This window comes from Lepisma saccharinum, chromosome 18 (genome assembly GCF_977018435.1).
Source record: "Lepisma saccharinum chromosome 18, izLepSacc3.1, whole genome shotgun sequence".
Taxonomy (NCBI): Eukaryota; Metazoa; Arthropoda; class Insecta; order Zygentoma; family Lepismatidae; genus Lepisma; species Lepisma saccharinum.
The window spans coordinates 21,247,901-21,384,339 of NC_139246.1; the positions used below are offsets into that span (position 1 = coordinate 21,247,901).

Below are 136,439 nucleotides of genomic sequence, written 5' to 3' on the forward strand. Positions count from 1 at the left end.
GAGGAAATCATTATCTATGAATTTGGTTCAGTGACTTTAGGACGTAAATTAAATAGTTTCTTACATACTTGCTGTTATTTCTGTCTGAAACCAACCTTTATGCTAATTCTAAAAAGTAAAGAAAATATTCGAATTTTTCTAATTCAATTAAACAAAAAAACAACAACATAATTTAGCAAATTTTTTGCTCTTTCATTTTGTTTATCTTCACTTATTGTGTACAATGGGATCCATGAGTATTACCGTGCAAATTGTCCATGACTATTTTCATTAATTTTTCTCTTACATCCTATGTGTTTTTAAGCGATGGATTCTTATGTATGCTGGTGCAGAAGTTGTCAACAGCTTGTTTTGAGTTTTCTTCTAATTATTGAAGCTCTTATTGGATCAAATGAAGTGCACGAACTTGCTGATGGACAATTTGCAAGGTAATACTCATGGATCCCACTATACAATGCACTCTTTTCGAGATACTATAATTCTTAATTTTCAAGGTAAATTTTTAGCACCATTTTTCAAGATGGCGGCGAACCTGCAGGTGAAAGAGTGGCAGACTCTTCAAAATCGGATTCCTCACATTTTTACTACAAGAGCAGTTGGTTTTGTTTCTGTTGCAGCCGACAAGGACGTATTTGAGGGGGTCGAGGTGGTCCGGACCCCCCCAAAAGTTTACCAAGTACTAAAATCAAATAATGAAAGTGTACTTTTTAGCATACCAAAGAAGATTTATGCACACTACTACTACTTATGAAAACATACATGAAATATTAATCAGGAACATCCATTTTTAATTTTCCAATAAATATTCAATTTTTTATCTATTTGACGCAAAGTGGATAATACAATATATGCACTTATATTTATATTTTTAATACTATTCTTTTAAGTATTCATGTAATAATAAAAATGCAATATTAATACATTTTCATATTTTAATTTAATTTAATTATAATTTAATTGTTTTAATTTCAACATTATTATTATTATTATTATTATTATTATTATTTCTGGGACACTTGTTTCGGACCCCCCCCGAAATATATTTCTAGATACGCGCCTGGTCGTCGCCTTGTAATCAAGGGGTCCCGGGTTCGATACCCGGTGGAGGCACATAGTGGCTCGGATCCCACTTTAAACTGTAGGTTCAGTCGCGATTAACCTTACTGTGCATAAAGTGGACTTAAAACAACAAATGAACAACGTGTCTGGCAGCCGACCTTATCTTGCCTCGACGTTTGAATTGTCATCAGAGGCATAATACTGCCGTAGGTCACAGGTATCAATTTTAAAAATTCACTGACAACAATTCCCTCAGTTGTGTGCGTGACGTATCGACAGACAAGAGACGATAAGCAGCTGTCACAATGTCACAGTCCCAAAATATCCCACATTATTATGAATACTTAGTATACTTGACTCAAGAAACGGAATGGTCTGAATGTTCCGTGTGTGTGTGTGTGTGTGTGCGCGCGCGCGCGAGCACGCGTGTAATAATAGTGATACGATGATGCATGACTAATCTCAGCGATATTTATACCAACACAATATGGCGCGTACACCTTCCTACACAATCGCGCGTCGTGCTTCTGTTTTGTCGATTTTCATTCGTTATGCAGTGTTTCAACCTTCGGAACCCAAGAAATACCCGTGAACAAAGTTCATCTGATCCAATTTTTTTTTTTTTTAAAAAAAAAAAACTTTTTCGCATTGTTTTACGAAGAAAATTGTATTGTTTCGTGACGCTATCCGTGAATGGTTTTTGGGGCTATCCGTCCCGGAATCGGTGGGAAATTTAAACTAAAAAATTATTTTCGTTTGAAATTTTTGAGTCCAAATTTCCCACCGATACCGGGCTCCGCCCCTGGGGTAATTGACCTACCGACCCCTACCGCTACCGCGGCCCCGCCTCCGCTCCGCTCCGGCTACCCGGCTTTCTCTATAGAGTCCCTGTTAAAGGCGTGTTAGAAATTGGCCGGAGTCACCTGCCCCCAAACTTTTAAATTTGAAGAAATCCGTTTCCAGAATACGGAAAACTTACCTGAATTTCACCACGCATTCACGACACGTCATATTAGGAATATACCCACAGCCCATTCCTTCTAACGAGTAGCTTACATTCACTGCCACATTTTCGACATTCCATTCCTTTAATCACGATCCCGTGTTCAATTAAATTAAAAAATCCACTGGATCTTCCACACCCGGTACGAATTTCACCACGCATCCACGACACGTCATGTTTCTAACTTTCGTTGCAAAAACAGACAGTTCGAAACACTGGATACCCAATGAACATGAACAAAACACAATCACGACGCGTGATGATGTACGAAGGTGTACGCGCCGAAGGCTATTGTCCGTCGGAGAATTAATTTTCAACAAAGAACATGAATTTTCGCTATGAAACATTCCCACATCACACAAAACACCTTCCAGATGTTAGACAATGCTAGAGGAAGTTATTACCGTAAGAAGTTTCTTGTGTAAAAATGAAGAAATCTGTCCGATGAATAGTAAATTAGTACCCAGTATTCTACTTCGAGAATTGATTCTGGTACATTACACATTTCTGAATAATGTTGTAGCACAGAAAACTAATTATTGTATTATGTATTGAGAAAAAAAGCCAGACTTCATTATTTGGTTGCAAATTAAATTAATAGGGCCTTCCCGATGGCGCAGTGGTAGCGTCGTCGCCTTGTAATCAAGGGTCACGGGTTCGATACCCGGTGGAGGCACATAGTGGTTCGGATTCCACTTTAAACTGTAGGTCTAGTCTCCATTAGCCTTACTGTGCACAAAGTGGACTTAAAACACAAAATCAATCAAGCAAATTACATTTTTAAAGATATGAACTATTTATTTTTTGTGAATCATATATAACAAATGTTTCACAAATATTAGTTGTTGAATGCTTCAAAATGTTTTTTTTATTTTTCAAAATTAATTGTAACCATCTAGGGGGTTCATTTAAGAAAATGGCACATATAAGGGGCGATATGAAGCTTGAGACCCTTCGCCAGAAATGCCCTTTGCTGCCTAATTAAGTTTTATTTTTAAAGCATCATCTTGTATATATGTCCTGATAGTGCAACTACTATTTCTTCATACATAGTTAGATCACAAATTGATACTGCTGAAAAATAGCCACCTGGAATGATATCGTATATACACCATTTAAGTGATTATACGTGCCACATTGGAATAGCTAACCCCTTTGTAGTACATGATCACTTTTTTTTTTTAATGCGTGATGGCGAATGTTTCAGCATTTGATTCTGTTTCAGCATGATTTTGCACATTTCGTCTGCTGAGAAATCGCTAATTTACTGCCACCTGGTATCACCGACAGAAAATAGAGAGTAAATAGCAATGACGGCGGGAATAGCTGACAACATTGAAGGTAAGTATCCTACATTTTGTTTCACTGTGAGGTGATTAGATCATGTACATGCCAAAAATGTACGGATATGTTTTCAGTAAAAAATAAAGGTTGTTGTTTTTGTAACCAGAGCACCTCTTATAGCTACATTTCAGCAAAAAAATCTTTTTCCTTATTGAAAAAATCAGTTAAGATAGAGAAGAACTTTCCAAGTTCCATTGCTAATTCGGAAAGTAAGTACTGAGATTCAAACTTAAAATCTTGCGGACTCACTATTTCGATATAGAGAGTCAACGAGATGGGCAGATACAGTACTTCTAATTCGTATTAAAGCTAGATATCAACACACATGTCGAAGTGAAGAAGATTGATTCAACAATACAACACAATATTAAAACAATTAGATTTTCTTCATTATTATTTAATTCACAATATAAAAATAGATTATATATTTGTGATTTCTCTGCATTAACACATAATTTTGGGAGAGGAACCATACAGGTGGGGGGATGATATTGGTTGAACGTACTACATGGGAGAGTAAGTAATCAAGGGATCGCACAGACTGGGGCTAAAAATCTTGATAGACAATCAGAATGGCTTGAATTGCGGATATATTCGCTGGGCCTCGGGGATCCGTTCACCAACGAGAATCTGAAGACACCCTGGAGTAATTTCCACATGTAAATAGTAATTTCCATACATATTGACTTTTATCTGAATATATCCTTCAGTTGTAATCATAACGAACATTCTTTCTGCATTTTTTCTTTATATACGTGTTACTATTCATACCGTATCAAGGAAATCCTATTGATGAGATAGTCGAGGGGATCTATCGTTCTATTCTCCTTGTAGGTAGGGACAGTGATTCGAATTATATATAATATACTTATATATAGTATACTTACAAACTTTAGTTCTAGTCACGATTTACCTATAAGAGCATAAAGTGAATTTAAAGCAAACTTTCGCGTTGGGAGGGATTTTCTTTTGCGAATAATAAGAGACAAGATCATTTGCCTAACATATAACCAAAAGACCATGGACTTTGATAGGTTTTTACTATGGTTTTTGTGTCATTTAAGATGATACCTTCAACAAGGGTCATTTCCTTGAACCTTTCCTCATTTTTGTCGTATCGTTTCTTGTGGTACATTGGGATCCATGAGTATTACCGTGCAAATTGTCCATGACTATTTTCATTAATTTCTATCTTACATCCTGTGTGCTTTTAAGCAATGGATTTTTATGGGTGCTGGTGCAGAAGTTGTCAACAGCTTGTTTTGAGTTTTCCTTTAATTCTTGAAGTTCTTATTAGGTCAAGTAAAGTGCATAAACATGATGATGGACGATTTGCACGGTTATACTCATGGATCCCACTGTACATAAATCAACCGTTAGTAACACAATTTATCACACAATTTAAGTGCGGATATTCTACTGTATGTTGAACTGAAAGAAACTTATTGATCATGCCTTGTTTTAATCATCTATGGTAGACTTCTAATTCAATTGGATACTTTGGTTTATCAACAACTGCAAAAAAATGGTGATATCTTTTTAGCCGATTGTAGGTCAACATGGCCTCGAATCATGCCCTAGGTCCAACGGTGAATCCAGACGGTTTACAGACAAAGTTCACGGATTTAACGAAGAGAGAGGCAAGGTTTTATATTTTAGCATATTGATAAAGTCACGGGTTTAGAAAAGTACACTAAGAACAATGTTTTCTTTCCCAGAAAATGGGGAGCCAAGAACAATGAGGATTAGAAGTATTAAAAAGAAATCATCACTAACGGCAAAGAAAATAGTAGGCAAATTGTCCGTAGCTATTTTCATTCTATAATTATTCTATATCTTGTTTTGTTTTAAGGATTGCAATTCTGTTGATACCAAGTTTTGCTTATTGACGTTTATTTTATTTCAATTTATTCAATTTCATCGTAGAAACCAGACTGAATGGTAATGGACAATTCGCCTACTATTACTTTTGCCGTTGCGTGTACCAAACCTAGACGACACAATGCTGGTAAAAATAATTGTTACATAAAAATATTATTTTCTTCCACCTAATTAGTGACTTTAAAATAGTGTGAAGAAGACGAAATATAAATATAATCATTTAATAGATAGGATACAACATACTGTCTTCCTCAACGCAGCAGGGTTTTAATACGAGGCATGTCCAGAAAGTAGTACCCCTTTGGTAATGAGAAAAGAACGAAACAAGTTGTTAGTCTGAGATTACATACCTTGAGTTATTTTTGTATATAGGCACCCATGGCACTAAAGAACTTAGCGTTCCCGGAAGGCAAGTTTTTGTACACCTTTGTTATACACATCTGCCACCAGTATATTGAGAATTTCTACAATACATTCTCATTTTTCAGCTTATTTGGGAAAATAGTTCCAGAATAATTTTAGGAAATTACTAAATAATAAGTAGTAAATAATAAGGTCAAGATTTCAAGATTAATTAATTAATTCAATAATTCATTGTTCGTTCACATTAAGATATACTGAAATATGGAGAACTTTCCTTAAGGCCTCTTACCTTCTAAAGGATCTTTAATCAGTTGCTGTTTAAAAGTGAAACATAATCTTCTCTCTGTTTTTGCAAAGTCGTATCTTTTTACATTATGTCAGTGGCGGCGATTAAGGGGGGCGAGGGGGGCTGCTGCCCGCCACTTTTGCCCTCGCACTATGCTAAACCTTATCTACAAAGGGAAATATACTGTCTTTGCCCCGCCTCTTTTTCTACCTTGCCCCCCCCCCCCCGGTTTTGGAACCCAATCGCCGCCACTAATTATGATAAAAGGCCTCCTTTGCTTTTTCAATCTATCACCCTCGTACAGAATAAATAATTCTCCTGTCAACAATCATAGTTTTGTGTCTTAGTGTGCTTCCAAAACTTTTACTTATAATTTTAAAGAAATGCTTCCTTGATCTTCCATAACGCACTGCAAAAAGAAAAGAACTGTACGTTGATATTTAACCGTATACCGTTTGCAACACACTGAAAGATTCAGCAGCAGGCTTCGCTGATGGTTCTGCAATTTCATTTCAGCCCCTGTAAGGTTACCAAATGACAAACTTTAAAAAAGAGGACATTTTTAGATTTCATAATCTAAAAAAGATGAAATTTTTTAGATGCAGCACTTAGAACAGAAGTTTTGTGTTTACTATTGTTTTGGTGAGCTTGTAGATCACCCACACCTGTAAAATAATTTTACACCGTTTTAGTTTAACTAATAATACGCCTCATTACAGGCAAATGTCTGAATATTCTAATATTTATTTACTATGCAGGAAGTATTATAAGGTTATGAAAGTTGGTCTCTTAAGTTTAAAAGAACATAAATTGAGAGTTTTTGAAAATAAAGAACTTAGGAGAATATTTGGACCTAAAAGGGATGAAGAAACACGAGAATGGAGAATCTTACATAATAATGAACTGCATAAGCTACCTTCATTCATTGTTGGAAGAGAAGTTTCATGTCTTTGCGCTTGCAACTGTATTTCCTTACTTTGAAATTGAACACGGAAACAACATTAACAGTTACTTACAAATATAACGTTTTGTTACGAATCTTGAAGTTGAAGCAAGTTTCTATATCCCCAAAAAGAGGACATTTCCCCATTTTCCTAAAAAACCCGCACGGACCATTTTTAGGATCCGAAAAGGAGGTAATAGAAGACGTCTGGTCAGTAGCGTACGCAGGATTTCATCAAGGGGGGTGTTATTTCGAAAACTTTCTACAAATTCACATTACCATTGTTTTATTATACTTTAATTAATTAATAATAATAATTAATTCATATTTCTTATAATTAATTAATTAGTTTAATTACTACTAATGCAGCTACTATTTATGAAAGAAATAGAACAAAATTACATTTCTTTTGTTTCTTTGTTACAAAATAATTGTCTAGTCAACGGTTATTTGTATATGATAGGTGAGACATTTCAAGTGTGAAGAAAATCCATAAAAACAAGCAAATATATTAAATTTATTGAAATAATCGAAATATGAAACTCATTCAAGGAGCCGCGCTGGTCTAGTCAGACAACTTCGTGGGATATCCGGGTTCGATTCCCGGAATTGGTTGGAATTTATCCAGGCTTGTCTCCGCACCCAGCCTCATATCAATGGGTACCTGAGAGCAACCCTGGGGGATGAAGGCTGCCGGAGCATGGTGCTGATCACATCACCTGCAAAATAGTACGAGATCGAGAATCTTTGGGGCCCACCACACCACTACGTGTGCCTTCATGGCACGGTGCTATATGCACGGGGGAATTTACATTACCTTTACCTATGGAACTCGCCCAGGATGATGATGAAGCGCGAGAATAAATGTTGCTAAATTCCACTGAGTCTATGTTTTCGTTGAAAAGTACGTTTATAGACATTCCAAGACATTTATCACTTCTAGGTGATTCACAAAGCACTTCTTCAACGTTATTTAATGATGTGGATGTAGACTCAGCATCACTTGAGAGTTCACAAGGGGATGTGAAATCAGTAACGGGAAGAACGTTTGCAATAAGGTCGGTACACTACGACGAAGCAAGGAATTTTCACAATTCTCGCGAGAGTCACTGGGCGACTTTTTGCAAAAAAATAATTGCAAAATTGAACTTTGCGGCCGCTTAGATTGTGTTTGGAATGTTGTGTTTTTCTTCATGCTGCATGGGAATAATAATTCTATTATTATTATTATTATTATTATTATTATTATTATTATTACTGTCGCAGATCTTTGACTGTGATAAATTAGCCATTTTTATTTTTTTCTACAGCATTTTCCATAACATTTCAAAAGCTCAATGGGGGGGGTTAAACCCGGTAACCCCCCCCCTTGCGTACGCCACTGCGTCTGGTAATCCTAAGCCGCTGTCGATTGGGTGACAGGTATCCCTGTATAGAAACTGGCCTGTTATTGGAAGGTTCAAGGTCACCTTTCCCTATGTTCATGTCCTTCTCCTGGTTGAAACACGAATATGTTTTGTCAACTCGCCACAAGATGGTGACAAAGATTCCTATTTCGAAAACAAATGAACTATGAGGCCTATAGTTTGGCTCTAAGGAGGTAACTGAAGAGAAACACGGACATATGTGATGTTAAAGAACAAGAAAGATTTCGCTGCTGAAGTGAGGTGTACCAGCGCTGCAGACCTTGCTGTACTGTAATGCACGTGCATGATGTAACAAAGGAAAATAGCTTCCTCAGTTGCAGAAAATTAGTTCCATATGGTTAATATTGTTCTACGTGATTAACAAACATTTTCTTCTGATTCGATTTTTGTTACTTAGCGTCGCTTTTGGGTAATTTTTGGCTAATCGCGACGATATGGTGAAATTGACGAAGGGACACTCACAAAGAATGCCGAGATTCAAACCCGGGACCTCTGGTGGCGTCTTAGCGAGATGGGATTCATTATAAGATGTAGTACACCTATCGTAGTACGGGTAATGCAACTGTAAACTATAGTGTGTCTATAAAGTGGTGTATCAGCTTCATATAAAAATGTTTTACATACTCACATACACTGATACGAATTTCTGGAAAGAGTTAATGTAATTCGAATGATAAAATTGTAGAGATATTTTATAACAAAAAGTTACAGCAACTATTATTATTATTATTATTTGAAGTATGGTTACATTAAGCTCACAGTCTACTTTACAGTGATTATATCTAACTATAAAAAACAGCTTTTTGTCCTATATGAATTAATGTTAAGTATACAGTAATGCAAATTGTATATAGATATACAGAATATGGAAATTACAAATGCATCTATCTAATTTAAAGAAACAGTAGAAGTAGTAGTAGTAGTAATGTAATAATAATAATAACAATAACAAAAATAAAAACAATAATAATAGCAGTAATAATAGCAATACTATTACTACTACTAATAAAAGTATGTGACTGCCCCGCCTGAGAAAGAAAAATCGTGCGGGCGCCTTGGCTACGAAATACATAAGCTGCATTTCTCAACAGTGTCGGTGTTTATCTTTATTGGAGAAAATATTATTTTCGCCGTTCTTCGATGTATCGCGTTTTTGCTGTCGCCATTTTTAAGGATGCAATTTTAAGGACCTGTCCTGCTTCCTTCTTGAACTGAGGATGCAAAAACTCTAAGGAAGTAGATATCCCTTCTTTAATACTAAGGACTGAGCGGAGAGTTTCTAGACTTAAAATTTAGACACTAAGTCAGTATGCGAATTAAGTTTTTTTTGCTTTTGGGGAATGCCCACTTAGTGGCGTATTTGTGGTTTCATTTCGGAGGTAGTATTCTTTGGGTATGCAAATTTTTATATTACCAGTTAGTACACTAAACTATTGCCTTGCTGTTCTAACTTAGGACATTAAAATCTTATGATAACATTTACACGTAATTTAGAAACAGTATACAGTAAAACCTCGTTAATCCGGACTAATGGGGGATAAGTTGACCGGTTTAACGAAAGTCCGGATTAACTGAAATAACTTAAAAGAACAGTAGAAAGTGCATTAAAACTCCGTTTATAGCAACAAAACACGTTTATTATGGTGTATTTAAAGGGCATATACCTAAATACACTATACAGTACAGTACAAAGCCTGCGGGACACAGTATTTCATCAGTGATTGACTGCCTTTTCTTTGGGAATTTCTCTCGTTGTCTTCTAGCCACATATAAAACCTTGCATTCTGCTTTTTTTCCTTTCGTTTCCTTTTGCCTTTTTCCTGTCCGGATTAAGCGAAGACAAGCTTATCGGGGTCCGGATTAACGAGGTTTTACTGTATTTATATTCTAATAAAATCGAAACTCATTCACAAAAAGATCTATTGAACTGGTAACACCGAGAAAACTGGACCAAGTTTATAACTTAATGATAGTGTGCAGCGAGAAATGTGATGAATAGGGCTAGAAAATTTTTAGGGCTAGTCCTAAAAATCACCAAAATATGCAAAATAAAATATGCTCTTATGACCTAAAATTTTACAAAATATGCACTATAATTTGAAAAATATGCCCTTTAATTTGAAAAATATGCCCTATAATTTGAAAAATATGCCTTTATAACTGGACTGTTTCAAACATCAATATCTAAATGCTGAGATATTTTCACATATGTACTATTTTTAGTTCACTTTATGGGCCTTGAGTTGCAATGCACAATTAATACTTTCTCTAAATTTTCAAATAAAAATTAAAAAGATTTTGCTACAGTGCAAAACAAAAAACTCTAGAGTAAAAATGGGAGTAAGAAAGAATCCACTTCGAAAATGGCTGTATATTTCTTGAAAATGCAAAAATATGCTGAATATGACCGAAAATCCATCAAAATATGCTCTATCACGTAGAAATGGCCAAATATACCAAAATATGTCCTTAAAAAGCACCTTAATTTAATAAGTTTCTTCATAATATGAATTTCTACATGTTTAGGGAACACATCATCCTTACCTCCCCCAAAAAATGCTAAGTCATGAAAATCTCAGCCCGCATGAAGCTGACGAAATCAACTCTACTCGCAATTTCGGCAAATTTTCTTTGTTTATTTCGTCGTATGAGAACCAGAGGAATGTAAGTCCAAAATTGTGGATTTTAGTTTTGTTTGAATAAACTCCCTAAAGATTTTCTTAACTTTAAATTCCCTGAAGAGCTTCTATTTGGATACAGATCAACACATCTCTACTTCCAATCCTTTGCATTAAGATGGAGTCACGTAACTCCAATTTACTGACTCTTTTTAAGAGTCATACATATTCGTAAGAATACATTATTTCCTCTCTCGTGTAAATTTGATAAATTGATGTTAAGTCCGTCTGATTCTCACACGACGATTTAACAACTGCGATAGTCTGGGAGCATTTTATAAACCCTCTGACCCGAAGTGCAATTGTTTTAAAGGTTAAATAATGATTTGTTCAGTGAATGATATTCAACAGACGAGGGTCCATTGCACCGCTAGCATAGCATGTCAATCCAATGACTGGGCGAATTGCACCCGACTTCCTCTTGTACAAACAAGCGAGTTGCACCGGTTCGATAGCCAATGTCCGCCTCTCTTCTAGTCAAACAGGCGTTTGCATGTGCTGTGGTAACGTGTGTTGTCTGAAGGTGTGTTGTCTGAAGGTACGTACCTAACTTTGTTAGTATCGAATGTCTTATCGTTTGTTTGAAGTTTCTTAGTAATAACGGAATTCATGATGAGCGAAAGAGGACATAGGCTTATGGTTTACGGTAGTCATAAATTACAGGCAGCATGAAACGCAAGAAGGACTTAAATGGAGATGCGTAAAAAGAAATTACTTAGCAAAGATTTATACTGACGGAAATACCACAGTTATTGTAAAATGCGATGTGAACCATAATCACGACCCCGATAAGAACTTGAAAAGACAAACCATCTCGAATAGTGGTAAAAGGAAAGCTCTCGACGAATTGAACGAACGGCCACAAAAATTAATTAGAAGGGAAATAAGTGATGCATCTTCAGGTTTTACAGACGAATTCAGTGTAAAAGATATGGAATATATAAGAAAAAAATTGAGTCGAGCACGGCGTGCAGTGTTACCACCTCTTCCCCAAAACTCAAAAGAAGTGCATTCTGCTCTAACTTCATTGGATATTAAAACACACCATGGAGAAGCAATGCTGGAAATTAATAACGAAGAAAAAGGTATTGTTTGTTTTTCAAGTGCCTCTAATATACATTTTTTGTGTAAAAATGACACGATATTTATCGATGGAACTTTCAAACATTGTCCAAAGTTTTTTCCATCAAATGTTTCCTTTGCATGTCAAAAAAATGGTCACTACATACCACTTGCTCACTTTCTTTTGCCAAACAAAAGTGCCTGCATTTACGTAGATATGTTTCTGTTACTGTCAAAGCGTTGTGAAGAATTAAAATTGAAATTCGAGCCGAAGACTATTGTCGCTGATTTTGAAATTGGCGTTCATTCAGCAATTAAGAAGATCTGGCCTACAAGCAACATCATAGGATGTCGTGGTGGAGAAAAATCCAGGAACTAGGTTTGGCAAAAGATTATAAAGATAAGGATTCTGATATTGGTAAGTGGCTACGTTGGTCATTCGGTCTGCTATATTTCAATCATGAGGATGTTGCTGATTGTTTTGTAGAGGATTTCATGTCGGAAATTCCTCAGGATCAAACGTTGGAAAAATACACTGATTACTTGGTAGATACATACATTTCGGAAGATGCCACATTTCCACCAATACTATGGGCTTCAGATAAAGTAGACGGAGAGAGAACAACTAATGTTTGTGAATCGTTTCACGCGAAATTCATTCCAATTTTAGTGCACCTAATCCAAATATTTATGCTTTTATTGAAGTGATTAAGCAGACCCAGGTTGATGTAAATGCTTTAAAAATAGTGCAGATGTCACAAAGAAACATAGTAAATTTCTGAAACAGAGAATGGAAAATATGGGAAAAATGAAGCAGAAATATAGGAACAAAGAACTAACACGATTTGATTTCTTAAAGGCTATTTCCTACTACAGTTCAAACAAGGATAAGAAGAAATAAAATTGAAACATAGAGGTAAAATTAAACAAAGGAAACTCATCCGCAAATTTTTAAACACGCCATGAGCTTTTAGCCATGACAGTCCTAAGCCTGTGAAAAGTGTGAAGGGAAAATTAGCGGAGAAAGGGTAAGCGGTGCAATTGACCCCTTGTTTCGAAGAGTTTAGCGGTGCATCTCGCCCATTTAGGTATTCTCGGGGTGCAACTAACCGTCACCCTATTCAACAACAGTTTGGAACATAGATTTTAACAATAGAACCTGAACTCGGCAACTTTGGCTAGAAACTGCAAACGCGGTGTGAGCCATAAAATAAAGAAGAAGAAGAAGTTTGCTCCATAGATAAGAAACGTTATACTGTATGCTGTAATTCATTTTCTTTGGGGGAATTAAAACATCCCTGGCAGAGGCAGGGATTAATTTTTCATTCTTCTGCCGGGGATAAAAATTGTCGTGGTGGGGGAAATCCCCGACCCCCCCCCCCCGTTAATTCGCACACTGCACTAAGTTTCACAAGCTTTATTGTGCAACATATTGATTTACTAAATGATTCCTTTTCATATTTAGGGGAGCGTAAATAGCCCAGCAAGTAAGTGCCTATCAAATTTTAACAAGCCTCTCCAAACAAATCTTCAAATTTAATCACAGTGGTAATTTTCGAATGCGCAAAACAGGTTAAGTTGTTACATAAAGACTTCTCTTTCACAATTTGGTTAGTCCTTGAACGCGTTCATGCACACTAACAAATGGTGAGAATTTCCCGATTTCCTTGAGATGTTGCAAAACTGACTTCTTGATGGCAGAAAACTCATTTTCGAGGTTCAAGGAAGTGTTTCCACAAGGAAAAGAAGAGTAGTTGGCTCTCAATCAGGAAAACCACTTCCTGTTGGTAGGCGCGAACATGAAAATAGCAATGGTTTTGAATGACTTTCTAAAAGCTAAATTAAAGTTAATGTGGTATGCTAACCTGTAGATCGAGATTACTTATATTTTGGATCGACATAACAGGGCGAGTCAATTTCGTGTGTTCTGAAACTTGCCTTTTTAAACTACTTACAAGATTTCGAAGGACAACTGAATGTAAATTAACGTATAATGGTGAATTAATTACACAGGCCTCCTATTTACTTTTTGTAAACATATGATAGGAGTCACAGTTTCAGTCAGTGTGCGAATTAAGCATTTTGCTTTGGGGGATATGCCGACTCAGTGGCGTATTCGTGATTTCATTTCTGGGGCTTAGGTTTTTTGTGGGGTATGCAACTTTGTATATGTTACCGGTTAGTAAATTAAACTATTGCCTAGCAGTTCTAAGTTAGAACATTGCTTCTAACCTAGGACATTAAATCTTGATAAAATTTACACGTAATTTACGTAGAAACACGTAGTATAGTGCAGGAGGCCTTAGAAAGAGCGTTTCGCGGGCTAACAGCAGACGTCGCTCGCACATTATTGCCGATACTCTCGTGTCGTCTGCTCCTCAGCCGAACAAACAGGCCGAGGTAGCAAGAGGCAGAGGTCACTCACTCTTCCAGAAGGGTGCAGCGAGCTAGCTGTGGAAACCGGGCTCGCTCATTCGCGGACCTGATTGGTTCTCGCAGACACCCCCCCATATTGTCGTCTGCTGTAAGCCCGCGAAGCGATCTTTCTAAGGCCTCCTGCACTTATAGCCTACTGTATATTTACACTCTACGAACATCCAAACTCATACACAAAAAGAACTATTGAACTAATAGCACTAAGAAAACTTGATCCAATTTCTATTATCCGTTCAACTCAATGACGGCGAAGGCGAAAACTCCAACGAATAAAGTTGACGAAATAACCTCTGGCGCGAAGTAGGATGCAATTGTTTTATAGGTTAAGTAACTACTCGAAAATTTCTTATACTTCAATATGTAGATCTATCAGTTAAAATAGGAACACGCTTTTCCGTGTTACGTAAAATTGAAGGTCGGGTGAAGTATCCAGTGAACAACATATGATGGCCGCGCCATTCACGAACAGCTGACGCGGAGTGATACTTTACTCGAAGTGAGATGGTTTGTTTAAAGAGGGTCGTAAGGTTCGTGATTCCGACTTTATTTTACCTAATGATCTTCCATTTTAATTTTTTCCATAGTTATGAAATGGAATGTTTTAATTCTATTTTCTCTGGAATATTCCCGGCACGAATTTGAAAAATGTTCTTCTGGGGATAAAAAAAAAATATTGGGGAAATCCCCAGCACCCCCCCCCCACCCGTTAATTCGCACACTGATTGCAGTACAGTGGGATCCACTAGTATTCCTCGGCAAATTGTCCACGACTATTTTCATCAATTTTTCTCTTACATCCTGTGTGCTTTTAAGCGATGGATTTTATGTATGCTGGTGCAGAAGTTGTCAGCAGTTTGCTTTGAGTTTTCCTTTAATTCTTGAACCTCTTATTGGGTCAAATAAATTGCACGAACATGGTGATGGGCAATTTGCACGGTAATACTCAAGGATCTCACTGTACATTGCATGTTAGCTCAAATGCATACAATTTCTTTGTATATATATACTATATCCACATACTTGGTAATTTTTGTTTTCAATGAACCAAGTTCTTTTCATGATATTGATTTTATTTTTGAACTAGCACAAATAGTAAGTCTTCAACATGAAGTCACAACATTGTGCACAGAAAGGCTAACCGGGACTGATCCGAGCCACATAGGAATCGAACCCATGACCCCTCGATTACAAGGCGACATTGACACTTACTTACTTACTTATAGAAAAACTACAGTATGTAAAAACTGGAATATACAGTATTATTATGAATATAGTACTTAAATTGCTTACTGTATTGGCCCATCTGATCAGATGTGGAAGCCAGGTGCTAACAACGTAGGTCAAGCTATGATAAATGGTTAGTTTTATTAAGGGCAGGAGGAACAGTTTATGTCCAGAAAGAGGTTAGTGCACTGGATGGTTGTATGAGGAGGAGAAAACTTAGCATTACGCTTATAGGAGTATTATTTTACTTGTTCCTTGAGAATGCCAAACTCCCGACAGCGTAGAAAAACACATGGACGGAAAGAGGACACGTTGAAGATTTGATTTATCGTGGGGGAGGAGGGGGGGTCGCGAAGTGTTATTTGATTAGCCATACCTTAAAATTGAAATTGTTGCTTTTTGTTTCTCCATAAGTAATGCATGGGAATCTGAAAATTCTTGTTTATCATAGTTTTGAAACATCGTGCCCAGCTTAAAAATCCCTTCCACTTGCGCCATGGGGAGAAATTCATAATCTATTGTATAGTCGGGTTTCTTCTTCTTGAAATACCTGCACACCTGGTACGAGACTGTCAATCTTTACCTTAAAACATCTCGTTTCTTAAATTTATTTTGAGGACCTTTTCAAAGCAATTTTCCTCCAGTGGAGGCCCCTTTGCATATGGAGACCCGGTGCTGTAGACCTCTGTATAAATTCTGGCCTGCACAATCGACTATTTTACTGTTTCAAATTTTCTCTGTGTTACGGCCTTATAGTAGGGCGATATTTCAGAAATAAGATGCCTAAAAATGAACGTCGTAGGAATGAATGAATGAATGAATTGGTGTTTTAAGTCTACTTTATGCACAGTAAGGCTAATCGGGACTGGACCTACAGTTTAAAGTGGGATCCGAACCACTATGTGCCTCCACCGAGTATCGAACCCGGGACCCCTTGATTACAAGGCAACAACTCTACCACTGCGCCATCTGGGAGGCCCCTGAACGGCGTAGGAACGCCACCGCTAAAAGCGGCAACACTATTTTTCTGAAAGAGGTCATGATGGAGAGTTAAGAAAGTGATGTTGCCATCTTGGCAACCTGGGACGGTAACCGCCATATTGGATTCAAAATGGCAGCATGCTAAATACACTTAGCTTACTATTTCACTTTATAGGAACGTTACTATGGTACACAGATTTTCAAAACTGATGCCATTCGAAATAGAAAGCTCTAAGGATGTATAAAATGATCATCAGACTATGTTTTCTTGTTTTACCTTGAATATACAGAGCATTCCCTGACATTCGCTACGAGACTCGGCGGCAAGCGGCCCGGCGTCAGCGCTCGTCTTTCCCGGTGAACGGGTCCGCGACAGCCGCACGGTACAGTCTGTTATTTTTTCGCTCTCCCTGCCTTCGCCCTCTTTCCCTTTCTGTTGACGTTGCAGACTGACGCCATTATAATCCTCCCTCGGAAGTTTTGTTGTGTCGTGTCCGTGTGTTGAAGATTCTGGCTTAATATGGCACCACAAAAGTTTACATTACAACAAAGGATTTATCTTGTCGAGTGTTACTTCTGAAAGAGGAATTGTGGAGAAGTGCGACGACGTTTTGCAACGAAATTTCCTGGTATTCCCGTTCCACATAGGACCACTATATTAAACCTTGTAAAAAAGTTTAGAGTAACAGGGTCAGTTCTGAATAAAAGTGGAAAGAAAAATGGGGAAATCTAAAAAATAAAGTATACAAAGACAATTCGCACACCATCCGTGAGTTAAAGTAATGTACGAGAAATCGGTAGAATTACAGTAGACGAACTTGGACGTGTAAATGCCAATTTCCTTCGGAGATGCCAGGAATGTGTTGCAGCAGAGGGGCATCATTTTCAACACCTTCTGTAGTCAAGGTTAGTACACAATATGAAAATTGTAATGTTAATAGCAGACTCTAGCGACTGTCGCGGACCCGTTCACCGGGAAAGACAAGCGCTGATGCCTGGTCGCTTGCCGCCGAGTCTCGTAGCGAATGTCACGGAATGCTCTGTAGAAGAAAAAAAAATCACGTATATTTGTTTCTTGATCTCGAAATTCAATTTTGCCTCATAACGCGGAAAATATCAGATGGAAAACATGGTTATGATAACAATAAAGTTCAGTTTCTCGTGATTGAATCCAATATGGTGGTCACCGTCCCAGGTTGTCAAGTTGGCAACATCACTTCTTTAACTCTCCATCATGACCTCTTTCAGAAAAATAGTGTTGCCGCTTGTAGCGGTGACGTTCCCACGAGGTGACAAGTTTTGGCCAGTTCGTCGTCCGTATAAGCCTTCTCAAAAAGCCTATCTTGCGGCTTCTGTCTCCTTCGCATCCCCAATGTTCTGATGTACGTCACAATCTATCAATGTCGTCCTGGCTCGAGATGGACAGATAACACTGTTTCAATTACCCTTATTAAAAGTCTACATGCTTCCACTGACGTCCTTTCTCGTCAGACAATAGTCATTCACTAAGCACGATTGATTATGACCTCCATCCACGCTGTGTTAGGACAGGTCCTGTAAAAAAAAAAAAAGAAGAAGTTTCTGATCGCTGACGAGGTGGATATATGCAGGTTGTCCTTTTAAAGTATTCAATGGACATAGATGACATCATGTGCAGAATTTTTAAATAATAATTAATATTATATTTTAAGAGTTTTATGGAATGAATTCCTCAAATATACCTTATATCTGTATTCCATCTTAGATTGCCAAGGAGATTGTTTAACACAAACATCGTTCACTTCTTTATTACAATGCTTAATTTGTATTAGGATTTTTCGTGTGACGTAACTTGGAGACACACAGAAAGTTACACAAAATTACTGTGCCATAATTTTATTTACTCATGTTTTTTTTTTCCCAGTGATGCATCAATGAAAATTATTCGCTTAAATCCAAAACCCAAACACAATTCAATGAAAATTAAGACATGCATAAAAGTTTTAACATTACATTACGATTATTATTCTGAAAATCAAATACGTGCCTGCGTGGATTAACAATGGATTTCAATAATTCATTTCTGCATGATTTCATACATAATTTAACATGTGCCTTTGACGGAGTGATTGAGTTGGTGTTTTAAGTCCACTTTACGCACAGTAAGGCAAATTGGGACTGGACCTACAGTTTAAAGTGGGGTCCGAACCACCATGTGCCTCCACCGGGGATCGAACCCGGGACCCCTTGATTACAAGGCAACGACGCTAGCACTGCGCAATTGGGGAGGCTGGCCTTTGACAGAGTGGTCAGGAATCTCTGGTTCCAATCCAAGGTAAGACATGAGTGTTTGTGTTTGCCCTTAATGAGAACACTGAGAATTGAGTAAAAAGTGAAATGTTTGGAAAAGGAGAAAAAAGAGTGACAGGGGAAACTACCGTTTAGGATGGTGAGAACAGCGTGCTACGACGCCAGGGGTCACAGGTTCGAATCCCGGCATGGGTATTTTTTGTTAATGTCCTTCCATCAATTTCAGCAATTCGTCACTCATACTCATCTTCGCGATTAGTCAAAAGTTGTAGCAGTGGTAGCGTGGTTGTAGCAGTGGTAGCGTCGTCGCCTTGTAATCAAGGGGTCCCGGGTTCGATACCCGGTGGAGGCAGAATTGGTTCGGATTCCACATTAAACTGTAGGTCTAGTCCCGATTAGCCTTACTGTGCATAAAAAGGACTTAAAACAACAAATCTATCAATCAAGCACAAGTTGTAGAAAAGCGAAATATATCAAATCAAACAACCAATGACATACACACAGTACACAATGGAGTCATTGACTTGATATAAAATGTAGAGTTTCATGTTCGTTGCGAGTTCAAATATCTATTTGTAAACAATAGAGAGTCATTTGCATTATTTTCTTGTTACAAGGGCCTAAGGATGTACTAGTGAATTCTTTAACGCCAAACAAAGACTTGACTTTATGTAAAAAAATAGAATAAGTGTAGAGAAGCATTCAAAATTTTAAAAAAGGCATATATTGAGTTTTGACAGACGTCCTATTTTTACTGAACGTCCTGCATTTTCTAACGATGGAAGCGGCCCCGGCGTCCACCCAGCGTCGAATAACATGGGTACCTGGGGGAAACCCTGGGGGGTAAAGGCGGTCAGGGGCGTGATGCTGATCACATCACCCCCACTTACGACCAGATCAAGAAAGTGTGGGGCGTTACCCCCACACCCCCTATACGCCTTCATGGCGTGGTGCTAAGCACAGGGGAGCACTTTACCTTTCTTTTTTTTACCTGCATTGCACAGTCTATTTATTTGAAAAAGTTTATTTACATGTTATAATGTAATATACAATGTGTATTGGAATATATACGAGTAATATTACTGTGACTGTTGTGTTTAAATGTAAAGTTGGATTTTACACCTGCTCAGTGCGTGCCCGGGATTGACACGGGAGAAATATGGTATCCTTATTTATAAGGCAATACACTATGTTCAGTACCTTTAAAGGTAATTAAACAAAAATTCACACTGCATAAAAAGCGTACTTCATCATTATTATTATGAAGAATAAATATCACATTACAGTAATCAGAAACATTGAACTTATTCCTTAATAAATGTACAATGGTATCCTGTGATGAGTAAACACACGTTATTTGTACACAGATGATGTTAACAAACAACGAAGTAACAAGTCCTTCGCACATGTATATAACTTTCCCCACAGACACCCCACGTCACTCTCAACGTGGCATTATAGTTCATCTTTGGTTATCAGTTGCATTATGCTCACTGCGTGTCCCGGTCACTGAGAATTTTGTTGGTCCAGTAGGTCGACCGTTCTGCCATCTGGTGACGTCAGTAGAATCTTGATGTGCTGAACCTGCAATAAAACAGAATATATTCGTTCAATCTTAGGGATTATTGAAAAGGTATTGTCCACGGTCAGTGGCGGCGATTTGGTTACAAAACTGGGGGGGAGGGTGTCATAGGAAGCTTCGAGCTTCAAGAACCCCGAGCTATTTAAAAAAAATACAAGCATGCAAGGCGCTCTGACTTCAGGGATTGTCTTGATATGCTTAAAACTATCCAATTTTAAAAAAATAATATTCTAAACAACGTATTATACTACTTCAAAAACATTCTAAAAATCGTGTTCAAATATTACAACAAAAATTAGTTCATATGCACTATTCGTTTAATTATAGAGTGGTCATGAAGTGATAATGTTACTTTTAAAAACGTTTTTGAAATAATGTAAATTCACTACACGTCAAAATTCAATGAAAAAATAAACAAAAGAAAATGTTATATATATTATTATATATATGATTAAACATTTCGTAGGTACGTACAAAAATAATCTGTAATCAAACACACCGAGTTTTGTAATAAAATACAGGGTGGCGCAAAATTCAGCTTACCCATACACAAATTCAAGTTTATACACAAAATTCAAGTATACATACAAAATACAAGTAGATACACAAAATTCCAGTTTCAGTGGTTTTGTTCAAAGTGTCCTCCATTGTTTGCAATACATTGTGTGCAACGATCAACAACAGAATTGCAAATACGATGCAGTATAATTGTATAATTGTTGATGACATGAAACGCATTGGTAATTCAGTCTTTCAGTGCATTCAAATCTGCCGGTGATGATGAGTATACCATATCCTTAACAATTCCCCGCAAAGCAAAATCGCATGGCGTCAAATCACAAGAAGGCGCAGGCCAATCAATGGTACAATGGCGTCCACTCTTCAAATGTGTCATCTTAAGTGCGCGTCAAATCTCCTGCATATGGCCTTGAACGGCTGAACAGCACCAGCGAATCACAGACGTGCGGCGTTGCCTAGTTCCGTGCTCTCCGTGACAAGGCGTTTCGCTCAAACACGCTGCATCTTTTCCGTGTGAGACATGGCACCGCTTCAGTGCGCTGCTATTGGCTGTCGCCATATGCAGGAGATTTGACGCGCACTCTAACAACAAACAACCACACTACAACAAGCCAGAGACTCAACTGTCGACAAAAGAATAACGAGTGCACTGTTGCCAGTGTCGCACGACAATGTTACCAACAGTATTCCTAAAAAATATTACTTAGCACAAGAAGCACATAGACTACCGTAATACCATTATCAATGTGCTTTTTGGGTAAACTGACTTTTGCGCCACCTGGTATAATAAAGGTCGCACCAGTGGTACATCGAAAGTGAAAAGATACACCAATTTAGAAGCTTTTATTAACCTCACGTAATTCTTGGTTTTAACCTTCAACATGCTCTGCTTATTGCTTTTAGGTAAAAATACGTAATATATATATATATATTAATTCTTTATTAACTGTAATAATGTTTATATTGTCATAACATAGGAAGCCTGTACTTCAAACTAAGGGACCAAATTCTCTGATAGTTTCAGACGTCTGAAAAATTTTGGTTATAGAACCCGCGTATATTGTATTTCTCAGGCCCGCACCTATCTGCAGGGTGGGCTGTACAACACCGACAAACAATGTAAAGAATACCGAGACGAACAAATTTTCTTGCAACATTGTGTTCGTCGAGTGTCATTTCGATTTTACAAGTTTTCAAACAATGGCATTTTCTATCCTACATGTATGCAACCATGCGTCACAGATTCACTGCTGCCACTGACATTTTTATATGTATGATTGGTTTTATTTTACTTACATTTTCTTCCACTTTTTGGTGATCCCGAAGATGAGTAAGAAAGGTCATAAGATGAAATGGCTGAAAGGATACCTTACGCACACGTCTATAACCAAAATTTTTCAGACGTATGAAACTATTGGAGAATTTGGTCCCTTAGTCTGAAGTACAGTGACTCCTTGAGTGACACACAGACATGACGACCTCCCTTCCACGTAGTACACCCTGGACTGCATTTTTGCAGACTAACAAGGCTCTGACGTCTCAGCCAGTATGATCCAATGTGGAGGTTGCTTGCATGTGTGCTTCTTTGATTGTACTTTCAACCATTTCATCTTGTCACCGTTCACCCTCATCTTCGCGATTAACCAAAAATGGCATAAAAACGAATAAAAACCAATTGTATCAATCAATCATAAGCTAGTAACGTAAGGTAACAAAATACTCTGCAAATTTTAACTTTTTTTGGTTCCGATATATTTTCTGTCGTCGACGTTCATCTCAGTTTTAGAGCACTGATTCGTCTATCGTGTTATGGCAATTTCTAAGGTTGAAATCAAATTAAATTATAATAACAGCACGTCCATGGGCGTCGGGAGGGGGATAGAACAGGTCCGTCGACCCCCCCCATAGAAATTGGCATCGTTTCATGATACAAAAAATCAGAAAGCCTGTTATTTCTATTGTTAATAACAGAAAAAGTACAATTCATTCTTGTATTCGAACAGAATAACCAAAGTAAAATCTGCGTTAGATAAAAAAAATAGTGAAAAATACAGACAGGTTATGTTTTCATATTCTACCATTGCAACCAAAGATTAAAGTTTTCTAAATTCCAAAAAAATAGAATTTTATGTTAAAGGTCAAACAACATTAATTTTATGACTAAATTTTTTCCCGAGTTTTAAAGGTTGTTCTTGAACGAAGTGTATTAATGTTAATAACAAAATAGAATAAATGTGCATTTCATTACACTAACCGTATGAACTGTTAAAATATAATGAACAACAATTGTGCTGGATTTTCACTCATCTGATGAATCGAGCAGAAAAGTCTCCCCAATGATACAATAATAATAATAAAATAATAATTAATTTGCAATAAAATGTGTTAATTTGATTAGTTTATAATAGTTATTATTTTATAGTAATAATGACAACCATGCTAACTATTATTATTATTTGTACTAAAGTTTTTCCAGTGGACTGACCCCCCTCCCCTACAAGAATTTCTGGCTACGCCAAGGAGCACGTCCAGCCTCGAATTCCTGGAGCCGAAGAGAACTTCTCGCCTTCAGATGTCTGGAGCATTCCTAATTTCACTCCGCTCCGCCTGATTGGGCTTGCACTTGATTAAATGTACTTTTCTCACTGTAGTACTGTAATATACCAGCAGCGAAGAACATTTAATAATGGATCTGGCAACAGTGTGAACCTCTGGTTCTGAACAATAATGGTGTTGAAGAATTTTGAAACTTTATGTCGGGTGAAGCCTACTGGTATCTGGATTAGACGTATACAGCAATAAAGCTGAGCTCGTAATCCACACTCAATTAACTTATCAACATTAACAGAGCTCTGGTGCAGAGTTACTTATACTTGCATAAGATAAGAACTTCAAGGTCAATTGGAAAAGCAAGAAGCCTTATGGACAACGTCGTAAATTCCAATTGCTTTCGATCCAAATCTTTTCTTGATGCAGAATAATTTTTGTTGTGATTAAATTGTGAATTTTCTGAGGCATTCCTAAGATATATTTACAAATTTATTTAATGTGGTTGAGCAAGTTATATTTGAGTACCACAAGTAATTATTCTTATGCCAGGTGTTTCAGAAATAATTGAGGGGTTACAAAAATTTATTGCACCTAATCTTTTGAACTTAAGTTATTGTAACCAGCCAGAACGAACGAGGAACGCAAACAGTTTGTGCGTGTTTGGTGTAGGTTTTGTTAAGCTGAGAGTTCACATCCCTGCCGCCAGGCGACACTCACAGTGTTTTGTTCAGTATTTTGGTTCCCTGGATCACCGGGGGTTTCATCAAAGACAGGTTATTCGTCTCACTGATGCCGTGTGATATCGCAGCGATAGACACTATCGACATGCCTGTGTTTATGCGAGTGTGACAAGAACTAGACTATTGTGTTGCAGTGGCGGCTGGTCAAGTGCAACAAGTGCAGATGTTTTCACCTAATTTTCAAATTAATATTGACATTTTTCATTAGCTTGTTAAATTAAACTATTTCAAAGCAGAACGCACACGATAATACTCAAATAATACGCCCTTCGGCGCTACGCACGTGAAGAATTCGTCGTAGCATAAACAAACCAAGAGCAGACGCCGCCAGGTTGCGGAAGACTTTAGCCGGTTGTCATGGCAACGGTGACGTCACCTAGCGTTGGAATTGAACGGGTATCGCCATCCAGGTGCAGCAGTTCTCTCGTCGTCAGAAAACATTGCATCCAGTGGTTGTGACAAAATCGTTGCGTTCTCGCGAGATCTTGTTCCGCGTGTGTGTTTCGCGTTTCCTATCGTGTGTTGTGTTCATGTGTTGAGCTGTGATTTGTACAATGAACCTAGTAAATGACTTAGTGTGTAATTTGTTGCAGACACCATTTTCCAGATGGACGGATGAAGACAAAAAAGACGTTTTAAATTGTAGTGGGCCCACTGACACTTACTATTTGTTTTTCATTGCCTATAAATGTACTTCTTCACCTGTTATTTTAGGCACGAGCCGCTACATGTACCATGTCACTCGTGGTGCGCAAATTGAACATTTGTAGGGGTTAAAAAAAAAAACTGTGTTCTTCTTTCGTTTCATTCACGTAAGTACTTTAGTTGCAATAAATTTTTGTAACCCCTCAATTATTTCTGAAACACTCGGTATAATGAGGCGGGGAAATTTTCATATGTGTCCCTGTATGAGGTGGCTCTAGGATTCACCCAGCTCCTTAAAATCGAATACCCGATGGCACACTGAGGGGTAAAAGCGGCCGGTGCGTGGTGCTGATCACATCACCTCCACCGTGGCCGAGATCATGAAAGTGTAGAGCCCTACCTCCACACCCCTATGATATTCCATGACTTGTTGCGATGGAAACACCCGAACTGGAAAAGCGGCCGCCGTACAGCACCGAAAATCTTTCACAGAGCATGCAACATCCTCGCCGACCTCCGTGGCGCATAGCGGGAGAGAAGGGGGGGAATCGAGTGGGCAGAGCGAAGCAGTACACGCTTCTGGGAAGGCTGGTAATTGCACGAAATCCCGTTTCTCTCACGTGTTCATTGGTGGAGCCGTCTCGCGTCACTACTTGCGCAGACGCTTGTTTTCAACAGAATGTAAAAAAGGGGAAGTAAAATAAACCAACTGAATCAATGAAATCAAGCAAGGAATCATCGAAAAACACATCCTGTTTATACACATCCGTTCCAGCATATACTTCGACAAGCTTGAAACTTTCCAAGCCAACTCGAATTAAATGGAACATTGACTCACGTTTTATCAAAAGTAGTTCTGCCACAGACACGCAGCAGATAAGCACGACCAGAATCACACGACAAACATCACGTTCTTACACACGCAGCCTTGTTGCATGTGCAGATACAGCGGGGGCCAAAGGGGTGGCAGGGAAGAGCATTTCCTTATGTTACATAAGAAAGAGAACTTGCGAAGCCAAAGCTACTAACCTTACGATAACATAGGCCTTTACGTAAAGTGAACTTTTATCATAAGTCATGACAGTATGAACTGTTAAAAAATATAGGGCAAGTTAATGAAGACCATAGCATGAAGAAGGCTCACAAGAAATGTTGTTCCTACGAGTTCTAACTTTACCATTTTACACGAAAGCGTTTTCCGTGGCAGTTTTCTTAACATTTCTTCCACGATCGAATTCTATCGGTTCTAACTTCCTTAGCAGTTTGCGTAGCATACCCAATCAGAAGCGAGATCTAGGTCACGAGTGCAGATATTATGGCAGCTTAGTGGGATGTAAACCATTTATCACTTCACATTTTTAAAAGTCGATAACCCCTTCAACCAAGAGGTATGACGTTTCTATAAAAAAGGTGTTAGGCACAAATCAATGGCGCTGCTAAAATACACGTATGGAAGAATACATTAGTCGCTTCAAGTGTAAACGTTGGGTACTGGCTCATAGACAGAAATATCTCAATACATATAGTCAATATATGGGTGAGATTGATGGCTTATTTAACTACTGGCGTACGCAGAGGGGTACTGATGGGCAGGCACGCAGCCAGGGGGAGGGCTAAGGGGGTTGAAGCCCCACGATATCGTACAAATATCTAATTTAAATGCTATTTTAATTGTTAATAACATAAATAAAGTTATAACCACAGCAAAAACTACATTACATCGAAAAAAGTTTAGTGTATAATAGAGGAACCAGGCTATATTTTTATATTCTACCATTTGATCCAAAGAATAAATGGATGCACAGATTTCAAAACTTACCTATAGTTTCCTTTGTGAGAGGTCACAAAATATAAATTCTACGAGTAAAATTTACCACTAACTGTTAAAGCCTTTTTTCAACGATTGTTGAAAGGTCAGAATCATCAGTTTGATTACTACCACTTGGTAAAGAAAAAATATACGTGATGAACTGGAGCTTTTTGATCATTTAGTGAGAGTAGGAACTCAGTGAAAGAACAAGGATTTCTGCATGATTTGACAAAGGGAATCAGTAGAAAACTGGAGCTGACAACCAACTGGACGTGGGTACCAAATAAATCAAACCCTTTGCAATGAGATTTTGCACATCTTCGATTGTCATGCCTTGTAATTTTAATTTCTGGTAAGTCAAGTATTAAAATCCTATGTTACTATATTTTCTGAGGCTTTTTTTAACCCAACTATAAAAAAGAAAAAGAAAATACTCCATTTTTGTAGCTATACATGTAGCTTAACCTTACTTTGCAACGTTACAAATTAGGTCACATACGTTACCTCATATTGACCAAAACGAGTTGAATCTAAAAGTTGAAATATTTACTGTGAGTTAGGTTCATGAAGGGCTTCTTCTATGCCAAATTTTAGAATTTTTGAAGATCTGAGATATTTAACCCTGAAAACTGACAAAATTACATGAATGGTCATGTTTGAGCTCATGCTGTAAAAAAGGGGTGAATTTCTAAGCACTGATATTTTATTTACAGACGCCCTGCAGGCAGGTCTACACATGAAAAAAATTCAAGCCTTAAACTAAACCCCTTCATTAAAAAAATCGGGCTTAAAAATCCAAATTTTTAACTATTGTTACCCAAATTTCCACCATAATTTTCGTACTTAGGATGCAATTTTAAGCAAAGCATACTTGAATATCACAAAAAGTACGCTTTATTAGCTACAAAATGAATTTGTTTCAGGTCTCTAGCTCTATGGATTTTGAGATACGTATTAAGGTTTCCATGAACTGCTACATGAGCAAAAAAAGCCATGCGCCATGTTGGGTGCCCGAGGAGAACTAAAGACAATTAATTTTTTTTGAACATGTACAAACGTATGTACTAGAAATGATATTTTTCTAAAATAGTCATGCAACCACCATTGGATGGTTTGGTATGGAATGACCCAACATGAACTGTACCTACTATCCACCTTTTCAATTCCAACCCTCCAGAAAGAAAAAATAATCCTGCATACGCCAGTGTATTTAACGTTACAAAAAATGGCAACCGCAAATGCTAACCGAAATATTACGTGAAATTCTTCCGTGTAAATAGGGTTACCACATGAGAAACTTTAAAAAAGAGGACATTTTTAGATGCAGCACTTCGAACACAAGTTTTGTGCTTACTGGTATTTTGGTGAGCTTACCGATCACACACCCCTGCAAAATAATTTTACACCGTTTCAGTATAACTAAGGCCTCATTACAGGCAAATGTCTGAATATTCTAATATTTATTTACTTTGCCAGTAGTATTATACGGTTGTGAAACTTGGTGTCCAAGTTTAAAAGAAGAACATAAATTGAGAGTTTTTGAAGAAGTTGGGAGAATATTTGGACCTAAAAGTGATGAAGAAGCATGGAAATGGAGAATCATAATAGTGAACCGCATAAACTATCTTCATTCATTATTGGAAGAGAAGTTTCATGTCTTTGCGCTTGCAACTGTATTTCCTTACTTTGAAATTGAACACGGAAACAATATTAACAGTTACTTACAAATATAAACATTTGTTATGAATCTTGAAACTCAAGCAGTTCTCTATGCCCCCAGAAAGAGGACATTTCCCCATTTTCCTAAAAACCCGCCCGGACCATTTTTAGGACCCGGAAAAGAGGAAATGTCCCGGTAAAAGAGGACGTCTGGTAACACTACTTCTGCTATTAACATTTCTATGTGATTTTTGGAAGCATTTGTGCTAGCAAGAATGTTAAAGGAATTGCTTCCGTCTAAAGCAGGCCTTAGAAAGGGTTAAGCCGGCTAACATCCAAAGCAAAAGCCTTCAAGGTCATCAAATACGTCTCATGTTCAAGGCTTGTTAGCGCTCAGGACACGTCGATTATGCTGCAAAGTTAGTTTTGTCTTTGCGTGCGAGCGTCATCGTCCACAGCAACTATAATTTTCGTCCGAAGCTGTCACAGAAGTATGCGCTGTCTTCAAGGCCAGACTTTCACGTTTTCGAGTCTGAACTTGCTACATTGACCTTGATTCGGAGAAACATTACGTAAACAAGAAAGGCATGGCTACTCTTGTCAGTTAATTGATTGATTGATTTGGTTTCTTTTACTTCGCTTTTCTGCCAATTTTGACCAATCACGAAGATGAGGATGGGTCATGATATGATGAAATTGGTGAAGATACACTCACAAGCAGGGTTGAAAAGGTGCAGGGACCCACAAATTCTAATGGGTTCTACTGGGTTCCGTTGTAGGACCGGAATCTTTTTTCTCGCACAATTTAAATTCGGTCCCAGTTGAGTATTGTTTTATTGAAAAAAGGTTCCTGGAGCGTATTTAAATTCTTCCGGAAAAAAGGTTCCTGGACCGAATTTAAATTCATTCCATTCTTGAAAAAAGGTTCCTGGACCGAATTAAAAAATGCATTTTCCCTGAGTTTTCCATAATTATCATTCTTCCCCAGAATACTGAATACACAGTACAGTGGGATCCATGAGAATTACCGTGCAAATTGCCCATCACCATGTTCGTGCACTTTATATGACCCAATAAGAACTTCAAGAATTAAAATAAAACTCAAAACAAGCTGTTGACAACTTCTGCACCAACAGACATAAAAATCCCACGCTTAAACGCAAATAGGATGTGAAAAATTAATGAAAATAGTCATGGACAATTTGCACGGTAAAACTCATGGATCCCACTGTACATTACTATTTTAAATTTATTTTAAACTTTCCTCAATTTCCTCTCATATCCATACCATCCCCACCTTCTATATTATTATTATTAGAAATGGGAACAGATTAATAAGTACCTTAAGTGTTTTGGTCGATGTTTATCAGAACATCAGTAATGTTACTGATAAATTTACAAATTGAATATATTTATAAATAGCCTGTAATTTAGTGCAACATTCTGCCATGAATAAAAGTAGACTACGACTACATAGATTTCGGGTTCGAATCTCGGCCTGGTCATGAGTGTTCTTTGAGAGTGTTCCTTCATGAATTTCATCACTCATCGCACAACAATCAATCCAACAGCATTTCTGTTTTCCCCCCTAAAAAATCCTGAGTTCGAGACTGACCAATGCTGTAGTTCAATTCCGACGTTTCAGAGTCTGAAGAGGGCGCTAGTTTGCTCTTTGTATTTCTAGAAACAAGAATCAGAGGCCAAGCATTTATCCACGATGACGTCCAAAGTGGAAATAAAGTATATGTATATGCAGTATATTTCCTGTGAATTATTTGATTATCGTTATTTTTGTTCTTGTATCCACCTGTAAATAATCATAATTCTCTAGGAAATTGGTCTGGGCTTTGACAAGAATATCAGGACTCTATCCTTAAAATACAATCCATGTTGAGAAATTATATTATCCAACCACGCAAGAAATATTGTTATATAGACTGTAATTCCTATATTGTTTTGGCGTGTAAAGGGTCACCCAAAAGTCAATCTCACTTCCACGTAGTACAGCGGGATCCATGAGTATTACCGTGTAAATTGTCCATGACTATTTTCATTAATTTTTCTCTTACATCCTATGTGCCGGCCCCCGTGGCGGAGTGGTTAGCACATCGCGCTAGGATACCAGGGATCCCGGGTTCTAATCCCGGCCTGGGCATGGATGTTTGTGAGTGTTCATTTCATTTATCAATTTCGTCACATCATCACTCATCCCCATTTTCGCAAATTAGCCAAAAGTGGCACAAAAACAAAGTAAAATAAAGCAAATCAATCAATCATTCTTACATGCTATGTTTTTTTTAAGCGATGAAGTTTTATGTATGCTGGTGCAGAAGTTGTCAACAGCTTGTTTTGAGTTTTCTCTTAATTCATGAAGCTTCTATTGGGTCAAATAAAGTGCATGAACATGGTGATGGACAATTTGCAAGGTAATAGTCATGAATCCCACTGTACATCCCGGTAACTGCAGTCTTGCAGGTCAAACAGGCTCTGGAAACGGGCAGTATAATCCTTGTGAGGTCGTGTTGACCCTTGTTTGTCCAAACGTGTGATGAGTGGTGCTCCTTTACAGTCTAAGCTTGTAACATGAGTATGGAGATTTTATCTTTGGAGACACATATTTTTAGTTCTTGCTAAGGAATTTGTGACCATGTTGGCTTTAAAAATTGAGTGAGGGAGTTCTCTACAGAAATACCTTATTTTCTTGTTAGGACCTTATCCTAATTTTGATTTTATTTAAGAGGTATATCCCTGTATTGTGTGATTGATTTGGTGTTTTATGTATCTTTTATGCACAGAAAAGCTAATCGGGACTGAACCTACAGTTTAAAGTGGGATCCGAGCCACTGTGCAATGTGCCTCCACCGAGTATCGAATCCGGGACCCCTTGATTACGAGGAGACGACGACCCTGTATTGTGTGAAGGGCAAAATAGCCTATGTGCTGACGTGCCCATATAGTAGAAAACAATCAATCAACGCTTCAGTTCTTGATATGATGTGGGAAGTGGTGTGCTCCGGCGAAATTGATTGGCTCATAAAGGATATTATAGACCATAGCTAATACGTATACAATCTTTTGGGTACGTTTTTACAATTTTAGTGCATATATTGACTATTTTAATGCCCACTAATGATCACTCCTCGGTGGAGTGGTTAGCACAGCACTCCTAGGGTTCCGGGTTTGAGGGTTCTTTGTGAGTGTCCCTTCATCATTCATCAGTTTCATCACCACATCCTCATCTTCGCGATTATCCCAAAGTGGCAGAAAAGAGAAGTAAAATAAACCAAATCAATCAATCAACCTATTGACCACTTACTGTATACAGAAGTGTACAGAAAGGAAATGACCGTACGGTATGCCCAACATAGGCTTCAATAGAGAATCCGAAGTGTGTGTCAAAAATGCATGAAATTCTGGAAATGTACAGTCAACGGCAATAAAAATGGGACACCTAGATCCTGAAATAGCCTACCTGCTTTCTTGCAATATGTTATGTGTGTTGCCTAACTCTACGGCAATATCAGAACTTGCCATTGAAAAGTTGCTAATGAAGTCGATACATCCCCTTAGATTAGGCAACACACATAACGCATTGCAAGAAAACAGGTATTTCAGGATTAAGGTGCACTAATGTCCATCGAAACAAGTTGCGCTCTTTCACCTGCCACCAGAAATGCGTAGGAAGATAATAGGAGGCTAATTTTTTATTGCTATTTCCATTCTTCTCTCTTTCACATCTTGTGCGCTTCAAATGGGGAAAATTGTACTGAAGATGGATCTTTCGTTATCAATTTGCTTTCAATTCTTGAGCCTCGTGTTGCATAAAACATAGAGAACATAGTAATAGACAATTTATAACAAATACATTTACAACTGGCTCTATGAGTTCGCTTTCAACTTGCTTTAACAAAACACGATCTACATATTTCCAGATTCTCGATACTACACGGCGTATATGCATGTAGTAAGTACTTGTTACCAGAAACACATACAAATTTTCGCCACTTCAAAGAAGACCACAGTATACGCTAGAACATTTGATTGAAATACAGACGCAAATCAACTTCACAAAATGTGCTTACTTACCGCTCTCTGTTGTGGAATTACCAACCACATGTGACGCCGCAGTCCAGACAGCAAGTATATCACAAGGGCTGACACAGTCATCCAGAAACGATCGAACATTTTTATCACAGTTTGTTTCCTTCACACACACTCAGAAAGAGTATTTGTTGGTCACTAACACACAACATCCACCATATCCTTCGCTCTGCTCGTGGGAAACATTTCCCCCTTAGAGTGGCCTCCTGCAAGACAAAAAAAAAAAGAAGTAATCGTGAGGCATCTGCGATCCTCCAGAAAATTGACGATCAGTTTGCTCCAATGCAATTATCCTTGTTGAAGATCACTCGACCGATAAGTTCGCAAAGCATATTGCCAGCTGCAGTATTAACAAGCAAAAACAGTACATTAAGACTAGTCTTCCCCATTGACGTCATCACCGAACCTCCGGTCAGAAACCAATAGGCGACTTCCGTAGCGCTAACGTCCGTCCTGAGCATCCACGAACTTAGTCCAATAAGCTGGCTAAATGGCGAACACGGGATAACGCCAGTTCCGAAACGATGAATGCAAATGCTCGCTATTGTGCTTTCAAGGGCTGATAATAACTGTCCGATCGTGCTAAAGGTGTACACACTGCAAAGAATCCATCTTCCGATTGTCGACATTAAAACGCCACCAACAACAAACAGTAACAGAAAGTACAAGACGAATAATGCCGAAAATAACACACACTGAATAACGTAATTCATCCTACTTGTCAAACGAGCAATGTGTAATCTTGTGGAAGTACGAAACTGCGTAACACTTTCCGAACAATTCTTTTCGCTTTCTCTCACAAACTTCGAGTGGATTAACGCGTGGTCCTGTTCATGAACGTTCACAGTCAAGGTCAAATTCTCAAGACTGGTTCTAATCGTTTTTTTACCTGCGACTGAACAACTGGCGATTCGAGGTTTGCATAAAAGGTGTGCGAGGGTGTTGTCTAACAGGCGACCAGCTATAAAGTGGTTCTTCCTGATTGGTCAACTCGATTCCAAAGGACAACCACCTCAATTTGTCTTTTAAAAATATGAGGAACAGTGTAAACGCGACTTCTGAGAACAAATAAGGAAAATGTACCAGGTGTTCCTGAGGCAAAAGGTGATTGCGTTCACAGGCTAATGAGTGTTGGAACTCACTTACCTTCCTGTATAGATGACAAGCTCAGATAATCTTCAGGGATCATACTTGTTTCATCTGTTTTCCATATATTTCTAGGTTAGTTCTGAACGCCTGGGTTTCAAGCATTAAACACTTATTTTCTGTTCAAATTGTTGTAACGCTTGAATGCATATATTTTTCAAAATTAGAAATTTAACCTCTTAACTGGGTATGACGTAATACTCCGTTCTGGCTCTACTGATTTATAATGGGCATGACGGGATACTACGTTCTCATGTTCTTACTGCTGATATCTGTTGTGTATGACGAGATACTTCGTACAATTACTTTCTTCTTTGTTTCACCAGATGGCTCTGACTTCCAGACTGTTGTAACCGTTAGAGTTAGCGGGAAGCAACGAACACAGCCCGACGTTCAGTTCTATCGCGTATTCAATAATGGCTCAGGCAAATCGGAAGCGACGGCGTGTTTTTCCTGCTGAGGAAATCCGAGATATATTGTAGTTGTAAATCTCGCATATTGTAAAAAGTACAAGAAGGACCAATAAAAGAATAAACAATACTTAAATGGTATGCCATGGAGCACAGAAATATTAACTCAAATATTGGTTTACGAAATTCATCAATTTATCAACAAAAATTCCCAGGGCAGATTGGGCTTTCGACGAGGAAATTACCCAGTTAAGAGGTTAATATAGACAAACATTGTTTTTGAAACTGATGAAAGTCATATTCATCAACAAATTTTACTGGACTTACTGCTTTACATTGACTGTTTATGTCACGCATACAACTGATGAAAGTATTCATTCAATTTTCAAGTGTGACTTACGCAAAGGAGAAGACTGATTGGGGCTATGTTCCCCCATTTCGTTGGCCTGATGTTTCTTAATTTAAAAGTTACGTGAAAAAATAGGAAACATCTACATACGCGTATCACTGACTACTGAAAAGGAGATATATTCGTGTCGCAAAATTTCTAGCTGCGCAACTGCTTACATAGTGCGAATATAAGTGATATTTCTTTCGACCACATGGAAGTGATAGAAGAAAGTAAGCAGAAAAAAAATGATTATATGTAATATTTAAGATGAATCGTTAATGTATGTTTAAGCGTAATGTTATATATTTGTTTGTACGTGCGGGTGTGTGTGTGCGCGCGCGTGTGTGTGCTCGTGTATGTATAGGTTAGATTCCTATTCTTATATGTAATTCTTTCTTTGTATTTTTTATTCCTTTGAAATTTTTATAATGTAACTTCCACATTCAAAAAATTGTGTACAGCTACATCGTTAAGTGGAAGAAAAGGCTCCACAGCCTTAACTTCGCCATGTAAAACAAGACGAAATAAATAAATAAATAAATACATTTGTTGGCAATGGAATATAATTTCTTCATTTACAATTATGAACTACCTCAAACCACCACATGCAGTTGCTTTCCAAGAGAAAATTGCATGGTATTTCATAAAGCATTTATAATCTTACCTACTGCCATGCAGGGGTGCTCATCCCACCCAAGGCCTATGACGCACTTCCCCCAAAAAGGTAGGACATCCCCCAGATGCCATATGCCGAATTATTTATTCAAATTATTTTGATCAGACAAAATTTGCGGAACAATATAATACAGACATGTTTAAGCAATATATGTTTACTTTAGGTATTGCTTACAATATAAACATTTACTGTAAATGTGTATTGTATATTTCACTTTGATTGAAATAATATTTTACACAAGTTGCAGCAAACTAATTGATAATATCCTCATTTTGCATTAAGATATACATTAACCAATAGTCAGTCATACACGAACGTACTCTGTTTTTAATTATTCTTATTACATTGTGCGTTCCGCAGAACAACTTTCGTTGCAATAACATTCGTACGGTACAGCTGATCGTATATTTGCCCGGAACTGGATGAAATCATGTGCTAAGTACCCACAGTGCAATGGGCAGATGACGTCAAATTAAATATCATCCATTTCTTCGATCCTTCTCAATCCCATCTTCCCCGTCGCGTTTAACCACCAGGTAGAAAAGCGACGCTAAATAACTCAAGATGAACAATGTTTCTCATTGCAAAGCTTCAGGAACGCTTTACAATCAAATCATGTGAACAGGAAGGATAGTGTATTTTTTTAAAATAATTACCTCTCATGCTTCTCGTGGCTCACCTCATTAGGCTGATTTTGTTAACCTGATCTTGAACCTGAACCTGAAGCATTTTTATCCTTGGTGTAATTTTGTCAAGGTCCCCTTCCAAACTTAACTTCCACAATTTTGTACTTCATGGGAAGACTATTTTTAGATTATGTACATATTTGACGTCAGTGTTTTTCCCACTTATCCTGGCGATGAATGATATTACACATGTAGGCTACACCATACACCTGTATTTGAACTGCCTTGTAAGACTTTTTGGCATGACTGTTCCTTTTCACTTTACATAGTCAACGAAAGTAAGCTGTAGTTTTTAAAAGTGACAGTATTTTATTTTACAATAATCCAGCCAGTCGTAGCACAGGAACACATACAAACGAAACAAATAGTTCCTAAAATCGCCCCCCCCCACTTTCCAAACCGATTCTAAATGCATGAGAGTAGATGTTTCATTTCAACCCCTTGGCCGCGATCACTCACAGGTAGGTAGAGAAACTGTAGGCAATAACCATAATTAAAATCAATAAGAAGTCAAACGATCCCCCCATTTTTGTGTGAAAATATATAGAATTCGTAGCTAAACTATAATATTTTATCCCCCCAAAAAAATCCCATGACGCAGGCGCATCATGAATCCCCCCTGTGGGCACCCCTGCTGCAACGTGTGAAACAAAGCACTAGGCACGTGTACACCCAACAGCAAGAGTGTATGTGTGTGTGTGCGGTACAACCTAAGAAATGAAGTCATAGCCTATACTCGCAGAGCCCCCCTAAATAATACAATGTTCCAAAACATAAAATGTCAGACGTGAATAAAGGATATGTTATAGTGGAATAATCGATCATATCATTTCTCATATATGCAGTGGCGGAGATTAGGGAGGCGTGGGGATATACTTGCCCCCCTCCCTTTCTGCCACTTTTCCCCCGTACTACGCTAAACCTTATCTACAAAGGGAAGTAAACTGTCCTTGCCCACAAGTTTTTCACCTATCATAAATATAACTGAACCAATTTAATTTCTGTTTACATTTAACATGTAAGGTGTTCAAGACAGGTGCTACCTGGCTAAGGCGAACTTTCTCGATAGCGAAATGGCTAACGTTGTCGCCTTGAAGTTCAGTTAACGTTTGCATAAGTTCCATTCCAGTTATTTTCTTTTGTTCTATCACTTTTAGATAATCACCACAGGATGAATAATGATTAATTCATATTGACTAAGGGAGAAGCGTAAGGAAACACCCATATTCCGGCCGGAACACGAACCCGAAACTTCTGTGCGTGTAATTGAGGCTAACTTATCTGAGCATAAGTGCACATAAAACAAACTTAGACCTGATAAACGTGTACTAATCAGTAACGAAATTAACACTACTAGTGCACAAAAAACAAACGGTAAGGGCTGAGCGTTACCCCCACACCCCCTATACGCCTTCATGGCGTGGTGCTATGTACAGGGGAACACTTTACCTTTTTTTTTTGTAAGGGCTGAGCCGATACCACCTTGACCGATACAATTAGTATCGGCCGATACCGATACATACCCTAAAAAATACAGTAACAATACGAAATGTTTTGTAAAGTAATTGCTGACAATGAACACAAAAATGGACAAGCGGTTTGAATTAGAACTCACATTTGCGAACTTCCGAGATGGAAATTGAACAAGATTTTTAAAAAAATCCTGCAATTTACATTACTATATTTGGAAAACTGATGCCTTTTTGGACTTAGATTGCAGAAATCATAATGAAAAAATTAAACATTATACATTTGCGATGCAATGCGGTAGCTTCAGTGCAGTTAAAATAATAATAATTCCTTTATTTAGCGGACGAGGTTCAGCCGTAGGCTGCTCTGCCACCTAACCTTGTAATGAGCTACATAAGAAAATATAAGTATATATAATATAATATATGAGTACAGATGGAAAGCTTGATTACACTAAAGATAAATAAAGAATTTCACATAAGGTTGCCTTTAAGTAAACAATAATAATAATAATTTGAAGACAGTAATAATTGTTGAGTGCCAGTTTACTTCTAGCATGTGCTACTGTTTCTGTAGAAGCATTTCTTTCAATTTAATTTTGAAACTCTTAATGAGTTTTATGGATTTAACATTTGTTGGTACCATGCTTCTAACCTATTTACTTTCACACCAGTTTCTAATAAACTAACTCTACGAAACGAAATATTCAGATTTCTTACTTGCCTTTTCATTTAATTGAAGTCTTCTATAAGTAAACGATAAAGACACCACTAAAAAACACAAAAATCATTATCGAAAAATGGAAGAGAGTATTAACTTCGCAGCACATTCACAAACTGTCAGAAGTTAAATCGCCGTGCTGACATCTCGTGGCTGATTTAAAAACAACACACCTCTACGCCCCTGCTTCCTTGAGGCATTTAATGAGCCTTATCGCAGTGCCTGCCATGCTTTAAGACAATACGTCGTTTTGCCGTGACGTCACTTGAAGGTTATTAGGTTAGAAACTATGTACACGTATACCGCGAGGAATAACAAACTGAAGCTCGGCGTCTGTGCCAGGTTCATTTGTGAATCGAGTGCGACGAAAGTTGAAGATTTATTGCCAAATGCGCGCGCACGTTCATTGCATCGTAATCGCAGCCCTTGTACAAAAATTGATGGAAAACTTTTACAACTGATGCGAGTGCCAAGGACGCTGTATAAGTCAACCCTTGCGCACAAACGTAGGGTTGCCATCTGGAGTTCGTTTGTTTGTCCTGAAGTAGTGAAATGACTATTTGCAAGGAAAATCGGAATGTTCTGAAGACAGCATGTTGCATTTAACTTTAAACATGCAGTGAGAAGTCGATAAATTTGTATTGTCCGTAGCAGAGCTGATGCCAGAAACAATTGAGTGGGAAAGCAATGAAGGGCCGAAAGAGTTGCAAGTACGTACAGTCAACGTCAATAAAAACGGGACACCTGAAATTCTCTCTTCCCTGCAAGCGTTACCCGTATATGTGCTGCCCAATATACGGCGATAAATGGATTTTAATAGCAAATTTCAATGGCAACTTCTATCACTGCCGTAGAGTTAGGCAACACGCATAACGAATTGCAGAGAAAAGAGTATTTTCAGGATCCAGCTGCTCCACTTTTATTCCGGTGACTGTACATTTAATATACACGTAAATGCCACACAAATATGTGTACTGGACTAAAATGGTATGCATGTAGTTTATTTAATTTTCTGAGGGAGTGGCCTGATCGATTTTGAAATAATATTATCTCTAAAATGTTTTACCTTGTGTTCAACACAACATTGTGTAGACCAAGATCTGCCACACACCGTTTCATTGCTCCTCAACATAGATAGGCGTAACTTGCCAGGGGATAAAGGAGTTCACTAGCCCCCAAATTTCCAGGTTTATAAAAATGTACACGTTAGGGTTATTTTTTAAGAACCTTCTTGAAACTGACGTCCATGTTCTGTCCCTCTACCCTCTCCCACCTACAAAGTTAGGACTCAAGGTACGCTGGACAGCACACCAAGAAGGAATAAGAAAAAAAAGGGTGAGGAAGAGGAGAAATAGAGAGAAAGAAAGAAAGAGGAAAAATAGAAAGAGACAGAGTGAGGAAGAGGAGAAATAAAGAGAGAAAGACAGAAAGAGGAGAAATAAAAGGAGACAGAGTGAGGAAGAGGAGAAATAAAGAGAGAAAGACAGAAAAGGAGAAATGAAAAGAGACAGTGAGGAGGAGGAGAAATAAAGAGAGAAAGACAGAAAGAGGAGAAATAAAAAGAGACAGTGAGGAGGAGGAGAAATAAAGAAAGAATGACAGAAAGAGGAGAAATAAAAGGAGACAGAGTGAGGAAGAGGAGAAATAAAGAGAAATAGAGAGAGAGAGAAGAAAAAGAAAAGAGGAAAAGAGGAGAAATAAAAAGAGAGGGAGAAAGAGGCGAGAGAAGAAGAGAGAGAGAGAGTGAGAAAGAAGACAAATAAAAAGAGTGAGAACGACGAGAAATAGATATTGAGAAAAAGAAGAAATAAAATAAGTAAAGAGAGAGAGAGAAAGAGAGAGAGAGATAGAAAGATAGAAGAGAAGAAAAGAAAGAGAGAATTTCTTATTTCCGTCATTTTTCTGTCTTCCAGACCAGGTTTCTCTAAAAGAAGCTTTTATTTCAATTAGTTTCACGACGCTGATCAAGACCGGAATGTTAAGGTTCGTACTAGAGATCGAACTCTAAAACTTCACTACTCGTAAAAAACCAGCGCCTTACAACACCAGTAAAGTATTGCTACTTTTATATAAAAACACTGATTTGTGGAAGAAACTGCATGAAACAATGTTAAGCTCTTGCAACAATCATGCATTCTCCCACGAAGCTTCTCAAGGTGTTAAGTTTTCACACAGAAAGGTCATTTCTCATTTCCCACGAGAATTTTTAAATCAGGAACTGAAGTTTCGAAAGGGAAAAGGAATTGTTGCCTAGCAATCATCCAGTGTTATGCTAGTCGGAGAATTCTCGAAACCCCTTTTCATTACTTTCATTGTTGCCTCCTAATAATACCAACAAACACTATTGCTTTCATAAAAAAAATGCCATAAATTTAATGGTAACAATTGTTGCCTTCCTGTTTCATATTATGTAAATGTTCTCGAGACGATTCATTTTAATGCAAGGGTATGTACAAATCTTCCGTATTATACGTAACTAAAGGTTCAAGGTTAGAACAAGATGATCGATTATGTAATTCTAAACGGATTATTATGTGTAACAGGATTTTTTTCTTCCTGAGGGACAATTGTGGGTACACAAAGGGTCAAGGGGGAAGGATACTTCCCTTCCTCTTTCCTGTTTTTTTTCTATTCTCTTCTTCTTCTCTTCTTGATGGTTTGTTATTAATGATGTCTCTCCCGTTTACTGCCTCCTTCTGTTCTACGCAGTGATGTGCGTCTACGCGTAAACAACGATAGTCTACATTCTACACGTAGACTATGTTATACACGTACATTACGTAATCGATGTAAAGAACAAGGCGAAAGGTGATAACTTAGCAAAGAGCGCCGTGGAATTAAAAGAAAATTATACTTCGTATCAATTGCTGATGTGTGTGGAAAACTTTTCATACTCTTTCTTTCAAATTCGAACATTTTTTCACCTAGGAAGAAACCTAATATAGGAAATATTCTACTGCTTTATGGGGAAAAGACCACTCTTGCCTCACGACTGCCATCTGTTGTTGTTTTTTGCATACTATTTATCTTCTTCCATAGTTGATAATAGAAGAGAAGAGAAATTTTGTTGTAAATAGGGTTCTTTTCATTTCGTTAGGAACCAATATACTTGAAAATGTCACTTTCATTTCATGAAACCCTTGAAAATTAATTTTAATGCACTTTAGATTGTCTACGTAGTCTATGTAAACTACAACCCAATGTAATCTACGATTAGATTACGTGTAGACAACGCATGTAGACGTAAACTTATAGTCTACGGCACATCACTGGTTCTACGTATATTCTCTATCATTCTCTCCCTTTTCCTTCTTTATTTATTTATTTATCCTTCCTTTTCCACTCCACCATTTTCTACAGCTTCGTTCATATACAGTGTGTTTCCGTGACCTTGTTCCAAACTTGCAGGGTGGATGGAGACTGACCCAAGGACCAATATGAGATAAGGAACTTAGGTCCGGAAATGCACCATTAAAAAGTTATGAGACAAAACTATTTGAGGGTTTCCTATGTCAGTGAAATGAGACAAGTGAAAGATGCGGCTTGTAGATTTAATACGGATGTTACTACAGTGTATCGTAGCACTCTATGATGAAAACGTTACAGTAGTTGTTCAAAATGGCTGCCCCAAGCGTCGATGTAGGCACGATAGCATCGCAAGAAGCTCTGTCGCATCTGCTGTAACATCCCCGATATTCCAGGCAGCAATGATAGTTGCCAGGAGCATAGGCGTGCGCAGACCCTCTGATTACGGGGGCAAAAGACTTAGTTTTAAGTATTTCTATTCAGTCAAAACACCTCATCATTTATCGGGTTTATATTATCCTCAATTACACTACTCAAATATTTTTTTGTTGTTGGTATGTATGTATGTATGTAGGGAAAGAAAAACTGCATTTTATCTCACTGTTTGAGTTTTATTTCATTGATGGATGGGTGTGCGTGTGTGCGTGCATGTATGTGTGAGTTTGTGCGTGTGTGTGTATATATATATATATATATATATATACATACATACATACATACCAACAACAAAAAAATATTTGAGTAGTGTAATTGAGGATAATATAAACCCGATAAATGATGAGGTGTTTTGACTGAATAGAAATACTTAAAACTAAGGCAAAATGTCTATAAAATTTTATCGCTACTGTGTAAAACCTACGATTTTTGTAAAAAAAAGCTTCCGAGAAAAGATGACCCCCTCAAATTGATGTGGCTAAACCTGAATTTGCTAAAATTGCTGTTTATAAATTTGTTAAAAATATGGCTTTTCTCGATATTGTTTTGACTACACTTAAAACTAATCCAAGATGCTCATATAAGCTACCCCCACACCTACCCACACACACCTACACACACCTACACACACCCACGCCCACACACACACACCTATACCTACATATATTTACTTCCGGTCCACTTCCGGTCCACTTCCGGTTTAAGTTCAGAGAATTAATATGTTGACTTGTAACATTCTAAATATTTTAATTTAAGACCAGGTACAACTTGTTTATCTAATACTAAGAAAATATAATATGCAAAACTCTTCTAGAATTGCTCTGTCACTCTCTCATTTCTTACATCATAAACATATGATTTTTCACCTATAAGAATAACACTACATATGGTGTCATCAGGAAGTGTATCATGGAATTCACAGATAATTTTAATGTTTGTCGTGTCATTAACCACAACTTGTTTTCTTTTTGAGGCGTTGATGACAAACATGGGTCTTTGTGTTTTGAATTCATCTGGTGAGTAATACATGTCGGTATTCCCAATTGTAACCCTTTTGAATGCTGTAAATGCCTCATATAATTTAAGAAAATCATCCTTGGACATGTTTGAATTATAACTTTCTCTAGGAAACACCTCATTTCTGCCATTTTTAAGATATATGTTTTTGATGTTGCAGTTATCAAATTTACTTGAATTTTTTTCTTGATTATTGTGTCTTCCAGTCTGAAACAGTACCACCACAAAATCTGGCATATCATATTGTATACTGGAGAATGAGTTTGTAGCATCAAATTCATAATAGCTACCAGTGGCAGGCTTCTGTACACATTGATATGTATAAAATTGTAAAGGTACCTGTGGATTTTTTTAGGATATCTGCTTTGTATTTAAGAGCATAACTAGCTTCATATTCAACTACTGGAATTCTTAGCTCCATAGTCTGAATAAGGCATTTGCCTTCATCAGGTAGGGTATTAGGCAGAGCTGCCCCAGTAGAATTTAATGAACTGTACCTCATCAAAGCATTATTATCATTGGCAGCTCTTCTAAATGTAATTCTTAAACCACCCTTCCACATAATTTCTTTGTAATCTGAGAAGAATCCTGGCAATAGGCGCATAGGAAACAATACTGTGTGACTCTTAGATATTATTTTATCACCAGCTTCAAATCCACCTATTTTGTAGTATGAGGCCTCGGTCTTGGATAATTTTAGTGTGGCCAAAGCAGTAGATGTAATACCAGGATAGTCTACTCTGTTTATAACAACACCATGTTTTCTAATCTCAATTTCAGAGAACAGATGTGGCACAAAATTGTCTACCAGTCTTATATTTGAGTTAGCCGGATAATCACTACCATCGAGCTTGACAACATCAAATTTAATGTATAGGTCTGCTCTGTGAGGGTGTATAAACCCATCTCCTACATCAAGGTCAACCTCAATCTCTGTGTTGGCTTGATTTAAATTTGCAAAGGTCCTTCGGTTTGGGGGGAATGATTGTAACTCACAACTCTCAATATTTTCCATTTTATTTTTTTATTTATTTATTTTTGTATGTATTTTATTTAAATATTAATTTCTATGATAGCAGTTGTTGTGGCTCCAGCAAAATCAACTAATTCTTCTTTTTCATTAGTGACTATCAACTCAATATAATCTATTCTATTATGGCACACAGGAAAATATAATGTTGGTGATGGAGTATAGATGATCGGTTCCATAAATTCAGAGTTAGGTTTAAATGTTGCAATAATACCGGTTTGTTTGTGAGTGCCTATGCCATTTGATTTGGTGATCATACCCTCGGCCACATTACAGTGAATATTTAGAGTTTCTATGGCTAAGAATTTAGGTATATTAATAGCAGTGTGTTTAATGGCTGGTTCAAGTTTTGTGTTGTTCTCGAATCCTAATAGCTCTCCTATAGTACCCAGATCTACTGTTTCTGTAGCAGACACAATTTCTACTCTGTGAGTAACAGAATTTTGAGTTAACAATATACCTCTAGGTAACTGAGCATTTAAAGTAGACAAATTATACTGTCCTGGAGTAATAACAATTTTTTGGTCACCAACTGTGATTGTGTTGTTGTGTTGTGTAATATTAGGGATCAAATACATGCCATAAAATGCTCTGAGAGCTATTGTTTTGGGATACACTATATCATCATGTAATTTGAGTTTCAATATTGAATTTTGGCTGGTGAGATGGAATACCCCCATGATGTTTCAGATACCACAAGGCTTTTTGAAAATTTTCAATTGATGGTTTATTAATTTGAGACAGATATCTAAGAACAGATAAACATAGATGTCCACAATTAATATCTTTGAAATTTTGAACACGGGTATTATTATAATAAAGATTAGTTGATTTTAGATATTTTACTAAATTCTCAGGTGGAACACCTCCAAATGAATCAAACACAAATGCCTCATTGTTTAAATATTTAAGATAACAAATCCAGTGAGTGCCCTGATTTTTGTACTTATCCAAATTAACTATGCCACACTCTTTTTTGAGTGGTTGTTCTGGTAAAGAATCGGACATGTATACTCCTCCAAAATTTTTGATGCCCAGTGGTTTGATTAAAGCTTCAATATCTTGGTTGGTAAGCGGCTCTTGTTTTTTTTTTTTTAACTTATTCATAACTTTCTTAACACCTTTGCCTTGTTTTTCTATGGCCAGATTATGGTGCTTTTGTTCATCTAATTCTGCCTTATTCTTCTTGGCATCTATTACTGTTTTTGCTATGGCAGCCGATCCCCCAGCCAAGCTCCCCACGGCCCCCAATGCTGCTAAAATAGCTGGGATACTAAATATGAATCCACCTATATGTGATTTTTTCTAGATTGCTGTAATTTTTTTAATTGTGGGGTACTAAGTAATAATTTCATACCATGGCCCTTAGCAAGACAAGAACTTTTTTTCTTGCACTGTTTTTTGGTTAGAACACTATCAATAGTTTTAAGAGATTTAAGACCTGCATAAGGTATCTGATACATAACACCTTTGGCCTTCATTTTTTTGGTTTATTATTTACATATTCTGGGATTAACTAGTTCAATTAAATTGTAACTAATTTACTTAATATATTACAACCCCCACCCCAGTTTTTGTTTAGTGTTCATAGCTATGGTGGTCCCCAACGCTGCTATTTTTTCACCCAAAGAAACATTTTGGCTTACAAATCTACCAAATGCAGCCTCTTCTAATTTTTTGTCTGCCACATGTCGCTTGTCAAGGTCGGTATGTGTGTTGTATGCTACGTCATGGTCTCTGCAAGCAGCATCTAGAGGATTAACACCAGGGTCACCTCTGTTTAATCTATGGTCTAGTTTGGTACCGGGACCACAATACTGATAGCCTGGTATATGTAGCTCAAATGGCAACTTGTTTATGATGTCATTAACTAGCCCTCGACCCTCGGAGATATTCCAAAATTTAGGTGGTAGAGTATTAATAATTTTTATAAGATATCCATTGCCCTTAGTGTCATTTACTATAAAATTAGACAATTTGGTGCTTATCATGTCCATAATTCCAACCTTCTCATTGTAAAAATTGTGGTTACCGGCATTTTCTTCCCCAGCTATCACCAGCAACCTATCTACAAGTTTCCTAACATCGTCAACCCAGACAAATTCTGTGTTCTGTGCGCTTGTGTTGTTCATAGATTCCTCGGTTTTCTACTTTCCATCCCTTAAATCTTTTTACAAGATAGTCTCTTAATTTAAGATCATCAATAATTGGTCTTTTCATGGTTATTTTTATATGTTTCAATGTCTAGAAAATTGTTAATTTTATTTCTATATTTACCACTATTAGGTTTTCTTGTCATATCAATTGTGACAAACCCATAACTGTACTGGTTCCAGCACCTACTGCAAAACTTAGAAAAATCATTGTAGCTCAAGTCACCACCTACATATTCATCATGTATGTGTTTGAGGTTAGTATGGTCTTGATGAAACACACATATAAAATTGCTGTTGTCTCTTTATCAGTTGTTTTGATATTTTAGAAAAAGTTTGTGCCAGGTAGAAGCAATCTATATTTTTGTGTCGGCCCTGTGTAAAAAAATTTCTAACCTTGTTTTGGTTTTCCAATATAATATCATCAAATACAACAACAGAGTTATCGAGACATTCATGAAGTGGTTTAACATCTGATTCAAAAGTGGCTATATCCAGTCCATCATATAGATTCATCAGTTGCTGATATTTTAATTGTTCTAAACTCTTAGAAAAGACACACAAGTGTCTGTTTTTCCAGTCTAACCAGTTAGGTGCCAATTAAAAATTATCAATCATTAGTGTAGTTTTACCACAAGCCGATGGTCCAACAATAAGACATCTAATATTATCAGGCAACAGTTTGCCATTTTTTTTATTTTGCTGTTCAGGATCTGGTAGTCTTTTTATAACATCCCAGGTGTTCATAATATTACTTTGTCTGCCTCGATCTAATTGTGTTCTGGGAGACCTAGCCATTTTTTTGACCAGTATTTTGTTGCCTTTTTTGCGAATGACTTTCTCTATAAGATATGTGTCGGGTTGCTTAGTTTTGTTAAGTTCTTCTTCATAAAATCTGCCTTTGAGAATTTCTCCTCGGTGATCTTTTATTATATATGTATTACGAGCCCCAGGTTTAACTTGAACCACTGTAAATAATTCAGTACTCCAATTTCTTGTAAAACCTCTTTTGAATAAGTGCTTATATTTGCTAATTCTTACTTGATCACCAACTTTGTATTTAGCTTTTTTTGTTGTTGGTTGGTATTTAGGATAGTAAACAGTGCTAATTAATTTTTGCTCATCATATGAAGTTACCTCAGAGGGTTTCATGTTGATTGTAGTGTGAACTGAATTATTATATCTATCTAAAAGTTCTGGTAGGATAGTAAGCCATTTATAATTACCTTGAAGGGTAAATTGTTTATACATATGATTTTTTAGAGTTCTGTTGAATCTTTCTACAATAGAGGCCTTGAGATCACTGTAACTCGAATAATGTTTTATTAACCGGCTTTTAATAAATTGTTGGAACACCAAATTATAGAATTCCTTGCCATTATCTGTTTGTAGATAGCGGGGTGATCTTCCACTCTGATTAATAATTGTCCTAAAAGCTTCTGTAACACATTTTCCAGTCTTAGATTTGAGCGGCAATGCCCAGGCAAATTTTGAAAATGTATCTATGACAGTAAGTATATACTTATATCCTTTGTTGATCTTGTCTAAGTTTTTCAACTGTCCCCCATGAGGGGCCATTTCCACCAAGTCAGATTGCCATAAATCATCTATGCCTTTTGTAACTACTGGTAGTCGCTTATAATTATGTCTGGCTGGTTTGTGTAATTCATCAACAATAATTTGTCTAGACATAATATGTAAACAAGAATATTGCAACTATAGGGTGTTCAGCAGCCGATACTACAGGATTTTCTAAATATAATTTGTCTCCTATTTGTATTTTAAATTCCAGAGATCCATCATCTTCAGCATAAGATGTTTCTAATGTATTGGGATCTGTAAAATCTTCTAACTCTATATTGGTACCTTTTGGTTTGTTGTCAGCATTAGTTATTGATAAGGTAGGGTAGTGATGTGCCTGTGGTTGTAGCCAATATTTAATTTTGATTGGTCTAAGTGTGCCCCCAACAAAAAACTGGTAATAAAATTGTGCAGGGGACAGCTTATACGGTTTCCCACCTGGTGTAAATGGTGAATTATATTCATTGTTAGGGATACTGTTTAATTCAAGAATTACTGTATGCTTAGGATTCTCGATTAGGCCAGTTATTTCTTTTTCTGCTGTAAGCAATCTATTTATTACAGATTCAAGATGCTCGTTGATAGTCCTAACAATTTCATCGTGGCCTGGTTTTATTCTTATGTCTACAGCAAGTTTTTTGTATTGTTGCACAATTTCTTGAAGCTGGGTGGCAAAAACAGACAGAGTATTTGCTTGGTTGGATTCCATGGTCTCTAGTTGTTGCTTGATGTTTGCTACAATTTGCTGTAAATTTTCAACAACTGCCAATTTAGAATTTTGGGCAGTAAGATCATGGACCTGTCTTCTGATATCCTCAAATAAAGCATGCAGTTCATTAATATGTTGATTGGTTGGTAGAGTGGCCACTGTCTGAGTAATCTGTTTGATCTCTGTCTGGATATTCTTGATATCTTCTGATTTTAGTATGCGATTTACTGCTCTTTTAATATTTTTAAGTTCTTGAGATGTAGGCAAATTGGATACAGTATTCTGCAAAGATTCAAGTGTTAATTTCACAGTATTTAATTCACTAGCATCAGCCACACTACGCATAGCATCTTGGAGCAGGGTTATGTCTGCCTGAGTAGGTGTCGATTGTTGTAAAATTTCAAGTTTTGTTTGGATATCATCGATCAAGTGATGAAAATGAGATAGCTCAGATTCGGTGTTGAGGTTTTCAAGTTTGGTGATCTGTTGCTGAACACTGACAAGAGTGTCTACAATACCAGGCAAGCGAGATTCTAGTGTTTCTTGTACATTTGTCAGATCACTTTGTACTGCTGCTATGGTACCTTCAAGGTGGGTTATGGTACTCTGAATTTTTCCAAAATCTTCATATGTCTCAAGTTGCAGCTTGATGTTAGCTACACTACGAGTTATAGCACTTAGAGCATCAGAAGATGGTAAGTTGTTCATAAAATTTTCAAGTGTCTCAATTTTTTCTTGCGGTGGCCGCGGTGGCTCAGTCGGTAACGCGTCTGACTACAATGCTAAAGGTCCCGGGTTCGATCCCCGGCCGGTTCAAATCCGGGAACTTTTCTAACGATGGAAGCGGCCCCGGCGCCCACCCAGCGTCGAATAACATGGGCACCTGGGGGAAACCCTGGGGGGTAAAGGCGGTCAGGGGCGTGATGCTGATCACATCACCCCCACTCACGACCGGATCAAGAAAGTGTGGGGCGTTACCCCCACACCCCCTATACGCCTTCATGGCGTAGTGCTATGCACAGGGGAGCACTTTACTTTTTTTTACTTCAATTTTTTCTTTAACCTCGGCTATGGCATTGTTCAAGGGGTCCAGATTAGGTATTTGTAGTGATTGAATTTGTTCTTTTAGAGTGGAAATTACTAGATCAAAATCTTCTTGTGATTTTATGCTTTTGACAATTGTTTGGAGCTGTGTTTGGACACTACTAATCTGCTCTTCTAGTTGTTGTTTCAATTGTTCAGAGTTAGTATTCTGAGTTTTTAATTTGGCTTGAAGAGTTGCTACAGCTTCCTCTAAATTTTGAAAATTATCCAATGTTGCCAAATCAGTATATTTTTGAAGCAATAATTTAAGTTCTGAATCAATTTTAAGAAGAGGGTCCATGCATTGTGATTGTAAATTTGTAATTTCTAGTTGAAGACTGGCATTAAGTGTGGTTTGTAAAACTTGTAAATCACTTCTTAATTTTTTGACTCTGACATCAAGCATCAGAATCTCATCACTGTGATCTTCATGTCTTGTATGGCCAAATATATCATTAGGCATTTTTGTTTTTATTTTGTTTTAGGGGTTATTTATTATAAAATATCTAATTCTTAATTCTATAAAAAAAGGTATAAGTTTGTCATAATATCCCGGGACCTCAATATATAAACAATCACCGGCAGAGACGGTATATACAGTACCAGAAATCATGTTTGAGTGCTTAATTCTATAAATATTTCTCCCTACTGAAATTTTGACATCACCCTCGGGAGTTGTAATAAATTGTAATTGACCACCTATAGGTAATTGGTAATGATTTAAATTATTATTAAATATGTATAATGTTTTACCTGTTTTATCATCAACATCTGTAAGTATGCTATTCAAATGAATAATTAACAAACCACTTAATTTAGATTGTATATCAGGAGAGGGGGCTGGTGTCGGCAAGTCCATAATATCTTGTTTTTTAAATCCAAATAAATTCATTGGCATGTTTTATTTATTTCAAATCATGCTCTGTTATTGGGCATTGTTTATCACTTCTCAGGTCACAATGACCCCACGGTAGAGTATGTATGCCACATGATAAAATACATCTCTTATCGTCATGTGGGTCCAGAGCCACTTTTCTTACAATATTTGTGGTCAACAAATGATCCACACTCTGGATTCTACATTCTGATGTTCTAATTAACCTATCTGATTTAAGACAATCTTCATAATCTTTAAATTCAAGCTCTTTATCTACAATTACTCTACCAACGCCCTTCGCTTTTTTAGTAACACCACCACTACATGTTTTAAAACTATACATCTTGGCCCTTAACCCAGCAAATCCTACAATAACATCGCCAAGTGTTTTTTAATTTGCCAAGCACCTTTTTGTTGTGGGGTTGAATTTTTGAATGTTCACTGGTATCAAAATATTTAAATAATTCAGGATGTGATATATCTTTATAAACATCTTCTGTTTGAATATCAAGAATAAAACTATCTGTGTCCATGTACATTAATTTTATACGATCACCATAAAAAGGTTTTAACACATCATAATAAAGTTTTAACATATGTAATTTCGCCAATTCTAATATCACCGCCCCTACATAAATAGGTTTATCAAACTTAATTTTTGTTTTTTTATATTAAAAAATGCCATATTGTCATCATAAATTCTTCTATAATTAAAATTCGGCTTTGCCACTAATTTTTTGCTCCGGCTGGGGTCGGTAACTAATTTAACATCAGTATGTTTTCTAACATTTTCTATAGTTTTGCCATATACTGAATTTACCATTAATTTAAACAAAGTTTTATCAAATTGGCTTACTGCAGATGTTCGAAGCTCGGTATTCGTATCAATATATGCTTTCAACCATCTTGAGTGCCTGAACCTCAAAACTTTGCCAATTTTAGTTACTTTAACACCATGATGCATCAAAAATTGAAGGTTTTTGTAATATATTACATAATCCTGTTTTGATTCCAAAGTCATCATCAATTTCTTTTGTTTAGAATTAGGTGAACACTCAACCTCAGAAATTGGGAGCAGATCAGAAAACTTATTGTGTAAATTATCTGGAATTGTCAAATCAACCTCTAAGAATAAACCATAGTGACTGTCATCAAAATCCTGAAGATCCCCAATATTAAAATCTTCGACCCATTCAAGCTCTGCATATGGTAATTTATCCATCATAGCATGACCATACAAGCTATTAGCATCCACATAAAGTATATAATTTGATGGCAATTCTGGATGATAATCAGAAATATATTTATTATTAGCTCTGGCATATCTCTGAGAGCATTGCACCATGCCACCTCTTATACATTGCTCCATAAACAAGTACATATCTTGATCTTGGATTAAATTTAACTCCATTTTAGTGTTTAAAAACATTGCAGACCATGCTAGCCCTGGAGCACTATAGAAATAAATTGGATCTAGCTTATAATCTTCTATTGAAGATATTTTCTAAATGCCTGAAGTACCTAGGTATATCCGCTAAAAGAGTTACATCAAGTTTTAAATATGCCTTATGATAGTCACCAAGTGCCTGGCATTTTAAATTTGTCCACATTAATTGAGCATGGTGATAATCTTCATCAGTGATTTCGGATGCCCTAAGTTTACTATAGAATGCTTGTTTTGGTGGCAAAGCACACTCATCAAATTTAGAAAAATCTGTAACATAGTCATATGGGTATACCCCTTTTCGCCTAATTAATTTCAAATCCTGATTTGGAAACATGTCACAAGTAATTTTAAATTGATCATCTGATAATTGACTGGCCAAAGTAGCCAAGCTAGCCGACAGAATTCTATATGAATCAAGAAATCTTAAGTGAATGGAAACACTATTAACTTTAATTATCTTGCTAATAGATATATATTTCTCATCATTTTCTGCTAAAATATTTAAATTCTGCTTGTCAAACCCCTCATACCTAATCAAGTGATGGAAATCATAATTGGATGCACCATGGCAAAATATCGGGACAAATTTTGGTCTCTGGATCTTAATATTACAACTATTACACAGTGCCATTAAGAATTTACCATTTGTATGGGAATGGTGTTTCACCTTGATATTTGAATCTGAAAATTCACAATCACATACCAGACATGTTTTTGTATTTTTAAAATTTTCAATTTGTTCTTCTGTTAAAGGCATCATAGGTTTTGATTTTAATAAGATATTAGATGCTATGTCATGGCACTCATTTTCTATTCTATGTGCAAATTCTTTGATAGCATTTTGTCCCATGTATAATTGTGGTTTACTAGCAACACCATCCCGTATAACTATATAACAAAAACTAGAAGGTTCATGTACCTGGTATGATGTACTTGAAGATTCATCAGGATCTGGATTGCAGAATGCAAGAGGTTTGAGGTTTGATTCAAAATCACAAACTATATATGCTGGGTGTTCCAACAAGGCTTCAAATTTTTTGAATTTTGCATTTTCATTTGGATTAGGCATCACCATATGAACAGGTTTATGGTTGCCACAATATTTTAAATGTTCAACTAACTTGTTTTTAGCAATTTCTGTATTCTCTTCACGAACTTTATTCACCATTTTTTGACCATCAAATACAGTTAAACATCTTCGGCACAACTTAAATATTGTTTTAGATTTATTTATTTGTTTTCTTACTAAAGCTTCAAGATTGCGTATTAAAGTATAATGGTATGTGCCATCTCCTTCAATTAAAAGCAAATCAATCGGAATAGCAAAATCATCATCAAGTGTACTAATTCTGAGAGGTTCTATCAAGCAATTTCCAGCACCAGTAGAACAAATAAATACATTAATAGATAATGGTTTACCATTGATATCCCTGGCCTTTTTTTCGAATTTATCAATATTCTGAATGGACATTGGATATTTTAAGCCCTCCATTGCTTCATCAAAATTATGTTCGTATTGTTTATAATAAGTTATTCTCTCAGGATGCCTTAAAACTGGATACAAAGCAGCTAAAATGCACCACAGAAAGCATTTCTCATCATTATTTTCTAGGTTAAGCACAGCTTTTTTGTTTTTAATATTGGCAGGTAATGGCAGATATGTCGAACCTTGTAATGGGTTAAATTTAGAAATATTAATATAGAACTTGTGTGGTGTTCCACATAAACTCCATCCAGATTCTTTTGCCGCAAATTCAGAGTGTTTAATATTCAATTGCTCTATCAACCTGCTTATTATTTTATCTAAATTTTTATTTGAATAAACAGCTACAGTTTCTGTTATGTGGGGGTGTGTAAATTTTGATCCATTTGATTTTTTATATTGTGTAAATAATTTGAAAGATAATTTATAAGAGTTATTTTGTTTATTTAGAATATCCTGCACATCAGAATTTATATTATTCAAAAAATTCTTAATATCACATTTTGGATCTGATATAAAACGGTAATCACTTAGTTGACCATTAAAACTGCTATGAATAGGTGTATAGCAGAACTGCTTTGCTGGATTATAATTAATAGGTGTTTCAAGTTTTCTTTTTAGACTAGATGAAGATGTAGATAGTTGTGATAAAGTAGAAAACTGTGCAGAACAATTATTTTTATGTTTATGTAAGAAATATTCCAGACTATATTTTCTATGGCAATTTGGACATATTATTGTAGGTGTTCTACATTTGTCTGGATTACAATTCTTTTGGTGCCTAGCCCAATTAGAGCTAGATATATTCTTATTGCATTGTTTACAATATTTTTGATTTGGCATTTTTGTTATTAGTTATAAGATTTTTTGGGGTTCAAATTAAACTTTATATTTAATATAAAATATCAATTGGGTTTAGCAGTGTATTTTATATAATTATTGTATATATTTAATATGTTAATATTATTAATTTTTATTCTCGGTTTATTATATCAGATTTCTTGGGATTCAAATCAAAATTTTATACTTAATAAAACTATGACAAATTGTAATGCCAATAGCTTACGTGCACGAAGATAGAATAAGTATTGATCCACAGAATCACTAACCTACCACAATTGCATGTCAGCACTGGCAATGACCTAATGCGTATTGATCTTGTATAACACACGGAGACAGATTGCAACAGCTGGAAGCCAAAACTCTAAATATAAACTAATTACAACTAGATGTAACAAATATCAAACTCTTTTATATAAAATATAAGATTCTTGTTCTGTATACTAGAAATATGTTTAATATAAATAATAAGAAATTCAGTATATCAAACCAAACAGAGCTATAATATGAGGAGCACTAGAACAACACGTCTGTACTCTTCAACTATTCTCACAATATTAACTATTATCGTTAGATCCAGCTTTTTATAGATGTAGCTAAACTCGGTCTGAGAAGAAAAAAAACGGGAAATTCCCGAGAATTTTGTTTTTACGGGAATTTCCTGAGGAGTTATACTTTTTACTGGAAATTCCCGTGGAATTATACTTTTTACGGGAAATCCCCGAGGAATTATACTTTTTACGGGAGGCTTTTTACAAAAATTTTAGATTAGACAAAATAGCACACTATAATAAAAAAAAACTCTTAACAGCATCTTGGATTAGTATTAAGTGTAGTCAAAATAATATCGAGAAAAGCTTATTTTTAACAAATTTATAAACAGCAATTTTAGCAAATTCAGGTTTAGCCACATCAATTTGAGGGGGTCATCTTTTCTCGGAAGTTTTTTTTACAAAAATCGTAGGTTTTACACAGTAGCAATAAAATTTTATAGACATTTTGCCTTAGTTTTAAGTATTTCTATTCAGTCAAAACACCTCATCATTTCGCGATTTGGTATTATCCTCAATTACACTACTTATTTGTCTTTGAAATGTGCGCGTACCTTTTCCTCCGAACAATTGTTCATGCAATTAAGACAAAACTGTTCAGCAGCAACAGTTTGAAGTACTTAGTCGTTCTTACTTCTTCTCTCTCTGGTAATTTACAATGCATTACAGGAAACAGCAAACTTGCGAGGATCGGAGCGAGCAAGAGAAATTTTTAGACCCAAATTTTTGCTAACTGAAAACAATATTGATTTAATAGGGCGCAAAAAATGTCATGGGGCGCCATGGCATTCTCTTTTATAATTCATTTCATTTAGATCGTTCGTCGCACAGGGCCAATTCCCGATAAAATTTGAAATGCAGGTGGGCAATTGCCCCTCTGTGCCCCCCTGCAGGTGTTCTTGGCCACCTAGAGGATATAATGCAAGAAAGACGTGTAAACCAATACCATCTTGAGTATCCTTTTGTCCTGCTCTTCTTAGATTCTACTAGTCCTGCTTTATTTTACTTCATTGTTCCCCCCCTTGCCCCCTAGAAATGATTTCCATCCAGGGTTTTGGGGGCAACACCCCTCCGCCCCCTGTGGTGGTGCCACTGCACCCCTTCCCCCCATAGTTTACTTTGAACTTTCAGCGGATTGAAAATACTTAATTTCCTTTAAGAGTATTATATCGTTTAATAACACAAGGATGGCCGAAACTCACCCTTAGAAAACAAATGTCAACCTAAAAGTTTGTATTTGACACGTATAATTTGATTTCAGTCATAGTAATTTACAACAATTATTATAACGTGGATGCAGGAATGCGATAATTTTAAATTCAAATGGTGTTTTTTGAGGGGGCAACACTATTATCGGGGTAATAAGCCCCATGAAAAAATACCTTGCTTCTCCCTCCGTGGAAGAAGCTGCTGATGTCCATTATTAGGGGGGGGGGCAACTGCCCGCTTGCCCCCACCCCCACCCTCGTGCGTACGCCTATGGCCAGGAGGTGATGTTAGGGTGTCCCACGCCAGGGAGGTGCAGTCTGGCGTTCGGAAAAGTTCGGAACCATTCGTACACCTCCACGGATGACGTCAGACACAGGACATGTCAAAGACGAGCACAAGCAACGGCATAGGAATTCATATATACTTCTTCCGTGTTTTTGGAAATACATTTGTCTTAAAAATTAACGCTGAGTTTTGGTGAACACACCCTAGCAATTTTATTCATATTTTACCTTATATCTTTTCACATTTCCAACACAGTAAGAATACACACGCGCGCACACGCTAACGCAAGATAGAAAAAGATGAAGGTTGCAGCGGAAAAACTCCGCAGTCAATGATGAATGATTTGGATTGATTTGGTGTTTTAAGTCCACTTTATGCACAGTAAGGCTAATCGGGACTGGACCTACAGTTTAAAGTGGGATCCTAACCACTATGTGCCTCCACCGGGAATCAAACCAGGGACCACTTGATTGAAAGGTGACGACTCCAGAACTGCGCCATCGGAAAGGCTCTCAATGATGAATGAATGAAAATGATTACTTGCTCATTCGTTATGCTAGAATTTGACTTCTGTTACGTTCTAACATTATATAAATAACTTGTTAATTCTACTTGTAAGTAAAGTAATAAATTATTTACCTGTGCATTCCTGAACGGTCCCATGACAGTGTCACTCTCAGCATCGTACGCAACTTTGGAGTATATATTCATTTCGTCGAAGCATAATACGCAGCACTTTTGGTGTGGTTGAAGTCATTCTCCATAACTCTTCATAACATCAATAACACTTTTCAGAAGGCCTGGTCTACACTTGAAACTTTTTGTCCAGTGACGCAAAGTGGAAATGCTTGGAAGAGGGATTTTCATATTTTTCCTCATGTAGGTGTAAGCTTTTCTTGACACATGCCTAAGTGCTAATGCACTTACAATATCACTTCTCGACCACAGTTTCGGTCTGCTTTTGTGCCTAAGAAGACATTCGATTTGGTTGGAGGAAAACACTGGTCGAAGAATTTCCCTTACTTTCTTAGACACATTGAAAGCAGATTGCTTGATTGTGAAGTTTTACTAACTGTTGCCTCAAACTTTTATTGCTAATTTGTAAATTCTTCACTTTATGTAATAAACGATTGCATTGTTTCTTTACTTTGTTTACTTTCTTAGCACTTTCATCATGTAGTGTCTGCAGTTTCTTTATTTGTTCTTCAGCACATTTTAATTTCTTTGTCAGCGTTTCGAACTCACTATCTTGTTGCAGATTGGATATATTTCCAGTACTCAAAGTCTCTGAATTATGTGCCATGCAAATTCTTTTGCGAGGAGACAACTCTTCAAGTTTTTCCAATGCTCGCTTTCTAATCTGACGTTTATTGGCCCGTCCACTTCGATCAATTATGTCATTTGGCTGTTGCACACTACTACAATTCACCACACAACCAGGCAAATTTAAACTTGGTACAGCGTTTTTATTAACCCATTAGTGCCCAGAATATTTTTTTTTCAGATATCTGTTTTATACTTGAATATAAGGCTATTGAGGGTCAGATATTATGCTTAACTTCAGTTTCGATATGATATCATTACTTTTTAAAGAGTGGAGGGGGGCCCACAAATGTGGGCACTGGGCACTAATGGGTGGGGTGTTTACTTGCCCACAAATGTGGCCACTGGGCACTAATGGATCTCCTGATATTTATTATGATAGAGCAATTATAATAATTCACTCTTCTACAAGAGCTTTAAAGTAATTTATAATGCAAAGGTTCTAAATTTATGGAAGTACAGTTGGTCTGTTCAACATTTTATGCACTGAAGTATACTAGAATTTACATAATATCTCCTTGTATATATAATGGTAGATTTTTTTTCTTAGTAAATTACTCCCAAAATATTTCGTCTACATGAGCTTCAAATAAATTTATAATGCAAATTTCTGGATTTAGAAAAGTATCTCTTCTATTTTTCAAAAGTTTATTTTTGACTGTGAAACCGTTCAAAACATTTGATGTGACATCCCACGTTGCACTTTCTGCACTTTTTCCAAGTATTCTTCTTGCACTCTCCACATCGTATTTGTGTTTTGTTGGTTTCTAAGATGTGAAGAGCACCATCTAGTCGAATATTATCGTCAAATCGTATCTTCCCAGTTGTGGATACTCGTGACTGCCTTGGACGCTCTTGTGTGTACCTAGACAAATAATTCTGAACCACAAAGCGGGTGAATGCGAGAAGATCTAGACCCTGCTGGTGCCCAATGGGTCTGTACAGCTGCCAAGCATTATTCATTGTAACATTTAAAAAATAAGCAATGAGTTGCCAATACCATTTTAGGTTTCGAATTGTGATGCGGTAAGTAGATATGTTCTGATCCATTTGGTCTATTCCACCCATGTAAGTGTTGTACCTCGCAATGCAAGCTGGCTGATCTATAAAAATATGCTTCTTTTCTGCTTGACACCATCTTTTACTTTTCCCCAATGATGCACACCACAGCTCGTCGATGCTACAGTTACAACGTTGTTGTCATTGTATTGCACCAAAGTTATTGCAGATTTTGTGCCCGTGAACTGGTTATACGAACCACGGATTTCCTTCTTGAACACTTTGGAATTAATGAGAGGCGCCTTTTCAACTCGATTTACTCGATTGTACCAACTGCATTATGCCCTTTTTGAAGTAAGGAGTCAAACAATCTGAGGGACGTAAAGAAATTGTCCATGTACAGGCAATATGTAGTTTCAGGTGGCATTTTGTTGACCAGTTTCGTAACAACAGAACCACCTACTCCAAGTTCAGGAATAGTATTACCCGTTGAGGCCCCCCGGTATGGTTCCACCTCGAAGCTGATTACCAGATAAATGTGTGATATCAAAATCTTCTTCAGAAGCGCTATCCTCATCGCTGGCCAATGCATTTTCAGGTGGTTGAATATACACATCCGCATGAAGTACTCGTCCTCTTCAAGAAGAGAGGGTCCCGGGTTCGAATCCCGGTCGGGCTTGGTTGTTTGTGAATGTCCATTCATCAATTTCATCAGTTCATCACTCATCCCCATTTTCGCAAATTAGCCAAGAGGCACAAAACGCGAAGTAAAATAAACTAAATCAAATCAAATCAAATCTTCAAGAAGAGCTGCGATTTCTTCAACATTTACCCTGGAAAGAAAAATAAATGCTTGTATTTATCTGATACCATTAGATATAAACAAAATTTCATTCAACTTGAAAAGAACGAACGGCAAGGAGGCATTAAATGACAGTATTTCCAAGCCTACCTTTTATGCCCTTCCATTTAGAAAAAATCCGACGGCTATATAACAAAACATATACAAAGGAAATCCGTTTCCGCAATGAAGAAAACTCATAAACTTCAATCGTTTTGGTATATAATTTATAAATGCGATGTTGTAAATATTCTATGTTCCTTTTGCAACCAATGTTTTTTGTGTAAACTACAATTCATGTGAAATATAGGTCTACGGCTCAATGTTAAAAAAAAAATAGCTACGAAAACTGCTGTAGAAGTTCACCCACCCTCTTGTGCCCAGTGCCAACAAAAGTGGGCAGTAAAAATTAAACCCTTACTGCTACTATGCTATGAAGTTCAAAGAACCTTTTACTTTATAATAATAAACATAGATCATAGTAGTTTAAAATTACCCTAACAAATAATAGGTAGACCTGTTTAAAAACAATGAGAAAATAACTTACCTTCTGGAACTCGCCATGCTCGTAGACTTATCAACTACAACGTACTTCAACAATAGCTCGCGCCAAAACGAATGCAACCTTCAATTTGATAACGCTACTGCAGATCACTGTTGCCAACTCGTAACTGATAATACCAACAATTTCATGATCAATTTTTATTTACATAGTTTGTGGGCATGATCAATAACTGCCAACAGGCGCCAACAAATGTGGGCACTGGGCACTAATGGGTTAAGTTGCGGTCTACAGGCAATGCTCAGCAGTTCTGCTTTTAAGTTCCGTTCGTAATCAGCATCCAGAAAATGCGATGAGCACACTGTCGCTGTTTTGGCGTTAACAGGATCTAACCTCTTACACTTTGAAACTCATATCTTGCACGTAATCGGATCCTTTGGGAACGAAAAGTAGCTTACACCTACAGTATTTCTTGCGTTGTTCGGGCACAAAGCAACAGCACAATTGCACGGCATCTTCCTTAAATGTTATTGTTGTTGCAAAAAAAAAAAATTCTCCACTATCACACAAGCTACAGAAAAAGGAAAAACAAGGCACTTTCACACTCTCTCGCACAAATGCAGATCCTATAACAAGCGGAAAGGTCAGTGACAGAGTCACCCCTGTCCTGTGAGTGACGTCAGGGTTGGGACCGCCCACGACCCTCTTTTTTCAGCTTCGGGAGGGAAGACTGCTCTACTTTCTCAACTATATATATACTTACTTTGGTCCCACGGCTCAGCACCCAATCGTCAATCGTTTGATTGAGGAGGACCTGTTGGCAAGAATCCTTGCTATATTGTCAGAACGACTCGAGAGCGGATACAACGGAGTTTCTTTCGACGCCGAGGTCCGCCATTCTGCACACCTACTGTAACATTTTCATCGTAGAGTGCTACGATACACTGTAGTAACATCTATATTAAATCTACAAGCCGCCTCTTTCACTTGTCTTTTTCCACTGACATAGGAAACCCTCAAATAGTTTTGTCTCATAACGTTTTAATGATGCATTTCCAGACCGAGGTTTGTTTTTTTATCTCATATTGGTACTTGGGTCAGTCTCCATCCACCCTGCAAGTTTAGAACAAGGTCACGGAAACACCCTGTATATATAACAATAACAGGTTCTTGCTCAGTGGCGCCAACTTATATGGCCCCATGGGGCTCGAGCTCAGCCAATAGTTTCCCAGTTATTATATTTTATTTCAGAAATAAAGTCCCTGCATTTAAGAAAATGAGAGGTTTCATCATTATGCACTAAAATAATTCTCACAACTTATTTTCTCATACTAATTTGTTTCATCTCCAGTAAGATACTTTACAGTTATTAGGAAAATAAGGGAGGAATAATGACACTATTTGAGAATTAACTTCGATTCTATTAGAATGTCTATTTAAATGTCGTAACGTGAAATAGCCAAGGCCGAATTATTTTATTTATTTTTATGTGGCGTCGCTTTTCTGCTACTTTTGGCAAATCGAGGAGATGATTGATGAATGGAATTCAAACACGGGTTCACTGGCGTTGTAGAGCGCTGTGCTAACCACTACACCACAGAGGTCGGTGCAAAGGTCAAATGAACACTGTATCAACAAAAGCAACATGTTAACTAAAATATGGAAGGTTGGGGGCTGAGGGTTTGCCGGAGGCGATTTCTATGTGGAAATTGTAAAAGTGTTCTTGGAAGTCTTTGTTGTTACGATTCGGCGTTGTTTTCTGCTTTCCCGACTTCAACTGGCAACCCTTACTAGGCCGTGTATTCTTTGGCACTGGGTGCACAGAATAGGAGAAAGCTTCTGTCTGATTGTGCTTTGGGAGCGTGCAAGGATTACCATAGTATTCGCTGCAATAGTTTCTTATTCACAACCTCACCCAGTCTGTGTCCAGTTGAATTTATTTGATACCGGATCCATCCATGACACTTTTGAAAGCATTCTTCACAATGTACAGTGTGATCCACTAGTATTGCTCGGCAAATTGTCCATGACTAGTTTCATTAATTTTTCTCTTACATCCTATGTGTTTTTAAGCGATGGATTTCTATGTACGCTGGTGCAGAAGTTGTCAACAGCTTGTTTTGAGTTTTCTATTAATTCTTGAAGCTCTTATTGGGTCAATTAAAGTGCACGAACATGGTCATGGACAATTTGCACGGTAATACTCATGGATTCCACTGTACGATATTATTACTACTCTTAGGGTTTACATATAATTTCCTTCCATCTTTTCTGAATTAGCCCTTTTACTAGTTCGTTTGTATTACTATTATTAGACTTTCCCCTTGTACGTAATACATTCCTTCACAGAAAATAGAACATTAACCAACAGATCATTAGCTAGAAACCTTCGAACAACCAGTTATGGAATTCAGTAGATTAGTAGGGTACGAAATATGATACCTACGATCTTCAAGGTGAATTGGCTAATTTATTTTGAACTGCAAAATGACACAGACTGGAGATGCGAATTGATGTGTCTTCTTCCAGGAATGTTAAACTTACTAGTAATGTCGAAAATAACCTTCTTGAAGCTCATGATAATTAGTAGTGACGCTTCCAAGACGGATACATAACGGGACAGTCAATCAGAGCTAGGGAAAAGGAAACGAATGACGTCATTCGGTGGATGTATGTTGATTTTGGAAGAATGTCATTGACAATTGTATTGAGAAACACTGGATTGATAATTTACTATTTGAAGGTGAGTATGAACAAAGTAAAGCAAGCATGCATGGCTGCCTTAACGGAAGGGCAAGGGGGTTGGTTATTTTAAGGCCCTGAAATAAGGGAGAAGTACTTAGTCTTCCCTTCTTACTTTAATTGGTTTGTTTCTCTTTCCTTATTCTTCTACATTTTCACCTTCATTTCTCAGTCTTAGTATATCTATTTCCTTGCTTACTCGTCCTCTTTTTGATCATTTTCTTTCCTACTTATCTCTCCTCTTTACTATCTTGTTACCTCTTTATTTTCCCTCCGTCCTGTTACCTACCCAGTAGGACCAAGTAATGTAAATAGTTTGGTAAAGAGGAATAGAGATGGCAGCACCAGGCGTGCAAGATTAAGAATTAGCATAATATATGTGAATAACTTCATAAATAAGAACAAAGCAAATTGGAAAGATGAAAAGCAATAGAATATATTATAAGAAGACAAAGAATAAATATAAAAGAAATAAAGTAATGTATATACTTGATAAATCAAACTAGTGATCATATGTAAATGGATCAGAAAATTAAAGAAGTCAAAGCACTGATACAAGTTTGTGTCTTTGAACAGATAATGCATCTGTCTGATTGATTTATCATTCCCATAGTGGAAATTTTGTTTACATCAATGGCGGCGCGTTCCAGTCGACGCTCCACAATACTTTTGGTTGCGCGTTTCAGTCGCTTGGCACCAGGTATTATAGTGTTGACGCATTCCAATCACAGCCGCAAGGGAGGATATTAGTATTATTCGCAAAGCTTAAAGGAAAAAGCTGGATAAAGGAATTCATTAAATCGTCAAAAACATAAATAAATGGAAATCCAGAAGGAAGTTCACAAAGAAAACAAGAAGGAAGTCCAGATCCAGAACGTCCATTAAGAAGGAAGTCCAGATCCAGATCTGTCCATTAACAAGGAAGTCCAGATCCAGAACGTCCATTAAGAAGGAAGTCCATATAGAAGAATATACAAATTGAAGAAAAGAAATAATAAAGAACATATTGAGAAAAAACTTGACTGTAGATGAGGATTATAGAGAAAAGTAGCTCATCATGTAAATATTCTTATTCCATGTATTCTGTGTTTAAATAATATATTCGTTTAAACGTCTCCATTGGAAGGCATCCTGTCTGGTTTCGTTGTCTACAAAGAACCCTACCCTGTAGATAAGCTAGCTGAGGATTAAGATTGAGATTTATGCTCCTTGCACCAAATGGAGGTAGCAGTCCCTCATCTCCCCTCTCTCTCTCTCTCTCTCTCTCTCTCTACGTATGTCTGTCTGCCTGTCTCTCCCCCTGAGTGTGTCATTAACTTCGTTGTTTCTCCTCGCTCTCCCACTCTGTATTGATTCTTTGATTTTCTACCTTTCTCTCTCTTTATCGTTTCTTTTACATTCCCTCTCTCTCTCTTTCGCTGTATGACTTCTTTCTTTTCTCACTTTCTATCGATTCTTTTATATTTCCCTTTCTCTCTCTTACGCTGCATGACTTCATTGTTTATCTTTCTTTTCTTACTTTTTATAGCTTCTTTATATCTCTGTTATATGTTTGTTTAATTTCTCTCTCTCTCTCTCTCTCTCTCTAACTCTCCCCATTTTGCTTAGTCTCCCTCTCTTTCCCTGTCTGCCTGTATGTGATCTTTTTTTGTGGTTTCTTGCTCTCAATGTCTCCCCCCATTGCTTCTTTCATCTCTCTCCCACAACATTTCAGATTTTCATTATACTGAAGAGGATCTGACAGTTGCTATGTACACATGGACGTCTGCAGGATTTTTTTCAGGGAGGGGCCAGCAAAGTATTTTTTTCCACGGAGAGCAAATGAGGCACACTTGCCCATATTAGTTGTGTTTCCCCTAAAAAAAACAACAACATCAATTTAGTTCAAGTTGCCATGTTCCTGCAACGCCCTTATAATAATTAACAAATTTTTGTGGCTGAAATGAAATTATATTCGTGAAATATATATTTTTTGGTTGGCCGGATGCTCATAGACAGTAGCGGTGACTGGGTGCCAAAACTGGGGGGCAAGGGCAGAGTACTTTCTCTTGGTGTTTTGGAAATAAACCATTATTATTATTAATATTATTATTATTTTCCCACTGTACCTTTACATGCACTAGTTTAAGAGAACACAATACATCTTCCGCCCTTCCAAACAAATCCTAAAGTTTTGAAATTATCAAATGAACGCATGCAAAGTAATGAAGTGCTGTTTACAATTACTATCGGAAATTCGGTAACACGTTATTCAAGGAACGAAAAAGGTAATGCGTCACGTTATTCCCCAACTCTGGTTCTAAGTAGGGTGCGAAATCCCGGGGGGAGAGGGGGGAATTCCCCCACCAACGATTTTGTCCTGAAATTTCGCCCCCACAAAACTTTTCCAGGGGGGGAGAGTTTTTGTTCTCACAACAAACATAAATAATTAGTTTGGGAGTCGAATATACGTATTTTATTGGAATAATATCGAAAACATACGCATAGAACGTATAACAAAGAGCCTCATCTCTAAAAACACTGAACCCATCAATCCCAGAACACAGAAATTAGCCCGACTTCTTATTTCTTCTCCATTTCTCATCGCCTCTCGTCAGCTACCGCAAAGTATATATATATATATATAGTATTAATAAAACACGTAATAGCATTTAGATATGAATTTTATTTAGGAACCTATTATTTTTTTTAATATCTGTTAATTTTTGCCCCTTAGTCACGTAAATCATCATAGCATATTAAAATCTTCAATTTGCAATCAAATTTTGAATGAAGTACAGTCGATATAATATATTGCATAAATTATAATATATTGATTGAGTTGTTGTTTAAGTCCGCTTTGTGCACAGTATGGCTAATCGGGAAGGAAAGCGTGGGAGGGAGCCAAGGCCCTTCATGGGCTGTTACGCACAGGGTTATTAGTTATGGCTAGTCGGGACTGGACCTACAGTTTGAAGTGGGATCCGAACCACCATGCGCCTCCGCCGGGTATCGAACCCAGGACCCCTTGATTACAAGGCGACGACGCTACCACTGCACCATCGGGGAGGCATTTTATAATATAATTTGATTATTTAATAATTGACACATACATATTTAAATACCATATAGTGTGTATGTGTGTGAGTGTCTGTCTGTCTGTCTGCTCCTTCCCCCCAATTTACAGTGATTTCGCACCCTGGCCTTCTAAGTACACGTTATGCACAGATAGGCTAATAAAGACAGGGCCTTTAGTTTAAAGTAGGACCCCTACAATTCACACCCGTTAGGGGTGTGCGACGCGTGCCACCGCACAGGGCCTCCCTCTTAGAGGTCATTCCACGTTCCTCAAACTGACCCCTTTCCCCCCCTCAGAAAGACTCCTGCGGGCGGACTTGATTTGAGAACCAACATGTATTTTTAAAAACGCTCACCACAGTCGCCACTTGTCAAAATTTGACTTCGATAATGTGACTAAAGTCTGATACACAACGGGCGAGAGATTGTAAGTATGAAAGGTAAACTATACGATTTCTGCCTTTATTGTATTCTACGTGTTTTCTAAATGAGTTGTCTCCTACGATACTTTCCTAAACCATACGGAATGTTCACATTTTACAATAACAATGTGTGAAGACTGCGTAACACACAAACACACGCACATTTATGTAGTAATTAATTACATCTGCACATATACAGAGTCGCCGACCTCTGTGACAGGGCTCCAGGGTTCGAATCCCGGTTTGGGCATTCTTTGTGAGTGTCACTTGATCAATTTCATCTTGTCATTGATCCTCATCGTCACAATTAGCCAAAAGTGGCAGAAAAGAGACGCTAAATAACAAGGTGACATTGTGGACCACAGACAAACGTTCACAGCCTGCAGAGGACGTGAATGCGAACAACTATCCTTGATGACAGTTTGTTCCTTGACGTTTCATTTCGACTTCAGCTCTCAAAAATAGCATTTTTTCCTTGTATGCTTGTTGCCATGCAACATATTCATGGTTACTACGGTAAAATACTTTTTTTCCTGTCGGAAGACGACAAAATCTTTAGTATGCTGCGAACTGGAAAGGGTGGCCCTCAGGGTGCCTCTCAATAAAACTTAAACAAGCCTTTAATGTAACGATACGCAGCAGCGTAACTTGGGGTCGAACACGAACCTCAGGTTTCTAAATGTATAAAAGGTTTAACATTCCAAAATATATGTATATATTTTAATAAACGTGGAGATTTGGCCCCAGTCCCTTGCCCGCGCCAAGTTACGCCTATGACGATAAGCACCAGTGCATGAATTAAGCGAAAGGGATATTCTCAGGGGTTTCATCCTGTCTGCTAGCATGATCCCGTTTCCATAGAATACTGACGTCTTTAGTATCTTATCTGACACAGGGGCGTATATTCCAGGCTAGCTAGGCTATCTGCGAAGCCTGAAGCCTAGAAAGTAAAATACTGAAGATAATGGCGATTCTGAAGTTGGCAACCTGAATCCTTAGGAGTTGGCAACCTGAATTCTTAGAAGTTGGCAACCTGAATCCTTAGGAGTTGGCAACCTGAATTCTTAGGAGTTGGCAACCTGAATCCTTAGGAGTTGGCAACCTGAATTCTTAGGAGTTGGCAACCTGAATTCTTAGGAGTTGGCAACCTGAATCCTTAGGAGTTGGCAACCTGAATTCTTAGAAGTTGGCAACCTGAATCCTTAGGAGTTGGCAACCTGAATCCTTAGGAGTTGGCAACCTGAATTCGTAGGAGTTGGCAACTAGAATTCTCAGGAGTTGGCAACCAGAATTCTCCGGCTTTGGCAACCAGAATTCTCAGACGATGGCAACCAGAATTCTCAGACGATGGCAACCAGAATTCTCAGGAGTTGGCAACCTAAATTGTTAAGTTTGCAACCTGACTACCGTTGGGATGGCAACGTGGCTTCTTTGAAGACCTCAAGAATGAGTCTAGTCTTCTCCCTTCCTCCATAGCCTAGGACCAGTGTCATAGTGACATAGCCCAGGTCTTAGACTCAGCTTACGCCACTGATCTGACAAAAAAAAAAAAAAAATATATCACCTACATACACACAAGATCAGCGCCCAAATGTTGAGGGTGAAACGCAGAGGGATGATGACCCCTTCAGTTAAATGTTATAAAGCACCCGCCAGCTATAGGCTAATTTGCCTAAACATTCCCCCCTAGTGCATAGTCTTAATGTTGATACATGTAATCACCCCCTTCCCCCCTCCTTTCCAACTTCTATCTGCAAACTCGACGGAGCAGCTCCGAGGTAGGAATTTCCATTTCGAAAACTACACAGCTGCCAAACTTCGTCGGTGGTTGAAATGTTTGTTGAGGATTGGAGATGGAGGGGGGGTTGAGTGTTTACAAGGAAAGAAATTAGGTGTCTATATTTTCACTTTTGAAAATATAAGGGCCTCGCGGGTATGGTTCGCACAGGGCCTCGCGTTTCCTAACGGCGGCCCTGATGAAGACGATTTATGCTATGTGGAAGACTAAATTGTCATTATCATAAGTTAAGTCCTCGCAATATTTTTCCAAGATAGAATATTAACAGAAATTGTCCTTCTTTCCCACACGATTTTCTTGTAAAATTTCATAAAATCATCAATTTGTAAATGATAATTTGTCGTATTTTATTCTGAATAAAAATAAAATATTATTTTTTTCTATTTTGCTTTAGTTGAGAACAATAGCCTACCTTGTACACGTCACTACTAAACTGCAAAAACAAATTAATTTTTTTGAAAAGTATTTCGGAAAAATGTATCGTACAGAATAGTATAGAATAACGAGATATAATCACCTGCAAAATATTAATCCCAAGTGCAGTTTACAACGATGCACAGACATTTAACAGCACACAAACACACATACAAGATGTCCACAGACTTTAGACTCGAGCTGTTCGAGCAACATTAACCGGTAGTTGGAGAATCGCACAAAAGAAATGAAAGAAAAAAGCGGAAAACGCACGAGAAATCATTTATTGCATGCCAGGGTGAACAAAGTACCAGCGATATGCGACAGATGGCAGTAGTAACTTGATTTCTGAAAAATCTGCAAGACGATACTTCTCCGGTTCACTACTAGGTGGCTGTAGTGGCAACATTGGGAAATCCATTTGTTGGCAACAAGGGTGCCCGCTAAGATATCTGGAAAAAGTTCATATAATTCGAATGGTGAATTTGGCCCGATATTTTTATTACAAGTACAGTGGGATCCATGAATATTACCGTGCAAATTGTCCATCACCAAGTTCGTGCACTTTATTTGACCCAATAGGAGCTTCAAGAATTAAAAGAAAACTCGAGAAAAAGCTGTTGACAACTTCTGCACCCGTATACATAAAAATCCATCGCTTAAAAACACACAGGATGTAAGAGAAAAATTAATGAAAATAGTCATGGACAGTTTGCACGGTAATACTCATGGATCCCACTCTACAGTAAAACCTCGTTAATCCGGACTAATGGGAGGATAAGTTGACCGGTTTAACGAAAGTCCGGAACCGGATTAATTGAAATACTAAAAGAACAGTAGAAAGTGCATTAAAACTCTGTTTATAGCAACAAAACAAGTTTATTATGGTGTATTTAAAGGGCATATGCCTAAGTACACTATACAGTACAGTAAAATATAAAGCAGTGCTTCTAGCCACATTTAAAACCTTGCATTCTGCTTCTTCTTTTTTTTTTTTTTGGCCTTTTGCCTGTCCGGATTAAGCGAAGTCCGGCTTATCGGGGTCCGGATTTTAACGGGGTTTTACTGTATTAAAATATTTGTAATAAAATATATTATTATATATTATAATATTATAAACTTTTTTTGACCATATATATAAGCGTCAAAGTCCTCCGTGGCTGTGCGGTCTAAGGCACTGTTGTACTTTGGACTCCGACTGCGGGACAGCATGGGTTCAATCTCTGGGTTCTCGGCCTGTGTTATAGGGCCGATGGCAACCCACAATCGTGAGGAAATTGGGGAGCTCAGAGTGAGTGAGCGTAATCCGGTCACGGAGACCTACTATAACGGCTGGGGATACGTCAGGCTGACCCCTTGGACTATTCCAATACTGGTTGAAGATCTCCACGCTTAGAGGTGACGAAGGAAAGCGTGGGAGGGAGACCGGCAGTCGGTAGGTATGCCTAGGCCCTTCATGAGCTGTTGCGCAACGGATTATTATTATTATAATATTATGCTACTCGGAAATTATATTAAGGAGATGAGTTTTTAATTTTTTGCTACATTACAATATTTTATGTAGCTGTATTATTTTAAACATAGGCTACTATGGTTTAAAAATATACAAAAGCAGAAAGATTTTAAACAGCGGAAGATCTTTACGTAATATTTATAGTTAGGTCTATTTTTAACATGAAAAAAGTCACAAGGATTTATTGACGGGTGTTCCTTGATTTGCTGTTATCATGAAAGGAAGTCAGTTGTGTCTACAGGCATTACAGGCATTTGTCGCAGGTGAATTGCTTCTTTCCTTCAGCGCCAACACACAACTCGTGATGCCAACAATTGCAGCTCTGACACCGTATCCAGTCTACTTTAGATTGAGTGATTGATTTGGTGTTTTAAGTCCACTTTATGCACAGTAAGGCTGGACCTACAGTTTAAAGTGGGATCCGAACCACTGTGCCATGTGCCTCCACCAGATATCAAACCCGGGACCCCTTGATTAAAAGGCGACGACGCTACCACTGCGCCATTGGGGAGGCCCAGTCTACTTTAGATTCTGAGGCAACACTGCGAAAACTTATATTACAAAATGCACGCACATCATCGTTATTTCGCAGTGCTGACGAAGTCTCTGCTCTTTTGTTTCTCTGTCGGTGGGAACAGTCTCTTTTTAGTAGGCTTATTGGTTGCAGTTTTGCACAAGTTTTTGTTGCTTGTTAAATGAGTAGAATGTAACCGGGTTTGACCACTCGTCCGGAAGACCGAAGTCCCCAGTTCGAGGTGCCAAACTACTCTACCGCTAGTCCGTAGGTTCAGGGTTCCGCGGCCGCCCGATTGGACGGTCGTCGGTCCTTGGTTCGCGTCTCCGGTTAAGGAAACACGATTCCTACCACCAGCTAACGGTTTAATTCCAGGTTCATGTCACCGGGTCGGTTATTTACACCTCCGGCGGTAAGCCACGTCGTGCATAAAGTGGTGCTGTTATTCATTTATACCAATAATAATAATAATAATTGTAATAATAGAAAGCTATAACCCTTCTGGTCAATGGAGACAAGCTATACAGCTTCAAACTCAGGACTAAAACCAAAAATATTGACCATACGAGGATATACATCTATACATATATATATATGAATCAAGAACACCTGTAGGATAACGAATATATACGTGTATTCAGCAAAAATAAACACAACAATGATAATATAACTCATTCCTTGTACATATCCCCTCGCTCTCATTCCATCATGCACACACACACACACACACGCTGCAGGGGTGAACACAATATACCATTACATGATAAAATATCTAACCGCCTCTTTGGTTTATTTCCCGTGTACCTTCGAATTTGAGATTTCTATTAGCCCCTTAGGCTTGCTTTCAATGTAAATAAGCGCGGCCAGCGCTCTGTCACATATGAGACGCGATTAGCTAGGCGTCATAGTTGCCAAAAGTAAATAATAATTGACATTACACATTGTTGAGGCACTACAATGCAAAGAAAAATAAGCACACACTAAATGAGTGACAAGAGGAAATTAACTGGATTACAAGTACACGAGTGCTGATAATACAAACGACTGTAATATAAACTAGGATATATTCAAAATGATTAACTCAGCTATACTATTGAGTACCTAGTTTTTCTGATACCTATATCTATCAAAGAGCACGGTCGAAAAAATAAAAACACAAACATATAATTACTCATATAAATACTCGGCGCGAGAATAGGAAAACAATAACAAATAGTAGGTCTTTACGTTTATAGAATTTCGAAGGGTGAGCGAAATAGGTTCTTAATTTATGAAGATTTATAGTACTTTTGATTTGATTGGCCTAAATAATTAGTAGTTGCAGGCAACATTGTTCGATTTCATCTCGCTTTGTGTTATGACGAACCAGTAGCGACGTAGGTGGACAAATGTTCACTCTCACACATAAAGAGAAAACTGGAGGATACTATACCGACTCAATGGCGGCGTGGTCCTCGCTGATGTCGACTGTCCTCGTTGCGGCGTCCCGACGATACTCGTGGCTATGACAGTCTGTCCTCCTGGCGGGCAAAAACTGTCTCTTCGACTTAGACGTAACATTCATTTTTCTTCCTATTTTCCATCGCGGCGACGAAGATGGGCGGAAAAAGCACCTCGCTTCCATCTGTCTGCTCGGGCGTTGCATCCGATCATGGCTTCAATGGCCGTTCGGGGATACGCAGGGCGTCGGGTCGTCTAAGGGCGGACGTCGTTTCATCTCTCTCTCTTTTCTCTATCTCTTCTTCTTTTCTCGGCGTAACATCCGTCTCACCGTTGTGGTAGTGTCGTCTCTCATCTGGGTTGGCAATGCGAGTTGTCGCTGCGGCGTGGCTTTCATCTCAGACGCCGTTATGCAAGCGTCGTGGTGTGGTTCTCTTGACTTAAGGCGTCGTATAGTTAAGCAAGGGTCCTGGCTTCTTCTCTTGGCTTCATGGCAGCAGTAATCGGAAACCCGAAGGTCCCGTCCCTCTCGTAGTTTTCAACCGCCCATGGTTATTCAATGTCCCTCCTTACAAAAAGGGGAAAAAACACACATGGAGCACGTGAAACACGTAATTAACACGGCCTCAATTCCTGGCACTGTCACTGTGATCACACACTCACGACAATTAACACGACGCGGTCGAAAGGTTAAAACAAAGCAAAGTTCCGTAACTCGCGCAAAGTGACGCGGAGATGGTGTTCGGTCTGAATATGGCGCTAAACTGTGTCGGTCCTCTGGAGTCCAGGGGTATTTAAGGAAAACTTGAAACTTCAAAAAATCAACCGCCTCGCAGTTCGTTAGCTTAGAAAAAAAATGCAGGACGGTGGTCCTTCTTCCAGGCTCGTTGTCCACTTGGGAGGTTTGGGGGTGAAGAAAAAAACAGAGCAGTCCTCACACGTGTTGCGACAGAACTCCCCTTCGGTCGGCAACTCGGACGTTGTTCCATTCGTTGAGCAAGTAAAAGTCACCCTTAGTGTCAAAAATTCCACAAGTCGCTATTGTTTTCCTACCCTCGCCGTCTAGAACCGAAAATCCAAGAAAAGCCAAAAAGCACAACTGGCTACAGAAAGTTGTTAAAGAGTATTTACGAAATTCTAAAATACACTCACATAAACTACAAAAAAGACTGGTGACAAAAGTAATTGTCACATCTCGCCCCCCCTAACTTCAAAAAAAATTGTAGGCTTTAAAATCGCTCTCGGCTGGGGAGATTTTTTAAGGTTACATATTTTTTTAAAAAAACACCCTGTATATGAACACTTTTTTGAAACACCCTGTATATGAATCGAATCTATACTTGAAAAATGCTTTTATGAGTAAATACACAATAAAACAATCCTTAAAGGACGTAAAAAGATAATACATTGGAATATACGCATATAAAAATCAATAATGACACAAGAGTAAAATATAAAAATATAACTAGTCCATTAACATAAACTTCAAATCTCTAAGAGCGGTCTCCCGAACGCTGAAGTCCGGAGACGCCAGGTGTTGGAGAGTCACTTCTTGTTTGCACCTGATTTCCATCCCTTCGCGGTTCATTCATCCACGAAGGTCGCTGTTCTGTCCTTCGGTCCGACTGCGGGCTTCTTGATCTACTGTGGGGTCGGTAGTAACCATCACGTACGTGACCTCGTTGAAAGGTACCGTCCCGGTTACCCTGTTCTGTGCCGCGCGGCGGTCGACGCATATTTTCTCCTCCACGTCTGCCTCTCTGGTACTGCCGCCGTTCTCTCTGTGGCGAAGGTGGTAAGGGATGAAAGTTTTGATCATTGGCGCGTGGAGCGTGGTGCTGTCCTCGCCGCACCATCTGAACTCGCTGGCGTCGGTTCCGGCCGTGACGATCATCTTCTCGTCTGGGACGCTTATTCCAGCGCTCTGCCCTGTCGCGTTCTTCTTCTTCTGAGCACTGGTACAGGTTCTCCAGCGTCAGCGACATCGAGTCGGGGTCGAACACACAACTGCCATTAAGGTGACGCCGGACATTTTGAGGAAAATGATATATCAGCGCCGCGATTATTTCTGGAGTCGTCATTTGAGGCTGCAGTGCCTTGAATTCATTATATTTTTTCCAGAAATATTGGGCGTACGTAACTCCCGCGTTTCGGCTGTACCTTTCGTTGCGTAGTTCCATTAGCATCCGTTCTACTTGGATCGGCCGCTGAAAGTGTCCTAGGAACATCTCCCGGAAAGCTTCATAAGATGTGAAATGCCCTTCATTCGTTTCAAACCAATTTTTGGCCCGATCTTCCATTAAACCTCGCAAAACCAGGATCTTTTCATTATTCCCCAAGGACAGCTCCTCAGAGGTAGTTTCAAACCGTTCTAAAAATGCAGACGGTAAAACCCGATCAGCCCCGTTGAATCTTTTGAAATGGTTCTTGTATTCAAGAGGGAAAATAGCTCGCTTCGCAATTGTGGGTGCCGAATAATGAACTTCGCAGCTGGTGGTCGCTGGTCGAGTGGGTAAACCGGGGAAACTCTCGTTTACCGGTGGCTCATTGACTATTATCAGTTCAGTCGAAGGGTCTTCATTATTGCTGGTGGCCGAAGTACCTGGGTTTGTCCTCGTAGCCGTGGGCGTTTCTCGTCGCTGAGGGTGAGAAAGGTCCAAACTGTCCATTCTTTTTTCCAAGGCCTGTATCCTTTGCGAGTGGTCATCAACCTCGCCTATTGTTCTCGTCACGCGCTCTCTCAGACCTTCCGAGTTTTGGTGACAGCTCGCCTCAAGCTGTGCCGAGGATTGTCTCATTAGCGCCAGTTCCTCTTCCGTGTGGTCGGTCCGTCGCGACAGTGTTGCCAACTGCTGGTCCTGGTCATCAACACGGGAATCCAAGCGAGCGATTTCCGCGGTGAGTTTCTGCTCACTGTCTTGCAAACGCGTGGAAAAACGTTCAGTCATTTGTTCCATCGAAACACGCACCACTTCCTGGAATCGGGTCTCAAGCTGTTCTATCCGCTTTTGTGTCTCCGCATGCTCCGCTCGGATCAGCCGTCTTATCATCTCGAACATCCTGTCGTTGGTGCCGGCGCCATTCTTCAATGCATCATCTGTTTTTTCCATCGGAGCGACATCTTCCGGGGGGGAAACGGTCAGCTGATTCGGATCTTCAGAAGGTGGCGTGGATTCAGTATTTACTACTAAGCCCACGTGTCCTGGAGTTCCTGACGAAATAACACAAGTACTACAGCGCGGCTGCGCTTCGTTCGACGGGTCCATTTCACCTAATGGGATTTCAATCCCGCAAACTACACAATTCCGTGCTTCGCTCATCTTTCGATAAATAATTTTCTCACTTCTCAATTTCATTAGATATTTAAAACACTCACTATGACCTGAGGTCGTCAGAAAATAAATCTGCACTTCAAAAATATATAACGCACTACAGAAAAACAATACAAACAATAACCTATCAAAAATGCAGAGAGGAGGACACGACGGGTCCTTTCCTGCTACCTTGTAGAAGCCTAATGAAATTAAAAACGACGCAAACACACAAAAAAATTGCCACTAAATCTGTATAACATACTTCCTTGAAATATCGCCCTTGCCGATGTTTGCCTACATAAATGCCCTTTACGTTAATCAAATTCGCGCCGAGATAACATAAACACCGAATACTAAATATGGATATCAATAAACATAGCAAAATACGTATAAAAACATTTCAACGCTTACTGAAAAAATATTATGCACTTGTAAAACTACTACCATTACACTCCCGACGAAGGCGAAAAAGAAGACCGGTGCCTGTTCGGGATGCCAAATTGTAACCGGGTTTGACCACTCGTCCGGAAGACCGAAGTCCCCAGTTCGAGGTGCCAAACTACTCTACCGCTAGTCCGTAGGTTCAGGGTTCCGCGGCCGCCCGATTGGACGGTCGTCGGTCCTTGGTTCGCGTCTCCGGTTAAGGAAACACGATTCCTACCACCAGCTAACGGTTTAATTCCAGGTTCATGTCACCGGGTCGGTTATTTACACCTCCGGCGGTAAGCCACGTCGTGCATAAAGTGGTGCTGTTATTCATTTATACCAATAATAATAATAATAATTGTAATAATAGAAAGCTATAACCCTTCTGGTCAATGGAGACAAGCTATACAGCTTCAAACTCAGGACTAAAACCAAAAATATTGACCATACGAGGATATACATCTATACATATATATATATGAATCAAGAACACCTGTAGGATAACGAATATATACGTGTATTCAGCAAAAATAAACACAACAATGATAATATAACTCATTCCTTGTACATATCCCCTCGCTCTCATTCCATCATGCACACACACACACACACACGCTGCAGGGGTGAACACAATATACCATTACATGATAAAATATCTAACCGCCTCTTTGGTTTATTTCCCGTGTACCTTCGAATTTGAGATTTCTATTAGCCCCTTAGGCTTGCTTTCAATGTAAATAAGCGCGGCCAGCGCTCTGTCACATATGAGACGCGATTAGCTAGGCGTCATAGTTGCCAAAAGTAAATAATAATTGACATTACACATTGTTGAGGCACTACAATGCAAAGAAAAATAAGCACACACTAAATGAGTGACAAGAGGAAATTAACTGGATTACAAGTACACGAGTGCTGATAATACAAACGACTGTAATATAAACTAGGATATATTCAAAATGATTAACTCAGCTATACTATTGAGTACCTAGTTTTTCTGATACCTATATCTATCAAAGAGCACGGTCGAAAAAATAAAAACACAAACATATAATTACTCATATAAATACTCGGCGCGAGAATAGGAAAACAATAACAAATAGTAGGTCTTTACGTTTATAGAATTTCGAAGGGTGAGCGAAATAGGTTCTTAATTTATGAAGATTTATAGTACTTTTGATTTGATTGGCCTAAATAATTAGTAGTTGCAGGCAACATTGTTCGATTTCATCTCGCTTTGTGTTATGACGAACCAGTAGCGACGTAGGTGGACAAATGTTCACTCTCACACATAAAGAGAAAACTGGAGGATACTATACCGACTCAATGGCGGCGTGGTCCTCGCTGATGTCGACTGTCCTCGTTGCGGCGTCCCGACGATACTCGTGGCTATGACAGTCTGTCCTCCTGGCGGGCAAAAACTGTCTCTTCGACTTAGACGTAACATTCATTTTTCTTCCTATTTTCCATCGCGGCGACGAAGATGGGCGGAAAAAGCACCTCGCTTCCATCTGTCTGCTCGGGCGTTGCATCCGATCATGGCTTCAATGGCCGTTCGGGGATACGCAGGGCGTCGGGTCGTCTAAGGGCGGACGTCGTTTCATCTCTCTCTCTTTTCTCTATCTCTTCTTCTTTTCTCGGCGTAACATCCGTCTCACCGTTGTGGTAGTGTCGTCTCTCATCTGGGTTGGCAATGCGAGTTGTCGCTGCGGCGTGGCTTTCATCTCAGACGCCGTTATGCAAGCGTCGTGGTGTGGTTCTCTTGACTTAAGGCGTCGTATAGTTAAGCAAGGGTCCTGGCTTCTTCTCTTGGCTTCATGGCAGCAGTAATCGGAAACCCGAAGGTCCCGTCCCTCTCGTAGTTTTCAACCGCCCATGGTTATTCAATGTCCCTCCTTACAAAAAGGGGAAAAAACACACATGGAGCACGTGAAACACGTAATTAACACGGCCTCAATTCCTGGCACTGTCACTGTGATCACACACTCACGACAATTAACACGACGCGGTCGAAAGGTTAAAACAAAGCAAAGTTCCGTAACTCGCGCAAAGTGACGCGGAGATGGTGTTCGGTCTGAATATGGCGCTAAACTGTGTCGGTCCTCTGGAGTCCAGGGGTATTTAAGGAAAACTTGAAACTTCAAAAAATCAACCGCCTCGCAGTTCGTTAGCTTAGAAAAAAAAATGCAGGACGGTGGTCCTTCTTCCAGGCTCGTTGTCCACTTGGGAGGTTTGGGGGTGAAGAAAAAAACAGAGCAGTCCTCACACGTGTTGCGACAGAACTCCCCTTCGGTCGGCAACTCGGACGTTGTTCCATTCGTTGAGCAAGTAAAAGTCACCCTTAGTGTCAAAAATTCCACAAGTCGCTATTGTTTTCCTACCCTCGCCGTCTAGAACCGAAAATCCAAGAAAAGCCAAAAAGCACAACTGGCTACAGAAAGTTGTTAAAGAGTATTTACGAAATTCTAAAATACACTCACATAAACTACAAAAAAGACTGGTGACAAAAGTAATTGTCACAAGAAGATATTTTCATTCTCTTTCCAGCATTATTTTGTGAAGTAATGTGTTGCACGCGTTACGGTAATGGAACTAAAACTGTATACTTCGCTGATCGAAATTGTACCATTTCCGCCGATCGAATATGTACCACTTTGTGCATGGAAATAAATACTTCTGTAGTTCCCTTATCTCTCACCAGATAGCTACAGATGTCACATGCTACAGCCACCACATGCTTGTCCACGTTTAACCTGCATTTCCTTGTCCTACGTTCAAGCATAAAAACGGGGCACGCAATATGACAGGCAGACGTTTATATACAAAGCACCTATTCTATCTACAACGCACTCACCTTGCCATACAAAATTACGTCTGGTTCTCCGGATTTTCCGTAGAATTTCTCGATGTTTCTGCACAACACACCTGACACCCCACGCAACAACCCTCACTCCTCAAATCAGCGTTGCCAGGAACAGGAAGCAAAATATTCGACTTTTTAGAACGGGTGATCGAAATAGTACCTATATCGAAAATGTACCACCCTACCCTATATTGTTATTGTTATAGATCTGTTAACAGTCTCTTGAGAGATAGATAGATAGACAGATATTAAGAGAGAGAGAGTGAGAGAGAGAGAGAGACGTTACCTGTTCGGACTTCATGTATGATCGATATTATCCTGAGTAAGGGTAATTTGAAGTCAAAATTAATTGCTTGTCTTGGTTGGTATGACAAAACTCCCCCACCCCGCCAGAAATTTTTGGTGATGAGGATTTCTTAGGACAAAATATTTGGTGGTACCGCTCATGATTGCGCACCCTGGGTGGAAGTTGTCAGTCTACTGCGTCATACAATTTGCCAACATTGTCGACATTTCTCTGGCGCTTATGGCACTATAGGTTTTCTTCTTTCAACATGAAATCTTACGGTTTGGTGTAAAATTGTTGTATTATTGTTATTACGTTGTGCGTGTGACTTACATAGAGTAACGAACATTACTTTTGAATTTCCGATATTTGTGTTATTATACATTAAATCAACTTCTGGTTCTAGTTTCATACATACAAATGAAAGCAAAATACACAACTATATCATAAAATAACAAAGTGCACGTAGAAAAAGGGCAGAAGAGATAAGAGATAAGAACAAATTAATCTTACAAGTTAATAACCAAGCATGTTTCGTAAGTACCACAGTGGTAAATTTCTCGTATCGGACAAACAGCTGAAATTTGCTACTTCATTTAATTTGAATATTCGTACTTACGTATTCTGCATTGAGAAACATTGCTGAAGGTGGCATTTCGCTTATATCACGGAAATAAGCTCTATTTGTGACATATCGAGTAAGTTTTCTTCGTTTCTTTTTGCCTTCGGTAAGACGCAAAATGGCGGTCACAGTTTCACTACTGTACTCGGCATGCAGTGTTTCCACCCCACTGCACCCAAAAATACCTACGTAGCCCCACAAACCATTGATGCATAGCCCCACGAACCATTCATACATAGCCCCACGAACCATTCATACATAGCCCCACGAACCATTTCCGGTAAGGTTAGGTTAGGTAGGGTCACTATAGGTTTCAATAGTGAAAAATTGGTTTCGAAAAAAATATGCGTAGCCCCACACACCATTCTCGCATAGCCCCACGAAGCATTGACGCATAGCCCCACGAACCATTGACACATAGCCCCAAGAACCATTGACACATAGCCCCACAAACCATTTGCGGAAACGTACCTTCTTCAGTTACAAAAACAGGTGTTTGGAAACACTGACCGGGATTACGTCATCAGACACAGGCTTCATCCACCTGGAAGTAAACGGATGCAAGAGCTTTCGTGCATCGGTCACACATTTATATCGAAAAATAGATGATTTACCGGCAAAATTCAATGAACGATGCAAGAAAACACTTCCCCGAACTTCCACAAGTCTAAAGAAACCTGCATTCGGTAAGTAATTTCTCCTGTAAATTTGAAGAAATCCGTTTGTCCGATACGAGAAATTTACCCAGACGGTATTGTTTTTGATCTTAGTTTATATATCGATGAAGCAAAAGAAAGTTCGTGTGAAATAATGTGCAAGATTTTTCTGTTCTTGTCAGACAGTGAAACATGACGTTGTTCCATTATAAAGCATGATGAAGCATAGACACGTTATCCACAAAAGTGTTACAACACTATTTTCAAATTTCTAAACTGGATAGTTTTCCTTTATCCAAGCTCAAACTTGCCCTTGCACATTAAGGTGTGGTTGGGTCTTTGCTTTTTAGCAACGGCATTTTAAAAAAATTGTCCCGTCTCGAAGAACGACTAGGATGTATTAAATTTTGAAACAAAGAAATAGAATTATTTAGAAGTCCCTCTTGTGCATTCAATATAATTTTCATGTGGTTTGCTCTAACTGTTGTCTAGATGGTCTGTAATATTTTCGTCCTGCCCAGAAGCTTATTTTCTATCACAAGTATCTACTCAACGGCGAAAGCAAACGTCATGAAAGTTCACTTGAATGCTTCAGAAGGTTTTTTATTATATGTAATTGTTCAGAATTGGGTACATCTTAGCAATTTCTTGAAACGAGAGAAATTTTTGAAAATAACAATGCTGATAGCGGCAAAGACCCAAAAATACCTTAATATGGACGACAAATTTGACACGTTTGAATAAGAACTTGTCCATTTAACTCACAAACGGAACATGATACACCAATTGTGAGAGCATTTACAGCACATTTCTCATAACAAATATCCAGGAATACAATAAACAGTTCGACCAATGAAATGATGTATGGACTGATAAGTGTCTATATTTTTGAAGCAAGTGAAGGCATTTAACCTACATTTTGTGGATAAATCTACACCTTCTGCAGACTAAAGTTCATTTAATGACAGCATCAAGTTATTTTGTAAGTACGGACCTTCATTTTTATCTTTTGTATGTATACTGTTATTTGTATTCGTAACAGAATCTGAGCATTGAACCATGTCTAGAACATTAATAATGCCGTTCCCCCCAGTATCAATACTGCTGTCTATGTATACATATTTTTCAAACCTCTGTCCATTTAAAAAATGTTTTAAACTCTGTTGAGATTATATTATTGAAGGTTACAGAACTAAAGACACAAATATGCTAGAGTATAATTCTAAGGGCGTAGCTGGGTTATTTCTGGAGATGGGCATGTTACTCAACTTTGATAATGTTTGCTCGAAAGTTGATCCTAATGGGAGAGGCCTAATGAAATAACAACTTAGAATGTATCTGTTTCTATGTATCTCAATTGCGACTTCTTTACTCAGAAATATTACTCATGCCAAAAAATTGCCAAACTATTATCGAACATATTAAAGACACATAAAGTATTTCACAAAATAAGTGCAAAAAGTGGTAACATTCGCAAGAAACACATATTTCATTATTTGGCGACAGAGTAGCCTGGATAAAAAAAATAAGTTTTTGAGGTCATTTTATCCTCTTATAGTAATCCTGCAATTTCTGGCAAATATTAATGTTTTTAGATGTTATTGTGATTTTTAAAAATAAGATTTCTTATAGTTACATTGCATGCAGGATATGAAATGTAACATTTGCGTGATTTAAGCCTAGCCTAACCTAACCTAATTTAACTATTCTATGATTTAAGTTACATTCGCTCCCTAGTATACCGTGAAAAGAAGGATGACCTAATAAGGAACAGTTGATGCCATTTTCGAATTCAACATCTAAAAATCTATTTTTAAAAAAAGTCTGGCCCTTCCCGGTAAGCTCATTTGAGGCTACGCCACTGCATCAATTGTGCCCCTGTCTGAAAATATCACCTTTGTTGTTAAAAAACATGAAATTTAAATCGAAAGAGGAGTTTTCTGGGTGGAATTTTCCCTCTGGGTCACAACGCAAGTCATAGGAAGAAAAAGAAGAAATGGTTTCAGCAAATGTGTGTTTGTTTTCCTGTGATGACGATGATATTGTACTAATCGAGGAGATTAACTTACTTAATCAACACGTTAGACACTGGTGTATCTTTCGTCGACATGAATTATTTACTCGTGGTATTGTCTTTTGAAGTGTTTATAACCAACTGGGCGATTGTATCGACGAAATTACCGCTTGTTTATTCACTATCAGTGTCAGTGATCAGAAATTAGAGATAGTAGGATCTGAGCTAAAAGAAAATACGTAAGGTTGATTTTATTACCACGATTATTACTTTGTAAACAATATTTACATTAATTATTGCCTTTTGTGCAAGCACAGGTTAAAACCCAGAGCACTGATGCTCGACGAGTGACATTGTAGTTAGCGAGTCTGTGGCACGTCGCCTCCTTAGCTCAGTGGCTAGAGCACTGGTCTTGTAAACCAGGGGTCGTGAGTTCGATCCTCACAGGGGGCTGATGTGCAATTGAAGCATGTCTACTTTTTTTTACATATGTTATTTCGATTATTTTGCTCGTGGCATTTGAAAAATTGAAATGTATTTTTCTAAAGTCTTCTCCGCGTGGCGAGAAAAATGTTATTCGATTTATTTCGCTTTTATGGAAGGACATTTCTTTCTGTACCATATGATCTTGTCTTTCATTATCATTACTAACGAGCACAGTGGCATATTTACGATTATATTTCGGGTATCTAGAGAGAGAGAGAGAGAGAGAGAGAGAGAGATTATGCGTTGCCTATACAATGCACAATTGTTTTACAGTTGCACATTAGCAGTGTTTAGTTACAAGTAACAGGTACTTTTTCGGAGTAGCGGTAACTATTATTATTATTATTATTATTTATTTGAAGTAAGGTTACACTTAAGCTTGCATTGAGTATGTGACTATAAAAAACCGGCTTTTTGCTACAACGCATTTACTATTTTAAAATTACACCTATAATTCAGTTACTTTGTACGTAACAAAAGTAACAGTTATTTCACAATGAATTTTCTGTAGATATCAGCAGTTATGAACAAAATTATGGTTTCCTAAAGAAAAAATAGAAATGAAATTTTAATTTTAATTTTATTTAATTTTATTTACCCATTTTGTTACTAGCAAAATGTCCTGCTTGACAAAAGTTTTGCTTTCAATTTATTTACCTCTGTATTTTCATCTTTAAACACACGAGGTTTATTGTAATTGTAATAATTCAAAACAGTTCAAAACATTTATAAATTTTTATAGGAATATACGAGTTTTGCTTTAAAATATTCGTAATTTTACATGACATAATCATTGAATCACAAAATCTATTTCTGCCCACAATGTCGTAGCAAAAATAATGAGTATTGTATTCCTTGCATATTTTCTGGGATATTTAGACTCCAAAAAACCGTCTCACTAGGCGAAACTCCCGAAAGTATCGGTGATGAAATTCTAACCGATACTTTCCGATGCCGATACGACTGGTATCGGACGAGGAAGATCGGTTTCGGGATCGGCTCAGCTCTAAATTTAATGAAAATTAATAGTAATTTTAATATATTTGGTTTATTTTACTTTGCTTTTCTGCCACTTTTGACTAATCGCGAAGACGATGATGAATAATATGATGAAATTGATGAATGGACACTCAGAAACACTTATGGTCCACGTTTGCACAGCATATGCCAATACAGGTCTTATGATTCTCATCAAGCATATAGTTGTTCGGATTCCACTTTAAACTGTAGGTCCAGTCCCGATTAGCTTTGCTGTTCATAAAGTGGACTTAAAACACCAAACAATTAATAATATAGTGATAATTTAGTTTCTCCAGACAAAATAGTGCTCTCGAAATGTCTGTAAAAATAACTCGTTTAATTTTAAGAAGTAACTTTCCAAAGATTATATTTTAGGAATACTGACATTGAAGCCACAAGTTAGTTCGGTGTAATTATAGTAAACAAATGAAAAACTAGATGGCAACCTTACAGCATACATGCAGTTTTTTCTTCTGGAAAAGCTTCATGCTTCCAGCATTTAAATTTTATCCTACATATTTGCATCATTTTTTAATCTTTGTACTGCATATATGTATTTTAAGAATTAGTGCGTTATATATTTCTGTTTCTTTCTTACGTAACTGCATGTATATTTGCAATATTATTACATATGTTCAGGACAATATGCTCAACGACTATCAATTCAATGGAATGCTATACTCTCGAATTCTTAATCTGGACAAAATTTAGACTGCAGGGTCATTATCTCATCATTATACACACACACAGCACACCTATTTTACATGACACGATTTCGAAACATGTACATGCACAGTTCAAAGTAAATTTTCGTTCTTAGGCATTAATGAAATTCACACCTAAAACTGACGCCTTATCCTGAAAAACAACTTGAATCGTGTATTGCCCTTTGATTTTTACCATTAACTGGCATTTCTACCGAAAGGAATATAAATTATAGGGATTGTAGAACAAAAAATTCCAGTGGTCACTTGCAATGGTAATATTCTCCTCATTGTACAGTACATGAGGCCTACTGGTTCTTTTGCTTTCGATTTCTTAATTAAAATAGACTGATTTCCCTAATATATTCAATGAGTTTCATTTTCCACATGGCAGTAAATCCCTTTGAATATGATTGAATTAGTGGATTATGTAATTTAAGTTTAGTGTTCTTAGCATCTAGGTGTTTCGAGTAGGTTAGGCTAGCTATGCTTCTGTTATATTCTGTGGCCTTGATACGTCACTGACGATGCTAGGGCCATCTATGAGCAGTCGACCCGACTATTTCGAAGTCTCTCTGTGGACACGCTAGATGGCAGTGGGTATCAACGAATGGGTCTCTCATTGCACATAAATTAGACACCTTTCTCCAGTTCTTCTCACACAAAGCAGACACCTTTCTCCCGCTCATTGCACACAAAACAGACACCTTTTGTTGGTCAGGACCCTCCCTTCGTTTATGCTAAGAGAACTAACCTCACAACGATGGCATATTGCACTTACCTCACAGCACAAAGGTGTCGCTTGCGATGAGCAAGATTCCGAACGGGGATTAGCCATCCGCATTTGTATTCAGAGACCCTAGTTTATTAAACACTATCGATTAATTCGGTGCACCTATCCTACATGATCAGGTAGTATGTTTATTAGCAATGCACATACACACATGTTTGCCTACATAAAAACAAACAAAAAAATATGTTGTTCCTCCTACATGTGAAAAGTGTTTTTTCTATTGCGAAACAATGAGGCTGTGACAGTCAGATTTACCGTCATCATTATTATTATTATTATTATTCATGTCTGTAGCGGTAAAAAGATGTGTTGATTCAAAGTGTTGAGTGTTTTAATTTGTAAGGATACATATTTGATTTTTGCCAAGCCGACGGGAGGAACGAGACGTTCGCGTGTCTTAAGGGTGATTACCTGAAGGGTCACGTTATGCGTCTAAAGCTTAGGAAATTCGACCGTAATAATAAACATTTAAATATCTCGGTTTCCAGCGGTCAGATTCATGTGAAACTTATACCCGCGCAGCGGCATGTGTGCAAGGACGGATGTGTGGAGTTTCGTCGCGATCAAGCAACAATTACGGACGCCAGATCAAATCGGTTGTAATTGATCAGTTTGTGGACACCGGTTGCAATTGAGCTATGGGCGACAGCGAGGCTGAGGCTTAATCCGCAGAAACTGAACTTCCAGCACGGCTCGTCCCAGTTGGGAGACAATAGAGCAAAGTGGAATGACCTCTTCGGAAGCGTCACTTCAACGTGCGCCTAGAGTCCTTTTTCAAAATCCTAATAAAACGAAGGACATGGTTTTTCGATACACAGTCTTACCGCGATCCTTGTAGCGAGAGCAGCTCCGTGCTACCTCTCCGTGTACAGTTTTGCCGCGATTCTTGTAACGAGAGCACCTTCGTGCTACCTCTTCGTGTACAGTGGACTTTGTTGTGTTTTGCGAACACCAGTGTGTGATAGACAGTAAGTCTACACGAGTGCGCCTACCTCAACCGCTGGGAGAAGTTGAAGCGAGACCGTGTTTCCGTGATTACCTTACGCCGTTGATAATTTTTGAGAAACGAGGAACATCGGAAACTATGGCGGGCTAGAGGAAGAAGAGAGATGAGGGCGTTACCGTCGATTCGCCCGATGTCAGAAGAGACTACGCTGATGATGCCTACCAGCCGCCGCGGAGAGAGAGAGAGACTACGAGCCACGCCGATGATGCCTACCCACTGCCACGGGGAGAGAGAGAGAGACGTCGAGCGCCGCCCTGTCGACACTCCGACGACGCCTACCAGCCGCCACGTTGACGTCCCGACGCCCAGACCACGGAGATGTTCACCGATCCCGAGGGGAAGAGAAACCGAGGAACCAGAAGTATGAACACTTTTCGCATCTTCATCGTCGCGACCAAGGAAACCTTTCGCGTGAATATTATGTGTTTTCAATCACCCATAAAGACGCCAGGATGCACCTCGGAAGCTGAGAGATGGTAATGTATTCATCTGTGTGATGGTCAGCACGTGACGGCCCGATTGATTTAGAGAACGCCCTTGAAATTCGTCAACATTTTTGAAAACGCCCACTCAACTCGAAACTTCATATCAAACTCCCGTCGCGCTTGTCATTTGTAGTTTATTCGTCTCAGGTCAATTTTTCTTATTCCTTGTGATATTTTTTAATGATCTTAAATTCATTGTTGTTTGTGCTCCTTTGTATTTGTTTAAAGTGCGTACTATTAGAGTAAAGCGCCGCCCACTTAATTGTTTAATCTACTTGAGGTTTGTTCATTTTTTATGTGTCAGTGCTGTGTCGCTGCTAGCTATGTCAGGTCGCATACGTGATTATTTGTTAAAAGTATTTGCCTGGTAATATGAATTGCTCGTCGCGGCGAAGTGTTTAAGTCCCGCCTGCTAGAGAGTATATGTTTGCGTCACTCAACGGAGGTTATTTGTTATGTTTGAACCACGTGAGGTCTTGTAAAAGGAAAACGTCCGCCCACGTGAATGTAATTGCCGTTGAGACGGCTTTGTTTATGCCGGTCAAATAATGTATTGTCACCGCGCCGACTAGTTTCTTTTAAAAGGGTGAACTTAAGTAAGGGCTGGCTAGGATTTGAGTAGCACTGGAGCAAAGTCACAAATGACCTGATTAGACAAAAATTCAAGGTAAATTTAAATATGAATGCGATAATTAGGGCTTGTCGTCATATAAACCTGTACATGCTATGTATCATTTTTGTGTTGATGACCCCGTAGAGAGAATGTGTGAGAGAATGTGTGTTGAATGCAAGAGTGGGGACCTGTAATAATTCCATTGTTTGTTGGTTATGAATAGAATATACTTTTTATTTTTTTTCATGTTAATTTTGGGCTATATCATTTCGTACGCATGTCGCTACCCGTGATTTTCAGGTATGCAGCTAGCCGCTTCCCGGCTACAGGTAAAGAGGTGGTTATTTGAAAGTACATATGTCTTTGTTTTTATTCGATATGGCTTATCACTATGCACTGTCGGTCACCGGTTCCTACACACGAACTTAACCTGGACCGTAACGTTATTTCACTTGTCCGAGGGAGATTTTGCCGCCTCTATCTTGGTAGTGGTAGCATTTGTTTTCCCGGGCAAGGGAGGGCGTTTCACAAGGCGTTGTATGGAAACTAATATGGTAAAGTAACAGGTCATTAGGGTGGCAGATGAAATGTACATATGCTATCTCATATTCACAGCATTCTTGACAAAATAAACCTTACCTTTCCTTGGAGTATTCAATGAAATTATTACCTGTTGATCATCAGTGGCGGTTGGTTCATTCATCACTGTTGTAACCCATTCTGATATTACAACAGTATAGCTGAAAGCAAAATTCCTTACAATATAAGTAACAATGAACTGGTTTTACGGAACAAATAAAGTATTGTTTTCTGTCCTATTGCAAAGCTGAAACAAACGTGCGAAAAGATACCTGTAAAAACATACAGCCTTGCCCAGTGGTGTAGTTTTGCCAGTGCCACCCTGGTATTTTTTTATGTAACCAGGATGCACCCTGTCTCCCAAAAAGACAGTAAACAGTGAGAATACAAATGGCCAAAACATGAATCTGTTAAACAGAATGTATTACAATATTAATGTTTTTTTAGTAAACACTTGCTACAAAACTATGCTGCTGCACAACCCTCTCTCGACATACTGCAGGAAACATTAGAGAAATACTGGAGAAGAGAAAAAACACAACACACTGAAAGAAAGAACCAAAAGAAACAGGTATTTCGTTGTAACTAGTTCTCGTAATATGATGACGATGATACGATATACCATGTGGTTATAATTAAAGTGACGGTGTTCAGAGTGGTACAGCACGGGCTGTAATGAGAGTAGCCGTCTGAAACTTCGTAGATATGCTAATGAAGCAATGCGCTCGCGAATTATGCAAAAAAAGAAAAAATAGTTCCAATTCTCGCCACCAGGGTAAAAAATGGCCGTGTAAGCAGTTAAAACGTGGAATTTTCCGTAACTCTGACGTCAAAGTCGGTGACATTGTCTAACCATTGAGTGAGCTCCCTGGTTGTTGTTGGTGACGCTTGTTGCTTTTTCCTTTAGTAATGTTCATGTAATTCGAATAGTGAAATTGTAGCGATATTTTATTACAAAGAGTATTGTTTTCCGCGATTTATAGTGTTTTTCCTGTAACTATACTAAGTTTTGACTGCTTACAGCGCCATTTTTTACCCTGGTGGCGAGAATTGGAACTTTTTTTTTTTCATAATTCGCGAGCACATTGCTTCTTCATTAGCATATCTACGAAGTTTCAGACTGCTACTCTCATTACAGCCCGTGCTGTACCACTCTGAACACCGTCACTTTAATTATAACCACCTGGTACATCAATTTCTCACAATATAAAATCGTACCGGCACAGCATACGCCTCCGATGAGCAGGAAAAACAGTTTGAGTATGTTTGTGTTGAGATACACATACACACACAGTCAGCTGGCTCAGAACCGAACGAGTTAAGTGGTCTACTTTGGGAACTCGCTATCGAGGTTCCCGTGTTTGAGACCCGGCCTGGACATAGATATTACCAAAATCAAAATAATCACTCTCATGTGAATTCTGTGGACCTAAAGTGTGACATATTCCTTAATATTGCTAATCTTACACGCTTGTATTGATTTAGCGGTAAAATAGCGAGCTCCTGATTTTTGTCGATTACTTTTTCGCATTCCGGGTCACTGTGCACTGTGTCCCTGTCCGTATAAATAAAGTGGCTCTGGCGTTCATCCGGTCTCTGATCACTTGAGACTTGGGGGCGAGCTTGGAGGGAATATAGGGTTACCAGATCGCTGTAAGGAAATGTAGGACATAATGTCGCAAAATGTAGGACATTAAGTCAAAATGTAGGACACAAAACATTCACAATAAATAATATAATACACATTTCCAGAACATGTTATAAAGAAATTTAAAATTTTCAGCTTTTTTAAAAAATATGATTTCTTAAATGAAAAATTTTCAATCTTTTAATCAGTAATAAACAATGGATTTCATACTACATGTTTTAACTTCTCAGAGAGTCAATTTTTATCATAATTTTACGTTTAGTCAAAATATATTTATGTGAGACTGAACAGTCAAACTCTTTGAAATTGTACTGAACCCCAGTATCAAACTTTTTACAGATTTTTGATAAAAATATTTCTCCCATGGCTCCGTTGTGCTGATGGTAATAAAAATACTATCTCATTATGACCTGGAATGGCAAACAAATATTCAGCAATTACCGTCACTTGAAATGGTTCCAGAAGTTTCATCCAGATTAGTTTCTAGTTCAATAACTTTGATCTCTATACCCCCTGCTTTACAATCAAAATATTGAATAAGAATGGAAACTCCTTGTTCCATCAGTATAAAATCCCAAGGCAAGAAATTAGACTCGGGCAGTGAACAATGACATCATCAGATGTGACCTTAATGTTCTAGCAGAAACCTTTATTTTCTTTTTTGGGCAATGACTGAATCAAAATAAATTTCACCAATGAGTTTGGGAGTGCAGTTCATAGACTTGTAACTTGTATGATTTCTCTTTGTTTAACTAAAACACGTATTTTCCTAATATTACGTGAGTGTGACGTTGAAAATGTTGGACATTTATGATATTTTTAAAATTCCTCCCGGACGCCGGACATAAGACTAAAATGTAGGACATGCCCGGGAAAACCCGGACGTCTGGTAACCCTAAGGGAAAAGGGTGAAGTCCTCCCTCCTCACACCCTATATAGCTTCACGGCAAGTTGCCATGGGTCTCTTACCATCAGGTTTTCCTCCAATTATTCTAATGATATCACAGTCACCCACTCATCCTCTGACATCCCTAAACCCGAAGGGCAATGTCAAGCCACTATTGACCAATTTCCTCCACGTTCATCTTCATTGTCATTCCATTTTCTTCTTGGCCTTCCCACAAGTCGTTCGGATTTATGCAACCTGCATCACTCACCTGTTTCTGTATAACTTTTTGAAATACCTTTTTCAGTAATTTATTTTCAAGAGGCTTGTATTGGTTGAAGTCCATATAAAACACAGGAAAACTTACTATTTTGAATATTTAATTTTATTGGGTATTACAGTTAACAAAATTTTGCTTCTTTATGCAGTAATTGTCACTCATGTCATTGGGTATTACTTGGTGTGCCAGATCGAGCCTGTAAAGGGGCTGTTAAGGAATTTCTATTGCACTTTCGACGTTTTAGGGGACGACTCTCCGGTTTCGATATCGATGTCGTGCATAGTTACCTCTAGGGACTCTATACTCATCGCCGTGACCTCGTACTTCTGGTTGGCTAGGCTTATGTGGAGGTGAACAGCGAAGATGACGAATATCACAAGCGACGGGACCATGACGGCCATCCCTGCCCAGCATGCCTTGAGGCTCGTGTCCCACATCTTGACCCAGCAGAGGAGGACGAGTTCGACGAGGAACAGGAAGAGGCCGAGGACGGAAGAAAACATGAAGGCCGTGTCGATGTAGGGGCGTAGCGCGTCGTGGGGTGACTCGCCGACCGCGTCCAGCCTGTCCATTTGCTCGACCACCGCAATGTTAGGGAGGATGTGCGTGCTGATGACCAGGGCGAAGATGTGGATGGACACCAGGAGGGCGGTGTTGATGGAGTAGATCGTGAACAGCCAGCTGGGGCACTTGGTCGGTACGTTCACCTGGAGTTCAACCAGAGACTCCTGCAACGAGAAAGGAATGATGATTTAGCATGAGGGTCATCAGAGTGTAATTGGTATATCTTGACCAACGTCCATCCTTCCTGAGGAGACAATTTCATACACCTCTTTCCTTTTATTTGTTGGCCTCCCCGATGGCGCAGTGGTAGCGTTGACGCTTTGTAATCAAGGGGTTCCGGGTTCGATTCCCGGTGGAGGCACATGGTTCGGATCTCAAATTAAACTGTAGGTCCAGTCCCAATTAGCCTTGCTGTGCATAAAGTGGACTTAAAACACCAAATAAATCAATCAATCAACCTTTTATTTGTAACTCTTCTCTGCTTTCCTTCTCTCGCCTCATGCTGCCTTTCTTCGTGTTTTCTTTCTCTGTACTGATCATTTAATATTTTATCCGTCTTCTTTCTTGCTTGCCTCCTTTCTCCACTTCTACCTCTCTCTAACTGTGCTCTTGTCTTCTTTTCTTTGTTATTTCTATATCTCTCTGCCTGACTTATATCTTTCTCTTAATTTTGTTCCTCTGTCTGTCTCGTTTCTCTATTTCTATTCTCTCTCTATGTCTGGATTCTATACCTCTCGTCCCCTCTTTCAATCTCTTATATCTCTTTCTCTTCCTAATAAGGTTTCATTCTTCTGGTGACATGTAAACATATTTTGGGGGCCGACAGCCTTGGATCAGTATTGCCAATTCTAAGAAGTTGTATGTGACCACAGCCCGCAATCTGAAAGCAGCAGAGCATGCTGTTTGTCATTTGTTTGACTTTGACACCTTCAGATGTTGAAACATCGTAGCGGAAAGCGCAAGAAATGGCGCACATTCTGTTTGAACTGAGCTCCCGTGAAAAGTTCTATAGAAATAGTGGTTAAAAAATAAGACTGTGTTAGTTGTCGGGGAGACTTATTGAACAATGTCCATCCATCGGTTTTATTGTCACGTCATTGTTGCCAGCACCTGCATGCCTCTTATCCATGTCCCGCTGTGGACAAAGGGCCTGGTCAAAGCAAACTATTGTAGGTGGCAGCACCCCTGTTGTGTCCCCACGCTTTTGATGGGTAATTGTTCTCCCATTTAAATACATGTGGAATTTGATGTTGAACGTGCTGCTATTACATTAAATTGCAAGTTTAATTTCATCATTAACCTTAACCGCCTCTAGCGGAAAAGTTTTGCAACGAACAACCCCATGCGCACAACCCAGTCATTGCTTCCGCGTATGTGCAGTAGAACATTTCATCTATGACCCAGGATTAAGAACCTCGCACAAAGTATGACAGATGGCAGCATAGTGCAAACAGAAGTGTATGTCTAGATATCTGATATGGCACACCAAGTTCAAAACAATGTACGCATCTCAATTTTGTATTAAAACATCTTAGGAATAATTCAATAGAGAGCACTACGATGACCGAGTGAATTATTTTGCACGGCTGGGTTGTGAAATGTGAATTTACAGGAGCCTTGTTGGGAAGGCTAGATGAAGGCGGAAGGAGTTTTGAGATGGACTTGAAGGAAATTGAAATTGAAATCTGCACAACTACCTTTACTATAATTTAGTACCTAATAGAGCTAATGTCCCTTTACAAAAGCTATATAAGAGGAAAAAGCAATGGGATACTAAAATACCAAAAGAACATGGAAATAGAAGATTAGGATGAGTGATGATATGATGAAATTAATGAAGGAACACTCACCAGGTTGGGATTCCAACCCAGGAGCACAAACTACGCAGCGTGCTGCGCAATAATAATAATAGTTTGCAAATTATTGTAATGTATTATTGGTACTGTTATTATTACATGATGAGAAGGAAGTAGGTGTTATATAACAACATAAATATAGACAGACCATTTACATTCCCATCCAGACATGTTCATTCCAATTGCTTATGTTCATATGTGGAGAAACAAAAAGTTTTATGCTGTTTTCTTTTAAACTAAGAGATAAAGTATTTCGCTGATTTCTTTCTAAACATGTCCTTGGTTCATTGCTTTCGGACTGTTCAGTCAACATTGGAGATACGAATGCCAGGACCGTACGTTTCAGAGTCCAATCGGTTCTTCATTTCCTCCAGGCATTCCACGCTCATCTCCCTCGCAAGAGACTTCTGGGTGACGAGCCTCTTGTAGAAGTGTACGCAGAAGACGACGAACATCACTAGGAAGGGGGACATCGCCAGCGTCCCCGCCCAGCACGCCGAGAAGCTGTAGTCCCAGAACTTGACCCAGTTGAGAAGCACCACTTGTAGTAAGAAGAGGAACAAACCGAGGACCGTGGAGAACCCGAAGGCGAGGTCGATGTAGAAGCGGAGACTGTCGTGAGGGCTCTCGTCTACGTTCTCCAGATTGTCCAGCTGCTCCACGATGTCCACCCCTGGAAGGATCTGCGTGCTTATGAAGAGGGCGAAGATGTGGATCGACACCAGCGCCGCTGTGTTTATGGAGAAAATGGTGAACAGATACCAGGGGCACTTGGTCGGTACGTTCACCTGGAGTTCAACCATGGACTCCTACAACAAGAAAGGAACGATGATTTAGCATGAGGGTCATCACAGTTTGAGTGGTATATCTTGGCCAACGTCCATCCTTCCCGAGGACAAAATTCATACTATCACCTCTTCCCTTTTATTTGCGGGCCTTCCCCATGGCACAGTGGTAGAGTTGACGCTTTGGAATCAAGGTGTCCCGGGTTCGATTCCCGGTGGAGGCACATAATGGTTCGGATCACACTTTAAACTGTAGGTCCAGTCCCAATTAGCCTTACTGTGCAAAAAGTGGACTTAAAACACCAAATAAATCAATCAATCAATCTTTTAATTGTAACTCTTCTCTGCTTTTCTTCTCTCGCCTCATGCTACCTTTCTTCGTGATTTCTGTCTCTCTTTCTCTGTACTGATCATTTAATCTTTTATCCGTCTTCTTTATTGCTTGCCTCCTTTCTCCCCATCTAGCTCTCTCTCGCTCTAACTGTGCTCTTGTCTTTTTTCTTTGTTCTTTCTATATCTCTCTGCATGACTTATTTCTTTATCTTAATTTTGTTCCTCTGTCTGTCTCGTTTCTCTATTTCATTTCTCTCTCTATGTCTGGATTCTATATATCTCGTCCCCTCTTTCAATCTCTTATATATCTTTCTCTTCCTAATAAGGTTTCATTCTTATGGTGACATGTAAACATATTTTGGGGGCCGACAGCCTTGGATCAGTATTGCCAATTCTAAGAAGTTGCATGTGACCACAGCCAGCCATCTGAAAGCAGCAGAGCATGCTGTTTGTCATTTGTTTGACTTTGACACCTTCAGATGTTCAAACATCGTAGCGGAAAGCGCAAGAAATGGCGCACATGCTGTGTGAACTGAGCTCCCGCGAAAAGTGCTATAGAAATAGTGGTTAAAAAATAAGGCTGTGTTAGTTGTCGGGGAGACTTATTGAACAATGTCCATCCATCGGTTTTATTGTCACATCATTGTTGCCAGCACCTGCATGCCTCTTATCCATGTCCCGCTGTGGACAATGGGCCTGGTCAAAGCAAACTATTGTAGGTGGTAGCACCCCTGTTGTGTCCCCACGCTTTTGATGGGTAATTGTTCTCCCATTTCAATACATGTGGAATTTGATGTTGAACGTGCTGCTATTACATTAAATTGCAATTTTAATTTCATCTCAACCTTTGAAATTCTGTCGGAACAGTTCTGTGAAATTAGGAATTTTAATAAGACGATAGTGAACAACAGAAAATATATCGGAACTCAAAAGAGCCTAAAAATTTTCACAACACTTGTTTACGTCACTTGCAATTTTCTCAATATATGTGCTTTATTCTTGTGAATCTGGTAAAAAATAATACATAATAATTCCACGCGACTGTACTTTTATTTTTATAGTTGTTATTATTAACTCACAATTTTTTTTACGTGATATCTGTTGATATCATACTTTTCCTCATGGCTAGTAAATATGGTTCACTATTTTATACATACACATTTATAGAGAAGAATAGTTATTACAAAAAACTGTCTCATGTCTCGCAATCTCAACCGCCTTGTTATTTACAGGAATTATAATTTTAAATTGCTGTAATAAAAGGGGAAAAAGGACGAAAATACGAGGGGCAAAGGTCTGCTTAATACAAAGAAAACATGCGTTAATATTAAGTTATCGGATAGGGTACAGTGTCATAGTGTATAGCTAAAAATATTATGAGCTTATGCACTTAATACATGTTCTTTACAATTTTGAGGAGTTTATCAGATTCCTACTCCCGCTGTTAAATTACGCATATTCGCAACAAGAACAAAACAAAGCGTAGTGTAAAAAATCTAAATTTTTGTATTATCGACCCATGGCAGCTAGGGACGACCCAATGACCTCAAGTTTAGTGCTTGTTTTTGGACAAATATACTGTATTTATCCCCGTTCGAGCTACCCTGCCGTTGCGCTTTAGTATATTAATTCTTAGGTTCAGGAGAATGCAATTTTGAGAAACTTATGACTTGCTACATAATCTGAAAGACTTGCTAAACACGTTTTTGTTATCGATTTACAGGAGAAATTCTTACCTTCGTTGAAAACAACGTTTGAATAGACATCCTATCGCGCTCCAATGTAAAACTTAGGACATCCAGATGACAAACGAAATTATTTAGGGACAACAGGGGTGGCGCCTCTAGCGGAAAAGTTTGGCAATGAACAGCCCCATGCGCACAACCCAGTCATTGCTTTTGCGTATCTGCAGTAGAGCATCTCATCTATGACTCAGGGTTAAGAACCTCGCACAAAGTATGACAGATGGCAGCATAGTGCAAACAGAAGTGTATGTCTAGATATCTGATATGGCACACCAAGTTCAAAACAATGTACGCATCTCAATTTTGTATTAAAACATCTTAGGAATAATTCAATAGAGAGCACTACGATGACCGAGTGAATTATTTTGCACGGCTGGGTTGTGAAATGTGAATTTACAGCAACCTTGTTGGGAAGGCTGGATGAAGGCGGAAGGAGTTTTGAGATGGACTTGAAGGAAATTGAAATTGAATTTTGCACAATTACCTTTAATATAATTTAGTACCTAATAGAGCTAATGTCCATTTACAAAAGCTATATAAGAGGAAAAAGCAATGGGAAACTAAAATACCAAAAGAACATGGAAATAGTAGATTTGGATGAGTGTTATGATGAAATTGATGAAGGAACACTCACCAGGTTGGGATTCCAACCCAGGAGCACAAACTACGCAGCGTGCTGCGCAATAATAATAATAGTTTGCAAATTATTGTAATGTATTATTGGTACTGTTATTATTACATGATGAGAAGGAAATAGGTGTTATATAACAACATAAAAATAGACTTAGACCATTTACATTCCCAACCAGACATGTTCATTCCAATTGCTTATGTTCATATGTGGAGAAACAAAAAGTTTTATGCTGTTTTCTTTTAAACTAAGAGATAAAGTATTTCGCTGATTTCTTTCTAAACATGTCCTTGGTTCATTGCTTTCGGACTGTTCAGTCAACATTGGAGATACGAATGCCAGGACCGTACGTTTCAGAGTCCAATCGGTTCTTCATTTCCTCCAGGCATTCCACGCTCATCTCCCTCGCAAGAGACTTCTGGGTGACGAGCCTCTTGTAGAAGTGTACGCAGAAGACGACGAACATCACCAGGAAGGGGGACATCGCCAGCGTCCCCGCCCAGCACGCCGAGAAGCTGTAATCCCAGAACTTGACCCAGTTGAGAAGCACCACTTGTAGTAAGAAGAGGAACAAACCGAGGACCGTGGAGAACCCGAAGGCGAGGTCGATGTAGAAGCGGAGACTGTCGTGAGGGCTCTCGTCTACGTTCTCCAGATTGTCCAGCTTCTCCACTATCTCCACCCCTGGAAGGATCTGCGTGCTCATGAAGAGGGCGAAGATGTGGATCGACACCAGCGCCGCTGTGTTTATGGAGAACATGGTGAACAGATACCAGGGGCATTTGGTGGGGACGTTCACTTGGAGCTCCACAAGTGACGACTGAAACGAGACCAAAAGCAGCAAGTCAAAAATAAATACGTACAGTCCGTTGGACTCAGGCCTTTTCCTTCGCTTTCTTGTGTCATCGTTGTCCGAATCGAAAGGCTCGCAAATAGTACAGTTCTCACTTTTCTCGTCAGATGTCAGTTCGAACGTGGCAACACCGCGCAGTGACAGCCCTCAGTTTCCACGGTAAAACGGACAGTAAAAATCTGTATAAAATCTGTTTTAGAAAATGGTTCACTCCGCTCCGGAGGGGAGCGCTACCTTGACACGCTCCGCTCCGGATCGGAGGAGAGGAAGTTGGAAAATTTCTCGCTCCGCTCCGGAGCGAAGAGCAAAATTTTAGGGAACGGTTCACCCTGCTCCGGAGCGGAGCGATATTTTGTGACGCTCCGTTCCGGAGTGAGGAGCGATCTTCTAAGAAGTTGCCCACTCCGCTCCGACGTTGGATAATACGAATGTATACATAAAACTAACGATCAAAGGTTCCGAGTACATTAGTAATTTTGTTTGTGGAATTTGTACGGCATTTGATCATCGCCCGTTATTGTTGTTATAAAACTGATTATTCCTAAAGCTAACGCCACGGAAACAGACCAGTCAAGATCACGTCACTCACCTAAAGTGTTGCCAATAAGCAAGGAATAATCCTTACACAATACACCAGGGAAGGCACAATCAACCGCATACGTACAACGCGCAATGTGTCAACTGTGAAGCGTAGAAGAAGTGTGGCAAACCTGGAGGGCCAGGGGTGTGGATGAGGCAAGGGGAAGCTACGATCTTCACTGGACTGTTTTCGTGAAGAGAGTGATATTATTATTATTACTATTTTCATTATCACTTTTACTACTCTACTACTACTTCTGGGGACAATATATTTCAAAAGCAGGTGTGCCACCTGTGGTTTTATAAGTTGAGAGAATGGAACCACTCTCTTATTTCCTGCCACCAGGGATCGCGACTGAAACTCATTTCGGTTCAACTTCTGGTTTCGGGCTACGCACTTCGGCAAATCGGCCCGACGTTACAGTCCACGCCGCGGGAGAAGTGAGTTATTCCGGAATATTGGTTCCAGTAACACTGGCGAAACTACTGCAGAGAATCCATTTGACCTTCTAAAGGCCAGCAGCGCGCAGAGGAAAGGCGATGCAACTTGTACGGATGAAGATAAAAGGCAGACAGGTGTTCATGCAAAAATCTCGCTGGTGCATGATTGCCATATCTAACTTTCTTTTACGCTGGTTATGTATGATACTTTGAATGTAGCGAAAGGGAAAAGTTTAAAGTAATTGGAAATTCAGGTTGCTAATTTTAACTTTTCGATTTCTGAATGTATGAAGTTGATAATCAGAATCATGCTTATTAATGTTACCGTAAACACGGCCAATTAGGAAACGTTTTAATTTGAAATACAGAGTTGTCATATCTAACTTTTTTTATAATCCTGACACTAGAAAGTTGAAAACCGGCTTAACCAAAAATACAAGTTGCCACATTTGGTTTAATTTTATGAAGGTATAAAGTCGAAAATTGGAATGCTGTTTGTATACAGCCGAACAGGGGACTTTAAATAGTATGAAATACAGGGTTGTCATATCGATTCTTTTTCCCAATTTTAAAGGCAGGAAGTTAAAATAGCTATTTAATGCTTACATACGTATACTACTGCAAAAATTACAAAATAGGGAACTTATAAAAGACAGATATGTCTAGTTGGCATATCTAACATTTCAAGTTTGTAAGCAGTTACCTGGAAATAGGCATGGTGGTTATAAGAAAATTGCAAAAATTTTGGAAAAACGACGAATGGAATGTTGCTATATTTAACTTTCTAAGTCTAGAAAGCCAGAAAACGTATACGTATAAAATTAATATTTTTTTGTATTGAGTACGTTGTACACAGCAAACTGAAAGCACGTTTTCAGTAATGAACAATGTGTAATCAGCAGATAAGTCGAAACAAGATGTATAAACCTTAATAACCGTGATAAACACAAAATGTAATATTACCTGGATAGGGGCATGTCTTGAATTTTATGGTTTCATTTTGAAAAGCAGGGCTGCGAGAAATACGTGCCTTCCTCACTGATGGCATTTGATTTGATTTTTGTTACTTAGCTTTGAATTTTGGCTAATCGCGACGATGATAATGAGAGAATTGATAAATGTGTACTGAAAAAAACAACAAAAAAAAGTAGCGCGCTGTGCCCCGATAACATAGTGGTAACAACGTCGCCTTGTAATGAAGCGGCACTGGGATCGATACCCGGTGGAGGGACATAGTGGCTCGAATACCACTTTAGGTAGGATTTAAACTGTAGGTCTATTCTCCATAGTGTATTGTTGAGTCTTAAATCCACCAAAAGTCCATAACAAAAGGCCTTGTTTCAACATATGTTGAATGTATAATTGCAACTTCACTTTAATTTACATCTATTCACAAGAGCATAAAAATACAACTTGGAAATTCATTTCCAAATGAACAATCTCTTATTCATATCTTTTACGTATGTGTGTGTGTGTGTGTGTGTGTGTGTGTGTGTGTGTGTGTGTGTGTGTGTGTTTTCTGAAATCTGGCAAAGCCCTAATAATGTATTAACTTCATAAGTGTCTATTACATAACAGAAAGCATCATTGGGTATTCAATATCAGACGAATAACGAATTTTGTGGAAATATTTCTGCGAGTTCGTGGATGTGAGTTCAGCTCTCAACGACAAATGGAGAGGCCTGCCCCATGGCGCAGTGGTAGCGTCATTGCCTTGTAATCAAGGGGTCCCGGGTTCGATACCCGGTGGAGGCACAAGTGGTTCGGATCCCACTTTAAACTGTAGGTCCAGTCCCGATTAGCCTTACTGTGCATAAAGTGGACTTAAAACACCAAATCAAACCAAACTCAACGACAAATGGTGTTGGTTTGACCCGCGTTAATATCATTGGTGTTTCCTTTGTGTTTGTTTCTCTATCACAGTATATTTCTTTTCCATAGTTTCGGTGTCCTATTTTTTTACCGACTTATCTAGGATATGTTTAAAATTACGGATCATGAGAAATGTACGATTAAAGGCAAGGCAAAAGTAATAGTCCGGAAAAGACAAATTGAAACTTATACTTAGTTGAAAGGACAATTGGTCATTGTTGATTACAATTATAGAAATAACTTGATCGAAATATTTGGTTTTCTTTTACTTACATTTTTGTAATTCTTTTTGTGCACCTTTCCATTCCTACTTGAACAGGTAGACTATAAATAAAAACTTGGCATGGTTTCCTTCAATTCATTATTACAGTATAGATCTTCCATGATTCTCGTGGCTTATGATGCATAGAATTAACAATTCCGGATTTTTCTTTGTTGTTCTTGTATATTGATTTAACAAATCTACTCACATTATAATTCCGTTAACCAAGACTGGTTGGAATGATTTCTCCATACGCATGGACGTCCAGAAGGGAGGGGGCCACGCCACCCGGAAATGAAAGTCAATGAAATAGTACATATTTCACGCATATAATTTCATTTCAGTCACAGTAATATACGGGTGGTCCAAAAGTCCCGGAACGGTCACATATCGTGAGAAATACACATCGAATCGGAAAAAGAAAATATACGTGTTGAATAAGTGAAAGAAAGCTATTCAATGATATCACACTTGATCTCCCACCCCCGCCCCCTGGGGATGGGGCGGGGAGCAAATTTTAAATTTTAAATGGAAATCTCCATTTTGTATTGTAGAATCGGAAAGAAGTCCAACGAGCTATCAACTATCCTCCTAGCTCAATAGGAACGGAGATATGGCGAGGCAATTTTAAATTTTCGCAAAAAAAAAACAAAAAAAAAAACACGAAGATTTCATAAAACCAAAAAAAATCAAAGGGACGTTATGCCCCTAATTGAGCTAGAGTGAAAGAGATTGCAGATTTGGAATCTGCACGTCAAGACCTTTCAATAGAGTATATGGAAGGGGGTCAGGGGGCCAGGGGGCGGGGGTGGGGAATCATGTGCGATATCATTGAATAGCTTTCTTTCACTTATTAAACACGTATTTTTTCGTTTTCCGATTAGATGTGTAATACATCTCATTACAGAAATACAGTATGCGCCAAAATATACAGTACTGAAATAAAAAGACGAACATTACATTGTTGTCATCTGTCAGTTTATTTATCCTGAAAGAAACACTAACATACACACTATTAACGAGTTATAACTTCCTTTTCACTACTGAGAACACGAGCGGCTGGAGCTATGCCCCATCGACAAACGCACATGCGCGTTCGAGCTGCGCGAGTTTCAGCACTGTATATTTTGGCGCATACCGTACTATTTACGTAATTAATATTTCAACTTACATCAAATGAACAATTTACGTGCTATAGCTCTCTCTCTCTCTCTCTCTCTCTCTCTCTCTCTCTCTCTCTCTCTCTCTATTGAACCAAAACAGCATTCTTGTATTGTTTTACCAATGTTTAATGTCCATGATTGATTGATTGATTGATTTAGTTCATTTTACTTCTCTTCTTTTTCGCTTTTGCCTAATCGCGAAGATGGGGATGATCGATGTTATGATTAAATTGATGAACGATACACACAAAGATTGTACACTCGCCTCACTTAGTACTCCGGCAGTTTGTTTCTTTATACAGCATATTTGCAGAAGATACAATCCAACATATAAGTGTATCAATGCAAGCTCTATAACACAAACTCATTACTAACTTCGTTGACCCTGTACAAGCCCATGCCGGGATTTTAACCACCCCACGGATCCCTGACTTCCTAGGGTGCTGTGCTGTAGAGCGACCACAAACAAAAAAGCTTCGGCCAAAAGTCCCCGCTCACCTCCCCCCACCCGCTTGACTAGGGCCATAAGGAAGCATGATCCACTCTGTCCCTCCCCTCCAAGCGGGGACGATCATTCAGACAAACAACCGACTACGTGGAAACAGGACTGCAGGCTCTTTTCCATGTGGTTCCACTATAACCACTCCGTCACGAAAGTCGGCTATAATGTACTGCACATTCCCATTATTCATAGTTGCATTACAGCATTCGTGTAAAAAAACAACTCCTAACCGGATCGGAGCGTGCTGTCAAAAGCACCACGCTCCGGAGCGGAGTGCTGTTGTCACATCCTTGCATACGAAAAAGTCGCATAATGCTAGTAACTTCGTAAATTATTATCGAGACAATCATTTGTGCAAACTAATATTTGAGACTACCACGATGCTATAGATTTCAAACGGGATAGCTTTGTAAAAATAAAAATGGCCTTAGTTGCCCTTCCTCAGACATGTTCTTTTCACGCACGCCTTATAGATGTCCCTAAAACGTTTTAAGGCGTTGAGGTCTGGCGACTGAGGAGTACCTCCATGTTCTGGTTCCTGCGTTACTCACTTCTCACTTACGCCAGTGACGTGGCGTTCATAATAATGTAATCCACTGATGTTATACTTTCACTTACTTACCATAGCGAAAGCACAGAGGATGTGGGAAGTCGAGGCGGTCTCTTTGAGCTTTGCCCTGCACATGTGAAGCCTTCTCCAAGACAGACCAACAGGTGTCTGCGCCATCTCGGCTGTGAATTCCTGCTTGTGCCTCGCACCCTGTGGATGAAAAACGTGATTGAATTAGCACAAGGATGTTCTAATTAAAAATTAGCTCAACAGATGGCACTGATGATGCAGAACTCATTGCAGGCTAAAGGAACGAATAATTTAACATCCTAGCGTAAAACCCCAACTTAGCATATGTCCTCTGTAAGAACAAAGGCAATGTAAACAAGTACATGTGGATTCTGATAAAACATTGATTACTCTAATGACAAGTAAACATTAATTACTCCAATGACAGCTGACTACCACTTAACGTACAATTTATGGGACCTTATAATCGGATCATGTGCGTGCATTCCAGTTCAACAACGCAAACAACAGTGCTGGCTCATACCATTAAAACAGTAAAATACTTTTTTTTACTCGGAATTTACTATAATTATTTTATATTATCTCAAAATAATGAAGTTATACTCTTTCCAGTCGCAGTCCGTTCGTTTTTAATATTAAAATACTTAGCACCATCATTAGCGTAACGCAACATGCAACACGAAACACGTGTCGCTTGGAAGCCAACACTCCAACACTCAGTAATCAATGCAACCTTTCGAACCGAAGAGACACGGTAAGATGTACGTGTCGCGTGTCGCTTACGTGCCTCTCAGACTGTGCCAATTTCTCAATACCGCGCATCGTTTTGCTTCAGTTTGTTGTTTGCGCATGCGCAGCGAATGCTTCATTCCAACGAGCTGTATTTAGACTCTAGAAGAGAGCCCAACTGTCATTATGTTTGAACCTCAAATTTGTTGATATAATAAAGTATCAATATGTACAATGTTTTAACAATGTTTTAAGATTTAAACACAACGTTCATTTCGCTTTATCAAGTTTTTTGATGCAGTTATCTATCGGCTGTAATTTGCCTTCAGCATCGTGAAAAGAGGCCGTGTTTTGGCCATTTACCTGACTGCTTTTATTTATAAAAGTCAGCTTATGGAGGCACTTTAGTCCAAAATATATTAGTCGACATGGTAAAGTACTCTAGTGCATTGTTTCTCAACCGCCGAACCGCAACCCAATACCGTGCCCTCGTATCAACTATACTGAGCTGTGAACATATTTTTCATCTTTGTCTGTTTTTCTCTTTTCCTTTAGTTTTCTTGTGACTTGTATTTTGATTTGGTTTATTCTGTTAGTGTGAAAGCCATTTTCTTTTGCTATATTAAAAAGCCTTTCTTCTTCATTTTTGATATCCTTATTATTAGAACATAGTCTTTGTGATCTCAGGAAAAACATTAAAAATATGTTATCCATTGTTGTACGCGAATGTTCTGAATTGGCATGGATGTATATTTCCCCTGCTAATTTTTTTTTTTATGGACTGATATTTGAATTGTTGATTCAGTTGTCTTAATTTGCAGATCAAGGAAAGAAATTACATTGTTATTCATGGGTTCGCAAGTGAATTTTATGCGACGATGTGATTCATTTAACAATTTAAATACGTCCATGATGGTGTTCTCATTTTAGCAATAATTAGCACATCATCTACATATCTGATGTAGAGTTTGATATCCGCACCTATCGCATTAACAATTGGAGATTCTATGCAATGAAGGAAAATGCTGGAGATGATTCCGGATACTGGGTTTCCCATTGATAGACCATTACTTTGCTGATAGATTTTGCCATCAAATAAAAAGTAATTGTAATTTGCACATACAGTAAACCATCGAACCATTTCCAATGATTCTACTGGGTTAACCTTCATCTCAATAAGCCATCTGTGTAATGCATCTGTGGCATCTTCTATTGGGACACTAGTATATAAATTTTCAACATCAAAACTTGCAATACGATACTCATTATTCCAAACAATATTTTCTAGTTTCTGTTTCACTTCATATGCATTTTTAACACTGAATGGTGTTTGTTGTTTAATTATAGCAAGCCTTTCAACTTTCAAATTTAATTTCAAATTGTTTTTAAATCACCAAGAAGTTTGGAATGTACATTTAATGAATTCAAAATGAGAAACTCTCTACCAGATGTGGAAACCACAGGAATATATAATACAGCGTGTTTATAAATTAATGGTGCGGTTATAAAAATTAATAATAAATCTATTTACTACCTTACACGGGTAAAACCTACACCGTAAGCAGTGGCAACTGTCCAAGTATTTGATGCGCTACCTGCTGTTTGCTTGTCATGCTTGCTGCGGGGCCGCATCGTCAATTCCCAGTCAGTCAGTTTCCGCAGCGAGCGTTAGTTCCGAGACAAGGTAGATAGAGATTAGGTAAAGCCATCCGAAGATTGCCGATCTTGCACGAACGCGTGACGTCACCAGAGAGGGAGTGAGCTCGGCTGAAGCAGACGGCCCCTAGCATTTATATGGGAGATTCAGAGAGCGAAAGTATATTATTACTTTTAGGAGGGGGAAAATATTAATTTTCATCCTCCAAGATGGTATTGAGGCATCCTTTTAATGGTTAGTAACATAATTGAAAACGCGCTACATTTAAAAGGGGGCAAAGTACATGTGAAAAAATGTATTTTGAAAATCCATATTCCTGAAACTTTCTGACCGATGCGCTACAAAGAAAGTTGCGTGTTCTCCTTTAGAATTTCGTCATTTTACAAATCGAATTAAATTTTAACAAAAACGTGGCATTCTAAAGAAGAATTAAAGAGTTTAAAAAAATAATTGATTAATAGACTTAGTTTATTTTACTTCGCTTATCTGTCACATATGGCTAATCGCAAAGATGAGGATGCGTGATGATATGATGAAATTGATGAAAGGAAAGTAGACCCATGCCCGGGCGGGGATTCGAACCTGGGGGCCCTTGGCATCGTAAAGCGTTGTGCTAACCACTTCGCCACGGAGGTCAGCATTACAAGGAAATAAACAGAAAATGACAATCATATGGCATCTATGTTTTAATATGCGAGAAACATTTGCGAGGAGGTTATTGAAGTAACAAATAATTATTACTGGACGTTCTGATGAAAATTATTAATATATCTGAAATATCGAGAATTGACCTTGCAGTCTCTAAATGTACTTTTAGGGTTACGCAAAACCTTTACTCAAAATTGCTAGTGTAAATTTATAAGCTATTAAAATTTGAAACTTATTCCTGTTCGAAAAAAGAAACTGCCAAGTCAAATTTCGTATAAATACATATATTTTTCTTTCATGAGGCCAGGACAGTATTTGGAGGGGACGGTGGGTGGGAAGGCTATAGCCCCGCATCTCGATCTGCAAAGGGGCTTCCAGTGGAAAAACATCGTCCAGAAGAAGGGGCGAAATGGTTATTTTTAAATGGCTCAAGAATACAAAGATATAAGTGGACATTTGACAAGCTTAGTCTAAAACTTACAACTGAAATCGTACATGTGTGTGTGTGGGGGGGGGGAGTGGTTACGTGAGGTAACACAGTGGAATATGATTCACAATACTAAAATTAAAATAAATATGTGGGAACAATAGAAATCAAAATATGTTGTAGCTAGTGACGGCGCAATAGAAAAGATGCAGGGGTAAATAGTATTTTCCCGGGGCAATCATGTTTATTATTCCGTTACATACGACACAAAAATGCATATTTTTGCTAAAAGAGCATTCATTCGTTTATTTATTCTTGTCGTTATACTGGGGGCAGATAAGAGAGAGAGAGAGAAATTGTCCTGCCCCCCCCCCCCCCCCGTAGTGTGGTCACTGCCTATAGCTATGCTGGAGAAGAATGAACCAATTAATACGTTATTAAATAAAACAGATACTTTTAAAACTTTTAATAAAATTATTTGTGAACTATGATTTAAATTTAGAGAGAGCACATACCTGTTTAATTTAATTTGGATGAGTTAACTTCTGAAGCCTGCCATTTCCGAGCCTTCTTCCGGTGTAACTGCACTACCCTTTGAGCCCTAGCTGCTGCGTTCAAGTGGCGGAACGAGCAGAATACTAATTAAAACAAATATGTGACAAATATATATATATATATATATATATATATATATATATATATATATATATATAAACAACGTGTTGAAGCTATTGACGGCGCCAAAGAAAAGACAGAAGAGAAACGTGGAGAGTGCAGTGATATTTTACGGGAAGCAGTCACGTGTATTACACCCTTACATTTACATGCAATATTAAAAAGTTCTGATTTTAGATCTCGCACAATGCCTTTTTCACAAAAATGGGCAATCCCGCATTTTTTATAACAATCTTGTCTTTTCGTTTACTTACGCAATAACCGACTGGAAAGGCTGTGATATTTTAGATTTTTTCCGTTAGTTTTCTGATAATAGTTTTCACAGCTTCCCATAGCATTTAGGCATGAATTCAGTTGACAAGAACAAAATAATCTTATTTCAAAACATAGAGCAAAAAGAAATCCAACGCGCTTAAGTTAAAACTCCCTTACATTGGAAGCCTGGAGAGAACAAAACAGGGGTTCCTTCGTAACACGATTTCTTGAAAACCATTTTACACATTTGAATCAACTTTGTGATAAATTGATTAGAAAGGATCAATCTTAACAGTAAAAGTTGTAACTTTTCCCCTGCTACTATATTTTAGAAGATATTCGTTGTCAAATATGTCAATATTTGCATAAGGAACCAGCCTTTTCCGTGCCGAGCTTCTCGACGATGACGTCATGTATCCACGGACAACTGCGCATACGATCTGCGCCGCCGAACGAGCACCCCCTGAGTTCCGAGATGGCGTCGCAACAGTAAAAGGCTTTCTGTGTGCTCCGTTTTGAGGTGTCCAGATCTGTGATAACAGTGCAACGTGAGTTTCGTGCACGGTTTAGGAAAGACCCACCACACAAGAATAACATAAATTGGTGGTACCGACAGTTCGTGGAAACTGGATGCTTGTGTAAAGGGAAGAGTTCTGGTCGACCTCGTGTGTCCGACGAAAACGTTGAAAGAGTGCGCCAGTCCTCGGAAGTCACTTAATAAAGCAAGCAGGGAATTGGACTTGCCAAAGAATACGGTGTGAAAGGTGTTGCGTAAGCGACTATGTTTTAAACCGTACAAACTGCGAATAGTGCAGGCCCTTAAACCAACAGACAAAGTTAAAAGGCGTGAATTCTGTGAAGAGATGCAGTTGAAAATGGAAGAAGAAGATGGTTTTGTAGAAAGACTCATCTTCAGCGATGAGGCCACTTTCCATGTAAGTGGCAAGGTGAACAAACACAATGTCCGTATCTGGGGAAGCGAGAAACCACATACCCAGATAGAGCATCAGCGTGACTCTCCAAAAGTGAACGTTTTCTGTGCGGTTTCCCGGGAGCAAGTGCACGGCCCATTTTTCTTCGAAGAAGCAACAGTCACCGGTGAATCATTTCTAGACATGTTGGAAACCTGGTTGTTACCCCAGCTTAACACCAATTACGATGATTACATTTTGCAACTTGACGGTGCTCCGCCCCATTTTCACAGGAATGTGAGAGAGGTTCTTAATCGTGTTCTTCACCATCGTTGGATTGGACGTGCTGCAAAAGAAGACACCAACCTTCTACCCTGGCCACCCCGTTCGCCGGATTTAACACCATGCGATTTCTTTCTTTGGTTTTTTTTAAAAAGACAAAGTTTATGTACCGCCAATGCCCGTGTCCCTGGAGGAAGTTTGTGAACGGATAACTAATGCACTGCAAACCATCACGGTGGACGATCTACAGCGAGTATGGAATGAATTTGATTACCGCGTCGATGTGTGTCGTGTGACCAATGGTGCGCATATTGAAGGATTGTGAATAATGGATCACAAACTTGGACAGTTGCCACTGCTTACGGTGTAGGTTTTACCCGTGTAAGGTAATAAATAGATTTATTATTAATTTGTATAACCGCACCATTCATTTATAAACACGCTGTATAAGTTGTTCATGTTCAAAGGATTATGTGGGACAAACAGCAAGGAAAATGGCAATAAAATGGCATGAACACGATTTGGACATTATAAATCTAAACCCAAGAACAGGTTTGTCAACTCACATCATGGAAGAGAAGCATTTGATTAAAAAGAGAAGGGTTTTAAAAAGATTGACGGGAAACACAGATTTGAATGTCTGGGAAGCATCGTTCATTGCAGAAGAACACTGGAATAAATTAAATAATGAAAATGGTAACATTGACCTACTATGGAGTTTTCTTTTTCACAAGTGGAGTAAGCCACCATCTTTAAAATTTAATGTAACGGAAACATCAAGAAACTCTGTGAAAGCAATGATGATTTTGAATTGCCTGATGATATTTGGGATTCATAATTTTTAAATAAAAAATAATGTCATCAAAGTTTCTATCTGAAATAAAAATAAAACAGACTGCTTGTTTTCACAGTTAAGTTGCTATATTACAACAATGTAACATTGACAACATCCATTGTATAACTGATTCCTTTTTGTTTAAAAAAAACTAAAAATATATGTCTGATGAAGGGAGCATGCATGTGTTCTTCTGAAACGTCACAAAGAAAAACTGTTTTCTTATGCTTGTAATAACCGTAAACTACAGGAAAATAATTCTACAATGCAAGCAATGCGTACATACTACAAGAAAAACAATGTCTCTTGTTACGTTATTTTCGGTTGACTAATAAACTGATTAATGCAATCATATGGGTACCATCATGCAAATTGAGCAAAGAAACCAGTGTCGCGTGCATCTTGTCTCTTCGGTGTAAAACACTCGTGTCGCGTGTTTCTTCGGTGTGAATTCTCCCTAATATATGAACTTGCACAAACTATAGCAATCTGTGCTAACAAAGCATGATCACTCAAGCGTGGACATCCTGATCACCGTAGTACTGTATATACGATCATGCGTTTAGAATATAATATAATGCAAATAAACAAACATACTGAATGGTTTGTGGATCAATTTTCGCTTAAAAACCTTTTGTGAATAGTTTGTGCGGCATTTATCGGTTCATAAGTTTGGAAACACTGCACATCAGCTGACGATAGACAATGTGAGTCAAGATTTGCCCGCCGAATTAGCAACGACCCATAAATAATTATAATGTTAAAAATAACGCTTTTTTCATGGAAAAAAGGTGATCCAAAGTTGAAATATGTTCCGCTGTGCATATGAGGTAAGTAGAAATGAATTTTATTTGAAAATAAACGAGTTAAATGTATCTCCGGCATATCTAACTGGTACCGTAGCTGTAAACAAAATTTATTTTGATTTGAAATAAATTTAACAACAATTGTGTATGCGGAATGTAACGTGTACCATAGCTAATATTTAAATGACCATTAGTCATGTTGGTCCTTGGTTCATTGGACGAAAAGCTAATATTTTCACAGCCGACCCGAAAAGCTTTACGAAAAAGAGAAAAACCTTGATGAGCTGTAGTCGAATTTTCAAAAGCAGCGTGGGTGATGCAATCAGCTGCTGCCTTGTAACCCTGCCCCTGCGTTGCCAAAATGTACGAGTTTCTTCAACACTTCGTCGTCCCTTCATTCATTGCCAAGTGTTTGTATTATCATGAAGGGGGAAGCGTACATAGCGAAAGCAGAGGCGTAATATTTAAGTTGATTTTTTTTACACCGATGCAAGTGAGGGAAGTTATAAATATGACAACACGGGAGCATTCGCGCAGAAGTGAAGGGAAATGTTGTTTGCTGTGACTGAGAGAGGAGAAAACAAATGACTGTAAACTTTAGTTCGCGAGCCCGCCGTAGTCCTTCTCTTCATGTAGATGTAAGCATCTGAACAGATCTAATATTGGAAAGGAAAATTGTAGTCTGCCTTTTGAAAATGAGTATTAAGCCTCGGCTGGATGTTGAAAGAAATCCAAATTTCGCGGGTGTCGTTAGTTCCGTTCTAACAACAGTACCAAGGGAACACGAGGGAGGCGCTGACGTCGCTTTCAAGAAATTCTTCTTTTTCCCAGTCACAAATTTCCCATATTCTTACCATCGTTACCCAGTTTCAGCAACCCGACCTCGCTGCTTTTACGATCTGGCAGGGAGAGGGGGAGAATGAATGGTCGTTCCCACTGGCCATTGACAGATGTGCCGAAACCCTGTAGAATAACTGTTTTCCTTTCCTTAGTTGAAAAAAACCTTACACATCGTCCTTTGAGATTACCAGCCTATGCACTGTCAAGCTGCATGTTTCTTCTTGTTTCGGTCGGTACATTCATTTTGTTACAGTAAAATGGCCAACTAACATAGATTATGTAGTAAAATACCTAAAATATAAATTCTCAGCTTTGGAATCAGGATTCTGTTGTTACTGTTCTCGTACAAGAAGCTACACACTTTGTGTTATCAGGGCCTCTCCGATGGCGTAGTGGTGACGTCATCGCCTTGTAATCAAGGGACCTCGGATTCAATACTCGGTGGAGACGTAGTGGCTCCAGTGCCGTAGCAGCCACCTCCGCAATCCCCGCAACGCGGGGGGGGGGGGGGGAGGTGTAGGAGCTCCACAATGCGCTCTTGAATTTTGTATATAATAGCAGAAATTCCACATATAGTGTCGCTTATAAAAAAATCGATTTACGAAACAGAAATCTGGTTCCCAGTAACATCATATACGACGTCTGCGATAACAAGCAGTGACGTATTATCTCAGCCAGAGGGGCCCCAGTAACTTGTCATATGGGTCCCCCTCCGAAATGCAGAATTAACTTACTTGCTCGCAGATGTCCATCGATAGGAAAATATCCCTCATCTCATACCTTTGTATCTACGCAGTTTGTCGTAAACGTAGTGTAGCGTGTCAATTGTCTACAGTTATGAATACAGTAGAAATATTCAGTTGCTCAACCAGTCTATCCTTATTTTACAATAAACATCAAAATTGTTAATTCGTAACCTTTTAGTTTTACACGTGATATTTAAAATGTAACTTCCCACCTAATATTTTCAAGGGGGTCCCAATTCTTTTCATATTGAAATAAGAGCTGAAATGAATTTTCCATATTGTCTACACTTGTTACGTTTTACTTCAAAGGGGCCGAAAACCTCAGTAAAGGTGGGACCCATAGTAAATTATCCCTTTGCTGTAAAGACCATTATCCCATCCTCTGCCACGCAGGGTATACAACGTATGAGTTAAATGTGACCATTATTTTGTGTAATTTTGTAAGTTCATTTTTCTTACAATTTGGCATTTTGTGGACATTTCTGTCGAACTAGTTCTTATTTTCCAACGTGTTACGATTTTTTGATCTGCAGTGTTCGAAGGGAAAATTCCTCGCTGCAAATTTCCTTGTTCGCGTTGGGGATAGAAGAAAGGAAAATTCGAGCACTGATGGTCTATTAATAAAAAGGTTCTTGTTTGATGAAAAAGTATTTAAGAAAGTATGATCACTGGTCTATCGAAAAAAGAATGGCAGCATTAAAATTATGAATAATGTTGTTGAGGTCTACTAACCTGTGGCAACCTTCTTTTATTTTGTTGGGGGGGGGGGGGAGGTTTCAGTCCTTCCAAGCTGCATTTCATGGAGTGACAAATTTTCAGTGAATAGAGTTCCTTCGCAGCTTTATTATCTATCACTCAAGACTAGAGTCCGCAGTTATTTCTTCGTAGCAGATTGAAATTTACCTTGTGATAGGTTACTACCGACAATCTAGCTCTCCGGTTCAACCCCCTTTACTGAAGGATAAGTTTGTTGCTTGAGTATATTACTCACTCAGTATTAGAAGGCTAATATGAGCGACTCTTACGTTGAATCTTGGCCTGGAGGAACCAGGAGATGGTTTAGGGGCTGAAGGCACATTCACCTCAAAGTCCAAAAGAGGAGTGTTTACTATATTTTTACAATTCCACCAAAACAGTATTTTTTAATATCTGTGTAATATATGTAACTTCATTAAAAAAAATTATTTAAAGCAAAAATACAAAGCATCAGGAACAAAATATATGGCAGCGGGAAGCTTCCCCCTCCTCCAAAAGTGATTCCTGGCTGTGTCCCTGCTTTGAATTAGAGAAAATATTTCCAGATTCTTCTTCCAGTTATTTTTCAGAGATTCAGACCATCCTGATTTAGTTTCAAGAAGGTACTACAGTGATATAAGTCGATAACAAAAAAATGGGAAGGCATAATATTTGAGGCAAAAGTTGATTTCTTGTACAACGAATGGGGGAGGACAGATAACTATCTAACTATTGTACCTCCGTCCCACTCTGGCATCATAATTTTTTTTTTACACTAAGGGGGCCCCTCAATATTTTACTTGCGGGGGGGGGGGCAAAGATCTGCGCTACCCCACTGAGTGGATGGGATCCCACTTTAAACTATACGTCCAGTCCCGATTTGCCTTTCTGTGCATAAATTGGTCTTAAAACAAGTTTAACAAACAAACGTTTTGCTATCAGTTCACAATCATAATTGGCTGTGCTCTAATAGTTGGAGATATTGATAGATGCACGTAAAGAGTGAGGTATTTGCAAAATTTCCGGCAACTACTCTTGAAGCATCGATATATTATAAATTGTACATATGTAGTCTCCCCACAATAACCAATTATTAGCAAGCAGATGGAGGACTTCCCCTTCCCTTTCAAATACCATTCTGTACATAACCGCCGAACTCGGGACCTCTATCACTCAAGATTAGTCTGTCCGATACCCGGTGGAGGCAAATGGCATAGTGGTTCGGATCCCACTTTCAACTGTAGGTCCAGTCCCGATTAGACTTCCTGTGCATAAAGTGGACTTCAAAGAACAAATCAATCAATCAATCAAGATTAGTCAAAAGCAGGCACGTATCAAGAAATATATTTCGGGAGGGGGAGAGTCCGAATAATAATAATATAATAATAATATAAATGATGAAATTAAAGTATTCACATTAGAATTATGACATTAATTAAATATGTAAATTAATTAATAATGTATTATTATTATTACTTGAATAGGCAAAAAGACGGTGTAAGAACAGGGATATAACAACACGTATTCTTTATATAGCTTAGGTGTAGTTAATATCGCAAAAAAATGAAATGAGAAATGAATGTCAAATAGATCAAGGATCGAATATTTATTGAATATGAATATGGTCCTATTAAATACACACACATGGCATTTAGACGATTAAGAACGTGTTATTTATGGAATCATGTCAGCCAAGACACATTTTCACCTCACTCAAGGTCAAGGATTATATGAATTCAATTGAAATTGTACCAATATCTACAATTGAATGTGAATGCGGGTTCCGTGTCATGAATCTAACCTTTACTGAACAGAGGCAGATTAAATATTTGGTTGAATCATAGAATACATTGCCGTAAATCCATTTCAGTGTTGGTGTTTTATTTTCATTTCGTATGAGCTCAAATTACCATTTTAATCCTTCGTTTTAAAAGTAATTCAAACACAAAAATGGTTATTGGGGGTCATTTTGAGTTTTTTCGACTTTATTACTACCTTCATTTGATTTTTTATTTTCTAAAAATTTCGGGGGGGGGCTGTAGCTCCTTTAGCACCCCCTCTGCGTATGGCAATGCCCTCTGGATCTCCCTCCCCTAAATAGTCCTCGGCTCAAAAGTGACAGAAAAGCCAAGGTGAATTCCTTTTTATAATCTCTAATTCTCCGAAATTATTCTTTTTGGAATGAAAAAATAGAGATTCAAGTTGATTTCCAAAAAAAAAGAAGAAGAAGAAGTATTGAAGGACAATAACAGGGAAGTTTTCCCTTTGTAAAGTCGGCTGGGCGTCTCACTGGCCTGCTGGAAACTAAGATTAGGTTCCTGGGCGTGTTTTGTGAGGTCGGATTTTTTCGGCCTTCTCTCTTCATAAAGCGGCTCTGGGGTTCACCCATTCTCAAATAAACAGGTACCATTGAAGGACGACACCCCAAGGGGCGGGTGAGGCTAAAGGAGGCTGGAGCGTGATGCTTAAAAACCGAAGGATAGAGAATGAAAGTGAAAATAAAGATTGATTGATTGATTGATTTGTGGTTTTAAGTCCACTTTATGCACAGAAAGGCTAATCGGGAGTGGACCTACAGTTTAAAGTAGGATCCGAACCACTGTGCCATGTGCCTCCAGTGGGAATAAAGAGGCAAAACAGACTAAAAGAGAGGAAAAGGAAGAGGAAAACCAACCAAAACAGACTATAATAACAGAGGAAGGGGTCGATTGAGAGAAATGAAGATAAACATTCCTCACGGTGGAGTGAGAAAAGGAACAAAGAAAAGAAACAGTACAGAACCATAAAGAGATAAAGGAAGGAAGAGAAACAAAAAGATAGGCATACAGAAAAAACTATAGAAAGAGAGAATGAGAAACAGAAGCAAAAGGTAGAAAGCGAAATAGAGAACGAGCAAGTGGAGGGAGAGAGAGAAAGAGAAGGGCAAGAAATGAAGGAAGCTCTATATCTGAAGAGACCTAATCGTGAAAAAGATACTATGGTTTTACACACACAGAGATAAAAGAGTTATAAATAAAAGTTAGTTTTCTGTATTACAAGTTCTAGACTCTCCCAAGTATCATTCCAGCTCAAATGAGGCGAAAAAAAAGTCGCCCTAGTTTCGAGTGTAAGTGAAATTTTAAAATTTTACTCGCTAAACTGCTGGAAAAGGAACACAATTCAATTGTATTCAAATATTATGCATTACTAAGGAGGGCTTCCCAGGTAGCTTAAAAGTAACACCTTGTAATCAGAGGGCCCCGGGTTCAATAGCCGGTGAAGACACGTCTCTTCCGAAAGAGTGGTTTGGATCCCACTTGTAACGAAATATTAAAATTTCACCAGATTTCTGACTGTGATGCACCGCAAGGTCATAAGTCCTATAGGCTCGAATGTCAGTTAATGAATGAATGCTTCATTAGTAGTAGAGGTTGACCCCGCCAAGGCCTGTTTTCTCCATGGGTGGTCTTTTATTTGCACGTACTTATAACTAATTTGCACGTACTTAGAACTTATTTGCGCGTACTTAGAATTCATTAGCAAGTACTTAGAGTACTTTACATTTATGTGTTTGCATGTTTATAACTTTTTATGAATATATATTTATTTATTTTATGAAAAATATGTATATAGAAGGTAATTAGAGGTACTAAATGCTATGCATATGGTTTTATATTCATTACTGCAAAGTATGTAACGTATAAAATGTTAATATTAATGTTTATAATATTGAAAATAAGTTTTCTATGGTTTATGAACCGCTATGAAAGGTGTTAACGGTACGAAAGAAGACGGTCCCGGTACTCGAACCCGCGATATGTAATATTATTAATTAGTACTATGCAATAATTTCATTAAGTTATGAAACACGATGATCTCAGACGCTAGACAGAATACTGTCTCAGAATCTGAACTCCGCGCAGGTAGAGGAGAAAGGAATTTTGGGGAAGCGCGTTCAAGGTCAAATGACGTCACAACGTCAGAACAAACAAAGAACCCGGTTGACCAATCAGAACCGGTTTTTTCAAGGTTAACCAGTACGCAAGAACAGGGGAAAGCTATGCAATACTGTAGGGCAGGGGAGGGATTCAACCAGACAACAAAGAATGTCTGAAAATGCGCAGCAAGGGTCAAATCTCTGAAGCTATGCGTCGCTCGTAGAACCGGTTTCCGCCGCCAATTAATATTCCGCTCAGGTTTGTTTTCAAGGCACAGGACGCTTTAGCGCAGGGTTTTTTTATCTGTACTATGAAGAAGGGAGAGCTATCAGGGACGGGGCCTACAGTTTTCACCATTTGCTTTTATTACGGGGTATCGAACCTAGGACCCTTTGATTATTGATTTAGGTAGTAAATGTATGTTACTGTGTGCTATTTAACATAATATTGAGTTTATTTTTACCAAACTTTGACTTTATGTCAAACATTTTCACAGCTTATCCTTATTTTTACAAAAATAACACTATTTGTACTATTCAAGCAACATTTTTTATTAAATTTTGGACTCACAAAGACATTTTTTCAACTTTTAATTTATTATTTTACAACTTTATGTTAATTTTTACAAAAATAACACTATTTGTACTATTCAGGCAACACTTTTATTAAATTTTGGACTCAAAGACATTTTTTCAACTTTTAACTTATTATTTTACAATTTAAATTAATTTTTTACCAAAAAAACACTATTTGTACTATTCAAGCAACATTTTTTATTAAATTTTTGACTCACAAAGACATTTTTTTCTACGTTTAACTTATAATTTTACAACTTTATATTAATTTTTTACCAAAATAACACTATTTGTACTAATCAGGCAACATTTTTTATTAAATTTTGGACTCACAAAGACATTTTTCAACTTTTAACTTATTATTTTAAAACTTTATGTTAATTTTTACCAAAATAACACTATTTGTACTATTCAGGCAACATTTTTTATTAAATTTTGTATTTAAAAAGAGATTTTTTCAACTTTTAATTTATTATTTACAAGTTTATGCCTATTTTTTACTCAAATAACACAATTCTATCTGTTCAGGAAAGACTTTTAGTTACATTTTCGACACACAAAGTGTGTGTTCTCAACTTCTAGCTGTTTATTTCACAAGTTTAGGCTTATTATTACCAAAATAACATAATTCAATCTGTTCAGGAAAGACTTTTAGTTATATTTTCGACACACAAAGTGTGTGTTCTCAACTTTTATTTGTTTATTTTACAAGTTTAGCCTAATATTTACTCAAATGACACTATTTATATTATTCAGGCACCATTTTTATTACATTTTGGTCTTTCAAAGACACACACGCACGCACACACACACACACAGAGAGAGAGAGAGAGAGAGAGAGAGAGAGATATTTTCCAAGTTTACAGGATTATTCTCTAGTTTACTCAAATAACACAATTTAGATGTGTTTTGAATTACATTTTGGATGCAAAGGTATGTTTTGACAAGTTCTACCCTTTTATTTTACAAGTTTAGGCTTATTATTACTCAAATAACACAATTTAATCCAGTCAGGAAGGATTTGTTATTATATTTTGGATGCACAAAGAGAGGTTTTCAACTTTTTTATTGATTTTTTGCAGGGTATGTATTAATTTTTATTTATTTTGTTTTGTATCATATATACATTTACAAATTTTTAACTTAGAGTTTAGTATTTATTTAATTTTTTCAAAAACAATAAAAAAAAAGTACTTTTAGCTAAAATGTAAGCCACAGAATATATTATTATTATTATTAGGGTTTACTGATTTCCACTATGCTATTTTTGGTTCTGTATTTCTATATGTATTTATTTAGGGCAGGTTACGCCTGCCACGTAGGAAAGTTTGTTTATTTTAGAGTTTGCTGAGTATTTTGTTACTGCTATACTAGGTAAAAGTTTTCTAAATATACCAGATAGAGCTCTATATACTTTTGTTTTTGCTATTTTGGAGATGATGCGATCAGCACCACTCTCCATCTGCTTTTTATTTTATGTACCCAATATTATTTTGAGGCTTAGTGAATTCTAGAGCCTATTTATGCAGGAGAGAGGACTTGAAAATTTTGATCTCAGACAACCCACAACTATTTGTCAGAGTATTTTAAAGGATATTTTATACTTATTATGTGCCACTAGAATATCAAAGCTTGCTTAATTTTTATGTCTGTAACGCATTTATTGTATTTCTAGCTAAGGCTTACTGGATAAAGTACACGAAATGTTTAACATTTCAACTATTTGCTTTTATACGAGGGCAATTTTTAGTGTAACGAAAATTATTGTGTGTCTATAAAGACTGAAATCCCTTTATCGATGGGTCCATAACTGGACGCCTAACAACATTGTTCCTTTTTTTAAAAAAAAAATATATATAACCATTTATCAATATATTGACAATTCACAGGACAAGACGAAGTTCACAGACGACTGACTATATGGACCATAGGTCCACTTGCTACACTTTTTTTCTATGCTAGAAGAATAACTTAGGCTTATAGCCTTTTTCAAGGTATTTTTTAAGTATTACTGGTTTTTTGGGTGCATCAACACTTGGGTTATTTCTATTTGGTTTATTGTACGAGGCTACAATCACTATCTGAACACTGAAATTCTCTGAATGAAACTAAAAGCTTAGGCTGTAACTAGGGGCTTAGTATGTATATCGACAATTTATAGGACAACACGAATTTTACAAAGGATTATAGGTGACGTAGGACCACACCCCAGAGCTTTGTTAATCTGCCAGAAGCATTTACAGCTAATATTACGAGGAAATGAGGTTGATTTTGTACTGTTTCACAAGAATGCTATCTTTTATACACCCAATATTTGCTTCTTCAAGTAACTACATGTACCAGAAGCACTTACAGGTCAACTCTAACTAGACTTCGACTTATTCTATATCAGGTGCTAAATTTATAAAGAACTATGATTGTGTATATTTCTGAGGAAGTACGCAAAAGCAGATTACCCGATTAAAGTATCTGAAAAACAGATTTTTCTATGCAAGTATATTTTTATTGACTGGATTATTTAACAGATCAATTTTTTATTTTTTTAATATTCTTTTACATAAAAAATCAAAGTACATTGTTAAAGTCAAAGTGTGTTAAAATTCAATTTTTCAAAGTTAAAATTTTAAAAATACAATTTTCTAAAATCAAAAGTTATAATAGTATATTTTTGTTAGTAGAAGTTTTTATACTAGGGCAAATTATTTTGTTGTTAATTTAAAATTTGTTAGTTAATGTAAAATTAAAGTAATTAAAAATCAATTTTTCAAAGTTAAAGTTTTAGAAATACAATTTTCTAAAATTAAAAGTTATAATAGTACATTTTTGTTAGAAGAAGTTCTTATACTAGAGTAAATTCTTTTGTTGTTAAAGTAAAATATGTTAGTTAATGTAAAATTAAAGTAATTAAAATTCAAAAAAAATAAAAAAATACTGAACAAATAAACAAATAAGGATGTAAGAAAAAAAGCAAACAACCTAAGTCAAATTCAAGCAGAAAAAGGAATACACAGAACCAACATGGCATCCAGAAAAAGAAATCTATAGTTAAGCCATAGCACAGTTTAAAAACTACATAGCTGAAACCTTAGAGAAGCATAAAACTGCAAACACAATATAACTAGATTCTTCCAAGGCATAGAATAGAGTAAAAACGGACAAACTCAACAACATAGGAATAAAATAGACAAGCAATCCTTTTTTCAGTAGAAAATTCCAGTTACTCAAGTAAGCTACATCATACGTAGTACATAAGAAGAGCAAATTAACATCATCAGCAGTAAACCATCATGCAACTTCTACCTGCTGAAACAACTAAGTGAGTATAATTTATCAGAAAAAATGCCTACGTTTCAGCCTAATTTACCTCTACATTAATAATACTACCAGAATTCTAAGGCTTCAAAAGTGAACACTAAGAATAATGTTCAGACTAAAGTATAGGGCATCTTGCAAAGGATTATTACTCCCTACATCTACAAATCAATAACAATTATCCTAAATACTACGAACTTGGACAAAATATAGTCAAATACACAACACAAGAAGGAAAATAATTACAAGTAAAACAGCAGACACTCAATATCTCAAAACAATCCGGTAAAAAATATTCTACAACAAAGTGCCTCATAACATAAAACTGCTAAGTCCCCAAAACATATACAAATACAATCAATAAAAACTACTTGAAATGGGAAAATTGTCTACAGTCTCACAGACTTGATGTAAAATAACAGCAAAACTTAGAAGCATGCACAGTCAATAGTGCTCAATTTGCATACAGTTCACATGCAAACTCTCATGAAAAGGTTCAAAACAGTCTCCCAGCTCAGTTCTCATCTATACTTGGACAACAAAATTCTGCAACAAATTCTCAGAAATCCTACCTTTCCTACCCTTGCTTAAATAGCTAAAGTGCAATCTTCATACTAAAATATTGAAAAAAGGCATATCTATGTACATAAAAGTGTGTACACATGTGTTTGTCTGCATGTACTCTTAGATAAATTGATAAAAAAGCAATATAGTTATAAATCAAAGACTATACCTAATAATATTAATTTCAAAATAAGCTGATATAAAAAGATATAATAACTACAGTATAAGCTAGAAACATAAATTGAGAGTATTTGAAAATAAAATCCTTAGGAAAATATTTGGGCCTAAAACAGATGAGGAGACAGATGAGTGGAGAAGGTTACATAATTTAGAAGTACATAATTTGTATTCATGTCCAGATAGTATTAGAATGATTAAATCAAGAAGACTTAGATGTGTAGATCATGTGGTACGTATGGGAGAGGAAAGAAGAGTATACAGGATTCTTGTTGGGAAACCTGATGGTAAAAGACCAAAACAAAATGGAGGGATAATATAGAGATGGACCTAAAGGAAATTGGAGGGATGGAAAGGAGTATATAGATCTTGTTCAGGACAGGAACAGATGAAAGGCATGTGTTGATGCAGCCATGAACCTTCGGGTTTAAGAAGGCTAGAGAGTTAGTTAGTTATACATTAAATAACCATAATATTTGGATTGTAAGTAGAGAATATAACAAATGTACAATGCATTGTGCGAAAACTGTCAACTTTGCATTATAAGCAGAAAATTAAACCAGTTTGCCCTAGAAATACATTTTAAGAATAGCCCAAAATAGCATGCGTAATAGAAAATTAAGAAAACTTTCTGATGCATAAAAGTACTGACTAGTGCTGAATGAATCAATTACTGTAAAATATTATTCTCTGATTCAAGTAATTTAACTGTAAACATTATCTTTTGTGTGTAAAATATAATTGTGAGTGTTAGTTGCAATGATAAGTACAAATATTAACTTTATACGCCTTCATACACTCTAAATAATATAACTTTGATATATAAATTAGTAACAATTTGTTAAAAATTTAAGTTAAACTGTAGAATTGTTTTCTTAAATAAATATAAAGTAGTAAAAATACTAAACAAATAATTCCTTCTTTTCCTATTTAAAGGATGCCAAACAGTGTAAACCAGATGTTAGTGGCTAAATAACATAAAATTTGAAGGCAGTAACAATATTTTTTAAAAAATACTGTTTTTTACCTAACTTTGTGAATTAAATACTAGTACATTTTGTCAAATTATAAATAAAATATACCTATTTCTTTGGTATTTGTACTAAAGTGAAGAAAATGTTACTAAAACTTGGTTAGTACAGTAAATCTGAGAGTTTTAGCTTTATTTGTCCGTAACTGGATATAATTGTAACTTGTTAATCTCGTCAAACACAATCTTTACCTCAATTTTGGAAGCTAGCTGAACTTTAGCGTTTCGAATTACATATAGTGAAGGCCTCTATAGTGGAAAAATACACCCAGTCTGTAAAAATTTAGAAATGTTGTCTCCTTCTCTGTCGAACCAGACCAAATGTGTTCTCAAGTGTTTCAATATATTTCTTAACATAACTAACTTTTCAAAAAAGAATACCTTGTGCCCAGATAGCTTAGTTGGTATAGCGTTAGGCTTTTAACCTATCTGTCCAGGGTTCGAGTCCCTGTCTGGGCGATAACAATTTTTAAATTTTGTCATCGGATCGTTTGCAGAATGGATATAAAATATGTTTACAGTCTAACAGATTATTATTTATCTAAAATTTTGCAAATAAGCTTTTAAGTTTCTCAAATATCAGCATCTTTAGCTAACAGTACAGCATAACCAGTATTATTATGATAGAACTGTTCTGGTGGTAGAACCTACACCTACTGTAATATCTCTGTGGTGCAGCCCATAACTTTTGGGATTGTTTCTCCTCCGTTACATTTCCTGGCCATTTATCCTTAGCGTCGCGATTAGGCTCAGAAGCAAAAAAAAACGAAATCTTATATTTGTTCTTTTTATATCTCTGAAACCACCTATACTATAGAACTACATTTAATGAATTTTGCAGTCTTCCTGTTTGATCTGTTAAATAATCCAGTCAATAAAAATATACTTGCATAGAAAAATCTGTTTTTCAGATACTTTAATCGGATAATCTGCTTTTGCGTACTTCCTCAGAAATATACACAATCATAGTTCTTTATAAATTTAGCACCTGATATAGAATAAGTCGAAGTCTAGTTAGAGTTGGCCTGTAAGTGCTTCTGGTACATGTAGTTACTTGAAGAAGCAAATATTGGGTGTATAAAAGATAGCATTCTTGTGAAACAGTAAAAAATCAACCTCATTTCCTCGTAATATTAGCTGTAAATGCTTCTGGCAGATTAACAAAGCTCTGGGGTGTGGTCCTACGTCACCTATAATCCTTTGTAAAATTCGTGTTGTCCTATAAATTGTCGATATACATACTAAGCCCCTAGTTACAGCCTAAGCTTTTAGTTTCATTCAGAGAATTTCAGTGTTCAGATAGTGATTGTAGCCTCGTACAATAAACCAAATAGAAATAACCCAAGTGTTGATGCACCCAAAAAACCAGTAATACTTAAAAAATACCTTGAAAAAGGCTATAAGCCTAAGTTATTCTTCTAGCATAGAAAAAAAGTGTAGCAAGTGGACCTATGGTCCATATAGTCAGTCGTCTGTGAACTTCGTCTTGTCCTGTGAATTGTCAATATATTGATAAATGGTTATATATATTTTTTTTTTAAAAAAAGGAACAATGTTGTTAGGCGTCCAGTTATGGACCCATCGATAAAGGGATTTCAGTCTTTATAGACACACAATAATTTTCGTTACACTAAAAATTGCCCTCGTATAAAAGCAAATAGTTGAAATGTTAAACATTTCGTGTACTTTATCCAGTAAGCCTTAGCTAGAAATACAATAAATGCGTTACAGACATAAAAATTAAGCAAGCTTTGATATTCTAGTGGCACATAATAAGTATAAAATATCCTTTAAAATACTCTGACAAATAGTTGTGGGTTGTCTGAGATCAAAATTTTCAAGTCCTCTCTCCTGCATAAATAGGCTCTAGAATTCACTAAGCCTCAAAATAATATTGGGTACATAAAATAAAAAGCAGATGGAGAGTGGTGCTGATCGCATCATCTCCAAAATAGCAAAAACAAAAGTATATAGAGCTCTATCTGGTATATTTAGAAAACTTTTACCTAGTATAGCAGTAACAAAATACTCAGCAAACTCTAAAATAAACAAACTTTCCTACGTGGCAGGCGTAACCTGCCCTAAATAAATACATATAGAAATACAGAACCAAAAATAGCATAGTGGAAATCAGTAAACCCTAATAATAATAATAATATATTCTGTGGCTTACATTTTAGCTAAAAGTACTTTTTTTTTATTGTTTTTGAAAAAATTAAATAAATACTAAACTCTAAGTTAAAAATTTGTAAATGTATATATGATACAAAACAAAATAAATAAAAATTAATACATACCCTGCAAAAAATCAATAAAAAAGTTGAAAACCTCTCTTTGTGCATCCAAAATATAATAACAAATCCTTCCTGACTGGATTAAATTGTGTTATTTGAGTAATAATAAGCCTAAACTTGTAAAATAAAAGGGTAGAACTTGTCAAAACATACCTTTGCATCCAAAATGTAATTCAAAACACATCTAAATTGTGTTATTTGAGTAAACTAGAGAATAATCCTGTAAACTTGGAAAATATCTCTCTCTCTCTCTCTCTCTCTCTCTCTCTGTGTGTGTGTGTGTGCGTGCGTGTGTGTCTTTGAAAGACCAAAATGTAATAAAAATGGTGCCTGAATAATATAAATAGTGTCATTTGAGTAAATATTAGGCTAAACTTGTAAAATAAACAAATAAAAGTTGAGAACACACACTTTGTGTGTCGAAAATATAACTAAAAGTCTTTCCTGAACAGATTGAATTATGTTATTTTGGTAATAATAAGCCTAAACTTGTGAAATAAACAGCTAGAAGTTGAGAACACACACTTTGTGTGTCGAAAATGTAACTAAAAGTCTTTCCTGAACAGATAGAATTGTGTTATTTGAGTAAAAAATAGGCATAAACTTGTAAATAATAAATTAAAAGTTGAAAAAATCTCTTTTTAAATACAAAATTTAATAAAAAATGTTGCCTGAATAGTACAAATAGTGTTATTTTGGTAAAAATTAACATAAAGTTTTAAAATAATAAGTTAAAAGTTGAAAAATGTCTTTGTGAGTCCAAAATTTAATAAAAAATGTTGCCTGATTAGTACAAATAGTGTTATTTTGGTAAAAAATTAATATAAAGTTGTAAAATTATAAGTTAAACGTAGAAAAAAATGTCTTTGTGAGTCAAAAATTTAATAAAAAATGTTGCTTGAATAGTACAAATAGTGTTTTTTTGGTAAAAAATTAATTTAAATTGTAAAATAATAAGTTAAAAGTTGAAAAAATGTCTTTGAGTCCAAAATTTAATAAAAGTGTTGCCTGAATAGTACAAATAGTGTTATTTTTGTAAAAATTAACATAAAGTTGTAAAATAATAAATTAAAAGTTGAAAAAATGTCTTTGTGAGTCCAAAATTTAATAAAAAATGTTGCTTGAATAGTACAAATAGTGTTATTTTTGTAAAAATAAGGATAAGCTGTGAAAATGTTTGACATAAAGTCAAAGTTTGGTAAAAATAAACTCAATATTATGTTAAATAGCACACAGTAACATACATTTACTACCTAAATCAATAATCAAAGGGTCCTAGGTTCGATACCCCGTAATAAAAGCAAATGGTGAAAACTGTAGGCCCCGTCCCTGATAGCTCTCCCTTCTTCATAGTACAGATAAAAAAACCCTGCGCTAAAGCGTCCTGTGCCTTGAAAACAAACCTGAGCGGAATATTAATTGGCGGCGGAAACCGGTTCTACGAGCGACGCATAGCTTCAGAGATTTGACCCTTGCTGCGCATTTTCAGACATTCTTTGTTGTCTGGTTGAATCCCTCCCCTGCCCTACAGTATTGCATAGCTTTCCCCTGTTCTTGCGTACTGGTTAACCTTGAAAAAACCGGTTCTGATTGGTCAACCGGGTTCTTTGTTTGTTCTGACGTTGTGACGTCATTTGACCTTGAACGCGCTTCCCCAAAATTCCTTTCTCCTCTACCTGCGCGGAGTTCAGATTCTGAGACAGTATTCTGTCTAGCGTCTGAGATCATCGTGTTTCATAACTTAATGAAATTATTGCATAGTACTAATTAATAATATTACATATCGCGGGTTCGAGTACCGGGACCGTCTTCTTTCGTACCGTTAACACCTTTCATAGCGGTTCATAAACCATAGAAAACTTATTTTCAATATTATAAACATTAATATTAACATTTTATACGTTACATACTTTGCAGTAATGAATATAAAACCATATGCATAGCATTTAGTACCTCTAATTACCTTCTATATACATATTTTTCATAAAATAAATAAATATATATTCATAAAAAGTTATAAACATGCAAACACATAAATGTAAAGTACTCTAAGTACTTGCTAATGAATTCTAAGTACGCGCAAATAAGTTCTAAGTACGTGCAAATTAGTTATAAGTACGTGCAAATAAAAGACCACCCATGGAGAAAACAGGCCTTGGCGGGGTCAACCTCTACTATTAGTTAATGTTACCAATGTCAAGTCACTGTTCAAATTAAAGGGGATTCCATTTAAGTGTCTCCTGTCTCATTTTCCCCAGCCTCTACATCTTCCAACCAGTAACATAAATTTTCCCCTTCGTAAATTTTCTGTTATTTTTGTGTAATTTGTCTTTTAATTTTTAGGTTCATTTAACGCCGACACGTCAGTCAAAATTGTCAATTTTTACATAATCTTACATTAATTTTTGTATTAAGTCCTATGTTATGCACAGATAGGCTAATTGGGATTGGACCTACAGTTTAAAGTGGGACCCTAACCCGGGAACCCTTGATTACAAGGTGATAACGTTACCACTATGCGATCAGGGAGATCATTAATTTCAGATGAAATTCATGGTTTGGAAATAAATTTATTAAAATTTTGTTACTCCACACTAAACTCACACAGAGCATTGTCGTCCTATTAAATTTTGCGCTTTACGTTTTATAATAATAATAATATGATGATGAACGTTAATTTAAATGTTTATTTTATTATTTACTTTGAGCCTCAATAAATTAAAATAAGTCAGTTCTTGGATCTCAGCGCGGCGCAAATGATTTAGTATAAGTATAATTATTGTATTAGGTAAAAACAAAAGTCAAAATGCGAAAATGGGAATCTCTGAACCACCCTCTTCCATCCTACATTTTCTTCAATTCCCATAATGATGCATATAACCTAGATATGTAAAAAAAATCGGAGAGCATCACAGAGTAAGTCAACGAAGTAACTGGCTTTCTTGTTTCGGATCAGACTTGTACGAACCGACGTAATTTGTGTAAACTAAGTGAAGGCGATTCACTTCCTCGACTTCCAAGACTGTCTGTCTTGTATTTTGAAAGTAGCCACCCACTGAAGGAATGAATGCACTTCCCTGAGTTTCCAAGGTCTTTGCGCGGACAAAACATAAACCAGATGTCAAAGCAAGATAAGTTTACAAATTGCGGTGTGAAACCATCCCCCTCCCCCTCCACCGCTCCGAGCGGCACATGACCGGTGCCGCAGATGGTAGAATACACATTCAGAGGGTTGCTTGATCAGAAGCGACAGCAGCGCCATAAGCGGAAAATCCTCGAACTTTCAGAAGGCGTGGGAACTAAATACTTGTCTTTTTTTTAATAAAATTATGTAATTTCTGTTGAAGATATTGTGCAAACGCTTGGAATTATCTATATAAATTCACGACACTAAGATGCACAATATTGAACTTAAATGCTAAAATGGTTTAAAACTCTTCAAACGCCCCATTTAAAGCTGCTTTCAGATCCAATTAATGCTGAATTTCCAATTTTTTGTACGCCAAACTAGAATCCCAAATTGATTTTTTTATCATTACAACACTCCGTGTATCCTTCTAGAAAAGCCTTGCAGAGTATCATCGAAATTGGAAGCATATGTTAGGAGATTTTCTCAACAGAAGGAGAAGCAGTTTTCAGCTGTTGAGAGAAACATCCAGCCGAGGCTTAACAATCTGAAGATTCTGATCGACATTAAAAAAGTAACAGGTATGTTCCCTGATGAGGGAAGCGTATCTTCCGTGGTTGGTATCTAAGTTACTCCGCCCCCCCAAAAAAATATCTCTGGGGTATTCCATGTCAAAGTGTCCGTGAATCTCAATTTTTTAAATCGTAATAATCCTCAAACATTGAAATATATTAGATTAAAACAGTTCCAAATCCAGGAAAGCAGCTATCATTTTCCACACAGGAACTTGACACTCAGGAATGCAGTATCAGACATTACCTAAGTTCTTCCTGGTCACCAACGGCGTAAGCATGTAAACAGGTGAAACCAGGAAGAGGATACAGGTAACTGATTCTGCATTTGCTTTGTAAATTCGATCAGAATAAATATCTGGGAGGAGAGAGGTCATGGGTATGTTCTGAAATGCCATAACTTTTTTCTATCTTGTGAGGCAGCAATCTAAACTTGTAATTTAATAAAGTTCAAGTATTATATATAATTAAGTTAGAAGGTAGACGGTATTTTACATATTCATCGTTTATTTTAACTTTTTCTTTGTATTGTGTCCCGCCAGTAATACTAAAAAAAAACAATTATTTTCTCCTTTAACTGTTGCCTTTCCCCTTCAACTCCGCTAGAATATTCCCCCTTTGTTTTAAATAATTATTTTTCACGATTTAAAAATTCACAGAAAATAATTTTCTTGATTTAAAAATTCACAGAAAACAATTTTCTTATTAAGTAACGAGGCAGTGTATCATCTGTTCCAAACGTGACAGAATTGCTCACTATAAATCTGGGAAAGTATTTTAAAGGTACTTTTGTTTAATAAAGAGTGCTTAGTTTCATAATTCATTGTACAGAATTATTTCTCTTGTAGTCTACGGTTACTACAAGCATAAAGACACAGTTTTCGTTGTGACGTTTCAGGAGAACACACATAGACGCCGACTCCATGGACTTAGCCCCCCCAGTGTTAATGATGTGGGAGCACAGCCCCCAAAATAAGTTTGCTTAAGAGGATCTAATGTATTATTTTGCTTCTCTTGTAAAGTTTACTCTGAATTGTGCCACATGAACTTTAAATACACATTTGAAATGTTCTAGACCATCAACTTTGAGGGGCTATGACGAGACAGCAAAACACATGACTTATTACTATATACTAAGTTTGTAATTATGAGTATTGTTAAAATTTTTACTAAAAAGAGTTTCAAAACACGCTCTGCATGAACTAGGGTAGTGGATGGGACGTTCGGGCTACAAATGGCTCTCACATGACATTCAGAACGAGATCATTGATATATTAGGGAGATCTGTTTTGCGCTCCGTGGTAGCAGATATTAAAAGTCGGGAATATTTTGCTATTATGGTTGACGAAACTTGTGACATATCCATCCGTGAACAATTGACAATTCGCATTCGAACTGTAAATGAAAATTTTAATATTTTTGAGGAATTCATGGGCTTTTACGAGATTCCGAACACTGAGGCCAATCTTAAAAAAGGTAGGGAGGAGTCATTCATTAATTTATTTCAGTGATCAGAAACACCCCCCCCCCCCCAATAATTTTGACACGTCGGCGCCCCTGAAAACACATGCATGCTCCCTTCATCACACATTTAATTTTAGTTTGATTAATGATACAGTTAATTTTTTTAAACAAAAAAGAATCAGTTATACAATGGATGTTGTCAATGTTACATTGTTGTAATATAGCAACTTAACTGTGAAAACAAGCAGTCTGTTTTATTGTTATTTCAGATAAAAACTTTGATGACATTATTTTTTATTTAAAAATTTTGAATCCCAAATATCATCAGGCAATTCAAATCATCATTGCTTCACAGAGTTTTTTGATGTTTTCCGTTACATTAAATTTTAAAGATGGTGGCTTACTCCACTTGTGAGAAAGAGAACTCCACAGTGGGTCTATGTTATCATTTTCATTATTTAATTTACTCCAGTGTTCTTCTGCAATGAACGAAGCTTCCCAGACATTCAAATCTATGTTTCCCGCCACTCTTTTTAAAAACCCTTCTCTTTTTAATCAAATGCTTCTCTTCGATGATGTGAGCTGACAAACTTGTTCTTGTCTTTAAATTTATAATGTCCAAATCATATTCGTGCCATCTTATTGCCATTTTCCTTGCTGTTTGTCCTACAAAATCCTTTGAACGTGAACAACTTATATTATATATTCCTGTGGTTTCCACATCTGGTGGAGATTTTCTCATTTTGTAATAACCGTAGACTGCAAGAGATATAATTCTACAATGCAGGCAATGCGTACATACAAGAAAAATCATTGTACAGAAACTGTAAGAAAAATGTTGCTTCAGTAGAATAGTTACTTTAATTGTCAAAAATGTAGTCCGTAACAATGGAATGCCCCCTAGCTTTCATTTTACCTCTTTTCGCATTTTCCTGCGCCTACCCAACAAAGTCCGATTAAGTATTCCCCATACTTAAGATACACTGAAGCAATATATAATATCTAGACTTGTGATTTGGTTAAAATCGTAACTTAATCAGTATAAGGCAAATTTCTAAGGCCAACCATACACTTCCCACGATTTACGTACAAGAAACGTCACAGAGTACTTGCCTCTTTCTTTTCTTCGTTGGGCTGCGGGTACGGGTCCTTGTAGGGCTCAAAGGGCGGCATGAAGCTGAAGGACTCGAAGGAGAGCGACGTGTCTGGCGTTGGGGTCGCAGGAGACTGACGAAGCTCTGGCGGCTTTTGCACGCAGCGCGCCCTGAGTGCGTTCCCTGACGCGTTCCGTCTCATGGCCACCGGAGACTCCTTCTCACAGATCAGCCTCAGTGTTGTCGGTCTCTCTGGATGTTGTCCCTCCATGATTTCAACACTTCTTCAATCCTGAAACATTAAATAAAATTGTCCAAATTATTAATTGCCAGGGTAAATAGTTAATTCCAAAATATATTTTGCTAAAAAAATGAAAAATGGCGATCAAGTGTCCGTGCCACATCTTCACGTCTCTTATTTTCATTTTGTCTGTATTTATTGTCATAAATGCTTAATTTACCCAGTACAGAACGATAATACTATATGCTTACAATTCCATTTTCTTTGAGGTGTATAAAAACATCCCTGGGAGAAATAAAAATTGATACGCTCCCACTTATTGTAACATTTTAAGTGTTTAATATGTTTAATATGTTAATTGTCTATGATGACGTAATTTGTTTTGTTCAATTGGGTAGTCTGTTATGGTTATGGACTAACCTTAAAACATTTGATTGTGGGTTGTGAGGTGAGAGATATTATGAATGTTGCTGGGAATTTTTGTTCATGAAAGTGTACCATTTCAACAAATTCAGTTTAATTCAACACATGATTTATTTTCCAAATATAATGTAGAAGTGGTTGGTATAAAAATTCAGTTAAACAACTTACTTTATAATATTATTAGCTTGTATGTTCCATCTCATTATACTTCGCAACAAATACAGAGCTCTCATCTAAATTCTCTTATATCTGGCTTTCAACATCCCTTTATCATAACAGGAGATTTCAATTGTCATAATACATTGTGGGGTGATCATAGAATTGATACTTTGGGAAAGACAGTTGAAGATTGAATGGATTATAATAACTTGACAGTTATAAATGATGGATCTCCAACACATGTTCCACCAAATGGAAATAATATGTCCTCTATTGATCTAACTTTAATATCTGATAATCAGTGTTTTGATTTTGTGTGGGAAATAGACTTTGATTTACGAACTAGTGATCATTTTCCATGTTTCATCACGCTAACATTATCTCAAAAATTTCCAAAATTAATAAAACAAAAAACAATTCGTAAGTGGAGCGTAAAGAGGGCAGATTGGATGAAATATAATTCAGTTTTAGACTTAAAATTTTCAGCTAAAGAATATCAAAACCAATATGCTGTACAATATGAAAAATTTGTGGATATAATAACTCAAGTTATGGATTATGCCTGTCCCCGACTGAAACCGCAATATGATCGAAATTTTCCTAAAATAGATCGGTGGAATGAAGAATGTTTTCAAGCAAAAAGGAAGCGAATACAAGCATTGAAACAATTTGTAAGTGCTCCTTCACCTGCAACTTTGATAAATTTGAAACGAACTACTGCAAAATCACTCACGACCGGATCAAGAAAGTGTGGGGCGTTACCCCCACACCCCCTATACGCCTTCATGGCGTGGTGCTAAGCACAGGGGTGCACTTTACCTTTTCTACTGCAAAATCTAGAAAAGTATATATAAAGGCTAAGAGATTTTCATGGCAAAAATATTGCGAAGAAATAAACCCTAACATAAAATTAGACGTTATATGGCGCAAGTTCAGATCACTTAGAAAAGCACATGTAAGTCGGACTTTACCTTTGTCCACCGAATGGAAAACCGATTTTATTAATAAAGTAATTCCTACACCCTTTACATCAGCCTGCGAACCTCCTAATATATTCTACACGTTCTCATGTACATCAAAATACTCAAAGAGGTTCACATCCACTATCACTGTAAATGAAATTCATGAAATTCTTCAAGGGTCTAAAGATTCTGCTCCTGGCATTGATGGAATTACGTATTCTATGGTACGAAATCTTCCACAGAATGCACTAAGCATGTTATGTAAAATTTTCAATCAAATATTCCTATCGGGTAAAATTCCCGTTGCATGGACCTCTCAAATTATTATACCAATTCTAAAACCAGGGAAAAACCCTTCGTTGGGTCAGTCATATCGCCCAATAGCTCTAAGTTCCGTACTGGCAAAAATTTTCGAGAAGCTTTTATTAAAAAGATTAGAGTGGTTTATGGAAGGTCAAAAGGTATTTTCTCCCAGACAAATGGGATTTCGTAAAGATTATGGAACCCAGGATGCATTAGTAACATTATCTTCTCATATTTATAGCGTTATTAAAAGAAACCAATCAGTACTTTCAGCCTTTATTGATATTCAAAGTGCATATGACAACGTAGATATTACTGTTCTATTGAGACAACTACAATTACTAAAAATGCCACATTATAAACTCATAATGACATGGAAATTGTTATCTAAAAGACAACTTTATTTTCATTTTGGTTCAGAAATGGTAGGTCCAATATACAGGGTGTCATTTTAATGGCGCCCACGGACCACAGATTCGTATAGAAGACATCAAAACAAACAACTTTTCCCCGAAACATTTTTCTCGTTGGTGCGTCGATTCGACGCTACAGCCGTTCAAAGAAGACCGTTTTGCCGCCTGGATGCTGGCAACCCAACCCAACATTTGATCGTACCTGTGACGTCATATCCTGCAGCGAAACAGCGCACGGCAGGGTTGCAAGGAACACACAAATTTTGTTAAAAATGACAAACTACCAACCACATTATTAGCTGTAAAACAAAGCTTACACGTGGCTGTTTCCGCCCAGCTACATGTCAAATATTTGCAAATCTCGTTGCAAGGTTGATATCTACAGGTTTGTGTCCAGATGCCTTGTGGTACTTTTGTGCTAATAACGGAAGTATCCGAGGTGCAAGTTGTTACATTAAGGATAAAACACGTACAACCACAGTAACAATCTAATGATCAATCAGTAGCGAATATACTGCACTGTTCACAGTTGCAAACTATCACATGTGTATCCGGTACATAGATAAACACATAGTCGTCTTAGAGCTTGTATTACTACTACTTAAGTAGTACAAGTGGCCGGGTACCAAGTCATCAATTGAGGCTCGGTGAGGCTCGCGGTGTTGCCAACCGCTTATTCGAAAAAATCACCAAGGTTTTTGGTCTAACCTAACCTAAAACAGCAAGGAGTTGACAATTTTGCTTGAGAGTTCAGAAAACCGGAAGTGAGGCTCGGTGAGGCTCGCAGTGTTGCCAACATTTTACTCGAAAAAAATCACCAAAGTTCTTGGTCTAACCTAACCTAAAGCAAGGAGCTGGCAATTTTGCTTGAGAGTTCTGCAACCGGAAGTGGGGCTCGCAGTGTTGTTAACTCCTCACTCGAAAAAAATCACCAAGGTTCTTGGTCTAACCTAACCTAAAGCAAGAAGCTGGCAAGTTTACTTAAGACTTGCCTTACAGTGCATAAAGCAAGGTTGCCAACCTACTGGTATTTTTGCCATAGCTTTTTACAAAAAAGAGAGAGAAAAGAGAGAGAAAAGAGAGAGGGAAGAGTTAAACAACCGACAACTACCAACACCCACCTACAGCTTTTTTTGCTTGGTCTAACCTAGCCTAAAGCAAGGAGCTGGCAATTTTGCTTGAGGCTTACCTTACAGTACATAAAGCAATTTTTACCAACCTACATATACTAAACAAGAAAAGCCGGCAACAAATATGTACTGCCGTAAAAGAGAAAGATGGGTGGATGGTAATATAGTATGTGCATACGTGTGTGCGTATAATATGTAGTATTATTAACTAAAGTGTGTTGGCAATTTACTTACAACTAAAAAAAAAATAAAGATGCCAACTTTGCTGTAAGATAAAAAGAGAAAGAGATTTATGGCTGACAACAGTGGTGAGCGAATGCGCCATATCGTAATTTTCCAACTCCGTATATCGTGACTTTTGTAAACCTCTCTCTCGGGGGAACGATGTGCCACACACACACGCGTGCGCGTGTATTGTGACGCAAGCAAACAAACAAAATAATAATAATTGTTGTTTTTTAGGATTCCTGGCCCCCATAACCCCGCCAGGAGTGCGTGGTGCCCAGCCAAAAAAGTAAAGGTTTTCCCGTACGGCCTTCGAACGTAAAATTGATTGACGTGCGGGCGAATCTCTTCCGGAATGTTTTTCAATTCGCACATCTGACCATACATGCTATTCATCATCAATTTAGCCGTGTTCTGTTTGGCGTCCATTTCGAGCAGTTTGCCCGGCGGTAAAGTCTTATCGTTTTTTAAATTTTTTGATTTTTTACGCAAGGCCATGATCTTGCGTATGCACGTGGCGTTTAGCGTGTCTCGTGAAAAATACACGTGAAGATCAGCTTCCGTACAACCGGCTGGATTTGTAACGCTGCGATAAACATCAACTTCCGTGCCGGGCAGAACGCCTGTTCCGGCGTGGAATTTGCGCCACTCCCAAGTTCACGTTAAAAAGAGAGAGGCCAGCTGCTATTTTGGCCATGCACATGCCTCCTTAACTTGCCCCGTAGGACATGTTCTGTTCTCTTACGAGAATTAATATAGGTTGTCATAGAACCCTCCAATTCATGACTTAGCAAAAAATCTGTTTGCGGATTCATCACGTACACCTATACGTGAGTAAAAGTATGAATAGGACCTATGCTCGGAAATCCAAAATGGCGACCGGAAGTGGGGTTATCTTGGAAACAGTAAAACTTAGGAGAAATCTGTTTGTGGTTTCATCATGTACACCTATATGTGAGAAAAAGTATGAATAGAACCTATGTTCGGAAATCCAAAATGGCGACCGGAAGTGGCGTTATCTTGGAAACGGTAAGACTTAGGAGAAATCTGTTTGGGGATTCATCACGTACACCTATATGTGAGAAAAAGTATGAATAGAACCTATGTTCGGAAATCCAAAATGGCGACCGGAAGTGGGGTTATCTTGGAAACAGTAAAACTTAGGAAAAATCTGTTTGCGGATTCATCACGTACACCTATACGTGAGTAAAAGTATGAATAGAACCTATGTTCGGAAATCGAAAATGGCGACCGGAAGTGGGGTTATCTTGGAAACGGTAAGACTTAGAAAAAATATGTTTGCTGATTCATCACGTACACCTATACGTGAGTAAAAGTATGAATAGAACCTATGTTCGGAAATCCAAAATGGCGACCGAAGTGGGGTTATCTAGGAAACGGTAAGACTTAGGAGAAATCTGTTTGCGGATTCATCACGTACACCTATGCGTGAGTAAAATATGAATAGAACCTATGCTCGGAAATCGAAAATAGCGAGCGGAAATAGGGTTATTTTGGAAACGGCAAGACTTAGAAAAAATATGTTTGCGACGGTTTGTTCATCCTCACAGAGCGGACCTCTACCTTCAATTCGATGTGGTGAAGAAAGAAAGTGGAGACGCGTTTCCCGCAGCAGCAAACTTGATACTTGTGGACAACTTTGTGCCTCACCTGTTCTCGCAGGTGGAGGTGAGGAAACACAACACCGTCATCAACAGAATAGATTATCCAGGCATCACGTCGACGGCGGTGGGAACGTTGAAATTATCCAAAACGGACGCAGCATACTATCAGGCAGGAGGATTCGAAGCCGGACCAAAATATCGACGAGAAGTCACACGGTGCTCTTTCCCATGCGTCTGCTGCCCGGTTTCTTCTCGGACTACAAGGAGATCATGTGGAAGGGTGGTTTGCGCGTTACTTTTCGCAGAGCTGCCAACGACAACGACGCACTGATGCGATACAGCACTTTGGGCCCGGACGGGACTACCTTGCTTCCCAACACACTACCCGACGCTGCCAAGTGTATTGTAAGGTCCATGGAGCTGCGCGTGCCAGTGGTAGAATACGAATCAAACTATGCTCTCAAGTACAAAGCCGACATCCTGAAGAATCCTCAAGTGTCCATTCAGTTTTATGGCTACCAGTGTGTGCAAAAACCTGCTTCCGGCAATCATTTCGAATTTGACGTAACCACGCAATTCAACAACATTCGGTACGACATGCCCGAGTTTGCAGCCGTACTCTTCCAGACAGGAAGGGGTAACAATCAGGAGAAAAATTCAAGCCAATTCGACAACTGCAAGATTAAGAACATTTACCTCAAAAATGGCAGGAACGAAGTTTTCCCACGTGAGAACTACAACCTAAACATCGCAGAAGAGGACTACCTGAAACTGTACGAGGCGTACACAG

The 136,439-nt window shown here is 37.8% G+C and overlaps 1 protein-coding gene, 1 long non-coding RNA gene and 1 other non-coding gene across 5 annotated transcripts; 1 reads left to right on the plus strand and 2 right to left on the minus strand.

The window, feature by feature from the left end:
* Positions 1 to 20,199: 20,199 nt before the first annotated feature.
* On the minus strand, positions 20,200 to 68,424 carry LOC146001895 (uncharacterized). 2 transcript variants are annotated; one of them, XR_014443620.1, is made up of 3 exons: positions 68,289 to 68,424; positions 32,568 to 32,788; positions 20,200 to 20,560 (listed from the first exon to the last, which is right to left on the minus strand). It is a non-coding gene; the product is annotated as an uncharacterized LOC146001895 (long non-coding RNA). The 2 variants fall into 2 exon arrangements; XR_014443621.1 differs by lacking the exon at positions 68,289 to 68,424 and adding an exon at positions 38,085 to 38,412.
* A 13,786-nt stretch (positions 68,425 to 82,210) lies between these two features.
* Positions 82,211 to 82,283, plus strand: TRNAT-UGU (transfer RNA threonine (anticodon UGU)). The gene has a single exon. It is a non-coding gene; the product is annotated as a tRNA-Thr (tRNA).
* Positions 82,284 to 90,446: 8,163 nt separating this feature from the next.
* On the minus strand, positions 90,447 to 102,672 carry LOC146001897 (calcium release-activated calcium channel protein 1-like). 2 transcript variants are annotated; one of them, XM_083139612.1, is made up of 2 exons: positions 102,539 to 102,672; positions 90,447 to 91,058 (listed from the first exon to the last, which is right to left on the minus strand). In XM_083139612.1, exons 1-2 carry the CDS (start codon positions 102,641 to 102,643, stop codon positions 90,552 to 90,554), a joined length of 612 nt encoding a protein of 203 aa, XP_082995738.1. In that variant the 5' UTR covers positions 102,644 to 102,672; the 3' UTR covers positions 90,447 to 90,551. The 2 variants fall into 2 exon arrangements, with proteins under 2 accessions (XP_082995738.1, XP_082995739.1); XM_083139613.1 differs by lacking the exon at positions 90,447 to 91,058 and adding an exon at positions 93,007 to 93,559.
* Positions 102,673 to 136,439: the final 33,767 nt, after the last annotated feature.

Bases quoted from the DNA above. Each gene is read 5' to 3' on its own strand.
- LOC146001897 (XM_083139612.1), bottom strand. From the start codon at position 102,643: ATGGCGCAGACACCTGTTGGTCTGTCTTGGAGAAGGCTTCACATGTGC. The intron at 91,059-102,538 runs GTAAGTAAGTGA...TTCTCGTTGCAG, and splicing joins TCCTCTGTGCTTTCGCTATG to GAGTCTCTGGTTGAACTCCA.